This window comes from Euprymna scolopes, chromosome 27, assembly GCF_053919585.1.
Source record: "Euprymna scolopes isolate OS-2025 chromosome 27, ASM5391958v1, whole genome shotgun sequence".
NCBI lineage: Eukaryota > Metazoa > Mollusca > Cephalopoda > Sepiida > Sepiolidae > Euprymna > Euprymna scolopes.
The window spans coordinates 108,789,617-108,922,391 of NC_136508.1; the positions used below are offsets into that span (position 1 = coordinate 108,789,617).

Here is a 132,775-nt window from a genome sequence, read left to right on the forward strand (position 1 = left end):
CACACACACACACACACGTTTACGCACAAATATACGAACCTTTATTCATTTCAATTTCCCCAAGCATTATGCACAAAAATAAGTTCTTCCAGCACGGCACAATTTTAAATATGCCCACACACTTTCCTCACAACAAAAGAAAAATAAACATATTTCTGGCAGACGTAGTTGGCGACAGTATCACGTGACATAAACGACCAATGAGAAAATTCAGAAGATTGTCTTTTTAACGCTTTTCCAAAAACCAAAATATCAGCAGTAGCAATCTTGTTTTTGGAGCCGGCCCAAAACATATAAAAACGCATCGTTTTGTTTCATTCTTTTTTATTAGTTTGTTTGGGGCAAAGAGATTCAATTTTACTTAAACCTTTGAACCCCTACAAATTGGACCCTCTTGCACTTTAAGGAAACAGAATTATGAGGAAGAAAATGGGATATAAGTCATATTACACGGGTAGTAAGAATGCCATTTAATTGGATAGCGAAATATTGACGTCATTTTATAAAAAAATGGAATATTGAAATTAACAATATTAAAAAAAAACAATTGTTTTTTAAATAAATGATTTTTATTAAACACAGGAATTTTGTTTTTACGCGTAACTTTATAAAGAAAATGACAAACAAATAAAAATAAATAGAAATAATAAAAAGAAACGATATTGAAGTCGACAATAGTAGAAAACAATTTTTTCGGAACTTCACCGAAAAGCGCATGCGCAAAATGGTTTCATTATTTTATTTAATCACGAAAACTTTTTGAGGGTACTATTCGAGGCAAAAAAGGGCCAAAATCATCATTTGAATATATATATATATATATATATATATATATATATGAAAAGATAAATGTAACAAAATAAAAACATTTAGTGAGGAAAATATAAGCACGAAATAAAAGTGTGAATCAAATTTAATGAAATTAATAAAAAATAACTAAAAAATAAAATAAATGCACGCATGATTAAAAATGATCTAACTTTTTTCAACAAAAATAAAATAGTTCACTATAAACAGGAGATCGAATTGCGTTACTTACATATGACTAACTTTAAAAAATTCTTTTGCAATATTATTTTTATACTAACAATGATTAAATACTTAGTAATTAAATTCTTTTACAATAATTTAAATTGTTAAATGCTATCCACGTTTTATCGTAATAACTGAAGATTTAATTAACTTTATAAATTTAAAATAAGGTAAAATAATTCACTATAAACAGGCGATCGAATTGTGTTACTTAATATGACTTTAACTCTTTAAAAATTCTTCCACATTAATTATTTTTATACTATGATTAAATACTTATTAAATTATTTTACAATAATTTCAATTTTTAATTTCTATCAATATTTTATAGTAATGATGTGATATTTCGATATCCAATCAAATGGCATTCTTACTACCGGTGTAATACGACTTTTTTCCCTCTATTTCTGGTTCCTTAAAGTGCAAAAGGGCCAACAATTCCGCATACTTAAATAATGAACGGACATTTTTACACAAGGAACAAAATAATGATTTCACCGTGTTATTACGATGACCTTAAGTGCTTTGTTCGTGAGCAGTTGATTTTCCATTTAAATAATTTCACGTTTAAATCGTGTTTTTCAACTTTTAATTTTGATTCTTTTATATTTTCATATATTTTATTTCTTAATGAATTGGACACACATGACAAAAGTTGTATCAATTCACTAAAAAAATTATAACAAACAAAACAAACTTTTCTGCTTTGAACACAAAAGAAAAACATTTTTCTCGTATGTAATTCTCTGAATGAAAGGTAAGTTTCTTTTTTAAAACACTTTTTAAATATCATTCAACAACTTAAAAATAATCGTAAATATTCAAATAAGTTTATTTTTATTACAATCCAATATGAAAGGTATTTTTTTATACGCTTATAAAAAATTCCGTTTGAACAACTTTAAAAATAATCTGGGTCAAGGTCAAGTTTCTTTCCAACTCACCAAAAAAATTTAAAATGACGACTTTGAAGGTTTTCAGTGGTGCTGAAAACGAATATCACATTTGAATTTGGGTCAGATAAGTAGTTTTCATAATATGAAAAAAATATTGTTTCCAAAAGTGGGGGATCACTTTCCTATATAAATTTAACGTAAAATGAGCACCCACTTTCCGGTCATCTAGTAATTTCTTCATATAAAACAAATTTAACTGTGATATTCATTTTCAGCCCCCCCCCCCCTCGAAAACTGGCGCTGTTTTTTACTAAGAAATTCGTTCATCTTTTTGTCTCATAAGTTTGGAAGCCTGCCAGGGAGGTTGTGTCAGCTGCGGCTGCCACAACCATCCTTATCTTCAATAAATGTTTATTTAAGTAACACTTACATGATTTCTAAGAAAATAATGATGTTTACTATGAACAAAATAATATAATTTGAAGTAGAGTGAATTGTTAGACAGCTTAGCATAGCACACACACACACACACACAACACTTTTTCGGTATTTAATTTTTATTTTAAAATATATTTTTAAAAACAGTTTTCAGTCTACCGTTTTCCATGTTATTTGTGATCTTTTGGGTAACACTTTCTTTAATAAAGTTTAAATAAAAACGAGCACCCATTTATTAGCCATCACCAATTAACAGAAACTTCATGTTGAAAAGAATAGGTAAATATGTAGTTTAGTGGCTTAAGTTATTTGGCAGAAAAAATATAAAACTATTTATGTTTATATAAAAAATTATTAGGCCCAAAGGCTAAAATAAAAACAGAAAAAATGCATTTTTATGTTTTTTTTTATAAATTTTTATTACACTGTACGACATTCGAGGCCGCCATATTACTTTTAAAATTTGTCCTTTCTGAGGTTTAATATGTGCCTTTTTAAGGTCCAATTTTGCCTTTCTTTTATTGAACTGTGTTTCGTCGACAATTTTCTTATGCTCTTTATTGAACTGTGTTTCGTCGACAATTTTCTTATGCTCTTTATTGAACTGTGTTTCGTCGACAATTTTCTTATGCTCTTTATTGAACTGTGTTTCGTCGACAATTTTCTTATGCTCTTTATTGAACTGTGTTTCGTCGACAATTTTCTTATGCTCTTTATTGAACTGTGTTTCGTCGACAATTTTCTTATGCTCTTTATTGAACTGTGTTTCGTCGACAATTTTCTTATGCTCTTTATTGAACTGTGTTTCGTCGACAATTTTCTTATGCTCTTTATTGAACTGTGTTTCGTCGACAATTTTCTTATGCTCTTTATTGAACTGTGTTTCGTCGACAATTTTCTTATGCTCTTTATTGAACTGTGTTTCGTCGACAATTTTCTTATGCTCTTTATTGAACTGTGTTTCGTCGACAATTTTCTTATGCTCTTTATTGAACTGTGTTTCGTCGACAATTTTCTTATGCTCTTTATTGAACTGTGTTTCGTCGACAATTTTCTTATGCTCTTTATTGAACTGTGTTTCGTCGACAATTTTCTTATGCTCTTTATTGAACTGTGTTTCGTCGACAATTTTCTTATGCTCTTTATTGAACTGTGTTTCGTCGACAATTTTCTTATGCTCTTTATTGAACTGTGTTTCGTCGACAATTTTCTTATGCTCTTTATTGAACCGTGTTTCGTCGACAATTTTCTTATGCTCTTTATTGAACCGTGTTTCGTCGACAATTTTCTTATGCTCTTTATTGAACCGTGTTTCGTCGACAATTTTCTTATGCTCTTTATTGAACTGTGTTTCGTCGACAATTTTCTTATGCTCTTTATTGAACTGTGTTTCGTCGACAATTTTCTTATGCTCTTTATTGAACTGTGTTTCGTCGACAATTTTCTTATGCTCTTTATTGAACCGTGTTTCGTCGACAATTTTCTTATGCTCTTTATTGAACTGTGTTTCGTCGACAATTTTCTTATGCTCTTTATTGAACCGTGTTTCGTCGACAATTTTCTTATGCTCTTTATTGAACTGTGTTTCGTCGACAATTTTCTTATGCTCTTTATTGAACTGTGTTTCGTCGACAATTTTCTTATGCTCTTTATTGAACTGTGTTTCGTCGACAATTTTCTTATGCTCTTTATTGAACCGTGTTTCGTCGACAATTTTCTTATGCTCTTTATTGAACTGTGTTTCGTCGACAATTTTCTTATGCTCTTTATTGAACTGTGTTTCGTCGACAATTTTCTTATGCTCTTTATTGAACTGTGTTTCGTCGACAATTTTCTTATGCTCTTTATTGAACCGTGTTTCGTCGACAATTTTCTTATGCTCTTTATTGAACTGTGTTTCGTCGACAATTTTCTTATGCTCTTTATTGAACCGTGTTTCGTCGACAATTTTCTTATGCTCTTTATTGAACTGTGTTTCGTCGACAATTTTCTTATGCTCTTTATTGAACTGTGTTTCGTCGACAATTTTCTTATGCTCTTTATTGAACTGTGTTTCGTCGACAATTTTCTTATGCTCTTTATTGAACTGTGTTTCGTCGACAGTTTTTCATAATGAAAGAGCGTAAAAAGGCCAAATCTGTCACACCTTAGGAAAGCAAAAATTTAAAAGCAATACGATGGCCTCGAAAAAATTATAAACTATTTATTTTATATAAAACGCACTATTAGACCCCAAGGCTGAAAAAAAAAACAGAAAAAAATTCATTTTTAATGTTTTTCATAATTTTTTATTAGACTGACTGTATGACATTCGAGGCCGCCATATTGCTTGTAAAATTTGGCCTTTCTGAGGTTATTAAATTCGTTTACAATAATTTCAACTGTTAAATTCTATCCATATTTGACATTTGCCTTTTTTACGCTCTTTAATGAACCGTTTTTGGTCGAGAATTTTTCGTAATGAAAGAACGTAAAAAAGGCCAACTTTGGCCTTAAAAAAGCCAAATCTGTCAAACTTGAGAAAAGCCAAAATTTAAAAGCAATACGACGGCTTCAAATGTACATTTAGTCTAATAAGAAATGATGAAAAAAATAAGAATGGTTTTTGTTTCTGGTTTTATTTTAGTTTTTGGGTCTAATAATGTGTTTTATATAAAATAAATAGTTTTTATAATTTTTTGTCTTTCAAATAATTTACGCTGCTAAACTACATATTTACCAAAATGAACATTTTTTCTGGCTTTATTTAAGCTATAGGATCTAATAATGTGTTCTATATAAAAATAAGTAGTTTTTATAATTTTTTTTCTCAGAAATAATTTACGCCGCTAAACTACACATTTACCAAAAAAACATTGGTAAATATTTACACTCGAAACCAACCAAATAACATTCTACTTTTTGTTTGCCATTACATCTGAAAAGCCATTAAAATATCCCGAAAAATGAAATAATAAACACCAAATATTAAATATTTAAAGTTTGTTTTATAAATTTAACAAATTGAAAAGCCGTTAAAAGTATCCAAAAACAAATAGAATAAAAACAAAAATATAAATATTTAATATAATTTAATTTAACAAATTGAAAATCCATAAAAATATTTTGAAAAATAGAATAAAACCCTATAAATATTTAAGACCTTTCTTATATACATTTAACATAAATCGAGCACCTATTTCCTGCCCAATTTGCAGTAAATGAGATATGTAATCGTTCACAGTTTCTAATTTTTTTGGCGGGGAAAGAGGAGAGCGAAAACCTCGGATCGATTTTTGTTTTTATTTTAGGAGGGTAAAATTAGAACCCATATGTTGTTACCTATTCTATACTTTCACCTAACAATTTTCTAAAAAAAAAGATACCATTAAAATATACAAATAAGTCATTACTAAAGTTTACCAAAGAATTATAGACAAACAGTAAAATTTCCTTGATGTTTTAATATATTCTAACAACCAAAGCCACCTATAAAAATAGATAAATAAACATACATATACCCTCAAATATCTTAGCGGATGTCTCGTTAGAAACCAGCTATATGTAACAAATTATGAAATCCTATTTAATTCAATACAACAACCTCAATAATAATTACATCATTTTTAATGCAATAAAAACTCAATAATGATGATAATCATATGAAATAATATTTAATTCAATAAAAACTCATTAATAATGATAATCATGTGAAATAATACTCAATTCAATAAAAACTCATTAATAATGATAATCATGAAATAATACTCAATTCAATAAAAACTCATTAATAATGATGATCATATGAAATGATATTTAATTCAATAAAAACTCATAATTAATGATAATCATATGAAATAATATTTAATTCAATAAAAAACTCAATAATAATGATAATCATATGAAATAATATTTAATTCAATAAAAAACTCAATAATAATGATAATTATATGTAATAATATTTAATTCAATAAAAACTCAATAATAATGATAATCATATGAAATAATATTTAATTCAATAAAAAACTCAATAATAATGATAAGCATATGAAATAATATTTAATTTAATATAAAAACTCAATAATAATGATAATCATATGAAATAATATATAATTAAAAACACTCAATAATAATATTTAATTCAATACAAACTCATTAATAATGATAATCATATGAAATTATATTGGATTCAATAATAAACTGAATAATACTGATAAGCATATGAAATAATATTTAATTCAATAAAAAAACTCAATAATAATGCTAATCATATGAAATAATATTTAATTCAATAAAAAACTCAATAATGATAATCATATGAAATAATATTTAATTAAATAAAAAACTCAATAATAATGATAATCATATGAAATAATATTTAATTAAAAACACTCAATAATAATGATAATCATATGAAATAATATTTAATTCAATAAAAACTAAATAATAATGATAATCATATGAAATCCTATTTAATTAAAAAAAATCAATAATATTGATAATCATATGAAATAATATTTAATTAAAAACACTCAATAATAATGATAATCATATGAAATAATATTTAATTCAATAAAAACTAAATAATAATGATAATCATATGAAATCCTATTTAATTTAAAAAAATCTATAATATAGATAATCATATGAAATAATATTTAATTAAAAAACTCAATAATGATGATAATCGTATGAAATCATATACAATTCAATAAAAAACTAAATAATATTGATAATCATATTAAATAATATTTAATTCAATAAAAAACTCAATAATAATTATAATCATATGAAATAATATTTAATTAAAAACACTCAATAATAATGATAATCATATGAAATCATATTTAATTCAATAAAAACTCAATAATAATGATAATCATATGAAATAATATTTAATTCAATAAAAAACTCAATGATAATCATATGAAATAATATTTAATTCTATAAAAAACTGAATAATAATGATAATCATATGAAATAATATTTAATTCAATAAAAAACTTAATAATAATGATAATCATATGAAATAATATGTAATGCAATAAAAACTCAATAATAATGATAAGCATATGAAATAATATTTAATTAAATAAATTCAATAGTAATGATAATCATATGAAATAATATGTAATGCAATAAAAACTCAATAATAATGATAAGCATATGAAATAATATTTAATTAAATAAATTCAATAGTAATGATAATCATATGAAATAATATTTAATTAAAAAAATTCAGTAATAATGATAATCATATAAAATCATATTTAATTCAATAAAAAACTCAATAATAATGATAATCATGTGAAATAATATTTAATTCTATAAAAAACTTAATAATAATGTTAATCATGTGAAATAATATTTAATTAAAAAACACAATAATAATGATAATCATATGAGATATTATTTAATTTAAAAAAAACTCAATAATAATGATAATCATATGAAATAATATTTAATTCAATAAAAAACTCAATAATAATGATAATCATATGAAATAATATTTAATTCAATAAAAAACTCAATAATAATAGTAATCATATGTAATAATATTTAATTCAATAAAAAACTCAATAATAATGATCATCATATGAAATAATATGTAATGCAATAAAAACTCAATAATAATGATAAGCATATGAAATAATATCTAATTAAATAAATTCAATAATAATGATAATCATATGAAATAATATTTGATTAAAAAAATTCAGTAATAATGATAATCATATGAAAGAATATTTAATTCAATAAAAAACTCAATAATAATGATAATCATATGAAATAATATTTAATTCAATAAAAACCCAATAATAATGATAATATGAAATAATATTTAATGCAATAAAAACTCAATAATAATGATAATTATATGAAATATTTTTAAATAAAACCTCAATAATGATGATAATCATATTAAATTCTCTTAATTCAATAAAATCTCAATAATAATGAAAATCATATGAACTCTCATTTAATTCAATAAAAACTCAATAATAATGAAAATCATATGAACTCTCATTTAATTCAATAAAAACTCAATAATAATGAAAATCATATGAACTCTAATTTAATTCAATAATAAGTATAGATTTTCCTCCCACTCATTGATGGAACGCAGTACATAATATCTAAGTTAGGACTGTGTCTATGAGTTGGCATTTAAAATGGATCTATCTTCTAAGAGATAAGTTGTCAATTTTTAGATTTTTATTTATTTTTATTTGATGCAAATGTTAATTTAAATTGTAAATTTTTATTTTTGTGGTTGCGTTTTAAATGTGCATTACTTTTATGGTATGTATCACTGATATGAAGGTGTGTATATATATATATATATATTGTTGTGTGTGTGTATATTATTTGAATACTAAAGTAATATTGTCCATTTTGTTTCATTTAAAATTGGACGCACAGTGAGAGGGAGACTTATGGATATTATAGCCTGTAAAAATGCCTCTATGAACTTAGATTTACAATTTTGTAAGGGGGACTTGCATTTAAAAAGGGTTTTTAATCTCTTCATAATTAACCATGCCTTAATCTGCTGTTAAAAGAGAAATTACTAAAAACATAACTTATTTTATTGTATTATTTTATTTCTTTACTACATTCTGTGCTTTCTACCCGCCTGAAACTCTACTGTCCCAGATTGGTCTTGCATGTCATCTTGTTTGTAATATATTAATGGTTAACATTATATGTATAGACACAATATTAATTATATGTATAGATACAATATTATATGTATAGATACAATATTGATTATACGTATAGATACAGTATTAATTATATGTATAGATACAGTATTAATTATATGTATAGATACAGTATTAAGTATATGTTTAGATAGAATATTAATTATATGTTTAGATACAATATTAATTATATGTATAGATACAATATTAATTATATGTATACATACAATATTAATTATATGTATAGATGCAATATTAATTATATGTATAGATACAATATTAATTATATGTATGGATACAATATTAATTATATGTATAGATACAATATTAATTATATGTATGGATACAATATTAATTATATGTATAGATACAATATAAATTATATGTTTAGATACAATATTAATTATATGTATAGAGACAATATTATATGTATAGATACAAGATTAATTATATGTATAGATACAATATTAATTATATGTATGGATACAATATTAATTATATGTATGGATACAATATTAATTGTATGCATAGAGACAATATTAATTATATGTATAGACAATATTAATTATATGTATAGATACAATATTAATTATATGTATAGAGACAATAGAAAATTGGAAATATGCATCTCTTTCTAGCCCTCATCACCTTTAGAAAGGGAGTTTGTATGTTTTAAATTATTAATACGGAAATCGAAAATTATACCATTTCAATTAATAAAAGAAGGAAGTAATAAAACCGAAGCTCACATATTGCTATTAAGGCAGATCATCCCCCTCTTACTGCTCTCAAATAAACACTTATCTTTGTATCCCAATGCATTCCACGTTGTAATACTGATCTTTTAGCTGATCAACATGGGTCACCTGAAGAACACCAAGTAAAGTGCATGTATCTATCCGTGTTGTACGTGGGCTTTCTATGAAGAACTAGTCCCACCATTTCTTTTGTTTCTTTGCTTTATATTCTCTTACATATTCAAGTAATTAATATCCTATTCATTCATTTTAATATAAATTAGTTGCTACAGCAGATAGGTTTTGAAAGAGACAATTCTTGTAAATGTTAGAGCGGAATCTATCACCAATTCTCTGCTTATTTAGGTAGAATATAGAAAAAACCTTAAGTAAGATACTCAATATCTTCATCCATGCGGGGGTGCAGAAATACCTGGTGTAAAAACCAGTCACATAGTTATCCCTCTCAGTGTGATGGATCTGTAGATCTTGTCAGATCATCCATCTAAGAGAAAGAAAACTCTGATAAAAAAACTGGGGAAGGGAGGCCTCCTCAATCATGGACGATGACCTTCCTAAAGCTGGTGACGCAAACAAATTCCTGGTTTGCAAACCTAACTTGCTTGAAGAGTAGATAAGCTCTGCCTATCGCTGGCTTTCACACTCCTTCTTTGTCTATTACCCAGGGGCAGAGGTACAATAACAGGGACTCACCTGAGCCACCCTGTGATGAGCCTTGTTTCTGGACATTGAACGCCATTTCCCTATTCCTATTTTAGATTTCTCTCTTTCTCTCAGAAACTGAGCAAATTGCGTTTGCTTGCATGACACTTGTGCTCATTCGACTTGTTTGTGCCGTTCTTGTTTGAGAGGTTGAGGGTACCCGATTGACAGTTTGCCTGGCTGCTGTTTCCAACTAATAGTACAGGAGCCCTAACTCTAGAAGTGTAAGCCATTTTGAATTTCAGATGGTTCGCTGTTACACACAAGTCTTGGTAGATGACTTGTTTGTAGTAGACAGTTCCACAGAACAAAATATTCTTACTGTGTCGAAACTCGGGAAAGAATATGTGAAATTGCTCCAGAAAAGGTTTAATATTTATGAAGCAATTCTGGTTTCTGATTGTTTGGTAGCAGAACGTGAATTAATTTGATTCGTCAGTTCTTAGCAGCATCGTTTATAAGTAGAATCGTCCGACTGTGTGGGATCATACCCCATTAACAGGGCAAAAATATTGCAACATCCTCCCTATTTTTATGATGGGGAAGTCCCTTGTGTTTGTTCTGCTCAAAAATAAATATATATTTTTATATCTACTTAGATATATCAAAAATTAGAAATCATTTGGATCTTAGAATTTTAGCATTTAAAAAGACGCCATTTTTAATTGTGTTCAAACGTCAAAAAGGAAAATTACAAAGATTTTTTTTTTTCTAAGCAAGAGTATTAGTAGGTTAAAGTGTTAATACAAAATAAAATGGATACAGTTTAACGTCTTGTCCAGGACTTTTTTTTTTTTTTTTGATATATAGAAATCTATATACTCTGAGCATTACCCCTAGGGGTATCCACTGATGCAAAAAAGTAAGAGCCTTCTCATAACTGGAACTTCGCTGGTCTGTATTTTTAATATATAGAAATCTATATACATACAGGGCAGTGAAAGGAGAAAAAAAAATTATTCAGTCGAATTCACCAACAAGTTTTGAGAGAAAACGTTGTAGCTTTATCCTTGTCGCCGGTTTCGTAAATACATCAGCGATATTTTGTTCTGATGATATGTAATTCAAAATAATGGATTCCTTTTTTATCTCGTTTTTTATGAAATGGTATTTTATATCTATATGCTTAGATCTTTGGTTGATTATCGTGTTCTGTGCTAAGACTATACTGGCTTGATTATCACAATTAATTACTACGGGGCTTGTAATTAATTCTGGCTTAAAATAGTCTTCAGGATATTTTTAAGGTAGAGTCTTCCTGGGTCGTGTGTGTGAGCGCGATAAATTCTGCTTCACACGTAGAGAGAGATACAATCTGTTGCTTTTTAGATTTCCATGAAATGATAGGCCCATTTTCTGAGAGTCTGAAACAATATCCAGATACACTCTTGCGATCCTCGTCGTTTGCCCAGTCTGAATCCGAAAAACCTTCTAATTTTAGGGGATTTCTTGATTTTCTAAATACTAACTTCTGTTCTTTGGTTCCTTTTAAATAACGTAGGACTTGTTTAGCTCTGTTTAAATCTTTCATTGTCGGTCGTGATAATTTTTGTGACAGTTTTGTTACTGTATAGCATATGTCGGGCCTGGTTGCAGTCATTAAATATATAAGACTACCTATAATCTCGCGATATTGTGTGTCATCTATTATTTCAGATTCTGTGTGTATATTTTTATTAATATCATTTTCGACCGGTGTAGAGCGTTTCTTGCACTCTCCCATTCCAAATTTTAATAGTATTTTGTCGATGTATCTCGATTGAGTCATCGTAACAAGTCCTTTGCTTTGAGTAAATTCTATCCCCAGAAACCAGGATATTTTGCCTAGATCGGTCATTTTGAATCTTTTACTTAATTTGTTCTTAACATCAGTTAACATTATGTCACAATTTGATGCGATTAAAATATCATCGACCCATAAAACCAAAGTCAGTAGTTTATCGCCTTTGTGTTGGGTATATAAACAGAGGTCTACAGCGCATTGTCCAAATTGTTGTTTAATAATATAATCATGGAATACTATGTCCCAACACTGAGCACTCTGCTTTAGACCATATAATGACTTGTTAAGTCGCCACACGCTATTTTTATTTTTCATTATAAATCCCTCTGGAGGGGTAATATAAATTTCACAGTTTATTGGGGCATTCAAATAAGCATTTTTTACGTCCATTTGATGGATGTTTAGGTCATATTGTGATGCAACTTGCATTAAAATTCTGATTGTCGTTAGGTTTGTGGTCGGCGAAAACGTAGAAAAGTATTGTTTACCGTAAATCTGAGAGCACCCCTTAGCAACAAATCTTGCTTTGTACTGCTCCATGCCTGACGCTGTACTCTTTTTTTGTAAAGACCCATCTAGTAGAAATAACATGTGTGTCTCTTGGGAGAGGCACTACCGTATAGGTGTCATTTTTGGTTAAGGCATCTATTTCTTTTTTCATGGCAATTTTCCATTCTTCACAATGTTCTGAATTAATTGCTTCGTTGAAGCTTTTTGGCGCATTTTCGATTGAATAGCAATAGTCGATTTGATAATCTTTTATATTGTCGACCACAAAAAAATCGGGTCGTCTTCTATTTCTTTTGGGATATCTCTCGACTTTATCATCATCATCATCATCATGGACACTCTCGTCTCCGTCATTTTTATTGTTTTCGTTTGTTCTAATTATTTGAGGTAATATAATTTCATCCTCTTCATATGATGGGTTTTCGTCTGTAAAATTAAACGTGTCCGTGAATTTTACACACCGGATTCTATTTATTTTATTTTTTTCGGGAAAAAATATTAAATTGGCTGGACTGTTTTTATCGTATCCAAGAAATATACCTCTGTCGGCTTTAATATTCAATTTACTCTTTTTCTCTATATATGCGAAGCAAGTTGAACCAAATATATGCATTCTGCTTAAATTTGGTTTTTTACCACAGAAAGATTCATATGGAGTCTTAGATAGTGTTTTGTTAAAGCACCTGTTGCGTATATAGGCTGCCGCCATAAGTGCATATGCCTAGAGGGTTTTAGGGAGTTTTGATTCAATGAGTAGGCATCTTGCCATTTCAAAAAGTGTCCGCCACGCACGTTCAGCAGTCCCGTTTTGGTGTGGCGATCTAGGAGCTGATGTCTCATGCCTGATATGATGGTTAATTAGTATAAGTTCAAAGTCTTTATTGGTGAATTCCGTACCGTTGTCAGAGCGAATACACTTGATTTCACCGTAGGGGGGCATGTCGGCTAGATATTTCTTAGTTGCTAGCAGGGTATCAGATTTGTTCTTTAAAAAGTAAACCATTATTAAACCTGAATGGTCATCTACAAAATTCAACACATATCTATAATGTTCTCTGGCCATCGGTTCTACAGGACCGTTCAAGTCACAATGTACCATTGATAGGATTTTTTTGGCCTTTTTGTCTGGTATCTTGTTTTGATAGTTTGTCATTTTCCCTTGCGTACAGACGTCGCAGTTGAATGTTTTTGATGTTTGTATTCGCATTCCATCAACTACAGTTGGCAACTTTTTGATATCCGGAATATTTCAGTGTCCAAGAATTTTATGCCATGTCTGTAGATCATGGCAGGCGGTTTTTGATGGGACTACGCTATTTAAATAATATAGTCTTCCATTTTCTTTAATCTCGAATACAGTTCCATTCGGGTATACCAGTTTTGATTTATTGGGGCTAAAGTTTATATTTGCACCTTGTTTTGTGGTAGCTTGTACAGAAAATATATTTTGCTTAAATTTGGGGATTAGAAGAGCGTTTTCTAGAATACAGAAACACTGTTCACCTTTATTGTTCTTTAGCGAGATTTTCGCATTGCCTCTTTTCAAAACGATATCATTGACTCGACTCCCGTCAGCTAGTTCTACAAAATGATTTTGTGGCTTAAAGTTGGGGTCAAAATTGATAAAATCAGATTCCTTTGTAATCACATGTGCCGTGGCCCCACAATCGACAAGAAAATTATCATTGTTTGTTGAAGCATCAAATGTACACGAAAATAAAAATGTATGTTCGCTAACAGAGCTCTCTATATTTTTAATGTAGTCGCCATTTTGAGTCCTGTATCTACATTGGAAACTCTTGTGATTAGGCTGTCCACAATTATAACAAATAACTTTTGTACTTTTCTTAGGAAAAACCCTGCTTCTGGCAAAGTTGCGTTTTTAATTCCTGGCATGGGTATAATTCGATTTTGGTGTTTTTATGTGTGTATTTTTAAATTTCATGATATTTGTGGATTCGTTTTTTTCTGTGATCATTTTTTCAGTTTCTTCGTAACTTCTGAGTGCCACCTTGAATTGGCTAAAAGTCATAGGTTTTTCTTTCTGGGTTATCACGGTGGTAAATGGCTTGAAATCACTCGGTAATCCCTTAAGGACCATGGAAATTAACAGACTGTCACTTATAACTTCACCAGACATTTTTAAAGAATTTGCAGTTGTCTCGGCTCTTATAATATAATCAGTAATAGTTTCGGCTTCCATTCGTTTTAGAGAGGTCAGTTCAGTGTATAAAGATATAATTTTGGGTTTTCTTTTCGATAAATAATGCTATCTCAATATGTTTAATGCTTTGCAGCCGTCGTCCAGGGCTTCTCTCATTACCAGTGATAGACTTCGGTCATCTAAACACTGTATTAATTCCGCAAAGACAGTTGTGTTCTTTTCAATGAAGTCGGGGTCGTTTCTGTTTTTAGGTTGTGTTTCTAGTACTTTGTGTAGCTTTTGGATTCGTAGATATCCCAGAAATTTAACTTGCCACAATTCGAATTTTGATTCAGATCCATCGAAATAAAGACGCACGCTGGGTGCATAACCTCTAGAAGTGTAAGCCATTTTGAATTTCAGATGGTTGGCTGTTACACACAAATCCTGGTAGATGACTTGTTTGTAGTAGACAGTTCCACAGAACAAAATATTCTTACCGTGCCGAAACCCGGGAAAGAATATGTGAAATTGCTCCAGAAAAGGTTTAATATTTATGAAGCAATTCTGGTTTCTGATTGGTTGGTAGCAGAACGTGAATTAATTTGATTCGTCAGTTCTTAGCAGCATCGTTTATAAATAGAATCGTCCGACTGTGTGGGATCATACCCCATTAACAGGGCAAAAATATTGCAACACTAACTCTTTAGTAGCGCTTAGAGCACTCTATCATCAGTTATATTATATCAGATTAATTGTAGTGCCATATCGCGCATGGAAAGGGGCCTTGCTGCTATCTCTGGTGGACTTTCATGAGACCACAACTTTCTAGACAGGACTCGGCTAATGGACCACTGTGTGTGTCTACTTGGCATCAAAATGGCCTACTTTACTCACTGCTCTTCCCCTAACCTGGCATTAAACAAAAACGTAATGAAATGATGTAGAGTCTTACCTTTTAGTAAACTCCCTGGATATCTTAGCATTAACTGAAACAAACTTACACTCTTCAATCCTCTCTAACTACTTACCCATGACAGGATATCTCACACTTTGCCATAAGGTTCTGTCTCAACTCTCAACAACTTCAGCTTCAACTCCAGCTTCAACTGCTGGGTTCGACTCTGTGTACTGTTCATATACTTAGGGGAGGGGTGAAACCGGGGTTGTTCCCTAGACTAATCAGATGCAATAGCTACACCCCAGGGGAGATTCTCCCCTCCACGAGTTCACCTGTGGATTTGCAGGTGCTTTTCTCATGACTTCTGGGATCATGCCCATAACCTCGATTGGGCTAATTGTACTCAGAGGCTAAACATCTCTCCTTGAGTCATCATTCATTTGCATCGAAATTGAAATTATGTTTTCGTTACATGTTTTCTTAAAGTGACATTGGGTTGTCGCTTTTCATAAAACAATGAAATTTACAAATCCAATCTTTCTGTCAGCAGGGTCTTTTGCCATTACCCGGGCACAGCAATGATAATTAAAGAATAAAAATCATATCTACCCAGCATTTTTCAGTGCTTTCGGAGTCTCAGCCTTCATCCCCCCTTCCTTCCCCCCGTAGTGAGCTTAACTATTCCCTGGAACATCATGTCACACTCTGCTTAGATAGTAACGCTCAAATACATGTGTTTGGTGACTTTAATGTCCACCATAAAAAATTTGCTTGGTTTCTCAGATTTCACAGATGCAGCTGTGGATGCTCTACTTATAGCTTCTCTATAGCTCATTCCTTCACACAGCCAGTAATGTTCCCAACCCGTCTACTAGATCTCACTTCTAGGCCTATTGTTCACCACAATACCTGATTATTGTGTGAGTAATTCCCACAGTCCACTTGGAAATGCAGACCACCTAGTGGTATCAGTTGACATCACATCTAAATCCCAACCTCAAGGTGAGGAACCATTGCTCAAAACAACAAGGTACTACAACAGCACTGACTGGGAAGCCATTAGAGAACACATCCAAGATACCCATGGACCAATATCTTCTCTCTTCCTGCTGAAAAGTGTGCTAATGAGACAACTGAATTGTGCAAAGTGGGCATTTCGCCAGTTTGTATGGCATAAGTTAAATATAAATAGGCAAACATTTTACATGCTATAAATCATTGTAAAAGTGAAATAGCAACAATCAAAAGAATTGCTTGCCCAGCGATCTGCCTCCAACTCCACCTTAGAGCCAACAAACGACTCCCTCCCAACAGCCAAAAGAAAGCATGCTGAAATAATCAGCAACAACCAGAAGGTTGCATGCACGGCAATGGAGAAGGCAGAATTGCTTGCTCGTCACTTGCCTCCAACTCCACCTTAGAGCCAACAAACAACTCCCTCCCAAATTTCCCAATGCAGAGTAAAGCCACATAAGGTGATGTAAAAATCGCCCCTTTTCATGTCCGCAATATCATAACAAACTTAAAGGCATGTGGGTCTGATCTCATCCCTGCATTACTAATTAAGAAATGTTCAGCCGAGCTGGCATCCATACTTTCCAAGCTCTACAATAAATGCCTTGCTGAATCTTGCTTCCCTAATAGCTGGAAGATAGCCTCTGTGGTACCAGTGTACAAGAGTTCTGGTGAAAGAACAGGCCCTCTCAATTATTGCCGCATTAGTCTCCTCCTACTCTTCGCTAAAATCAAACACTATTTCACCACCTTGCAAAAGCAAATCTTTTCTCTGACAAACAGTATGGATTCAGACAATGTCGTTCTACTGCAGATATTCTAACAGTCATCTCTGAACGCATTTACCATGTTATGGATAAGGCGGACGAAGCCAGGGCTGTAGCCCTTGATATATCCCAATTTTAAACATATAAATACCAAGTCTGGCATAAAGTGGTGCTAATGAAAATTGAATCATACATTATAACTTGATTTAGATCCTTCTTAGAAAATAGAAGCATACAGGTTGACATTGAAGGACATACACCCAAACAGCATAACATTAATGTGAGATTTCCTCGCGGGTCGATCCTTGGACCATTATTATTCCTGATATTTATAAACAACCTTTCTGATAATATTGTGTCTGAGATGGGTATATTTGATGATGATACAACACTCTATAATATGCATGAGGGAAGAACAGATGTACATAAATCTCAGACAATGGCAGAATTGTTAGAAAATGACCTCCAGACTATAGTGGAATGGGGCCGCAAATAGATGGTAACATTTAATGAAAGTTAAACTAAGCTGCTCTCCTTTAACAATTACAAGACTCCTCTCCAACCCCATATATCCATGACAAACAGCACCCTACCTGAGAATTCTACCTTCAAACTCCACGGCATTACATTTGCAACATGAACTGGAACAAATACATAGAGGACATTGCAAAGGCTGCTGCAAAGAAAGTGGGTTTCCTCTATCGAACTAGAAGACAACATACGCCTGAGAGTATGCTGTATCTTTACAAGGCCATCATGCACCCATACATGAAGTATTGTTGTCACATCTTTTCTGATGAACTCATTTGACTTGTAACTCCTCGACGTATATATCCCCAATACAACCGCTTTGCAATAAGATCTCACCCCTTCACTATTGATGTCCCTAAATGCCAGAAAGTTTTCTATTCTAATAGTGTCTTCCATCGAACAGCTAGACTTTGGAATTCCCTTCCTGCTGCCTGCTTCCCTGGCTGTACTGTTATGCAGAATTTTAAATGAAACATAAATATCCAGTTCATCTTTCCTAGACATGGCTCCAAATAGTAGCCGACGTAGCAATATGCTTTGTAATGGGTAAACCTGAGTAAAAAAAAATGATAATCATATGAAATCCTATCAATTCAATTCAATTCAATTCAATAAGACAAGCACAATAAAAAATGTGAATTCCATCCAATAAGATAAACAAATTGCATTCTAATATGTGAATGACGATTAGAAAAATATTGACTTTCCTGTCTTTTATTTACAGATGTTCCTGCTTGCACAACTTTAGTGGATTTGAAGGCATGAAACCAAATAAAATAGTATGTCTTTGAAAAGATATTCTATTTAGTACAGGAAAGGATAGCATCAAGCAATATATCCATACAAACGTAATATTCTCAAATTTGATTCAACATCTGTGAATTTAGACAAGCACGTAAGGACAAAATATCATATGACTCAAACTCCGCATATAATCTTGTTCTAACATATTTCAGTGAAACATGCAGGTCGTCAATGATAAAAAGCCACATTTTTGTGAAGTTTGTGGATATTCTTGTACTTATAAATCAACATTAGTGACACATATAAGAACTCACACTGGAGAAATGCCACATTCTTGCGATGTGTGTGGATATTCTTGTTCTTCAAAATCAAACCTAGTATTACATATGAGAACTCACACTGGGGAAAAGCCATATTCTTGTGACGTGTGTGGATATTCTTTTTCTCAAAACTCACATTTAGTGAGACATATGAGAATACACACTGGGGAAAAACCATATTCTTGTCAAGTTTGTGGATATTCTTGTTCTGATAAAACAAGTCTAATGACACATATAAGAAATCACACAGGGGAAATGCCACATTCTTGTATAGTGTGTGGATATGCATGTTCTATAAAATCACAACTAGTTATGCATATGAGAACCCACACTGGGGAAAAGCCACATTGTTGTGACGTTTGTGGATATTCTTTTTCTCAAAAGTCCCATTTATTGATGCATATTAGAATACACACTGGAGTAAAGCCACATTCATGTGAAGTGTGTGGCTATGCTTGTTCACAAAAATCACAGCTAGTTCTACATATGAGAACACACACTGGGGAAAAGCCATATTCTTGTGACGTGTGTGGCTATTCATGTTCTGCAAAATCAAACTTAGTGAGACATATGAGACTACACAATACCATCAAACGGAAAAGACATACAGCGGGCAAATACATAAAAGACAAGGCAGATACATAAAAGAGAAGGCTATCAAACCAGATATTGTAATATGACACAAGCCCAAAAAAACTACACTCATTATTGACGTCACAGTTCCAAATGATTTTGGCCTTAATAGAGCTGAACGTGAAAAGATAACAAAATATTAGGACCTAAAAAAATTATCTAAAAACAACATAGTCTCTGAAAGATATAAACATTATACCAGTTTTGACGGGAGCAACTGCCCTAATAACAAGAACCTTCAGAAATACTTAGTAGCAATCCCTGAAAGACCAAGCTGTAAGGAAACACAGATAGAAGCCATAAAGAGAAAAGCATGTATTCTTTAAAGAGCCCTCGGATATAAATTAAAATTGTAACGGAAAGGAGCCCCTTGATCTCTTCAAACTAACAAAAGTAACATTCAAAAAATTGGAAAAGCCACATTCCCGTGAAGTTGTGAATATGCTTGTTCTGCAAAATAAAAACTAGTTATACATATGAGAAATCACAACCGGTAAAAGCTGTATCCTTGTGAAGTGTGTGGATGTTCTTTTTCCTGAAAAATCAACATTAGTGAAACAGGAGAATTAACTGGGAAAAAATCATATTTTTATGAAGTTTGTTGATATTCTTATGCTCATAAAAAAAGTTTAATGAAACATGATAATTCACACTGTGGCAAAAAGAATCTTCATAAATACTTAGAAGCAATCCCTGGAAGACCAAGCTGTAACGAAATACAGATAGCAGCCATAAAGGGAACAGTGTCTATTCTTAAAAGAGCCCTCGGATATAAATTTAAATCATAACAGAATCAAGTGTTAGCTCCGGGAGGGAGCCCCTTGATATCTTGAAACTTACAATAACCTTTATGTAAAAACTCGAAAGATACTGGCCCTTCATAAAGTCATATACAAACATCAGTGCATGGACCAGCTGTTCTTACCATGGAGAGAAGGTAGTTTAGGCCTCACTGAAATTAAACACGCAGACCAAGTTTCAATTGTAAGCATAGGTCAATATATCAAATATTTTTCTGACCCCAAAATAAAAATGGTGATTGAACATCACACCAAATGTCTGCCTCAGCAGACGTCAACTACAAAGCTTGGTGAAAATTTCAGTGGTAACACACTGGATAACACAATAGGAGAATATGACAACCCAGCAACCCTAATCGCCCGAAAGAAAAGAGAGGGGAGTATACAAAATGGGAACTGAAGACAAGACTAGAAGCATGGCAACAACATAAGAGAGCAGGCAGGTTCATGGAAGAACTGAACCAGAGCTACATTGACAAGGAGGCCTCACTACAATGGCTTAAAAGTGACAAATTTCCATTTGATGAATAATGATTAATTATAGTTTCACAAGACCAAGGCTTACAAATGGATTTAAGAAAATGGCTGGTCTAGAAAAACCGACAAATGCAGATTCTGTCACTCGGCTGTTGAAAACCCAAGCCACCTAATGTCTGGATGCAAGATCCTTCTAGCCGATGGTCATTACACTGCCTGCCAAACAAAGTATGTAGATATACTGGAAGATCTGTGGAGAGATGCAACTAGATGGGCGCGTCAAATATCTGGGAACATGAACCACCACCGATAGCATCAAACGGAAAAGTGACAATGTTCTACAACAAAGACATACAGGCAGGCAGATACATAAAAGACGAGGCCATCAAGATATAGTAATATGGAACAAGCCCGAAAGAACTGCACTCATTATCGATGTCACAGTTCCAAATGATATGACCTTAATAGAGCAGAACGGGAAAAGATAACAAAATATCTGGACCTAAAAAATGATCTAAAAATGACATGGTCTCTCAAAGAAATAAACATTATACCGGTTGTGAGGGGAGCGACTGGCCTAATAAAAAAGAATCTTCCTAAATACTTAGAAGCAATCCCTGGAAAATCAAGCTATAAGGAAATACAGATAGCAGCCATAAAAGGAACAGTGTCTATTCTTAAAAGAGCTCTCGGATATAAATTTAAACTATAATTGAATCAAGTGTTAGCCCCAGGAAAAAGCCCCCTGATCTCTCCAAACTAAGAAAAGTAAAATAAAAAAAAGACAAAATCTCCGTATTTGTCAAGTATGTGAATATTCTAGATCTAAAAAATCAACATTAGTGAGGCATATGAGAACTAACACTTGGGAAAAGAAAGAGAACTTGAATGCCTACTAGATCCCAACCTATACAGGGGTTTGTCAGCACATGTGATATGAAGATATGTGGGAGTTGAAATTCCTAGGCCAACTCGATTGTCACTTGCTGTTTTTTATATTTCACCCTCTTTTCATTACATAAACAATTATCCAGCTAGGTAGAAACATAACTTACCTTACCTTTGCTTTCATGTATTTGTTTTTGGACAACTTTTTCGAATCTGTGTTTAGTAACCCCCCTAATCACTCAAATATCAATTACTAACTCACATTTTTGTATACAGAAAAAAAAAAACATTTAGCGTTTCAACATTTTTGCTACGTTCAGCTTTATCCACTGACAGAAACCGCTCTGGTGGCATCGGCCACCACAGTGCTCCTGACTAACCCGTCAGCCTATTATCAATCGCAGGTAACGAACTCTAATTTCAACAAAGTCTTTTTTTTTACACAGTGATCACCACTTATCAAGGCCCGGAAGCCACTCAGCGATAAGGGTTATTGCAAGTACATTACGTTAGTGTGGAGATTTGATGAAATGTTTACTTAAGGGGGCGGTTCATTAGGAATTTGTTAATGTTGGACTTGAACACATCCAAGTTGTAGTTCAGTGGGAAGCAGGCAGACGGAACAGAGTTCCACAGGCGTGGAGCTCCAAGAAAGAAGCTCCGTTCATGGAATCCGCGTTTTGATTTAGGCACAGATATAGAGTGGGGGAAATTTTTCACAGTGGATTCAGCTAGACGGGTGTTTTTCGTGAAAGATTGGCAAGAGGGGACCAGAGATTGGAGTTCAGACGAGCACCTGCCATGGAAATAACGATAAAACAAGGATAGGCTCGCAACGTCTCTTCTGTGGGAGAGAGATTGCAGGGTAGAGAAAAGGGCATCCCCCACTAAGCCACGAAGTCTATTTTGCACTCTGTCAAGGCAGGATAGGCTGTTTTTAGCAGCTCCTGCCCAGATATGGCAACAGTATTCCATCCTTGGACGTACTTGGCTTTTATATAGATAGACTCTTATTCTTTCTATCTTATTATTAATATTTCTCATGTATATTTATGTAAATAATTTGCATTCCCTCGCTGATATATACCAGTATGTTTTCGTCATCATTATGTGACATTTTGCTTTTTCAATCCCTCTACTATTTAATACATACACCATTAAAGCTGGCAAAAAACTGTCTCACCGGATAGAAATGGCACGATGTGTTACATGAAAGGGCTGTCCCTTATCATGTAAGTAAGAAGATATACTGGATAAGTGAAAATTATATTAGTATAAGGCTAGTATTGAACCCTGTAGGCAAGTGTTAAAGATAATGGAAAATGGAATGTAAGAAATTCCATTGTTAATTCTATTAGAAATAGTTAAACATTGTTTATGTCGGAAAAAGAGTCGATTGTCCATGTTATGTAATGGATGGCTGGAACCATCCGATACATAACTGAAAAGAAAAAAACTTCTTTAATAAAAGATTTAAAAGGTGGGCATCGAATAATCAATTGTTCACCAGTCGAAACGAAAAAGTGGTTACGTCGTAAACAGAGAAATCGGACAACGATTTTTTTGTTTACAAAACAAGGAAACGTGACATCCTTGCAACTTGGCATATATACAAAGTAAGCATGTGATAAAGTCAATTGATGAAGAGGTGGCAAAAAGTTGTCAAAACGTGACCAGCAGACATGCGCATCAGTATCGAGCAGAATGATTGACAGATCGCGTGGATTGGAAAAAACCAAGCGAAAGATATGCCAATATAAGAGGTGAATTTTGGAGTTTAACGAGAAGAAGAAGAGAAGGAGAAGAACAAGAAGAAGGAGGAGAGAAGAAGAAGAAGAGCGAGACTCCGATAGAAAACATGCGATTATCGGGAGCATAACGTCTCCACACACCCCTCTCCATCACTGAAATGAACAGTAAGCCACACTGTTAAATTTTGAACTATTGAAAATCTCTGTGTAAAACGAAAATAATTTCAAAACAAAATATATTTTTATATAAAAAGCCGGTGTGTCTTACGTCTTGATTTGTTATTCTGAGTTACGTCTGACCTTTGTGTGCATATCAAATTCTGGTTAGCCGGAATCATTATTTTGACAGGTATGACAGCTACAGAAGCCGAGAAATGAAAAATGCACAGTCAAGGGGGAAATAACACTGTCGTCTTAGCCGTTACCATAACAACCAGAAAATTAAATAACTAGACGATCAATAAGAGACGGCTACTGGGTTTTTGTTGCAGCGGGGAACTTACTAATTACAACCGTTCCCAACTTAGGGGTCCTGGCGCTATATAACATCCATTGTGTTAGAAATCTGGATATTAAATATGTCAGTTAAATGAATGCACAATGCGAGTTAAAATATATTGTTTAAAAATAGGTAAGAATTAGAATTGAGGATTCTTTTATTTGCCAAAAGTGTTTGGACAAACATATGTAAAGCCACATGAAAATTAGTCACGTTTGAAAACCACACTTCTGACGTCATAAACAAAGGAGATTTCTCAATATAGGAATCTAAAGGTTTGAAGTTAGAAGTCAATAGTTGTCAGTCAGTTGAAAGACAGACTTGATGAGAGAGAGTCAGTTGGAGAGGAGAGCACCTTAGAAGCGAAGGTTAGAAGATTAGACCCAGTAGATCAAAGTTTGAATTCCTGACGTCAATAATCGGCGGTTGAAGAATAAAGAAATTAACTATGTTTGTAACTGTTGTCTTGTGTCCTCATTCCTTACAACGGAAAAGGTGCGTATCCTCATCTTATAACGAACAATCTAACCCCTTGCAATCATGTGTCCTCCCCATCATCTACAGACAGTAATGTGTCCCCTCTGTGTTAAGAACTTGCATCATATATCCCAGTCTGTATTTATAATATGAAGTTCCAATCTGATGTAAGTGTCTACCTCATCATTATCATCGTCATTCATGTCTTATATGTACCTCATTATACATGCTCCCGACACGCTGCATAATAGATGTCTGGCAGTTGAAGATCCCAGACTGATGAAAATGAATTGTAACAAAGCCTTCAAGACTCTCGCAACAAAAGATAATGATGTCCCAACTACATCGCCATTGAATGAAAAAAAAACATGCAACTGATGGGATAGCATGCTTCATGCAGAGAAAACTTTACTTCAAAAAGAGGATAGAAAAGATGGAAAATTTTAGATCAAAACAAATGAATCAGTCAGAAAATATCGAATCGCCAAAAAGAAATAATGATCTAACGATAGCAAAACGCTATGTATAGTAAAAAGAAATAATGATCTAACGATAGCAAAACGCTACGTATAGTAAAAAGAAATAATGATCTAACGATAGCAAAACGCTATGTATAGTAAAAAGAAATAATGATCTAACGATAGCAAAACGCTACGTATAGTAAAAAGAAATAATGATCTAACGATAGCAAAACGCTATGTATAGTAAAAAGAAATAATGATCTAACGATAGCAAAACGCTACGTATAGTAAAAAGAAATAACGATCTAACGATAGCAAAACGCTACGTATAGTAAAAAGAAATAATGATCTAACGATAGCAAAACGCTATGTATAGTAAAAAGAAATAATGATCTAACTATAGCAAAACGCTACGTATAGTAAAAAGAAATAATGATCTAACTATAGCAAAAGGCTACGTATAGTAAAAAGAAATAATGATCTAACTATAGCAAAACGCTACGTATAGTAAAAAGAAATAATGATCTAACTATAGCAAAACGCTACGTATAGTAAAGACAGGGGATGCGACTTGTAAGTTGGAGCTATACGCATCCTAGATGAAGAAAGCAGTAGCATGCAGTTCAGGCTAAGTACAAGAAAAGCCAATAAAATTATGGATATTGAGGTAAAACAAATCATCGAACAGAGTTCCAACCCAGAAGAAAAACCATGAATGATATATAACCAAACAATCCAAGACGGGAAATAAAACGCAAGCAAGTAGAATAATGAAACCGTCACAATGAGACATAAAGATGAGGACTTACCTAGCAACAAATATGAAAGTAATGCAAGGAAGATATATATATATATATATCCACACCATTTAGCAGGTACCATCAATCTCTATAGAAGCATATGGCACGTAAAAAAAATGACGATATACTACTGAAGTAAAACGTCATTGCAAAGATCGACATCAGTGCTAAGAGAAATCTTTCCCCAAAGGAGTATTCAAAGAACTGCATGGAGTTACTGCCTAGCTAATTAGCGATAGATGGTTCACAACCGTTGACATAAAATATGGATGCTGACACCTAAGCTGGAATGAGAATTTAAAACATTTATAAAACCATTTAGTAGATATTTATTCAAGTGTTTTTTACATGGGAATAAAATTATTTTCATATATGATGACATATTCGTATATCGATTCTAATAAAGTGCTTGTTATCTTCACATTTGCCGACATTCAAGGTGAGTTTTTTTTTTCAAATTCGTTGAAATATTACATGACGGTTTTGGTGGTGGTTCTTATGGTTTAATCCAAAACAAAAGATGTCTTGATTTTTTTATATTTCGAAATAATTCTTCATAATTAGTGTATTCATTTTTTGCAGACTTTTGTCCGACAATGGATGACCAGAGAAGATTGATGCAGTTACAAAACTTGCATTCATATCCCATCGCATTTAATCACCTGAAAAAGGCCAGAGGAACAACACCTATGCACATGATAACAAAAGTCCGAAAAAAATGAATAAACAAATTATGACACTTCATCTGAAAAGATTAAAAAATCTAATTTATTTTCTTCGTTCAAATTTTTATTTGACTGACTTCGCCATTTGTACGATTCCTTCCTTTTATTTGAGTTCAGATTTTCAATCTTTTATATGAAAATTATTTGAATTATTTTGTTATTTGAACTATTATCAATGCCCCATCTTGCAGGTGTGAGGGGATGCGAAAAATAGAACATAACACTGTTATATTATTTACATGTGCGGATGACTGGTGATTAACTAGAACGCTGAGAGACTGGAATGAAACGCATTTTATTTTCTAGTCTTACAAACCGGAACTGCTTGGCGGTGAGCCTGAAACTGGAAGTAGGGTTATGGGAGAGGAGTGGGAGGAAGACTGGATGGGGGTATCACTATTGATACTACAACATCTCCCTTTCTATTGAAGGAGAAATATATTGGGTTGTGATGGGCTGGGGACGGTTTGTGGGGAGGGGGGTAATAGTTTGTTATGTGTCATAGATCGAGTCTGTATAGGTTTGCTCGGCCTGCTTGATCTGCGTGGTTTGGCAGGCGTTGATGGAGCTGATGGATGTGTCCTTGGGATGGTTGATAGGTGACCATCGGTTTGCCTTGGGTTTTGTGCTGGAATAGCGTTGTGAAGATAAGGAATTCTGTGTGTTCCGCAACAAGTTTTCAGTTGGTGCTGACACTTCATATTGGCTGCCTTGCCCTTTGTTGGCCTTAATGACTGTCTGTTTCTACGATGTATTACACCACTTGCAAGTTTCACCAGGTGTGACCTTGGCTCATCAGCAATCTGTACAATCTTTCCGGGTTCCCAGAGTCTGGTTCTTTTGTCTTGAACATAAACCTGTTGAATGGTCTGTAACTCTGTGTGTTGGTGGCTATTCTTTCGGTCGTACCATTTTTTTGTTTCTTCTTTGTTTTTCTCAAGCTCTACCTTTGTTTGTTCATCTCCTAGTTGTTGTTTCGATATCAGTGGGGTCCTCATGGGTCTCCCATTCAGTAACTCTGCTGGGAATTTGATTTGAGCTGATAGCGGTGTGGCCCTGTAAGCCATCATTGCTAAGTGGCTGTGTGTGTTTGTCTCTCGAGCTTTCAACAATAGCTTTTTACAGATACCCATCATCCTCTCTGTGAATCCATTTGACTGGGGTGGTGTGGTGACGAGGTAGTGTGCTTGAAGTTGTAGGATTTGGCAAAATCTGCAAACTCTGTACTGGAATACTGTGGCCCATTGTCACTGTATACCACCTCTGGAACACCACGTTCTTCAAACAGGAGTTTCATTTGTCAAATTATTGCGGCTGATGTGGTGGAGTGGAGACGCCGTATAAATGGGCTGCGGCTGTAATGGTCTCCCACTAGTAAGAATTCTTATCTTCCATAGCAAAGATGTCTGTGCTGATATATTACCATGGGTAAGAAGGGGTCTCATGCTGGTGTAGTGTTTCTGATGGGATACTGGGTTGGTACTTCTGACATGTGGAACAGTCTTTAATTAGTTCTTCTATGTCCTTGTTGATACCGACCCAGAAAACTGCTGTTCGGGCCAGTAAACGTGTTTTCTCTATCCCTTGGTGGACGAATGTAGTTGTTGTAGGATGTCTGATTGAAGTGAGAGAGGTATAATTATTTTATTGCCTTTAAGGAGTATCCCATCCTGAAGTCCAATTTCGTCCATCTAGTTACAGAAAGCTTGTATATGAGAGTGGAAGTTGGATCTATTTGTGGGCCATCCCGACATAACGGTGTTGGTGAGCTCTTGTAGTACTGGGTCCTTGAATGTTTTTGCCTTGATATTTTGCAGGCTAGTTGAAGATGCATTGAGGTGTGCGTTAAGTTGATGTATGTTGATATCTACATCTCTGATTGGTTCCCCTGGTCTTGGTGATACCCTGGACATGCAGTCGGCTATTGAGATAGACTTTCCTGGATTGTATTTAACTGTGAAGTCATAGCCCTGGATTTTGAGTAACATTCTTGCTAGCCTTGGTGGTGCATTAGCCAGATTCTTTAAGGCTATTGATTCTAGTGGTTTGTGGTCTGTTTGTATTGTCACTGCTTGGCTCCATACATAGTGATGAAATTTCTCCAATCCAAAGACCACTGCTAGCATTTCACGTTCTATGTTGGAGTATCTTGTCTCCGGCTCTGACAGGGTTTTGCTTGCTAGAGCGACTGGCATTACATTTTGAATGAGGGCTGCGCCTAGTCCAGCTCATGATGCGTCTGCATGTATACTGATTGGCGCTTTTGGGTCAAAATATTTGAGCACAATTGCTGTTCCTATTTCCTCTTTTATGCTGTTGAATGCCATCTGTTCCTGTTCTGTCCAGATGAACTGCATTTTTGTCGACAGAATGGCTCGGAGCGGCTTGGTCAGCATTGCCAGATGTGGTGAAAATTTGTTCAAGTAATTTGCTAGCCCAAGAAACTTGTTAGTTGTTTTTCATCTTTTGGTGGTTTCATCTGAACGATCGCTTCTATCTTCTTTGGGTCTGGTTTCACTCCATCCCTTGATATGACATGTCCAATAAAGAAATTTCTTGTGCGCGGACCACTAATTTGTCTGGGTTGAACTTGCAGTTCATAGACCGAGCTCTTTCTAGTAGTTCCTTGAGCGCTTTGTCATGATCACTGCCATCCTCCTCAAATCCGACAATAACAGTGTCATCTGATATTGAGAAAACATTCTTGATGTCTCCTTCTGGTTTTGCGTGCGTTGCTGCGGTTGAATCGGTGTGGTCATGCTCCACTGTATTGGTTCCTATTGTAAAATTAAGGGTAACTAGTCCCAGTTTTCTAGAAGTCTAGAGGCCAAGTGGTGCGGGTCCACTGCTTTTTACCACATGGAAGTTGGCACTCGTAAATTTGTCGCCATATCTGACTCCTAGGTGAGATATACCCACTTGGTCGATTGTGACACCTCCGAAGGCAAATAGTTTGATTGGAGTGTTTAGAAGTTGCACATGTTTGAGTTGTTTTTAACACTCCCATGGGATAAGGTTGCTCATGGCTCCTCTGTCCACCTTCGCATTTATTTTTATTTGTGATTTTTTGTTCCCTATTCTCAAGTCTGCATATGCCTCTCTAGCATCTGCTGGGACATGGGATTTTGTTATTTTTGGCCCTGATATGGTATGGGAATATACCTCTGTTGGTGAGTGGTCCTCTTCCTCATCGCTCTGCATTGTAATATTATGGGCGTTTCTGTTTCTTGGGGTTCTGGTTGCTCTTGAAGGCCTGTCTTGTTTCCGAGTTGAATCTTTTGTGTCTCTGGTGCGGCAAGCGACTGCAAAATGTCCCGTCTTCCTGCACTTCCTACAGGTTTTCCCTTTTGTTGGGCATTCGCCTCTGTAATGGCTTTTCCCATAAAAATAGCATTTGTTATAATATTCTTTCCCAGCTTTTATTGCATGGGCATCTTGTGGTTTTTCCTCGGAAAACTGTGGGACACTATGCGTGTTTTGTATTGCCTCCACCTGTTTCGATGTTGCTTCTTCTGTCTCTGCAACATGTAGTGCTTCTGCGATGTTGAGATTATATCCTTCCTTAAGTAAGGATTTTTGTGTGGACTTATTTTTCAGTCCAAAAATGAAAATGTCTACCAGAAGAGTTTTCTCAACGGGGGACTCGTACTCGCATTGTTTCAATATCTGCCTTAATTGTTTAAGAAATGCGTGGGCTGGTTCATCAGGTTGTTGTCGACTCTGTAGAAGCTGATACCTCGAGACGCGGAAGTTTGATCTTGGCTCTACATATGCACGAAATTTCTTAATATAGTTTTCTACATTACGTGCTTCACTTTCCTCAAACTCAAATGTGTCACTCAGATCCTGTCCTTCAATCCCTGACCAAAATAACAGATAATTAACTTTTATGTCCTCACTTACATCCTTGAAATAAGAATTTTTTTTTTTATTTATAAAAGTGTCTGATTGGCGTACGGTATTTGTTTGCTTTTGTAAAAAAAATAATAACAATAACGAATCGCCGACCTTGTGTCGTCTCTTGTCTTCACTTTTTCTTTTTTTTTACTTTTATTCCTCAGTCTGTGACTTCGTTTATTTCCTTGTTGTTGAGTTATTCAGTTGACGCATGTATTTCGTTAGTTCACTTTACACCGTGATGATACAACGTTTTTGAGTTCCTGTGTCGCGTTCCCACGTGGACTAATGGATCGATTGGTTTTCGTTTTTTTACTTCTCTTTTTTTTGTTAATTTTTTTTTAACCGTAGATATCTAGTTACATTTAACCACTTCTAACACCATGTTATATTATTTACATGTGCGGATGGTTGGTGATTAACTAAAACGCTGAAAGACTGGAATGAAACGCATTTTATTTTCTAGTCTTACAAACCGGATGCTGGAATAAAATAAACATGTCGTTTATTTTCTGTTGAGAAATGATGGTCTTCGTGTACACATGTTCATTCAGCCGTTGACGACTACGCGCGTGGAAGGAATAGAGAAATGCGAAGTGGCAAGCCGGCTGTAGAAAGAAAGGGTTAAACTCAGTAGAAAGTCGCGCACATGTCTGTGTCGATAGGCCAAAGCGAAAGGGAGATAGAGAGAGTAAGTCAATCCAGTTCATGGAGAGGGAAAGCGTATTAAATGTGCTTGCGCTTGCCCCACATTACAGTAGCAGGGAAAGTGACGTTAGAACATGCGGTCAGTTCGTCGACTAAGCAGGTCGAACGCTGGCCCAGATGCAAAAAGAGGAAGTTGACAGGTTTTGTTGACTTTTATACTGGGGTCAGTGTTCTGGCTGCGCATGTCTGGCTTTCACTTTAAAGGAAGTGACGTTTCACATGTGTGTGTACTTGTGCGCGTATGTGTGCGTATATGTGTGTACGTTAGCGTGTGTATGTGTGTGCGCGTGAATGTGAGTGTATATGAGGCTGTGTATATGCGTGTGTGTGTGTGCGTATGTGCGGGTGTGTATATGCGTGGGAAAACATGTTCGAACAACGTTAAAATAGCCACGTGTAGACCGTTCATTTAGTTCGTAGTCACCTTCATTCAGAATCACAGCTTTGCCCTCAGAAACAGCCACCCCCTTTTCGAACAGGAGTTATATCAAGTCTGTTTAGCTCCTTGTCGATAAAGGCTAAACATGTTATGTCCATTTTTGTCTTTTCTTTGATTACACTGGGTAACAAAAAATATGTTTTGAAAATCGTCCTGGGTTTTCCAGCTGAATTAGACAGATTTTGATGCTCTGAGTCCGAAAATGACCTTGGTTTTGCTCAATCAGGTCAGTTTTTTTTTCGCTACAGAATTAAAAAAAAAATCGATTTTTCGTAAAAAAAAACAATTTCTGCGGATCATCAGCTGAGAAACCCCTGACGATTTTTGTCCGTTTTCCTCAAGAAATAAAAGTCAACGTATCCAAATTCATTCAGTTTTTATTTAGTCCATCAAATTTGATAAGCATAATTATCATAATATTAGTATAAGTATGAGCGTTACATGACACAAAAGTTCAAAATTCACGGCATAAATCGGCGTTTTTTCGATTCCCGTGTGTGAACAGCTGCTTGGTTGTCTCATTTCAGCGACCAGCAGTAGTCCGCCATCATGACTGCCTCCCACCTCCCCTGGCACCTCTCCTCCATTTGGCGCATGTCATGATGGAAACTTTCTCCCCTGCTCGTTGCTCATCGCCCCAAGGTTTTCAGGAAACTTCTACATGTGTGAGAACAGGAAGTGCATCTTTATACTCATCAAACACCCGAGTTTTTGGAAGGCCTCTATCATGCTGCTGATGAGACTGGCGTGGTTTGTTGCCTTCGTGTTCTCCAGGAAGTTGTTCACCACCTGCATAAACGATTTCTACGCGGCGCACTCTAGGGTGTTCATCGAGTTTTGGAACTTTCTGTCCTTTATGAGCTGCCGTATCTGTGGACCATCGAAAATGCCGGCCTTCAGCTTCTCAATGATCAGTCGAGGAAAGGCTTTGCACAGGTAGTTGAAGCACCTCCATCCTTGTCCAGAGCGAGTGTGACGTGTTTCATTAACCCAAGCTTCATGTGTAGCGGTGGGATCAATATCTTCTCCCGGTCAACAAGAGGTTCGTTTATGATGTTTCTCGCCCCAGGTACTAACTGCTCTCGCGCTAGCCACTCTTTCTTTACATAGTGCTGGGCTTTGTCTCGACTGTCCCACATACATATAAAGGATGGGTACTTCGTGAACCAGAGTGCTCACCAAGTAGAAAGTTCACCATCTTTAATTCAATGCAGATGATCCATTTGTGCTGCTCATATTGGATTTTGTCGAGCACGTACTTCACTGCTTCATATTTCTCTTTGAGAGTTGTGGAGTGCGCAAGATGGATTGAGGCGAACTGGTTCCCGTTGTGGAGGGAGCACACACTTCAAAGAGCGCTTGCAGCTGTCAATGAAGAGTCGCCAATCTCTCGGATCGTATTGAGGAGCGCCGAGTTTAACAAGAAGACCGGCGATATCTCGGCAGTACACGAGATCTTCCTCCTGGCAGAAGTAGCCCATGTAGTCCTCATGCCTTCTACGAAAGAAAGTTATACGTGCGTCCTTGCCAAGTAGAGTTTGGAGGCTGGAGGCCAACAGCTCGGAGGAAGTCTTCGACAAGCTGAGATCCCGAACCAGATCATTAATCTCACATTGTTAAAAGAGCTGCGGTAGGTGTATCAGAAGTTTTGTAGGAATTTTTGACACCCCTAACACGAAACTGCGAATAAAATATAAAAATCTCGTAATTTCTCTGTTAAAAGTGGGTGATTTATTTTCTTTATGGATTATACTTCCAAAATAAACTATTAAAGTTGTTTTAAAAGTAATAGAAATATATTTTTTTTAAACAGTAATGGATTTTCCGAACTCAATATTTTTCAATTTTTAAACTTTAAAAATCTATCAATTTTTCTATTGATTCTATTTTTACGATATTTTCAGGGTCAATGTGAAATGTTATGTTCTTTCCAATAAACCGAATATAATATTTTAGACAAACGTTTTTTTTAATTCACGCCCCCCCATTTTCAAGTTTCTATTAAAAAGTAAATAATTAATTTACTCACCGAAAAGTAAATAATTAATTTACTCACAAATTGAAGAGAAAAGGTCAATAAATAATATATTCAAATTTAAAACAAAAAAACAAGTAGTGTTTTTTTAGAATTTTACCTGTAAAGTTTGAAGTTTAAAACCTTTCTTTAGACAATGTTATTTGTTTTTTTCTTTTTTAATGGAACCCTGTGATTTGTTCCTTTAATAGAAAAAAATTGGGCTTGAATTACATTTTTCGAGGAGTTATAAGCTTGGAAAGACAGGGGGTCGAATAATTCACGCCTCCCATTTTGAAATGTCTATTAAAAAGTAAATAATTAATTTATGTACCAGAGTCTTATATATCACAAATTGAAGAGAAAAGGTCAATAAATAATATATTCAAATTTAAAACAAAAAAAAAAGAACTGTTTTTTAGAAATTTACCTGTAAAGTCCGAAGTTTAAAACCTTAAAAAAAAACACGTTGTTTTTTTTTATTTCATTAAAACAAAACAAAAAAAAAAACACGTTTTTGTTTTGTTTTGTTTTAATGAAACCTTGGTCCTTGGTCCTTGCTCCTTTAATTGAAAAAAAAATTAGGGCTTGCATTACATTTTTCGAGGAATTATAAGCTTGGAAAGATGGGGTGGAATTATTCACTATTTTCACGAAATTTCTGACACACCTAGAGCTGCGGACCATCGAACTCTTCTGTATATCCTTTCTCGTCTGTAGTGGTGGACTGGTGGCCTCGTCGTCGCTGTCGGGAAGCTGTGTGAACGCTGGCACAGGAATTTCTTCGCAGAAAGATGCAGCTGAGTGTCAGACAATGAAATTTAGAATCAATTTGATTGGCTAAGGGTTAATTAAGTAAATTTGGAATTATATTTTATTTATATATTCCTATGGAGTTATGGCGAGACAGGTATTGGTTTGATTGGCTAATTGTGGAATTCCCTTTATTGTTCTAAAAACCCGATGAATTCGAAAAAGGAAAATAAACAAATATAAGCTGAATCCCCCGTTTACTGCTCTTTAATACGCTAATACAGAAACAGACAGTTAATAAATTAGTACTAGGATTTATAGCCACTGAATATTCCATAATTGTACTATTTTTCAGAGACACGAACCCGCATAACAAAACTTGCGTGCACCAACTTTCACGTCTAAACACACAATGAGTTAATTTAAGGCAAAGGCAATGAATGTTAAGGTAATGAGAATATGAGAGAGAATCTGAGGTAATATTGTCACTACGGAGTCTTTGGGAAGAATGACCCAAATTTGCTCAAGTATAACCCTCAGCCTAAATTCACACAAAAATATAATAAATTCTAGACATATTTATACACATAAAATTATGATAAACACAAATATATTAATTATTTATAATATTATTCGTGTCTGTGCATTGTAATTTGATAAATTCGTTAAGAAAAATATGATTGAACTCAAAACCCCTGATATTAGCATATGTATAGCTCGTCAGGTAGGGCTATTGCTGTATCTCAAAAAGTTGACACGATAGAGCAAAATCAATGTGATATTCGGACTCAGAACACCAAAATTAGTCTAAATCAGCTGAGAAACCACTGACGTTTTTTTTTCTTTTGGTTGTTACCCAATGTTATACCTGTAGAAGCAGCAGCCGAAGATTCTCTTCTTGTGGATGAAAAGCAATGACATGCAGATGATGATGATGATGATGATCAATGCGGCTTGTTTTCTGCCATAATTGAAGGATAAAATTGTATGACTGGTTGTAAGGATGAGGTTGAAACAATATCTTTGTAATAAAACGAAATTTATCGTCACTTTTATTGTTAAAGGTATGTTAGTAATTCAACTAGATTTATTTTGTATCTCAGTATGGAACAACCATCAATCCGTAAGAAACTATATTTACATTGCCAAAAATTGTACGGTTCGTAGTTCTGGTGGTTTGTGTAGTTACGTCTTCTGATAGCATTGGGATGTCGACATTTTACTGTAATGCATCCGAATTAATATTTCATAAAACGTGTACAAATCATGACAGATAAACAATTTTCAGAACAAAACATTAAATCATATTTTTGCACACATGTTTATTGATTGTATAAATGTAAAAGTAAAAAATAAAAAGAATTTGTCGTTTTTATTAATTAAAATTTTACAAAACTGAATCACAAAACAATTTAACGTGAAAAAGCCAATTTAACTGATGGGACATTCTGGCATTAAAAAAATATATTACAAACAACAATGGTCGTTTGGTATTTTGAAGTAGCAGTTATTCATCTCCATGTGAAAGGAGGAAATAATGCCTAGGATGATGCAACTCATGAGACTCAGAAAAATTACACCTCATTTCAACAAGCCAAGCCTTAATTTGCCATAATAATGCTAATGTCGAACATGGATGTTATAAGTATATGGTGAGCTACGATGTTCACTCTTTCGCTGCCGGAAATTCAAGTGCCCCGAGACGTTTTCTGCGCAGGCGGCTAGAGGCGCCCTTTTTCTTTTTACTGAATTGCTCTGGAGGTTCAATGTTTTGATTTTTTTGACCAATCAGAGAGTTTTCCGGGCTGTCGGAAATTATGTGTCTGGGAGCCGGTGAAAATCTTTAAAAACCTCTGTATTTTCCAAAAAAAGCGCAGTTAACAAAATTCAGAGATAGTGTTGAAAGATATATATATCACTACTGTCTGCAGCTCAAAAACTAACGCGACAACACTGTGAACGTAGCAGGCGAGTCGGCTGATAAAACAATGTGGGCGAACACACAGACACAGTAACTAACTTTTGTATTCCCCCTTTTATTATCGCATGCTCATTTTTAATTAATTTTATGTAAATAATTATCAACTCAAACTTCCTTAATCTCAACTAATTTCCCCCTTTTGTTCACTCATAAATGAACTATTATTTTCATTGAAATATTTCCTAAGAAGTAATAAATCTTTTTTTATAAATTGAGAGTTAACTGTATTTGTTTTGATATATTTTCTACAAAAGAACATCGTAAATTCGACTCTCTGTCTTGCTCTCTTTACTTCTTTTCCCCACAATAATAGTAAAATTAATTAATAAATAATAAACAAATGTAAGAAACATTGGAAAAGGCCAAAACTGGCGACCCACCGACGTGATTATTTTGAACACGCAAACATTTCTATATAAAAAAAAAGGGCTATCTTCTGATGCTTCAAGTAACACATCTTTTGATGTGAATTTCAATGAAACTAAACAAAATGAAAACCCAAGAAATAATTTCACTAGAAATTCACCATGGACCAACAAACAAACAAAAAAACTGCCTTCTAATACTTCAAATAACCAACTTTTGATGTGAATTTCAACAAAAGTAAATAAAAAACTCAAGAAACAATTTCACCAAGGTCGCGAAAAACTATGGAAATTCAACAAAAATAAAAAAATTTTTGTATGAAAACGATAAAACAAATCCTTCTGAATAAAAAAAAAAAAAAAAAAAATTTTAACATAAAAACCTATCTTCATAACAAAATTATAAAAGACAACATACAGCAAAAGTGTGAATAACAAAAGGGAAAACTAAAATGGCAGAAAACGAAGTCGACATGGCAGCAGAACAAGATAAACCAGTGCAGTCAATAGCGATTAAAACTCCGGCATTTATTGATTCAAATGTACTAGCTTGGTTTTCAATAATGGAAGCCCAGTTCAGTATTATGAACATTAAGCAACCAAGACAAAAATTTTATCATATTCTCGCGTCACTACCAACGGATATAGTTGGAAAATTACAAAACAGCATACTGGAATCAAAAGACTTTGATAAGTTAAAAGATGCTGTGATTAATCAGTATGAAAAATCAAAGCCTGAAATGCTGGACAAACTAATGTCATCTTCAATCATGACAGGACGTCCTTCGATTTATTTGAACGAACTCATGTCGTTAGCAGGTAGAATTGGTGTTGGAGAAGACATTGTCCGACATAAGTTCATCCAAGCCCTACCTCATTCGATCAAACCCGTGGTAGCAGCACAAATTGATCTCGATCTGGAAAGACTTGGTAAAATGTCCGATGACCTGCTGTTATATTTTAATAGACAGGAAGCCACGCATATACAACAGATATCATGGAACCAAAACCATCGTAACCAGAGTGATGACGGATCTCAAAGAAAAAGTAATCCGTCACAAAAATCATATAATTGTCCAAATGGAGTTCGTCCTTTTAACAAGGATCAGAGACCCAAAATCTGCCGTTCACATCTATATTTTGCCGAACGTGCAAAATATTGCAAACCATGGTGTAAATGGCCAGACAAACGGAATGTGCAAATGCAACCCAGTTCTCGTCCTGCCTCCCCTGCTTTTAGTAAAACATCGGAAAACTAACCCGGCGAAGCGTGATAGCTTCCACATCTTCGCCGCTTCTTGAAGTAGCCGCACGGTTAGGAGCTATAAAATTGAATTTTGTTGTGGATACGGGAGCTGCAATATCTGTAATCCCAAGAAAATATATAAGCGGTATAGTTATATACCCAACAAACATCTCAATTGTGTCAGCTAACGGTCAGAACATTGAATGTTCCGGTCAAGCAGTATTAAACCTGGCACTTCATAACTTGAGGCGTGATTTCACTTGGACCTTTCTCATTGCAGAAACTACCAGACCTCTCCTAGGTTATGATTTTCTGAATCATTTTGGATTAATAGTTGATTGCACAAATAACAAATTGATTGATCAAACAACCAAAAGATATTCAAACGCACAGCCATCACCAATACTTATGAACATTGCGTTATGCTCGGATAACGTTGCCGACACAACAGTTCACACAATTTCGCAAAAATATCCCAACTTAATTTCTCCACATCGCGATTCCAATGCAACAAAACCTAAAGTGTTTCATAGAATTGAAACTGGCAGTAACCCTCCATCTTTCTCTAAAACGAGGCAGTTATCAGCCCAGAAATACAACATAGCAAAAGAGGAATTCAGGAAACTCCAGAATGCCGGAATTATATCCCCCTCTAAATCAGAGTGGAGTTCGGCCTTGCACATGGTGAATAAATCTGATGGGACTTATAGACCTGTAGGTGACTACAGGTTACTAAACACTATAATAAAACCCGATCGATACCAAGTGCCAAACATAAATTCCTTGTCATCAAAACTGCACGGTAAGAAAGTTTTTTCAAAAATTGATTTATCTTCTGCTTATCACCAAGTACCAGTCCATACGGATGATGTATGCAAAACAGCCATCACAACACCCTTCGGTTTATATGAGTACAATTACATGCCTTTCGGTTTGCGGAACGCATCTAGTACTTTCCAAAGGATGATGGACAATATTTTCCGCGACATTGATTGTATTTTTATATACATCGATGATATTCTTATTTTCTCAAATAGTGAAGAAGAGCATTCCAAACACCTCGACACTGTTTCACAGAAACTCAGTGAGTACGACCTTAAAATTTCCCTTTCTAAATGTATTTTCAATGTTTTTCAACTTGAATTTTTGGGATTTCACATATCTGTTGATGGTCTTAAGCCAAGTGACTAGAAAATCCGCGAATTAAATGAATTTCCTCAACCAAACGATTCAAAATCACTGCGTCGATTCCTTGGCATGGCAAATTTTTACAGAAAATTAGTTCCAAATTTCAGTGAAATCAGTTTACCACTCACCGAGTGTATTCGGTTGAATCAAAAATCTAAGAAAATAGATTTTACAAAGGAGGAAGTTGAATCCTTTGAAAGGATAAAAACAAGTTTATCAGGTGTAACCGCTCTACCTTATCCCGATTCAAAAGCTACTAATTATCAGCTTGTTACGGACAGTTCCAGTTACGCTGTTGGAGCAGCACTTCATCAAATGATTGACAATCAACCAATTCCTATTGGATTCTTTTCAAAAAAGTTATCACAAACTCAACAAAAATATTCTACCTTTGACAGAGAATTGCTAGCTGCTTATTTAGCAGTCTTGTATTTTAAACATCAGGTGGAAGGCAGAAACTTGTTGTTATTAACAGATCATAAACCGCTCTGCAGCGCCTTTAAAAGCCAAACACCTTTAAAATCCGATAGACAACAGCGTCACCTTTGTTTCTTGAGTGAATATGTGACTGATATTTCACACATAAAAGGTTCACAGAACATTGTAGCTGATTGCTTATCGCGACCAGCGTATGCAATCACAATTGATATTTGTGACTTACAGGAGATGGCCAATCACCAAACCACTGATGAAGAAACAAAAACTCTATGTGATCAACTAAAGCCGTATCAGATTAATGAACATAATACAATCCTATGTGACGTGTCTTTACCTTTTCCACGACCTTTTGTCACACAAAAGCTCCGGAAATCTGTTTTTGACAGTTTACACAACTTGTCACACCCTGGAATTGCTGCTTCAACTAAAATGATAACTTCCAGATATTTTTGGCCCAAAATGGCCAAGTCAATAAAGGAATGGTGCAAGGAATGTCAGCATTGCCAACAAGCAAAGATAAACAAACACACAAAAAGTGACGTGCATCCATTTGAATTGCCATCCAGCAGATTTCAAACTGTACACATTGACATTGTTGGCCCTCTACCACCAGTCAAGAGCAAAACAAACCCGTATTTCTCTCCCTATCGTTATTTATTAACATGCATCGATAGAAATACGAGATGGGTAGAGGCTTGCCCATTGACCGAAATAACTGCAGCGTCAGTATCAACTGCTTTTGTTGATCTGTGGATATCGCGATTTGGTGTGCCCCTCAATGTCGTTACAGACAGAGGTAGCCAATTCGAGTCTGAGCTGTTCTCAGAACTGTCAAAAATTATAGGGTTTCACAGGCTGAGAACGACTTCGTACCATCCCCAAGCAAACGGAATGATCGAGCGAGCACACAGAACATTAAAGACAGCAATTATTGCCAGAAGAGAATCTTGGTTGTCTGCTCTTCCTATAGTTCTTCTAGGTATCAGGATTACACCCAACGATTCCAATTATTCACCATTTACTGCAGTTACGGATGCTAATGCACAGATACCTAGATTGTTAATCGATGCGTACGAGGATGCAAACATTGATATAACAGATGCTCACATAAAAGCTCTAGCTGAGGAGATGCGGAAATTTGACACAGACGGATTATCCAGTGGACACCTCCATTCTTTACCTACTGTGTACATTCCTAAGGATCTTCAAATTTGTGACAGCGTCTGGTTGAGAACAGACAGAATTCGAAAATCTATGGAAGCTCCATATACAGGTCCATTCCAAGTAGTACATCGTCATGGCAAATATTTTACTATTAAAATGTCTGATGATGTACACAGTAACGTTTCCATAGATAGATTGAAGCCTGCATATTCTTCAACAACGTCAAAAGATTTTGTTCCACCCCTTCCAGTATCTGACACTTTTGTATCTTCCTCTGATACAGAGGTTGAAAAGAAACAAACTAAATCAAAGTCCGGGAGAACCATCAGGTGGAAAAAGGACAACACATATTTTTATTATTAAAAATAAAAATGATGTAAAAATTTTCTAAACAAAAAAAAAAAATTTTTTTTTCCAACCTACATTTACATGTAAATATACTACCAAACTTTCCTTCACAAAAAAAAAAAAAACCAAAGCTATTTATCATGAACGATGAACCTTTAAACTCCGTTTACTGGGCGGAAAGTTATATGGTGAGCTACGATGTTCACTCTTTCGCTGCCGGAAATTCAAGTGCCCCGAGACGTTTTCTGCGCAAGCGGCTAGAGGCGCCCTTTTTCTTTTTACTGAATTGCTCTGGAGGTTCAATGTTTTGATTTTTTTTGACCAATCAGAGAGTTTTCCGGGCTGTCGGAAATTATGTGTCTGGGAGCCGGTGAAAATCTTTAAAAACCTCTGTATTTTCCAAAAAAAAGTGCAGTTAACAAAATTTAGAGATAGTGTTGGAAGATATATATATCACTACTGTCTGCAGCTCAAAACTAACGCGACAACACTGTGAACATAGCAGGCGAGTCGGCTGATAAAACAATGTGGGCGAACACACAGACACAGTAACTAACTTTTGTATTCCCCCTTCTACTATCGCATGCTCATTTTTAACTAATTTTATGTAAACAATTATTTTAAAACTTCCTTAATCTCAACTAATTTCCCCCTTTTGTTCACTCATAAATGAACTATTATTTTCATTGAAATATTTCCTAAAAAGTAATAAATCTTTTTTTATAAATTGAGAGTTAACTGTATTTGTTTTGTTGATATATTTTCTACGAAAGAACATCGTAAATTCGACTCTCTGTCTTGCTCTCTTTACTTCTTTTCCCCACAATAATAGTAAAATTAATTAATAAATAATAAACAAATGTAAGAAACATTGGAAAAGGCCAAAAGTACGCAGACGATGAACAGTTACTACACTTTCATTTTACTGTTCTGTCTCTGAATACATATGCATTTCATGAAAACGTATGCAAACATCGACAGTCAAACTAATTTCTAAACAATTTCAAACAATCAAAACAAAAAAAACATAATTTATTTTAAACACAAAATTTATTAACTGTGAAAAAAGGTTAAAATCAATAACGTGTTTTTGTATGACTGGTTGTAAGGATGAGGTTGAAACAATATCTTTGTAATAAAACGAAATTTATCGTCACTTTTATTGTTAAAGGTATGTTTGTAATTCAACTAGATTTCTTTTGTATCTCAGTATGGAACAACCATCAATCCGCAAGAAACTATATTTACATTGCCAAAAATTGTACGGTTCGTAGTTCTGGTGGTTTGTGTAGTTACGTCTTCTGATAGCATTGGGATGTCGACATTTTACTGTAATGCATCCGAATTAATATTTCATAAAACGTGTACAAATCATGACAGATAAACAATTTTCAGAACAAAACATTAAATCATATTTTTGCACACATGTTTATTGATTGTATAAATGTAAAAGTAAAAAATAAAAAGAATTTGTTTTTATTAATTAAAATTTTACAAAACTGAACCACAAAACAATTTAACGTGAAAAAGCCAATTTAACTGATGGGACATTCTGGCATTAAAAAAATATATTACAAACAACAATGGTCGTTTGGTATTTTGAAGTAGCAGTTATTCATCTCCATGTGAAAGGAGGAAATAATGCCTAGGATGATGCAACTCATGAGACTCAGAAAAATTACACCTCATTTCAACAAGCCAAGCCTTAATTTGCCATAATAATGCTAATGCCGAACATGGATGTTATAAGTACGCAGACGATGAACAGTTACTACACTTTCATTTTACTGTTCTGTCTCCGAATACATATGCATTTCATGAAAACGTATGCAAACATCGACAGTCAAACTAATTTCTAAACAATTTCAAACAATCAAAACAAAAAAACATAATTTATTTTAAGCACAAAATTTATTAACTGTGAAAAAAGGTTAAAATCAATAACGTGTTTTTTTATGAATGTACGATTCTGCGAAGATTTAACATATTTAACCATTTAATGTTTTATATCGAATCAGCCACTCTCACCTGGAACAAATATCACGAGAAGCGGCGTTAACAGTACTAATTGATGGTGTCTCAGCTATTGAAAGTCAACTGCTTTCTTTTCAACGGAGGAGGTAATGTCTGGGAATGTGTGCTTCATGACAAGTAAAGCCTTTTGCATCTCCGCCAGATTGGTGATAATGCGAAACCTGCATGCCATGAACATAAGAACCAAAAAAACAGGAAATTTATAATTAAATTTGAAAGTTTCATAATGTAATGATATGATTATAGTTTGATTTCTTGGTTTAAATCTAATTTTATCATTTGACTGAATTCACCGTTTGTGCAATGCTTTTCTTTTACTGAAGTTGTTTATGTCAAGTATTCAGTTTTGTAAATCGTTATATGCGGATTATTCGGACGGACCACTGTTCTTAGGTTGTTCGACTAATCCCAATAATATTGAGATGTTCAGCCTGGGTTTATATATATATATATATATATATATATACTCGTTTTTTTTATTCAAAAGTAATGGACTAAGTAATTTAGTTTAGATATACAATTTAAATAAATTTAAAATTGTCACGGATTTCTATAATTTATTAAAATACTATTAATATACTTTCTCCTCGCCTGATTTCATTCATAACTTCCCCTATCTTATATACCTGTGTGTCTATGTGGATATGTAAGTGTCTATGTGTTTATTTTATGACCGTGTGTACTTATATATATATATATATATATATATATATATATATATATATATATATATATATATATATATACATACATATGTTATTTTGTACACCCTCCTTTGTTATGTACTCCCCTAATAATGTTTATTCAATCCATTTGTATGCTTTTATGTGTGTATGCATCTATCTGTACTCTTGTCAAATAATTTTTATTCGTATGTATTTTTATATATATGGTTTATGTGAATTATACATATTTATGTGTGCGTATATATATGTGTGTGTGTGTGTGCGTTGTTGTATATTAGTATATGACTGTGTGCATATATTTGTGTATTTTTATGTATGTATGTGCATACATAAAAGTATATATATATATGTATATATGTATGTCTGTTGGTTCTTTGTGGGTATATACATATGTATTTTATTATTTTTTTATTTTGTTACTATCTACCTGTTTGTTGTTACTTTTGAGTATTTTGTTGATTTAATTACTTCTTTTGCCTGAATATATTTACATATTTATATGTAAGTGTACTTTTATCTATGTTTTTAGTAATACTGTCTTGAATGTGTTAATTTGTGATTTAATATGACTTTATATTTATACTTAACTAGCTTAAACTTTCAACTTAATAGTATAGAGTTACACCTTTATATATATGTATTGTATTTTTTTATATACATAAAAATTAGTAGATTATTCTTTATAATTATTAGTCCTATTTACTTTCTTCGATCCCCTCTTATGGATAAATATGTTATATAAAAAAGATAATAAATAATTTTATTCTGTTTTATTATTATTATTAATATTACTATTATTTTTATTATTACTATTATTATTAATAATAATTTTAATATTGTTTTATCATTATTTTTATATATTTATTTAATAAAAACGCGAAAACTTTAAACTTATATCATTTAGTATAAAGGGCTTAATTAATTGAGGACGTATGTTTAAACTGCGTTGATATTACTCGTGGACGTATGTGAGATGATAAATATGTTGGTTACTTACATTCGCCGTCACTTTTGACATGTACACTTTTAACGCTAAGATTGTATTTTCTGTTTGTGTTGTAATAACGTGTCTCGTTACTGAAATGTATAATTGTTCATAAATTGGTTGACACGCAGATCTTTTTCTTTTTCTATATCCTCTCAACATTTTAAGCTTCCCTTCCTATTAATTCTTACTTTCTCTCTTTAACTATATTTCGTCATTCTTTCTTTTCTCTTCTAGCCCTTGTTTTCTTTATAATAACCCTTTATATCTTTTTTTCTTTTTCTTCTCCATATTATATTTTTTTTCTCTATTTTCTTTCTCTATTTATTTTCTCTCTCTATTTCTTTTTTCTCCTCCTAATCATTCTCTCTCCATTATATTTTTTTTAGTTTTCTTTAAATTGCCCCCCTCTTTACATCTCATAATTAAAGTTCTGTGTTCTAAGGTTTTTTAACTCCAACCTTTAAAGAGTTCCTACCTAAAATAAAAATCCATTATTCATTGAACATTTGAATAGTCAAGTCGCTGCCTGATGATATCTGTTGTTTGATTGAAACAAGTGGCTGTTTGTAGTAGCGGGATGTAAACATGTTTATATAACAATAAACAAGTATATATATATTATATATTTGGTCAATATCAAGTTTCTTTTCAACTCCTCCCAAAACTTTGAAATGACGGCTTTTAAAGTTTTCGGTGGTGCTTAAAATGAATATCACATTTAAATTTGGGGAAGATAAGTAGCTTTAATGATATGAAGAAATTACTTTTTCAAAAAGTGGGAATCACTTTCCTAAGTAAATTTTACGTAAAATGAGCATCGACTTTCTGACCAGTAATTTCCTGATATTATAAAACAAATTTAACTGATATTCGTTTTCACACTCCGAAAACTGGCGCTGTGTTGTTGTTTTTTTACTAAGAAATTCGTTCATTTTTTATCTCATATGTTAGGACGATTATTATGCTGTAAGTTTAAAAAAACATACTTTTGCTTTTTATTTCTTTTTTCATTATAGAACTTGTATAGTTGAAACAGGTGCTTCTGCAGTTTAATATTTCACTACAATTCTATTGACTCTATTCTATATACTTACAGAAAACAGGTTAATTAAACTACAGAAACACCTGTTAAAAACTATACAAGTTGTTTAATTGAATACCAACCTTAAAAAGAAAAAAACACTAAAAACATTTTCAAAGGTAGGGAGGCTTACATCATTATTTACCTGGTGTACAAACATGTTGACGGATCCTTTTTATTACCAGCATTTGTTTGTATTGCTTTTGTCTTAATATTTTTATATATCATTGAGTATTAATGTCTTTAACATAGGAGACGTGCTAGATGGTTGGAGTTTTTGATTTAATATTTGGTCAAGGTTTTCTTATGAGAAATATCCTCGAATCAATATAAAGAAAGTATGACAAAAATCGTTTTTTATTATCTCCAATATGCAGGTTTTATAGTAAATTCACATGTCACTATGTCAATACGATATAGTCAAACAATAATAATAGTTCATTTCTTTCCTATTAAATTCACATGTCACAATATGATGTATGCGAACAATAATAATAATTTTTTTCATATTAAATTTCATTTCAAAATCGTATTTTAATTATCTACAGTAAGACGTTATGTATTTATAGGAAATTCACATGTCACAATCAATATGATGCATGCGAACAATAATAATAATAATTCCTTTCTTCCATATTAAATTCACATGTTACAATCAATATGATGTATGTGAAAAATAATAATAATAATTCATATTTTCATATTAAATTCACATGTCACAATCAATATGATGTATGCACACAGTAATAATAATAATTCATTTCTTTAATATAAAATTCACATATCACAATCAATATAATGTATACTAATAATAATAATATATTAATTTCCTTCATATTAAATTCACATATCACAATCAATATGAAGCATACGAAAAATAATTCATTTCTTTCATATAAAATTAATATGTCACATTAATATGATGCATACGAAAAAATTAATATTTCATTTCTATCATATTAAATTCACATGTCACAAAAAATATGATATATGCACACAATAATAATAATAATAATTAATAATAATAATTAATTTTCTTTCATATTAAATGCACATGTAAAAATCAATATGATGTATACGAACACGAATAATAATTCATTTTTTTCATATTAAATTCACATGCCACAATCCATATGATGTATGCGAACAATAATAATAATTCATTTCTTTCATTTTAAATTCATATGTCACAATCAATATGATGTATGCGAACAATAATAATAATAATAATTCCTTTCTTTCATATTAAATTCATATGTCACAATTAATATGATGTATGCGAACTATAATAATAATAATTCATTTCTTTCATATAAAATTCACATATCAAAATCGATATGATGCATGCGAACAATAATAATAATTGATTTCTTTCATATTAAATTCACATGTCACAATCAATATGATGTATGTGAACAATAAAAACAATTAATTTTTATATTACATTAACATGTCACAATCAATATGATGTATGCGAACAATAATAATTCATTTCTTTCATATAAAATTCACATGTCACAATCAATATAATGCATATGAACTATAATAACAATAATTCAGTTCTTTCATATTAAATTCACATGTCACAATCAATATGATGTATTCGAGCAATAATAATAATTCATTTCTTTCATATTAAATTAACATGTAACAATCAATATGATGTATGCGAACAATCATTAATTTTCTTTCATATTAAATTCACATGTCACAATCAATGTAATGTATGTGAAAAATAATAATAATTTATTTTTTTCATATACAATTCACATGTAACAATTAATATGATGTATACGAACCATAATAATAATAATTCCTTTTTTTCATATTAAATTCACATATCACAATCAATATGATGTATACGGATAATAATAATAATAAAACTTCATTTTTTCATATAAAATTCACATGTCAGAATCAATATGATGTATACGAACAATAATAATAATAATAATAATAATAATAATAATTCATTCCTTTCATATAAAATTCACATGTGACCATCAATATGATGTATGCGAACAATAATAATAATAATGCATTTTTTTCATATAAAATTCACATGTCACAATCAATATAATGCATACGACCAATAATTATAATAATTAATTTCTTTCATATTAAATTAACCTGTCACACTGAATATTATGTATGCGAGCAATAATAATAATTCATTTTTTTCCTATAAAAATCACATGTCAAACCAATATGATGTACGCGAACAATAATAATAATAATTCATTTTTTTCAAATTGAATTCACATGTCACAATCAATAAAATGTATGCGAACAATAATATAATTAATAATTCATTTCTTTCATATTAAATTCACATGTCACAATCAATATGATGTATGCGAACAACATTAATAATTAATTTTTTTCATATTAAATTGACATGTCAAAATCAATATTATGTATGCAAACAATAATAATAATAATTCATTTCTTTTATATCAAATTCACATGTCACAATCAATATGATGTATGCAGACAACCTTAATAATTGTTCATTTCTTTCATATTAAATTCACATGCAAAATCAATATGATGTACGCGAACAATAATAATAATAAATTTTTTTCATATTAAATTCACATGTAAAAATCAATATAACGTATTCGTTTTCGATAATAATTAATTTCCTTCATATTAAATTCATATGTCACCATCAATATAATATATGCGAACAATAATAATAATAATAATTCATTTCTTTCATATTGCATTCACATGTCACAGTCAATAGGATGTATGCGAACAATAATAATAATAATTCAGCTCTTTCATATTAAATTCACATGCCACAATCAATATGATGTATGCGAACAATAATAATAATTCATTTCTTTAATATTAAATTCACATGTAACAATCAATATGATGTATATGAACAATAATAATTATTTGTTTCTTTCATATCAAATTCACATGTTACAACCAATATGGTGTATGCAAACAATAATTAATTTTCTTTCATATTAAATTAACATGTCATAATCAATTTGATGTATCCGAACAATAATAATAATAATTCATTTTTTTCATATAAATTTCACATGTCACAATAATTACGATGTATTCGAACCACAACAATAATAATAATAATTCATTTTTTTCATATTAAATTCAAATATCCCAATAAATATGATGTATGCGAACAATAATAATAATTAATTTTCTTTTATATTAAATTCACATGTGACTATTAATATGATGTATGGGAACAATAATATTAATAATTCATTTCTTTCATATTAAATTACCATATTAAATTAACAATCAATCAATATAATGCATACGAACAATAATAATAATTCAGTTCTTTCATATAAATTCACATGTCATAATCACTATGATGTATGCGAACAATAATAAAAATAATTCATTTGTTTCATATTAAATTCACATTTAACAATCAATATGATGTATCCGAACAAAAATAATAATTCATTTCTTTCATATTAAATTCACATGTCACAATCAATATGATGCATGCGAACAATAATAATAATAATTCAGTTCTTTCATATTAAATTCACATGTCACAATCAATGTGATGTATAAGAACAATAATAATAATTAATTTCTTTAATATTAAATTTACATGTAACAATCAATATGATGTATATGAACAATAATAATTATTCGTTTCTTTTATAACAAATTCACATGTTACAATCAATATGGTGTATGCGAACAATAATTCATTTCTTTCATATTAAATTAACATGTCACAATCAATATGATGTATGCGAACAATAATATAATTCATTTTTTTCTGTTAAATTCACGTGTCACAATCAATATGATGTATGTGAACAATAATAATATTGAGTCAGTTTTTTCATACTTAATTCACATATCACAATCAATATGAGGTATACGAAGAACAATAATAACAAATTCATTTTTTTCATATGATATTCACATGTCACAATCAATATGAGGTATTTGAACAACAATAATGATAATTCATTTCTTTCATATTAAAGTCACATGTAACCATCAATATAATGCATACGAACTATAATAAAAATAATTAAATTCTTTCATATTAAATTCACATGTCACAATCAATTTTATGTATGTGAACAATAATAATAATAATAATAATAATAATAATAATAATAATAATAATAATTTATTTTTTCTTATTAAATTCACATGTAAGAATCAATTTGACGTATGCAAACAATAATAATAATTCATTGTTTTCATATACAACTCACATTTCACAATCAATATGATGTATACGGACAATTATAATTAATTTCTTTCATATTAAATGCACATGTCACAATCAATATTATGTATGTGGACAATAATAATAATTCATGTTTTTGATATATAATCCACATGTCACAAACAGTACAATGCATACGACCAATAATAACATTAATTCAGTTCTTTCATATAAAATTCACACGTCACCATCAATACGATGTATACGAACAATAATAATAATTCCTTTTTTCGTATTAAATTCACATATCATAATAAAAATGATGTATGTGAACAATATTAATAATAATGCATTTTTTTCATATTAAATTAACATGTCACAATTAATATGATGTATACGAATAATAATAATATCTTTCATATTAAAATCACATGTCACAATCAATATGATGTATGCGAACAATAAAAATAATTAAGTTCTTTCATATTAAATTCACGTGTCACATTCAATATGATGTATGCGAACAATAATTAGAAGTCATTCGTTCATATTAAATTCACATGTCACAATGAATATAATTCATACGAACTATAATTATAATAATTCATTTCTTTCATATTAAATTCACATGTCACAATCAATATGAAGCATGCGAGTTATAATAATAATTTATTTTTTTCATGTTAAATTCACATATCACAATAAATATTATGTATGCGAACAATAATAATAATTCATTTCTTTCATATAATATTCACATGTCACTATCAATATGATGTATGCGAACAATAATAATAACTATTCATTTCTTTCATATTAAATTAACGTGTCACAATCAATAGGATGTATGCGAATAATAATAATAATAATAATAATAATAATAATACTACTACTAATAATAATTCATTTCTGTCATAAAATTCACACGTCACAATCAATATGATGTATACGAACAACAATAATAATTATAATTTCTTTCATATTAAATTCACATATCACAATCAATATTATGTATGTTAACAATAATAATAATTCTTTTTTTATATTAAATGCACGTGTCGCAATAAATATGATGTATGAGAACAATAATAATAATAATTCATTGGTTTCATATTAAATTCACATGTGACAGTCAATATGATGTATATGAATAATAATAATAATTCATTTCTTTCATATTAAATTCACATGTCACAATCAATATAGTGTATACGAACAATAATAATAATTCATTTCTTTCATATTAAATTACCATGTGAAAATCAATATGATGTATGCGAAAAATAATAATTTATCAATAAAATGTATGCGAACAATAATAAAAATTCATTTCATTCATATTAAATTCACATGTCACAATCAATATGATGTATGCGAAAAAAAATAACAATTTATTTTCATATTAAACTCACATGTCACAATCAATATGATGTATACGAACAATAATAATAATAATTCAGTTCTTTCATATAAAATTCACATGTCACAATCAATATGATGCATACGAACAATAATACTGATCATTCATTTCTTTCATATTTAATTCACATGTCAAAATCAATATGATGTATACGAACAATAATAATAATAATAATAATAATAATAATAATTCATTTCTTTTATATTAAGTTTACATGTCACAATCAATATGATGTATGCGAACAATAATAATAATTCATTTTTCATATTAAATTCACATGTGACAGACAATATGATGTATACGAATAATAATAATAATAATAACTAATTTCTTCAATATTAAATTCATATGTAAAATTAATTTCTTCCATATTAAATTCACATGTAAAATTTTAATTTTACATGTCACAATCAATATGATGTATGCCAACAACAGTAATAATAATTCATTTTGCTTCATATTAAATTAACATGTGACAGACAATATGATGTATGCGAACAATAATAATTCATTTCTTTCATATTAAATTCACATGTGACAGCCAATATGACGTATGCGAACAATAATAATAATTCATGTCTGTCATATAAAATGCACAGGTCACCATAAATATGATGTATGCGAACAATAATAATAATTCATTTTTTTCATATTAAATTCAACTGTCACAATACATATGATGTATGCGAACAATAATAATAATAATAATAATAATAATAATAATAATAATAATAATAATAATAATTCATTGGTTTCATATTAAATTCACATGTAACAGTCAATATGATGTATGCCACCAATAATAATAATAATAATAATAATAATAATAATAATAATAATAATAATTCATTACTTTCATATTAAATTCACATGTGAGAGTAAATATAATGTATGCCAATAATAATAATAATAATAATAATAATAATAATAATAATTCATTTCTTTCATATTTAATTCACATGTCACAGTCAATATTATGTATGCGAAAAATAATAATAATTCATTTCGTGCATGTAAAATTCACATGTCACAATCAATATGATGTACCTATTTACTATGCTTCCCTACGGGACAGAGCTAGACACCAGGGTCGTTTTTTAACGTGGAGAAAAGGTACAAAAATAAAAATTGTCTCAGTCGTTAAGGATTTCTCCTCCACCGAAAGAGAACAAGAAATAGAAGTGCAGCATCTGAAGAACAAATACTACACTTTGATCTTGACCAAAAGGCAGCTGCGAACAATAATAATAATTCATTTCTTTTATATCAAATTCACATGTTACAATCAATAAGATGTATGCGAACAATAATAATAATTCATTTCTTTCATATTAAATTCACATGTCACAATCAATATGATGTATGCGAACAATTATAATAATGATTCATTCTTTTGATATTAATTCACGTCACAATCAATATGTATACGAACAATAATAATTTATTTTTTTCATATTAAATTCACATGTCACAATCAATATGATGTATAATAACAACAATAATAATAATAATAATAATAATAATAATAATAATTCATTTCTGTCATCAAATTCACATGTCACAATCAATGATGTATGCGAACAATTATAATAATTCATTTCTTTCATATCAAAATCACATGTCACAATCAATATGATGTGTGCGAACAACAACAACAACAACAATAATAATAATAATTATAATTTATTTCTTTCATATTAAATTCACACGTCACAATCAATATGATGTATGCGAACAATAATAATAATAATAATAATAATTCATTTCTTTCATATTAAATTCACACGTCACAATCAAAATGATGCATGCGAACAATAATAACAATAATAATAATAATTATAATAATTCATTTTGTTTCATATTAAATTCACATGTCACAATCAATATGATGTATATTAGCAATTATAATAATTCATTGGTTTCATATTAAATTCATATGTCACAATCAATATGATGTATATTAACAATAATAATAATTAGAATTCATTGGTTTCATATTGAATTCACATATCACAATCAATATGATGTCTACAAACAGTAGTAATAAATCATTTTTTATATTAAATTTACATGTCACACTCAATATGATGTTTACGAACAATAATATACAAATTATTTACAAGAATACATGTATTCTAAACTGTTCTGCAATATATTGGGCATTAGAATATACGTCGCATGAATATAGCTTTTACACAGTATGTTTTTGCATATGTCTAGTAGGTATTCAAGTTCTCTCCAGTAAGCCTGTGTGAAATAGAGTATGTAGCACTAAATAAAATTTTCGAAAACAAGAAATGTACATTGTTCACAAGAATAGGGCTTTTCGCTAGTGTGATGTTTGAGAAAACGAATATCCACATTGTTCATAAGAATATGGGTTTTCTTTCATTTTAATTTTCCTCCTTTGAAAATTGTAACGCTGGGCATGGAGCAACCAAACCAGCTGGAAATATTGCTCTGTCTTTTATTGAAACCAACCGAGAGCTCTTTTTAGTATCCTCGTTGTTCTCTTAAGTGCAATTGTCTGGATCTCTTTTGCACTAAGTTCACCAGAAATATTAGTTAGGTAGGACTTCAGGTTTTTCTTCGTAAGCCTTGTGACACCTATAATGACTTATATGATTGATATCTGCCTAAGCTTCTTGTTTCTTTTCATATCATACATGAGCCCTTGGTATTTGGTCTGTTTCTCTCTTTCAGCTCTGTTCAGACCTCCATCATTAAGAACATTCACTTCAACCAAGGTTGCAACTTTCTCTGACTTATTCCATATAACTATGTCAGGTTTCACAGCAACATTTTCCAGATAGGTGGCTGTAGGGATTACATGGTCGTAATTTATGGTATATACGTCATTTTCAATTGTTGTTTCAAGTTGATGTTCCCAGGATTTGCTGCTACATTGGATGTTTAATTTTTTTACAGATGGTACAATGGTGGTACTTACATACCCCCTCATGTCTCGCTGTGCAGTAGTTATTCCTAAAAGAACCTTGCACCTTGATACCAGATAACGCATACTTTCCAATTCTGTCTGGCAGAATCTGCATTGGTTTTCATTAGTGAGACCTGCCATCTTCTTGAATGCATTGGTCTTCAATTCCTAGTCTTGAGCAGTCATTATGACCCTTTCCTGAGTGTGGTGGAGGGATCCCCTCTTGAGTCAGTCCAAGGAACCTTATTTGTCTGTGGATTCCTGGGAGAGTTTCACTAGAAAATACCATGCACGTTGATGTTGGTCTCATTCTTTAAGTTTCCTCTTTTGGAGGGTGGCGGTATATTTCTGGCGACTATCTTCCTATTTCTGTGTCAGGCTTGTTAAATACTTCAGTCTCATCTGTTAGACAACCGTGACCGGAATGCTTGGATAGCTTGATGAGTGATGTTGTTCTGCCGTCTCATGATGTTCATATACCATTGAGTGGGTGTGGTTCTGAGAGCTTCTCAGATACTGGCATGTGATCAGTATTGTTGCTGTATGTTGATGGTTGATCTCTGAGGGCCCTTGTCCTCCTTCTTCCCTGGGTAAATACAGTCTTGGTAGACACTGATTTCTATCATTTTATGAAGCGTTAGTAGCTTCTGTGTCTTTATATCTAGCCGGTTGATGTATTTTGGAGCCAGTCAATGATACCAAAACTCCATGTTATTACTGGCATGGCAAGCTGATTGACGGCAGATCTTCACATAGCGTATATATTCTTTGCCTATCTTCTCCCTCATCTTGGCATGGTGTATATTGTCATTTTCTTCAATGTTAAAGTACCTATAAGGCTTGTACTCTTCTAGATCCTTGATGTCAATATCTTCATTAAGCTACATAATTTATGTGTGGGTTTCTTCCCAGCTATGAGTGTACACTTTTATCCAGGACAAACTTCATTCCGATATTATTGGAGAAGGTGTGTGCTACCTTCAGAAGCTGGTGCAGATCCGTGTCAGAGCTGGTATAAAGGTTTAGATAATCCATGAAGAGCAGATGGTTTACTCTTTTGCTTGGATCTCGATGGCGTCCTTGAGTCAAATTGTAGGCATTCGGATGGGAATCCAGGAGCTTGGTGAGTGGGTCTATTGTCATACAGAAGAGTAAGGGAGATAAGCTGTTACCTTGGAATATTCCCCTCTCGATTTGTACTTCAGTAATGGTGGTCGTTCCTCCCTTCTGACTAAAGGATATTGTGTTTTTTCATCTGAAGGTGAGCCGCCAGTGTTTGTCTAATAATCGGGTGGATCTTGTATAACTCAAGGCACCGAACAAACCATGAGTGTGTCACGCTGTCAAATGCCTTCTAATAATCGATCCATGCCATTCTATGGTTTCTTTTACAGTCTTTTAAGATGATCAATAGCTGGTCTTTGGTACCGTGGCATTTTCTTGCCTGAGTTCTCATATGTTTCACTAAATTTGATTTTTCAGTAAAGGAATATCCACACACTTTACAAGAATGTGGCTTTTCCGCAGTGTCATTCTTTATAGGTTTCACTAAATTTGATTTAAGAAAAAGAATATCCGCACACTTTACAAAATTGTGGTATTTACCCATTGTGGGTTCTCATATGTATTACTAATTTTGATTTTCGAGAAAAAGAATATCCGCACACTTCACAATAATGTGGCTTTTCACCATTGTGAGTTTTCATATGTCTCACTAACGTTGATTTTTCAGTGAAAGAATCTCCGCACACTTCACAAGCATGTGGCTTTTCCCCAGTGTGAGTTCTCATATGTGTCATTAATGTTGATTTTCGAGAACAAGAATACCCACACACTTCACAAGCATGTGGCTTTTCCCCAGTATGAGTTCTCATATGATACAGCAAATCCGATTTTTGAGAAAAAGAATTTCCACACACTTCACAAGAATATGGTTTTTCCCCAGTGTGAGTTCTCATATGACTCACTAACTTTGATTTTTCAGTAAAAGAATATCCGCACACTTCACAAGAATGTGGCTTTCCCCCAGTGTGAGTTTTCATATGGTTCACTAATGTTGATTTCCGAGAACAAGAATATCCACACTCTTCACAAGAATATGGCTTTTCCCCAGTGTGAGTGCTCATATGGTTCACTAATGTTGATTTTTGAGAACAAGAATATCCACACACTTTACAAGAATGTGGTTTTTCCCCAGTGTGAGTTCTCATATGAATAAGTAAATCCGATTTTTGAGAACAAGAATATCCACACACTTTACATCTATATGGCTTTTCCCCAGTGTGAGTTTTCATATGCGTCACTAATGTTGATTTTTGAGAACAGGAATATCCACACACTTTACAATTATGTGGCTTTTTTCCAGTGTGATTTGTTATATGTCTTACTAATGCTGATTTTTGATAACAAGAATATCCACATACTTCACACGAATGTGGCTTTTCACCAGTGTGAGTTTTCCTATGTCTCACTAACGTTGATTTTTCAGTAAAAGAATATCCGCACACTTCACAAGAATGTGGCTTTTCCCCAGTGTGAGTTTTCATATGTCTTACTAACGTTGATTTTTCAGGAAAAGAATATCCGCACACTTCACAAGAATGGGGCTTTTCCCCAGTGTGAGTTTTCATATGTCTCACTAACGATGATTTTTTAGTAAAAGAATGTCCACACACTTTACAAGAATATGTCTTTTCCCCAGTATGAGTTCTCATATTTGTCACTAATGTTGATTTTCGAGAATAAGAATATCCACGCACTGCACAAAAATGTGGCTTTTCCCTAGTGTATATTCTTATTTGTCGCACTAACTTTGACTTTCAGTAAGAGAATATCCACTCACTTCACAAAAATGTTGCCGCTCTCCAGTGTGAGATTTCATATATCTTACTTTGATTTTTGTAGAAAAATATATCCGCACACATCACTAGAATGTGGCTTTTTCCAGTGTGAGTTATCAACTAATGTTGATTTTAAAGAACAGTTTGTATTCGTATATGTTTCACTAACTGATTTCACAAGTGTGTTTCTTTTCACCAGCGTGAGTTCTCATATACTGCATTAAATATAATCTTTTTGAACAAGAATATCACCACGGTTCATAATAATGTTGCTTCTCCATACTGTGGACATACATATTTAAATAAAATTGCTTCTGGAGAAAGATTATTGCCAACAAATTATAAACAGCATGGTATTCATCCCTGACTTTCCAGTCTTAATCTGACTTGTTGATGCAGGTTATATTTTTTTGCTAAAGAAAATTCAATTGCGTATCATTTTTCATTTATTTAATAAAAGACATTTCGTCGTGTAAAGTATTCCCCTGTTAATTAGCAGACATTTCTGAAATGTTAATAACAACATTAACCAGAAATTTCACAAATTTTCATATGTGTGATATCCTTATCACTATTTGCTAAACAATCCAGATAAAATAACTCTTCACACATATACGTCTAATAAAGTTGTGTGCAGCCGTTTTTGTTGTCTGCCACGTAAGGAAATAATTGTGTATAGAATTATGTTTAAGGTGAAGGATGGTCCCTTAATATTCATTAAAAACATCCAAGCATAAACATCTGCAAATAAAAATAAATGAAATTTAATATTTTAATATAATTGTTTATTTTAATCATGCCAACAAAATAAGAAACATAGCTTTATAAAACATTTAAAAACCACAGAAATAAACACTTAATTCACATACATATTGTTTGCATCTAAAATACTATTCATAGTGTTTTGTAATAGATAAACGAATTATTCAATTAATAAAGTAAAATACACACTAATATAGTAAGAATAATAAGAATATTCTACCATATAATATATTTCTACCCACAGAAATAAAATACTTTTATGATAAAGAAAAAGTGCATGGTTATACTAAATTAAATTTAATTAAAGTTAATAATCCAAATCAATAAATAATCTAGTTACTTGGCAATGGTTGTCATTCAAAGAAGATTTTATTTCAAGTCGCATGCATGGCAATATATTATATCGTTTATTAATAATAAGTTATTATTAAAATAAGTTATTATTAAAATAAGTTATTATTAATAATAAGTTATTATTAATAATAAGTTATTATTAATAATAAGTTATTATTAATAATAAGTTATTATTAATAATAAGTTATTATTAAAATAAGTTATTATTAATAATAAGTTATTATTAATAATAAGTTATTATTAATAATAAGTTATTAATAACTAGCCTGGATGTCCGGCGTTGCTCAGGTGTGTTAGGGACGTGTGTGTTGAGCCAAAAAATCGGTAGTAGGCAGGCAAGCTCGAACCCGTACAGAGAAACAGGAAAAGAACGCGCAAAAAAACGTGACGTCTTTTCTGTTTCATCCATCGCCTGAAGTGGCAAAGGTTTAAATAAAGGCTAATAAATCGAAAAATGAACAGGGGCGATTTTTGAAAATATCGATAGAAAAGGCGATATTTCCTGTAGAAAAATGCCAATTTAAGGGTGAAGAATTATATGTTTTTAGCAAATTTTTCGATATTCGTCGTCCAAAGGGACGAAATTCAAAAGAACACTCGTAAAAATCCCTCGCCTTTGCTGAAATACAGCCAGGCATACATACTTAAATACATTTAAACAGAGAGATGAGAGATATATTATAGATATTCTCAATATTTATTCTAAACTCTGTATTCTCTTAACATTGCATTTTTGATATACCGCATTCACATTTGACATTTCAACAGTTTTTTTAATTCAACGAATTATTTCATCCAACAATTTTGAATGCATTTGTATATTTCCCATATTTTATTATCAAAATTATTTCGTCCAACATTATTAAATACATTTTTATATTTCACATACATTAACCTAAGAATTTAATCCACCGTTTTTAAATGCATTTTATATTACCCATATATTATTATCAAAATTATTTTATCCAACATTTTTAAATGCATTTTTATATTTCCAATATTTTATTATCAAAATTATTTTATACAACATTATTAAATGCATTTTTATATTTCCAATATTTTATTATCAAAATTATTTTATTCAACATTATTAAATGCATGTTTATATTTCCAATATTTTATTATCAAAATTATTTTATTCAACATTTTGAAATGCATTTTTATATTTCCAATATTTTATTATCAAAATTATTTTATACAACATTTTTAAATGCATGTTTATATTTCCAATATTTTATTATCTAAATTATTTTATCCAAAATTTTTAAATGCATTTTCATATTTCCAATATTTTATTATAATAATTATTTTATCCAACATTATTAAATGCATTTTTATATTTCCCATATTTTATTATAAAAATTATTTTATCCAACATTTTTAAATGCATTTTTATATTTCCAATATTTTATTATCAAAATTATTTTATTCAACATTTTTAAAAGCATGTTTATATTTCCAAAATTTTATTATCAAAATTATTTTATCCAACATTTTAAAATGTATTTTTATATTTCCCATATTTAATTTTCAAAATGATTTTATCCAACATTTTTAAATACATTTTTATATTTCCCATATTTTATTATCAAAATTATTTTATTCAACACTATTAAATGCATTTTTATATTTCCCATATTTTATTATCAAAATTATTTTATCCACATTATTAAATGCATTTTTATATTTCCAATATTTTATTATAAAAATTATTTTATTCAACATTTTTAAATGCATTTTTATATTTCCAATATTTTATTATCAAAATTATTTCATTCAACATTTGGAAATGCATTTTTATATTTCCAATATTTTATTATCAAAATTATTTTATCCAACATTTTTAAATGAATTTTCATATTTCCCATATTCTATTATCAAAATTATTTTATCCAACATTATTAAAAGCATTTTTATATTTCCCATATTTTATTATCAAAATTATTTTATCCAACATTTTTAAATGCATTTTTATATTTTCCATATTTTATTATCAAAATTATTTCATTCAACATTTGGAAATGCATTTTTATATTTCCAATATTTTATTATCAAAATTATTTTATCCAACATTTTTAAATGAATTTTCATATTTCCCATATTCTATTATCAAAATTATTTTATCCAACATTATTAAAAGCATTTTTATATTTCCCATATTTTATTATCAAAATTATTTTATCCAACATTTTTAAATGCATTTTTATATTTTCCATATTTTATTATCAAAATTATTTCATCCAACATCTTTAAATGCATTTTTATATTTCCCATATTTTATTATCTTAATTATTTCATCCAACATTATTAAATGCATTTTTATATTTCCCATATTTTATTATCAAAATTATTTTATCCAACATTATTAAATGCATTTTTATATTTCCAATATTTCATTATCAAAATTATTTTATCCAACATGATTAAATGTATTTTTATATTTCCAATATTTTATTATCAAAATTATTTCATTCAACATTTGGAAATGCATTTTTATATTTCCAATATTTTATTATCAAAATTATTTTATCCAACATTTTTAAATGAATTTTAACATTTCCCATATTCTATTATCAAAATTATTTTATCCAACATTATTAAAAGCATTTATATATTTCCCATATTTTATTATCAAAATTATTTCATCCAACATCTTTAAATGCATTTTTATATTTCCCATATTTAATTTTCAAAATGATTTTATCCAACATTTTTAAATACATTTTTATATTTCCCATATTTTATTATCAAAATTATTTTATTCAACACTATTAAATGCATTTTTATATTTCCCATATTTTATTATCAAAATTATTTTATCCACATTATTAAATGCATTTTTATATTTCCAATATTTTATTATAAAAATTATTTTATTCAACATTTTTATATGCATTTTTATATTTCCAATATTTTATTATCAAAATTATTTCATTCAACATTTGGAAATGCATTTTTATATTTCCAATATTTTATTATCAAAATTATTTTATCCAACATTTTTAAATGAATTTTCATATTTCCCATATTCTATTATCAAAATTATTTTATCCAACATTATTAAAAGCATTTTTATATTTCCCATATTTTATTATCAAAATTATTTTATCCAACATTTTTAAATGCATTTTTATATTTTCCATATTTTATTATCAAAATTATTTCATCCAACATCTTTAAATGCATTTTTATATTTCCCATATTTTATTATCTTAATTATTTCATCCAACATTATTAAATGAATTTTTATATTTCCCATATTTTATTATCAAAATTATTTTATCCAACATTATTAAATGTATTTTTATATTTCCAATATTTTATTATCAAAATTATTTCATTCAACATTTGGAAATGCATTTTTATATTTCCAATATTTTATTATCAAAATTATTTTATCCAACATTTTTAAATGAATTTTAACATTTCCCATATTCTATTATCAAAATTATTTTATCCAACATTATTAAAAGCATTTATATATTTCCCATATTTAATTATCAAAATTATTTTATCCAACATTTTTAAATGCATTTTTATATTTTCCATATTTTATTATCAAAATTATTTCATCCAACATCTTTAAATGCATTTTTATATTTCCCATATTTTATTATCTTAATTATTTAATCCAACATTATTAAATGCATTTTTATATTTCCCATATTTTATTATCAAAATTATTTTATCCAACATTATTAAATGCATTTTTATATTTCCCATATTTCATTATCAAAATTATTTTATCCAACATTATTAAATGTATTTTTATATTTCCAATATTTTATTAACAAAATTATTTTATCCAACATTATTAAATGCATTTTTATATTTCCCATATTTTATTATCTAAATTATTTCATCCAACATTATTAAATGCATGTTTATATTTCCAATATTTTATTATCAAAATTATTTCATCCAACATCTTTAAAAGCATTTTTATATTTCCCATATTTTATTATCCAAATTATTTTATTCAACATTTTTAAATGCATGTTTATATTTCCCATATTTTATTATCAAAATTATTTCATCCAACATTATTAAATGCATTTTTATATTTCAAATATTTTATTATCAAAATTATTTTATCCAACATTTTTAAATGAATTTTAACATTTCCCATATTCTATTATCAAAATTATTTTATCCAACATTATTAAAAGCATTTATATATTTCCCATATTTTATTATCAAAATTATTTTATCCAACATTTTTAAATGCATTTTTATATTTTCCATATTTTATTATCAAAATTATTTCATCCAACATCTTTAAATGCATTTTTATATTTCCCATATTTTATTATCTTAATTATTTAATCCAACATTATTAAATGCATTTTTATATTTCCCATATTTTATTATCAAAATTATTTTATCCAACATTATTAAATGCATTTTTATATTTCCCATATTTCATTATCAAAATTATTTTATCCAACATTATTAAATGTATTTTTATATTTCCAATATTTTATTAACAAAATTATTTTATCCAACATTATTAAATGCATTTTTATATTTCCCATATTTTATTATCTAAATTATTTCATCCAACATTATTAAATGCATTTTTATATTTCCAATATTTTATAATCAAAATTATATTATCCAACATTATTAAATGCAGTTTAATTTTTCAAATATTTTATTATCAAAATTATTTTATCCAACATTATTTAATGCATTTTTATATTTCTCATATTTTATTATCAAAATTATTTTATCCTACATTTTTAAATGCATTTTTATATTTCTCATATTTTATTATCAAAATTATTTTATCCAATATTTTTAAATGCATTTTTATATTTCCCATATTTTATTATCAAAATTATTTTATCCAACATTATTGAATGCATTTTTATATTTCCAATATTTGATTATCAAAATTATTTTATCCAACATTATTAAATGCATTTTTATATTTTCCATATTTTATTATAAAAATTATTTTATCTCACATCATTAAATGCATTTTTATATTTCCAATATTTTATTATCAAAATTATTTTATCCAACATTATTAAATGCATTTTTATATTTCCAATATTTTATTATCAAAATTATTTTATCCAACATTATTAAATGCATTTTTATATTTCCCATATTTTATTATCAAAATTATTTCATCCAACATTATTAAATGCATTTTTATATTTCCAATATTTTATTATCAAAATTATTTTATCCAACATTATTAAATGCATTTTTATATTTCCCATATTTTATTATCAAAATTATTTTATCCAACATTTTTAAATGCATTTCTATATTTCCAATATTTTATTATCAAAATTATTTTATCCAACATTATTAAATGTATTTTTATATTTCCCATATTTTGTTATCAAAATTATTTTATCTGACATCGTTAAATGCATTTTTATATTTCCAATATTTTATTATCAAAATTATTTTATCCAACATTATTAAATGCATTTTTATATTTCCAATATTTTATTATCAAAATTATTTTATCCAACATTATTAAATTCATTTTTATATTTCCCATATTTTATTATCAAAATTATTTTATCTCACATCATTAAATGCATTTTTATATTTCCAATATTTTATTATCAAAATTATTTTATCCAACATTATTAAATGCATTTTTATATTTCCAATATTTTATTATCAAAATTATTTTATCCAACATTATTAAATGCATTTTTATTTTCCATGTTTTATTATCAAAATTATTTTATCCAACATTTTTAAATGCATTTTTATATTTCCCATATTTTATTATCAAAATTATTTCATCCAACATTATTAAATGCATTTTTATATTTCCAATATTTTATTATCAAAATTATTTTATCCAACATTATTAAATGCATTTTTATATTTCCAATATTTTATTATCAAAATTATTTCATCCAACATTATTAAATGCATTTTTATTTTCCATGTTTTATTATCAAAATTATTTCATCCAACATTATTAAATGCATTTTAATTTTCCATGTTTTATTATCAAAATTATTTTATCCAACATTTTTAAATGCATTTTTATATTTCACATATTTTATTATCAAAATTATTTTATCCAACATTTTTAAATGCATTTTTATATTTCCAATATTTTATTATCAAAATTATTTCATCCAACATTATAAAATGCATTTTTATATTTCCAATATTTTATTATCAAAATTATTTCATCCAACATTATTAAATGCATTTTTATATTTCTCATATTTTATTATCAAAATTATTTCATCCAACATTATTAAATGCATTTTTATATTTCCAATATTTTATTATCAAAATTATTTCATCCAACATTATTAAATGCATTTTTATATTTCCCATATTTTATTATAATAATTATTTTATCCAACATTATTAAATGCATTTTTATATTTCCAATATTTTATTATCAAAATTATTTTATCCAACATTAAATGCATTTTTATATTTCCCATATTTTATTATCAAAATTATTTTATCCAACATTAAATGCATTTTTATATTTCCCATATTTTATTATCAACATTATTTTATCCAACATTTTTAAATGCATGTTAATATTTCCAATATTTTATTATCAAAATTATTTCATCCAACATTTTTAAATGCATTTTTATATTTCCCATATTTTATTATCAAAATTATTTTATCCAACATTTTTAAATGCATTTTTATATTTCCCATATTTTATTATCAAAATTATTTTATCCAACATTTTTAAATGCATTTTTATATTTCCAATATTTTATTATCAAAATTATTTCATCCAACATTATTAAATGCATTTTTATATTTCCAATATTTTATTATAATAATTATTTTATCCAACATTATTTAATGCATTTTTATAGTTCCCATATTTTTTTATCAAAATTATTTCATCCAACATTTTTAAATGCATTTTTATATTTCCCATATTTTATTATGAAAATTATTTCATTCAAAATTATTAAATGCATTTTTATATTTCCAACATTTTGTTATCAAAATTATTTTATCCAACATTTTTAAATGCATTTTTATATTTTCAATATTTTATTATCAAAATTATTTTATCCAAAATTTTTAAAAGCGTTTTTATATTTCCCATATTTTATTATCAAAATTATTTCATACAACATTTTTAAATGCATTTTCGTATTTCCAATATCTTATCCAAATTTTTTTTCCAACATTATTAAATGCATTTTTATATTTCCAATATTTTATTATCAAAATTATTTCATCCAACATTTTTTAATGCATTTTTATATTCTCAATGTTTTATTATCAAAATTATTTTATCAAACATTATTAAAAGCATTTTTATATTTCTCATATTTTATTAAAATTATTTTATCCAAAATGTTTAATGCATTTTTATATTTTCCATATTTTATTATCAAAATTATTTTATCCAACATTTTTAAATGCATTTTTATATTTCTCATATTGTATTATCAAAATTATTTCATTCAACATTATTAAATGCATTTTTATATTCTCATATTGTATTATCAAAATTATTTTATCCAACATTTTTAAATGCATTTTTTATTTTCCATATTTTATTATCAAAATTATTTCATCCAACATTATTAAATGCATTTTTATATTTCTCATATTTTATTATCAAAATTATTTCATCCAACTTTGTTTAATTAATGTTGATATTTTAGTATCAAAATTATTTTTTTCCAACATTTATAATGCATTTTTATAATTATCATTTTGTATTATCAAAATAATTTTGTTCAACATATTTATAGCAGCTGAATGTTTCCCATATTGTATTATCAAAATTATTTCATCCAACAATTTTTAAAGCATTTTTATATTTCCCATATTAAATTATCAAAATTATTTCATCCAACATTTTAAATACATGTTTATGTTTCACATATTTTATAATCAAAATAATTACATCCAACATTTTTAATCCATTTTTATATTTACCATATTTTATTATTAAATTATTTAATCCAACATTATTAAATGCATTTTTATATTTACCATATTTTATTATCAAAATTATTTTATCCAACATCATTAAATGCATTTTTATATTTACCATATTTTATTATCCGAATTATTTAATCCAACATTTTTAATGCATTTTTAGTTTTCTCATATTTTATTATTCAAATTTGTTCATCTTACATTTTTAAACGCATTTTTATGCCTCATATTTCATTATTCAAATTATTTCATCCAACATTATTAAATGCATTTTTATATTTCCCATATTTTATTATAAAAATTATTTCAACCATTTTTTATCATTGTTATATTTCGTATAGATTTAAATCGAAATTATTTTATCAAACATGTTTTAATGCATGTTTATATTTCTCATCTGTGAATATCAAATTATGTAATCCAATGTTTTTTTATACATTTTTATACTTCTCATATGTTATTATCCAAATTATTTCAACCAACATTTTTGAATGCATTTTTATATTTCCCATATTTTATTATCAAATTTATTTAATCCGATATTTTTAATGCATTTTTATATTTCACATATTTTTTTATCAAAATTATTTTATCCAACATTATTAAATGCATTTTTATATTTCCAATATTTTATTATCAAAATTATTTTATCCAAAATTATTAAATGCATTTTTATATTTCCAATATTTTATTATCAAAATTATTTTATCCAACATTATTAAATGCATTTTTATATTTCCAATATTTTATTATCAAAATTATTTCATCCAACATTATTTAATGCATTTTTATATTTCCAATATTTTATTATCAAAATTATTTTATCCAACATTATTAAATGCATTTTTATATTTCCCATATTTTATTATCAAAATTATTTTATCCAACATTATTAAATGCATTTTTATATTTCCCATATTTTATTATCAAAATTATTTTATCCAACATTTTTAAATGCATTTTTATATTTCCCATATTTTATTATCAAAATTATTTTATCCAACATTTTTAAATGCATTTTTATATTTCTCATATTTTATTATCAAAATTATTTTATCCAACATTATTAAATGCATTTTTATATTTCCCATATTTTATTATCAAAATTATTTTATCCAACATTTTTAAATGCATTTTTATATTTCCCATATTTTATTATCAAAATTATTTTATCCAACATTTTTAAATGCATTTTTATATTTCCCATATTTTATTATCAAAATTATTTTATCCAACATTTTTAAATGCATTTTTATATTTCCCATATTTTTTTATCAAAATTAATTTATCCAACATTTTTAAATGCATTTTTATATTTCCCATATTTTATTATCAAAATTATTTTATCCAACATTTTTAAATGCATTTTTATATTTCCCATATTTTATTATCAAAATTATTTTATCCAACATTTTTAAATGCATTTTTATATTTTGCATATTTTATTATCAAAATTATTTCATCCAACATTTTTAAATGCATTTTTATATTTCCAATATTTTATTATCAAAATTATTTTATCCAACATTTTTAAATGCATTTTTATATTTCCCTTATTTTATTATCAAAATTATTTTATCCAACATTTTTAAATGCATTTTTTATTTTCCATATTTTATTATCAAAATTATTTCATCCAACATTATTAAATGCATTTTTATATTTTCAATATTTTATTATCAAAATTATTTCATCCAACTTTGTTTAATGAATGTTGATATTTTAGCATCAAAATTATTTTATCCAACATTTATAATGCATTTTTATAATTATCATTTTGTATTATCAAAATTATTTTGTTCAACATATTTATAGCAGCTGAATGTTTCCCATATTGTATTTAAATTATTTCATCCAACAATTTTTGTAGCATTTTTATATTTCCCATATTAAATTATCAAAATTATTTTATCCAACATTTTAAATACATGTTTATATTTCACATATTTTATAATCAAAATAATTACATCCAACATTTTTAATCCATTTTTATATTTACCATATTTTATTATTAAATTATTTAATCCAACATTATTAAATGCATTTTTATATTTCCCATATTTTATTATCAAAATTATTTCAAACATTTTTTATCATTGTTATATTTCCTATATATTTAAATCGAAATTATTTAATCCAACATTTTTAATGCATGTTTATATTTCTCATCTGTGAATATCAAATTATGTAATCCAATGTTTTTTTATACATTTTCATATTTCACATATTTTATTATCAAAATTATTTTATCCAACATTATTAAATGCATTTTTATATTTCCAATATTTTATTATTAAAATCATTTCATCCAACATTATTAAATGCATTTTTATATTTCCCATATTTTATTTTCAAAATTATTTTATCCAACATTATTAAATGCATTTTTATATTTCCAATATTTTATTATCAAAATTATTTCATCCAACATTATTTAATGCATTTTTATATTTCCAATATTTTATTATCAAAATTATTTTATCCAACATTATTAAATGCATTTTTATATTTCCCATATTTTATTATCAAAATTATTTTATCCAACATTATTAAATGCATTTTTATATTTCCCATATTTTATTTTCAAAATTATTTTATCCAACATTATTAAATGCATTTTTATATTTCCAATATTTTATTATCAAAATTATTTCATCCAACATTATTTAATGCATTTTTATATTTCCAATATTTTATTATCAAAATTATTTTATCCAACATTATTAAATGCATTTTTATATTTCCCATATTTTATTATCAAAATTATTTTATCCAACATTATTAAATGCATTTTTATATTTCCAATATTTTATTATCAAAATTATTTTATCCAACATTATTAAATGCATTTTTATATTTCCATTATTTTATTATCAAATTTATTTTATCCAACATTATTAAATGCATTTTTATATTTCCCATATTTTATTATCAAAATTATTTTATCCAACATTTGTAAATGCATTTTTATATGTCCCATATGTTATTATCAAAATTATTTTATCCAACATTTTTAAATGCATTTTTATATTTCCCATATTTTATTATCAAAATTATTTTATCCAACATTTTTAAATGCATTTTTATATTTCACATATTTTATTATCTAAATTATTTTATCCAACATTATTAAATGCATTTTTATATTTCCCATATTTTATTATCAAAATTATTTTATCCAACATTTTTAAATGCATTTTTATATTTCCCATATTTTATTATCAAAATTATTTTATCCAACATTTTTAAATGCATTTTTATATTTCCCATATTTTATTATCAAAATTATTTTATCCAACATTTTAAAATGCATTTTTATATTTCCCATATGTTATCAAAATTATTTCATACAACATTTTTAAATGCATTTTCGTATTTCCAATATCTTATCAAAATTTTTTTTCCAACATTATTAAATGCATTTTTATATTTCCAATATTTTATTATCAAAATTATTTCATCCAACATTTTTTAATGCATTTTTATATTCTCAATGTTTTATTATCAAAATTATTTTATCAAACATTATTAAAAGCATTTTTATATTTCTCATATTTTATTAAAATTATTTTATCCAAAATGTTTAATGCATTTTTATATTTTCCATATTTTATTATCAAAATTATTTTATCCAACATTTTTAAATGCATTTTTATATTTCTCATATTGTATTATCAAAATTATTTCATTCAACATTATTAAATGCATTTTTATATTCTCATATTGTATTATCAAAATTATTTTATCCAACATTTTTAAATGCATTTTGTTATTTTCCATATTTTATTATCAAAATTATTTCATCCAACATTATTAAATGCATTTTTATATTTCTCATATTTTATTATCAAAATTATTTCATCCAACTTTGTTTAATTAATGTTGATATTTTAGTATCAAAATTATTTTTTTCCAACATTTATAATGCATTTTTATAATTATCATTTTGTATTATCAAAATAATTTTGTTCAACATATTTATAGCAGCTGAATGTTTCCCATATTGTATTATCAAAATTATTTCATCCAACAATTTTTAAAGCATTTTTATATTTCCCATATTAAATTATCAAAATTATTTCATCCAACATTTTAAATACATGTTTATGTTTCACATATTTTATAATCAAAATAATTACATCCAACATTTTTAATCCATTTTTATATTTACCATATTTTATTATTAAATTATTTAATCCAACATTATTAAATGCATTTTTATATTTACCATATTTTATTATCAAAATTATTTTATCCAACATCATTAAATGCATTTTTATATTTACCATATTTTATTATCCGAATTATTTAATCCAACATTTTTAATGCATTTTTAGTTTTCTCATATTTTATTATTCAAATTTGTTCATCTTACATTTTTAAACGCATTTTTATGCCTCATATTTCATTATTCAAATTATTTCATCCAACATTATTAAATGCATTTTTATATTTCCCATATTTTATTATAAAAATTATTTCAACCATTTTTTATCATTGTTATATTTCGTATAGATTTAAATCGAAATTATTTTATCAAACATGTTTTAATGCATGTTTATATTTCTCATCTGTGAATATCAAATTATGTAATCCAATGTTTTTTTATACATTTTTATACTTCTCATATGTTATTATCCAAATTATTTCAACCAACATTTTTGAATGCATTTTTATATTTCCCATATTTTATTATCAAATTTATTTAATCCGATATTTTTAATGCATTTTTATATTTCACATATTTTTTTATCAAAATTATTTTATCCAACATTATTAAATGCATTTTTATATTTCCAATATTTTATTATCTAAATTATTTTATCCAACATTATTAAATGCATTTTTATATTTCCAATATTTTATTATCAAAATTATTTTATCCAACATTATTAAATGCATTTTTATATTTCCAATATTTTATTATCAAAATTATTTCATCCAACATTATTTAATGCATTTTTATATTTCCAATATTTTATTATCAAAATTATTTTATCCAACATTATTAAATGCATTTTTATATTTCCCATATTTTATTATCAAAATTATTTTATCCAACATTATTAAATGCATTTTTATATTTCCCATATTTTATTATCAAAATTATTTTATCCAACATTTTTAAATGCATTTTTATATTTCCCATATTTTATTATCAAAATTATTTTATCCAACATTTTTAAATGCATTTTTATATTTCTCATATTTTATTATCAAAATTATTTTATCCAACATTATTAAATGCATTTTTATATTTCCCATATTTTATTATCAAAATTATTTTATCCAACATTTTTAAATGCATTTTTATATATCCCATATTTTATTATCAAAATTATTTTATCCAACATTTTTAAATGCATTTTTATATTTCCCATATTTTATTATCAAAATTATTTTATCCAACATTTTTAAATGCATTTTTATATTTCCCATATTTTTTTATCAAAATTAATTTATCCAACATTTTTAAATGCATTTTTATATTTCCCATATTTTATTATCAAAATTATTTTATCCAACATTTTTAAATGCATTTTTATATTTCCCATATTTTATTATCAAAATTATTTTATCCAACATTTTTAAATGCATTTTTATATTTTGCATATTTTATTATCAAAATTATTTCATCCAACATTTTTAAATGCATTTTTATATTTCCAATATTTTATTATCAAAATTATTTTATCCAACATTTTTAAATGCATTTTTATATTTCCCTTATTTTATTATCAAAATTATTTTATCCAACATTTTTAAATGCATTTTTTATTTTCCATATTTTATTATCAAAATTATTTCATCCAACATTATTAAATGCATTTTTATATTTTCAATATTTTATTATCAAAATTATTTCATCCAACTTTGTTTAATGAATGTTGATATTTTAGCATCAAAATTATTTTATCCAACATTTATAATGCATTTTTATAATTATCATTTTGTATTATCAAAATTATTTTGTTCAACATATTTATAGCAGCTGAATGTTTCCCATATTGTATTAAAATTATTTCATCCAACAATTTTTGTAGCATTTTTATATTTCCCATATTAAATTATCAAAATTATTTTATCCAACATTTTAAATACATGTTTATATTTCACATATTTTATAATCAAAATAATTACATCCAACATTTTTAATCCATTTTTATATTTACCATATTTTATTATTAAATTATTTAATCCAACATTATTAAATGCATTTTTATATTTCCCATATTTTATTATCAAAATTATTTCAACCATTTTTTATCATTGTTATATTTCCTATATATTTAAATCGAAATTATTTTATCAAACATGTTTTAATGCATGTTTATATTTCTCATCTGTGAATATCAAATTATGTAATCCAATGTTTTTTTATACATTTTCATATTTCACATATTTTATTATCAAAATTATTTTATCCAACATTATTAAATGCATTTTTATATTTCCAATATTTTATTATTAAAATCATTTCATCCAACATTATTAAATGCATTTTTATATTTCCCATATTTTATTTTCAAAATTATTTTATCCAACATTATTAAATGCATTTTTATATTTCCAATATTTTATTATCAAAATTATTTTATCCAACATTATTTAATGCATTTTTATATTTCCAATATTTTATTATCAAAATTATTTTATCCAACATTATTAAATGCATTTTTATATTTCCAATATTTTATTATCTAAATTATTTTATCCAACATTATTAAATGCATTTTTATATTTCCCATATTTTATTTTCAAAATTATTTTATCCAACATTATTAAATGCATTTTTATATTTCCAATATTTTATTATCAAAATTATTTCATCCAACATTATTTAATGCATTTTTATATTTCCAATATTTTATTATCAAAATTATTTTATCCAACATTATTAAATGCATTTTTATATTTCCCATATTTTATTATCAAAATTATTTTATCCAACATTATTAAATGCATTTTTATATTTCCAATATTTTATTATCAAAATTATTTTATCCAACATTATTAAATGCATTTTTATATTTCCATTATTTTATTATCAAATTTATTTTATCCAATATTATTAAATGCATTTTTATATTTCCCATATTTTATTATCAAAATTATTTTATCCAACATTTGTAAATGCATTTTTATATGTCCCATATTTTATTATCAAAATTATTTTATCCAACATTTTTAAATGCATTTTTATATTTCCCATATTTTATTATCAAAATTATTTTATCCAACATTTTTAAATGCATTTTTATATTTCTCATATTTTATTATCTAAATTATTTTATCCAACATTATTAAATGCATTTTTATATTTCCCATATTTTATTATCAAAATTATTTTATCCAACATTTTTAAATGCATTTTTATATTTCCCATATTTTATTATCAAAATTATTTTATCCAACATTTTTAAATGCATTTTTATATTTCCCATATTTTATTATCAAAATTATTTTATCCAACATTTTAAAATGCATTTTTATACTTCCCATATTTTTTTATCAAAATTAATTTATCCAACATTTTTAAATGCATTTTTATATTTCCCATATTTTATTATCAAAATTATTTTATCCAACATTTTTAAATGCATTTTTATATTTCCCATATTTTATTATCAAAATTATTTTATCCAACATTTTTAAATGCATTTTTATATTTTGCATATTTTATTATCAAAATTATTTCATCCAACATTTTTAAATGCATTTTTATATTTCCAATATTTTATTATCAAAATTATTTTATCCAACATTTTTAAATGCATTTTTATATTTCCAATATTTTATTATCAAAATTATTTCATCCAACATTATTAAATGCATTTTTATATTTCCAATATTTTATTATCAAAATTATTTCATCCAACATTATTAAATGCATTTTTATATTTCCAATATTTTATTATCAAAATTATTTTATCCAACATTATTAAATGCATTTTTATATTTCCAATATTTTATTATCAAAATTATTTTATCCAACATTATTAAATGCATTTTTATATTTCCAATATTTTATTATCAAAATTATTTCATCCAACATTATTAAATGCATTTTTATATTTCAAATATTTTATTATCAAAATTATTTTATCCAACATTTTTAAATGCATTTTTATATTTCCCATATTTTATTATCAAAATTATTTTATCGAAAATTTTTAAATGCATTTTTATATTTCCAATATTTTATTATCAAAATTATTTCATCCAACATTGTTAAATGCATTTTTATATTTCCCATATTTTATTAACAAAATTATTTTATCCAACATTATTAAATGCATTTTTATATTTCCCATATTTTATTATAATAATTATTTTATCCAACATTATTAAATGCATTTTTATATTTCTAATATTTTATTATCAAAATTATTTTATCCAACATTAAATGCATTTTTATATTTCCCATATTTTATTATCAAAATTATTTTATCCAACATTAAATGCATTTTTATATTTCCCATATTTTATTATCAACATTATTTTATCCAACATTTTTAAATGCATGTTAATATTTCCAATATTTTATTATCAAAATTATTTTATCCAACATTTTTAAATGCATTTTTATATTTCCCATATTTTATTATCAAAATTATTTTATCCAACATTTTTAAATGCATTTTTATATTTCCAATATTTTATTATCAAAATTATTTCATCCAACATTATTAAATGCATTTTTATATTTCCAATATTTTATTATAATAATTATTTTATCCAACATTATTTAATGCATTTTTATAGTTCCCATATTTTTTTATCAAAATTAATTTATCCAACATTTTTAAATGCATTTTTATATTTCCCATATTTTATTATCAAAATTATTTCATTCAAAATTATTAAATGCATTTTTATATTTCCAACATTTTGTTATCAAAATTATTTTATCCAACATGTTTAAATGCATTTTTATATTTTCAATATTTTATTATCAAAATTATTTTATCCAAAATTTTTAAAAGCGTTTTTATATTTCCCATATTTTATTATCAAAATTATTTTATCCAAAATTTTTAAAAGCATTTTTATATTTCCCATATGTTATCAAAATTATTTCATACAACATTTTTAAATGCATTTTCGTATTTCCAATATCTTATCCAAATTTTTTTTCCAACATTATTAAATGCATTTTTATATTTCCAATATTTTATTATCAAAATTATTTCATCCAACATTTTTTAATGCATTTTTATATTCTCAATGTTTTATTATCAAAATTATTTTATCAAACATTATTAAAAGCATTTTTATATTTCTCATATTTTATTAAAATTATTTTATCCAAAATGTTTAATGCATTTTTATATTTTCCATATTTTTTTATCAAAATTATTTTATCCAACAATTTTAAATGCATTTTTATATTTCTCATATTGTATTATCAAAATTATTTCATTCAACATTATTAAATGCATTTTTATATTCTCATATTGTATTATCAAAATTATTTTATCCAACATTTTTAAATGCATTTTTTATTTTACATATTTTATTATCAAAATTATTTCATCCAACATTATTAAATGCATTTTTATATTTCCCATATTTTATTATCAAAATTATTTCATCCAACTTTGTTTAATTAATGTTGATATTTTAGTATCAAAATTATTTTTTTCCAACATTTATAATGCATTTTTATAATTATCATTTTGTATTATCAAAATAATTTTGTTCAACATATTTATAGCAGCTGAATGTTTCCCATATTGTATTATCAAAATTATTTCATCCAACAATTTTTAAAGCATTTTTATATTTCCCATATTAAATTATCAAAATTATTTCATCCAACATTTTAAATACATGTTTATGTTTCACATATTTCATAATCAAAATAATTACATCCAACATTTTTAATCCATTTTTATATTTACCATATTTTATTATTAAATTATTTAATCCAACATTATTAAATGCATTTTTATATTTACCATATTTTATTATAAAAATTATTTTATCCAACATTATTAAATGCATTTTTATATTTACCATATTTTATTATCCGAATTATTTAATCCAACATTTTTAATGCATTTTTAGTTTTCTCATATTTTATTATTCAAATTTGTTCATCTTACATTTTTAAACGCATTTTTATGCCTCATATTTCATTATTCAAATTATTTCATCCAACATTATTAAATGCATTTTTATATTTCCGATATTTTATTATAAAAATTATTTCAACCATTTTTTATCATTGTTATATTTCGTATAGATTTAAATCGCAATTATTTTATCAAACATGTTTTAATGCATGTTTATATTTCTCATCTGTGAATATCAAATTATGTAATCCAATGTTTTTTTATACATTTTTATACTTCTCATATGTTATTATCCAAATTATTTCAACCAACATTTTTGAATGCATTTTTATATTTCCCATATTTTATTATCAAATTTATTTAATCCGATATTTTTAATGCATTTTTATATTTCATATATTCTTTTATCAAAATTATTTTATCCAACATTATTAAATGCATTTTTATATTTCCAATATTTTATTATCAAAATTATTTTATCCAACATTATTAAATGCATTTTTATATTTCCAATATTTTATTATCAAAATTATTTTATCCAACATTATTAAATGCATTTTTATATTTCCAATATTTTATGTTCAAAATTATTTTATCCAACATTATTAAATGCATTTTTATATTTCCCATATTTTATTATCGAAATTATTTCATCCAACATTATTTAATGCATTTTTATATTTCCAATATTTTTTTATCAAAATTATTTTATCCAACATTATTAAATGCATTTTTATATTTCCCATATTTTATTATCCAAATTATTTTATCCAACATTATTAAATGCATTTTTATATTTCCAATATTTTATTATCAAAATTATTTTATCCAACATTATTAAATGCATTTTTATATTTCCCATATTTTATTATCAAAATTATTTTATCCAACATTTTTAAATGCATTTTTATATGTCCCATATTTTATTATCAAAATTATTTTATCCAACATTTTTAAATGCATTTTTATATTTCCCATATTTTATTATCAAAATTATTTTATCCAACATTTTTAAATGCATTTTTATATTTCCCATATTTTATTATCAAAATTATTTTATCCAACATTTTTAAATGCATTTTTATATTTCCCATATTTTTTTATCAAAATTAATTTATCCAACATTTTTAAATGCATTTTTATATTTCCCATATTTTATTATCAAAATTATTTTATCCAACATTTTTAAATGCATTTTTATATTTCCCATATTTTATTATCAAAATTATTTTATCCAACATTTTTAAATGCATTTTTATATTTTGCATATTTTATTATCAAAATTATTTCATCCAACATTTTTAAATGCATTTTTATATTTCCAATATTTTATTATCAAAATTATTTTATCCAACATTTTTAAATGCATTTTTATATTTCCAATATTTTATTATCAAAATTATTTCATCCAACATTATTAAATGCATTTTTATATTTCCAATATTTTATTATCAAAATTATTTCATCCAACATTATTAAATGCATTTTTATATTTCTCATATTTTATTATCAAAATTATTTCATCCAACATTATTAAATGCATTTTTATATTTCCAATATTTTATTATCAAAATTATTTCATCCAACATTATTAAATGCATTTTTATATTTCAAATATTTTATTATCAAAATTATTTTATCCAACATTTTTAAATGCATTTTTATATTTCCCATATTTTATTATCAAAATTATTTTATCGAACATTTTTAAATGCATTTTTATATTTCCAATATTTTATTATCAAAATTATTTCATCCAACATTATTAAATGCATTTTTATATTTCCCATATTTTATTAACAAAATTATTTTATATAACATTATTAAATGCATTTTTATATTTCCCATATTTTATTATAATAATTATTTTATCCAACATTATTAAATGCATTTTTATATTTCCAACATTTTATTATCAAAATTATTTTATCCAACATTAAATGCATTTTTATATTTCCCATATTTTATTATCAAAATTATTTTATCCAACATTAAATGCATTTTTATATTTCCCATATTTTATTACCAACATTATTTTATCCAACATTTTTAAATGCATGTTAATATTTCCAATATTTTATTATCAAAATTATTTCATCCAACATTATTAAATGCATTTTTATATTTCCAATATTTTATTATAATTATTATTTTATCCAACATTATTTAATGCATTTTTATAGTTCCCATATTTTTTTATCAAAATTAATTTATCCAACATTTTTAAATGCATTTTTATATTTCCCATATTTTATTATGAAAATTATTTCATTCAAAATTATTAAATGCATTTTTATATTTCCAACATTTTGTTATCAAAATTATTTTATCCAACATTTTTAAATGCATTTTTATATTTTCAATATTTTATTATCAAAATTATTTTATCCAAAATTTTTAAAAGCGTTTTTATATTTCCCATATTTTATTATCAAAATTATTTTATCCAAAATTTTTAAAAGCATTTTTATATTTCCCATATGTTATCAAAATTATTTCATACAACATTTTTAAATGCATTTTCGTATTTCCAATATCTTATCCAAATTTTTTTTCCAACATTATTAAATGCATTTTTATATTTCCAATATTTTATTATCAAAATTATTTCATCCAACATTTTTTAATGCATTTTTATATTCTCAATGTTTTATTATCAAAATTATTTTATCAAACATTATTAAAAGCATTTTTATATTTCTCATATTTTATTAAAATTTTTTTATCCAAAATGTTTAATGCATTTTTATATTTTCCATATTTTATTATCAAAATTATTTTATCCAACATTTTTAAATGCATTTTTATATTTCTCATATTGTATTATCAAAATTATTTCATTCAACATTATTAAATGCATTTTTATATTCTCATATTGTATTATCAAAATTATTTTATCCAACATTTTTAAATGTATTTTTTATTTTCCATATTTTATTATCAAAATTATTTCATCCAACATTATTAAATGCATTTTTATATTTCCCATATTTTATTATCAAAATTATTTCATCCAACTTTGTTTAATTAATGTTGATATTTTAGTATCAAAATTATTTTTTTCCAACATTTATAATGCATTTTTATAATTATCATTTTGTATTATCAAAATAATTTTGTTCAACATATTTATAGCAGCTGAATGTTTCCCATATTGTATTATCAAAATTATTTCATCCAACAATTTTTAAAGCATTTTTATATTTCCCATATTAAATTATCAAAATTATTTCATCCAACATTTTAAATACATGTTTATGTTTCACATATTTTATAATCAAAATAATTACATCCAACATTTTTAATCCATTTTTATATTTACAATATTTTATTATTAAATTATTTAATCCAACATTATTAAATGCATTTTTATATTTACCATATTTTATTATCAAAATTATTTTATCCAACATCATTAAATGCATTTTTATATTTACCATATTTTATTATCCGAATTATTTAATCCAACATTTTTAATGCATTTTTAGTTTTCTCATATTTTATTATTCAAATTTGTTCATCTTACATTTTTAAACGCATTTTTATGCCTCATATTTCATTATTCAAATTATTTCATCCAACATTATTAAATGCATTTTTATATTTCCCATATTTTATTATCAAAATTATTTCAACAATTTTTTATCATTGTTATATTTCGTATAGATTTAAATCGAAATTATTTTATCAAACATGTTTTAATGCATGTTTATATTTCTCATCTGTGAATATCAAATTATGTAATCCAATGTTTTTTATACATTTTTATACTTCTCATATGTTATTATCCAAATTATTTCAACCAACATTTTTGAATGCATTTTTATATTTCCCATATTTTATTATCAAATTTATTTAATCCGATATTTTTAATGCATTTTTATATTTCACATATTTTTTTATCAAAATTATTTTATCCAACATTATTAAATGCATTTTTATATTTCCAATATTTTATTATCAAAATTATTTTATCCAACATTATTAAATGCATTTTTATATTTCCAATATTTTATTATGAAAATTATTTTATCCAACATTATTAAATGCATTTTTATATTTCCAATATTTTATTATCAAAATTATTTCATCCAACATTATTTAATGCATTTTTATATTTCCCATATTTTATTATCAAAATTATTTTATCCAACATTTTTAAATGCATTTTTATATTTCCCATATTTTATTATCAAAATTATTTTATCCAACATTTTTAAATGCATTTTTATATTTCCCATATTGTTTTATCAAAATTAATTTATCCAACATTTTTAAATGCATTTTTATATTTCCCATATTTTATTATCAAAATTATTTTATCCAACATTTTTAAATGCATTTTTATATTTCCCATATTTTATTATCAAAATTATTTTATCCAACATTTTTAAATGCATTTTTATATTTTGCATATTTTATTATCAAAATTATTTCATCCAACATTTTTAAATGCATTTTTATATTTCCAATATTTTATTATCAAAATTATTTTATCCAACATTTTTAAATGCATTTTTATATTTCCAATATTTTATTATCAAAATTATTTCATCCAACATTATTAAATGCATTTTTATATTTCCAATATTTTATTATCAAAATTATTTTATCCAACATTTTTAAATGCATTTTTATATTTCCCATATTTTATTATCAAAATTATTTTATCGAACATTTTTAAATGCATTTTTATATTTGCAATATTTTATTATCAAAATTATTTCATCCAACATTATTAAATGCATTTTTATATTTCCCATATTTTATTAACAAAATTATTTTATATAACATTATTAAATGCCTTTTTATATTTCCCATATTTTATTATAATAATTATTTTATCCAACATTATTAAATGCATTTTTATATTTCCAATATTTTATTATCAAAATTATTTTATCCAACATTAAATGCATTTTTATATTTCCCATATTTTATTATCAAAATTATTTTATCCAACATTAAATGCATTTTTATATTTCCCATATTTTATTATCAACATTCTTTTATCCAACATTTTTAAATGCATGTTAATATTTCCAATATTTTATTATCAAAATTATTTCATCCAACATTATTAAATGCATTTTTATATTTCCAATATTTTATTATAATAATTATTTTATCCAACATTATTTAATGCATTTTTATAGTTCCCATATTTTTTTATCAAAATTAATTTATCCAACATTTTTAAATGCATTTTTATATTTCCCATATTTTATTATGAAAATTATTTCATTCAAAATTATTAAATGCATTTTTATATTTCCAACATTTTGTTATCAAAATTATTTTATCCAACATTTTAAAATGCATTTTTATATTTTCAATATTTTATTATCAAAATTATTTTATCCAAAATTTTTAAAAGCGTTTTTATATTTCCCATATTTTATTATCAAAATTATTTTATCCAAAATTTTTAAAAGCATTTTTATATTTCCCATATGTTATCAAAATTATTTCATACAACATTTTTAAATGCATTTTCGTATTTCCAATATCTTATCCAAATTTTTTTTCCAACATTATTAAATGCATTTTTATATTTCCAATATTTTATTATCAAAATTATTTCATCCAACATTTTTTAATGCATTTTTATATTCTCAATGTTTTATTATCAAAATTATTTTATCAAACATTATTAAAAGCATTTTTATATTTCTCATATTTTATTAAAATTATTTTATCCAAAATCTTTAATGCATTTTTATATTTTCCATATTTTATTATCAAAATTATTTTATCCAACATTTTTAAATGCATTTTTATATTTCTCATATTGTATTATCAAAATTATTTCATTCAACATTATTAAATGCATTTTTATATTCTCATATTGTATTATCAAAATTATTTTATCCAACATTTTTAAATGCATTTTTTATTTTCCATATTTTATTATCAAAATTATTTCATCCAACATTATTAAATGCATTTTTATATTTCCCATATTTTATTATCAAAATTATTTCATCCAACTTTGTTTAATTAATGTTGATATTTTAGTATCAAAATTATTTTTTTCCAACATTTATAATGCATTTTTATAATTATCATTTTGTATTATCAAAATAATTTTGTTCAACATATTTATAGCAGCTGAATGTTTCCCATATTGTATTATCAAAATTATTTCATCCAACAATTTTTAAAGCATTTTTATATTTCCCATATTGAATTATCAAAATTATTTCATCCAACATTTTAAATACATGTTTATGTTTCACATATTTTATAATCAAAATAATTACATCCAACATTTTTAATCCATTTTTATATTTACAATATTTTATTATTAAATTATTTAATCCAACATTATTAAATGCATTTTTATATTTACCATATTTTATTATCCGAATTATTTAATCCAACATTTTTAATGCATTTTTAGTTTTCTCATATTTTATTATTCAAATTTGTTCATCTTACATTTTTAAACGCATTTTTATGCCTCATATTTCATTATTCAAATTATTTCATCCAACATTATTAAATGCATTTTTATATTTCCCATATTTTATTATAAAAATTATTTCAACCATTTTTTATCATTGTTATATTTCGTATAGATTTAAATCGAAATTATTTTATCAAACATGTTTTAATGCATGTTTATATTTCTCATCTGTGAATATCAAATTATGTAATCCAATGTTTTTTTATACATTTTTATACTTCTCATATGTTATTATCAAAATTATTTCAACCAACATTTTTGAATGCATTTTTATATTTCCCATATTTTATTATCAAATTTATTTAATCCGATATTTTTAATGCATTTTTATATTTCACATATTTTTTTATCAAAATTATTTTATCCAACATTATTAAATGCATTTTTATATTTCCAATATTTTATTATCAAAATTATTTTATCCAACATTATTAAATGCATTTTTATATTTCCAATATTTTATTATCAAAATTATTTTATCCAACATTATTAAATGCATTTTTATATTTCCAATATTTTATTATCAAAATTATTTCATCCAACATTATTTAATGCATTTTTATATTTCCCATATTTTATTATCAAAATTATTTTATCCAACATTTTTAAATGCATTTTTATATTTCCCATATTTTATTATCAAAATTATTTTATCCAACATTTTTAAATGCATTTTTATATTTCCAATATTTTATTATCAAAATTATTTTATCCAACATTATTAAATGCATTTTTATATTTCCCATATTTTATTATCAAAATTATTTTATCCAACATTATTAAATGCATTTTTATATTTCCCATATTTTATTATCAAAATTATTTTATCCAACATTTTTAAATGCATTTTTATATTTCTCATATTTTATTATCAAAATTATTTTATCCAACATTATTAAATGCATTTTTATATTTCCCATATTTTATTATCAAAATTATTTTATCCAACATTTTTAAATGCATTTTTATATTTCCCATATTTTATTATCAAAATTATTTTATCCAACATTTTTAAATGCATTTTTATATTTCCCATATTTTATTATCAAAATTATTTTATCCAACATTTTTAAATGCATTTTTATATTTCCCATATTTTTTTATCAAAATTAATTTATCCAACATTTTTAAATGCATTTTTATATTTCCCATATTTTATTATCAAAATTATTTTATCCAACATTTTTAAATGCATTTTTATATTTCCCATATTTTATTATCAAAATTATTTTATCCAACATTTTTAAATGCATTTTTATATTTTGCATATTTTATTATCAAAATTATTTCATCCAACATTTTTAAATGCATTTTTATATTTCCAATATTTTATTATCAAAATTATTTTATCCAACATTTTTAAATGCATTTTTATATTTCCCTTATTTTATTATCAAAATTATTTTATCCAACATTTTTAAATGCATTTTTTATTTTCCATATTTTATTATCAAAATTATTTCATCCAACATTATTAAATGCATTTTTATATTTTCAATATTTTATTATCAAAATTATTTCATCCAACTTTGTTTAATGAATGTTGATATTTTAGCATTAAAATTATTTTATCCAACATTTATAATGCATTTTTATAATTATCATTTTGTATTATCAAAATTATTTTGTTCAACATATTTATAGCAGCTGAATGTTTCCCATATTGTATTAAAATTATTTCATCCAACAATTTTTGTAGCATTTTTATATTTCCCATATTAAATTATAAAAATTATTTTATCCAACATTTTAAATACATGTTTATATTTCACATATTTTATAATTAAAATAATTACATCCAACATTTTTAATCCATTTTTATATTTACCATATTTTATTATTAAATTATTTAATCCAACATTATTAAATGCATTTTTATATTTCCTATATTTTATTATCAAAATTATTTCAACCATTTTTTATCATTGTTATATTTCCTATATATTTAAATCGAAATAATTTTATCAAACATGTTTTAATGCATGTTTATATTTCTCATCTGTGAATATCAAATTATGTAATCCAATGTTTTTTTATACATTTTCATATTTCACATATTTTATTATCAAAATTATTTTATCCAACATTATTAAATGCATTTTTATATTTCCAATATTTTATTATTAAAATCATTTCATCCAACATTATTAAATGCATTTTTATATTTCCCATATTTTATTTTCAAAATTATTTTATCCAACATTATTAAATGCATTTTTATATTTCCAATATTTTATTATCAAAATTATTTCATCCAACATTATTTAATGCATTTTTATATTTCCAATATTTTATTATCAAAATTATTTTATCCAACATTATTAAATGCATTTTTATATTTCCCATATTTTATTATCAAAATTATTTTATCCAACATTATTAAATGCATTTTTATATTTCCAATATTTTATTATCAAAATTATTTTATCCAACATTATTAAATGCATTTTTATATTTCCCATATTTTATTATCAAAATTATTTTATCCAACATTATTAAATGCATTTTTATATTTCCCATATGTTATTATCAAAATTATTTTATCCAACATTTTTAAATGCATTTTTATATTTCCCATATTTTATTATCAAAATTATTTTATCCAACATTTTTAAATGCATTTTTATATTTCCCATATTTTATTATCAAAATTATTTTATCCAACATTTTTAAATGCATTTTTATATTTCCCATATTTTATTATCAAAATTATTTCATCCAACATTATTAAATGCATTTTTATATTTCCCATATTTTATTATCAAAATTATTTTATCCAACATTTTTAAATGCATTTTTATATTTCCCATATTTTATTATCAAAATTATTTTATCCAACATTTTTAAATGCATTTTTATATTTCCCATATTTTATTATCAAAATTATTTCATCCAACATTATTAAATGCATTTTTATATTTCCCATATTTTATTATCAAAATTATTTTATCCAACATTTTTAAATGCATTTTTATATTTCCCATATTTTATTATCAAAATTATTTTATCCAACATTTTTAAATGCATTTTTATATTTCCCATATTTTATTATCAAAATTATTTTATCCAACATTTTTAAATGCATTTTTATATTTCCCATATTTTATTATCAAAATTATTTTATCCAACATTATTAAATGCATTTTTATATTTCCCATATTTTATTATCGAAATTATTTCATCCAACATTATTTAATGCATTTTTATATTTCCAATATTTTATTATCAAAATTATTTTATCCAACATTATTAAATGCATTTTTATATTTCCCATATTTTATTATCAAAATTATTTTATCCAACATTATAAAATGCATTTTTATATTTCCAATATTTTATTATCAAAATTATTTTATCCAACATTATTAAATGCATTTTTATATTTCCCATATTTTATTATCAAAATTATTTTATCCAACATTATTAAATGCATTTTTATATTTCCCATATTTTATTATCAAAATTATTTTATCCAACATTTTTAAATGCATTTTTATATGTCCCATATTTTATTATCAAAATTATTTTTTCCAACATTTTTAAATGCATTTTTATATTTCCCATATTTTATTATCAAAATTATTTTATTCAACATTTTTAAATGCATTTTTTTATTTCCCATATTTTATTATCAAAATTATTTTATCCAACATTTTTAAATGCATTTTTATATTTCCCATATTTTATTATCAAAATTATTTTATCCAACATTTTTAAATGCATTTTTATATTTCCCATATTTTATTATCAAAATTATTTTATCCAACATTTTTAAATGCATTTTTATATTTCTCATATTTTATTATCTAAATTATTTTATCCAACATTATTAAATGCATTTTTATATTTCCCATATTTTATTATCAAAATTATTTTATCCAACATTTTTAAATGCATTTTTATATTTCCCATATTTTATTATCAAAATTATTTTATCCAACATTTTTAAATGCATTTTTATATTTCCCATATTTTATTATCAAAATTATTTTATCCAACATTTTTAAATGCATTTTTATATTTCCCATATTTTTTTATCAAAATTAATTTATCCAACATTTTTAAATGCATTTTTATATTTCCCATATTTTATTATCAAAATTATTTTATCCAACATTTTTAAATGCATTTTTATATTTTGCATATTTTATTATCAAAATTATTTCATCCAACATTATTAAATGCATTTTTATATTTTCAATATTTTATTATCAAAATTATTTCATCCAACTTTGTTTAATGAATGTTGATATTTTACCATCAAAATTATTTTATCCAACATTTATAATGCATTTTTATAATTATCATTTTGTATTATCAAAATTATTTTGTTCAACATATTTATAGCAGCTGAATGTTTCCCATATTGTATTAAAATTATTTCATCCAACAATTTTTGTAGCATTTTTATATTTCCCATATTAAATTATCAAAATTATTTTATCCAACATTTTAAATACATGTTTATATTTCACATATTTTATAATCAAAATAATTACATCCAACATTTTTAATCCATTTTTATATTTACCATATTTTATTATTAAATTATTTAATCCAACATTATTAAATGCATTTTTATATTTACCATATTTTATTATCAAAATTATTTTATCCAACATCATTAAATGCATTTTTATATTTACCATATTTTATTATCAAAATTATTTTATCCAACATCATTAAATGCATTTTTATATTTCCCATATTTTATTATCCGAATTATTTAATCCAACATTTTTAATGCATTTTTAGTTTTCTCATATTTTATTATTCAAATGTGTTCATCTTACATTTTTAAACGCATTTTTATGCCTCATATTTCATTATTCAAATTATTTCATCCAACATTATTAAATGCATTTTTATATTTCCCATATTTTATTATCAAAATTATTTCAACCATTTTTTATCATTGTTATATTTCCTATATATTTAAATCGAAATTATTTTATCAAACATGTTTTAATGCATGTTTATATTTCTCATCTGTGAATATCAAATTATGTAATCAAATGTTTTTTTATACATTTTCATATTTCACATATTTTATTATCAAAATTATTTTATCCAACATTATTAAATGCATTTTTATATTTCCAATATTTTATTATTAAAATCATTTCATCCAACATTATTAAATGCATTTTTATATTTCCCATATTTTATTTTCAAAATTATTTTATCCAACATTATTAAATGCATTTTTATATTTCCCATATTTTATTATCAAAATTATTTCATTCAACATTATTAAATGCATTTTTATATTTCCCATATGTTATTTTCAAAATTATTTCATTCAACATTATTAAATGCATTTTTATATTTCCCATATTTTATTATCAAAATTATTTCATCCAACATTATTAAATGCATTTTTATATTTCCAATATTTTATTATCAAAATTATTTTATCCAACATTATTAAATGCATTTTTATATTTCCCATATTTTATTATCAAAATTATTTCATCCAACATTATTAAATGCATTTTTATATTTCCAATATTTTATTATCAAAATTATTTTATCCAACATTATTAAATGCATTTTTATATTTCACATATTTTATTATCAAAATTATTTCATCCAACATTTTATAATTCATTTTTTATATTTACCATATTTTATTATATAAAGAACATGAGCAGTTTTCTTCAAAACCTATAACGGTCTTTGGTATGTCAAGATTAATTGCTATGGAAAGGAAGCCTCTTGAGAGATTCACTCATCCCATGATAACCGTTAGCAAATCTGATGTAGAGCTAGCATAATTGAAACCATATTGCAAGTCAATAAGAAAGTTATTAGTGCTGAGGTGTTTGATTACTTCTCTATTTAACACATATTCAAGCAACTTACTTATGACACACAGGAGACTTATTGGTCTCTACTGATTGGGAGATGGCCACTCACCTGAATTATTACATGCAGGGTATACTGATGAGGTTTTCCATGGTGTTGGAAGAAATTATCTTTTAGACAACGATTAAACAGTTTTGTAAGTATGGAATATAGATCTGGTTGAAGCTTTTTCAACACTATAATTGGAATGCCGTCAGGACAGTTGCTTTTTATTTAGCTTGGCACAGATATTTTTATGTAACATAGCGTGTTTTCTGATACAAGAGGAAATACGCGAGTGTTGACGGCTTAAGGCGCATAGGGTAGAATTACCTGCAAAGTTCTTGGCAAAGAGTTTGACTTTGTCTGATGCTGACGAGATTACCTCATAATCGTTGGGATAGAACACCCGTTTCTGTTCAGGACTGTTTGCTATTTTTCCGCTGGAAAATGGTGGGACCTTTCTATCGATCCGGTAGATATCTCACTGCTGATGCTATTCTCTATCTATATGAGAGCCAGGTACGTCCAAGGATGGAATACTGTTGCCACATCTTGGCAGGAGCTGCTAGAAAGGACTTGTCCTGCCTTGATAGAGTTCAAAATAGACTTCGTAGCCTCGTAGGAGATGTCCTTTTCTCTTCCTTGCAACCTCTATCTCACAGAAGAGATGTTGCGAGTTTGTCTCTGATGTATCGTTATTTTCATGGAAAGTGTTCGACTGAGCTTCAATCTATGGTCCCCCACGCCAAACTTTCACAAGAAACACTCGTCTAGCTGTAAACACTATCAATAATTCCCCACACTCTTTATCTGTGCCTAAACCTAAACGTAGATTCCATGAACAAAGCTTCTTTCTTAGAACTGCTCGCCTGTGGAATTGTCTTCCGTTTTCCTGCTTTCCGCCTACTACAATATGGTTGTCTTCAAGTCTAACGTAAATAAGTTCTTGATGAGCCGTTACATATAAGTTATCAAATTTTCATTACTAATGATTACTATATTGTCCAATTTCTACTGTACGCTCTTTAACCCTTATCCTTGAGTGGCCTCTTGGCCTTGATAATGTGGTGATGCCTATGTAAAAAAACCAAACTCTGGCTCAGTTACTTTCGACTTAACGGACTAAGCATACAACGCTTGCATTCTTTTTTAGTCTTTTACAGTGGATGCTGGCAATTCTGAAAGAGGTTCGAGTCTCAGTACATCTATTTCGTTATAAGCAACGGAAAAAGTTATTTCTGTGCGCAATAGATACAACACCTTCTGGGTAGAACCACGACTGGCTGTTAGGTTTGCTGTAGTTCTTTTAGGGTATGACGTAGTCTATACCTACAAGGATGATACTATAGAGGACACATACTTTTTAAACATGGAATGCAGAGGTAGATTATATATAAATGTAAGGAGGCTATCTCAGTCATCCATATAGTATCAATATACTGTACGATGGAGAGGCATGTCTGAGGACATTATATTTCGTTTTTATCAAGTGGTCGGAAGATTCCAGTGGTGACAGAACTAATGATGGACATAGCTCAGTACAAGTGTTGCAATATTTTGTAGCTATAATGAGGGTGTGGTCCCTGGCAGTCAGGAGATTCTATTTATAAACTATGCTGCTAGGAACTGACGAATCAAATTAATCCACGTTCTGCTACCAACCAATCAGAAACCAGAATTGCTCCATAAAAATTACACCTCTTCTGTAGCAACTTCGCATATCTTTTTCTTCATGTCAACACGGGAGGAATCTTTTGCTCGGTTGCTTCCAACTCAAGAACTGTCTACTGAGAACCAGTCACCTCAAGGACTTGTGTAGCACAACTAACCACCGGATACTGTTCTGAAACTAAACATGGCTTACAATTCAAGAGAAAGTTCTGGGGAAAAAGGTCTAGAAGACTTGCATACTGACCGTCAGTGTTGGGCACACGGGTGGGTTCGTAACAATCTGAGTGAGGTCATAAGCAATGGGGAAATCGTGACAAAATCTCCCTTCACCATCTGTCTTATTTAAGTGGGTTAACCATTTCACATTGTTAACATTGAAGTCTCCACAGATAGCCGAAGAATGAGCAGACATGATTTTCTCAGATATGCTCTGGATAGATAGTAACTCCAATGTTGTGGGATGGATAGATAGGAAATATAAACGCAGTGGTGTGAGCAAGTGAGCACACATAGGGTAGATCTGGGACTTTTCTAACCCTGTCCCAACCACATAGAAAGCCATGTTTAATATAGGCACATCTTCCATGCTCATGTCGATCTTGGAGTCAGATTTAAATGTTAATGTCTTTTAATTACGAACTCATCTAGAGAAAAAGTAGGTATGATGCCAGTTTCGCTTAGGAATAATAGGCCTGGTTTACTCTGTAATTGGTTGCAGCCTCTGGAAGGTTGAAACGCAGAGGCCTGATGTTTGAGAAGGAGACATAGTAGTTGGGGTCTACGTTGGAAGTTGAAAGTCTGGGGTTATTCGTGTATGTTTTTAGGCTTTTCATGATGGAGTTTTGGGATTTATGGAACAGCTCGACAGACTTGGTTAGAATAGTACAGAGAGGGAAAGTAAGAGGGGAAAAATACCGAAGAAATTTCTTATTTATTTTTACTTTTTTGTAGCGCATGATAAGGTAAAGCTGTAAAAAGTACACACTAGTATGGCATCGATATGTCCTACCAGAGGCTACTGCATGGTCCAGAATCTATTCACCAAATAGCAATACCACAGCTGATAATTATAAGTGTAAAGAAGAAAAAAAACTAACTTCCCAGGAGTTCAATATGAAAAAAAAAAAAAAAAAAAAAAAAAAAATCAATAAAAGAATAAAAAAAAAAACAAAAAAAAAAAAACGGGATGATTTTGCTTTTTCTTGAGTACAAAACAGAAAATTTTGTTTGTTAGGATTTCTTTAGTAATTTGTTTTGTATGGTGTGTTTTAATTCATTAGGAAATAAAATATGAAAATGTAAAATAATCAAAATTACAAGATTAAAAGCACGACTTAAACGTGAAATTTTTTCAAGAGAAAATTAACTGCGAAAGGATAATGAATACAGATCATCGTAACACGGTGTCATTTTGTTTCTCATGTAAAAAATGTTTGTATATGTTAAATGTGTCGCATTGTTTTCTTATCATGTAAAAAATGTTTGCATATATGTTAAATGTGTGCCAGTTGACACGGTTAAGATTCGGATTAAAAATTGTTATAAAAATAAATACAATTTGGCCGCACAGTATGATTATGATTATGTTGGCGCGTAAAAAAATAAATAACTCCCACGCAAATTCAGGCGTGGCCTTATATATTAAATCGACTCAAAACGGACGGACGTAGTACAGAGCACCCCACGTGATGTTTCCGTCCAATGGAATTGCTCCAAGGACATTTTTCTGCTTAATCTCGCTGGAGCCGGTCCAAATAGTATTTAAGCACACACAAACATCAAATCTCTCTCAACTGCATTCTCATTCAGACGTTCCACGCGTGTTACTATCACTCTTCCATTTTTACTGCTCCGCGCGCTTCATACAATTTCACAGGCGAACATTACCTATTGCCTCTCTTACCATGTTTTAACATATGAACAGTTCATCAAGAAAAGACATTTTCCTTTTTTTATATACGAACACTTAAAAAGGACTTCTGAACTCATTATAAAGAGAATTATATTTTATTTGTTAATGGTTGGTTTCTGTGAATAAACCTCCGTTTGTTTTGCATGTAAGTCTTCTTTTTATTTTTATTTATTTGTGGAGGAAGTTAGTTCCTAAAAAGGCCTGACGACCGCCACAAGTACTAGGCTTACTTTTCGATGTTATTCTTTTTTCATGTGTAGTTACATTTTGTCTTTTTTTTTTGTCATTTTATTTTTTTCGTTTTATGTCGTTTTTATTGTAACCTTTTTCATTTAATATAATTTTTCCCCCATTTTATCTTTTGTATATGCTTTTTTTTTTTAAACTTCATTTTATGTTTTGGTAAATTTTCAAATTAGGTCCATCTCCAGTTTTCTTTTAAATGACGACTGTTATAGTTTTCGACTATGCTGAATACGAAAATCGCATTGAAATTTTGCAGACATAAGTAGGTATCAAGATATAAAAAGTTGTGTTATGCATTGTAATCTTTGGCGGCCATATTTTTACGCGCGTGCGTCATGAACAAATCTACTCGTCTATGATTAACACTGCACGTGCATAAAAAAGATGGCCGCCAAAGAATACAATGCATAATGACGACCCCCACAAATGTGTCGCATTGTTTTCTTATCAGGTTTTTATTATTTTTTGCCTATTACACACAAAAAATCATTATAGAAAAGGGTCAATGTCACGTTTCCTTCCAAATCCCTCCAAAATTTTAAATGACGACTTTAAATGTTTTCGCTGGTGCTGAAAACGAATATCACATTTAAATTTGGGGCAGATAAGTAGTTTTCATGATATGAAGAAATTACTTTTTCTAAAATTGGGGGATCACTTTCCTATATAAATTTAACGCAAAATGACTACCCACTATCGGGTCACCTAGTAATTTCTTCATATCATAAAGCAAATTTAATTTTGATATTCGTTTTCAACATCCCCGAAAACCGGCGCTGTTTTTTTTAACTTAGAGATTCATTCATTTTTTTCATCTCATAATTTAGGGCGCTAATAATTCTGTAAGTAAGCTTACACGAGCGGTTTAGAAAAAAAAAACTTTTTTTTCTTTCTTTTTTTTTCATTATAAAACTTGTATAGTTTTTAACAGGTGCTTCTGCAGTTTAATATTTCACAAAAATGTTTTTATATTAGGGGGCGGTGGAGGATCCGGGGGTGTTGCCTTGGATGATGGACGTAAAGCATTGAATATATTAATAGAACATTAGGAGAACCTGAGGCAAGACGAGGTAAATTTTTAGATTAGGTCCACCTCCATAGACAACTTATATAGGTTTCCGACTATGCTGAATACGGAAATCACATTGAAATTTTGCAGAAATAAGTAGATATTGAGATCTAAAAGGTTGTATTATGCATTGTATTCTTTGGCGGCCATCTTTGTTACGCGCGCCATAAACAAATCTACAAAAGATGGCCGCCAAAGAATACAATGCATAATACAACCTTTTAGATCACGATAACTACTTATTTCTGCAAAATTTCAATGTGATTTCCGTATTTAGCATAGTCGAAAACCTATTTAAGTCGTCGTTTAAAAGAAAATTGTGGAAGTGAACCTAAACTAAAAAAATACCCAAAATGAGATAGCGGGGTAAAACGAGACACCATATATAACAGAGAGAGAGAGAGAGAGAGAGAGAGAGAGAGAGAGAGAGAGAGAGAGAGAGAGAGAGAGAGAGAGAGAGAGAGATTCTTTCGCAAGAAGTCTGATCAAAAGATCACGTGGTAACGCCTTGCACCAACGTCTACCATTGTTTTATTCAGCCCCGTACATCGAAAGAGGTAAGTATTCAAAATGTATCTATTTTGATCTATTTTTATGGTTCTGCTGAAATCGTGTTCTTTCCGAAAAAGATATAGATTTGCCAGACAAGAAATAACGTTCTGACAGATATTTCTATGGACTATGGTAATAGATTAATCAGTTTGACCTACTATAGCCTGGCATGTGTAGTTTGTAAACAAGATCGTATGGGGTGAAACAAGACAAAGCAAAATGGGTCATTAAGGTTAGGTGCTGTGTTTTATCTTTTTTAATCGAAACTTTCAACTCATAGTAAAAAAAACATTTGTTTTTATTTATTTTCATTGTAGTAGTCGTAGTCGTAGTAGTAGTAGTAGTAGTAAAAAATATTACTTCTGCTACTAGTACAGGAACTACTACTACCACCACCACTATTATAACTTTTTAACGGTTTTTGTAATGAAGGCCTAATTCATAGCACTTTGTTTTCACAGGTTGGTGAGAAATTACGTCAGTCATGGGATGAGAACAATATGAAGCAAGCTGTGTGGTCAGTCCTCAATGGGGACCATGGGTACAGAAAAGCTTCCGAAATGTACGGTGTACCTAAAGGCGCCATAGAACGGGGAGTGGCGAAGCTTAGGAAGAATCCTGGTGCTGTCGAGGAAGTATGCAAAAAATGTGAAGGTTTTCTTTCCTAAAAAAAGAATCTCAATCTCAATCTCTCTCTCTATATATATATATATATACTAGCTTTACCCTGCCACGCGTTGCTGTGGCTCAATTTGGTGTAATGGAAAATTCTAATAAAAAGAGAAAATGCATGTTTCTTATATTCTTAGTACAGCAATCCACTCTAAAAAAAAAAAAAAAAAAAAAAATGGTACTCTTGCAGAATTGGATCCTGATCCTCAGGATTACCGTCAATCATGGCTTGGGCTCGACCAACAATCAGTGGATAAAGCTAACGTTGAAACGCTAAATTTTTTTTTTCTGTATACAAAAATGTGAGTTAGTAATTAATATTTGAGTGATGGGGGGGTTACTATACACAGATTCGAAAAAGTTGTCCAAAAACAAATGAAAGCAAAGGTAAGGTAAGTTACATTTCTACCTAACTGGATAATTGTTTAGTGTTTTTATGTAAGGTAAAATGTTTAATCGGCTGGAAAAACAGAAATGGTTGCAAACTGTTGAATACGTTAAGTTTGGGAAATTAAGTTGAAAACTAAAAACTATACAATACAGTGTCAAAAACCCACCGAATATGCCACCATGACATAGGCTGACATAGTCGGTGGGTTTGTGACAGTATTTTGTATAGTTTTTTAGTTTTAACTCACTTTCTCAAACTTAACATAATCAACAGTGTCCGCCACCATTTGTATCTTTCAAATACACCGATAAACACTGTTTTTCGAGCTGACTAAACGTTACATTAAATGAAAAGGGTTTGTATTAACAGATACAAAGAAGTTGTCAAAAAATGAATATATAACAAATGAATGTTATCAAAGGCAAGAAAAGTAAATGTTCTACCTAACTGGATAAGATTGTAGTGTTTTTATGTAATGTATAATGTTTAATCAGTTCAAAAACATGCAGTGTTTATCGGTATATTTGAAAAATACAAATGGCGGCAGACTGTATCGAACACGTTAAGTTTGGGGAAATTTTGGGAAAATGAGTTTAAACTAAAAAACTATACAAAATACTGTTAGGAACTCACTCAATATATGTTACTGTGATGTAGGCTGACATATAATCAGTGGTTTTAAATTTTGATCGATACAGGTAACGACTTTTAAGAGTCCCTTTTAGTGATTACCTGGTTTGAGGATATTATACAACTAAATGGCAAATCTGCCCCAAAAATCCGGTATTATTTTACTTTAAGGCCCGTCTCATGTTCGTATATAACGAAATATTTTATTGTAGATTTCAGTGTACTAAAAACGAATCTGCAAACCGTTTCCGTCGCAAAAAGAAAGTTTTCATGATATGAAGAAATTACTTTTTCGAAAAGTGGGTGATCACTTTTCAATTTAAATTTAACTTAAAATGAGCACCCACTTTCTGGCCACCTGTGTGTGTCTGCTTAAATTGGTTGGAGGGGGGTTGGTGGCCGACCCCCCCCCTCCAACCAATTTAAGCAGGTAATTTTAAAGGATTTTCCAAGGGTAGAAAGCCCCCACCCCAAAAATCGTGGCCACAAAGTGGGTGATCATTTTACGTTAAATTATTATGGAAAAGTGATCCTTCACTTTTTTAAACTAACATTTCTTCATATCTTGGAAACTACTCGTTTGCCTTAATTATAAAGGTTATGTTCGTTTTCAGCGACCCCGAAAACCTATAGGAGTGGTAATTTTAAAGGAATTTTCGAGGGTGGAGTAATTCCTCATATTTACCTTTTTTTTTTCCAATAACATAAGAAATTAAGAATTAGACAAATTTATGGTGCTAATGAACTTACCGATCCGTACTATTTTTTAAATCGTATTTCCAAGTTTAATTAAAGTTTTTTTTTTATTCAATTGTATTCTAAATAATATTAATGCTTCTGTACTGTTCCTTGTCTGCTTAAGTTTAATTTTTGTTTATTAAATTGTTAGGTGAAAGTCCAGAATAGTTACAAAACACCCTCTTCTCCCCATGTTAAGAATGGCTTTTTAAATAATAACGTTATTATTTCAGCACGGATCAATAAGTGTACGAGTACCCAATTTCTTTAATAAAGAAAAAGCATTCATATTTTAGAATAGATGCAAAACTCCCTCTCCATGTTAAGAATAGCTTTCTAAATAACGGTATTATTTCAGCACGGTACCTTCTCTGCATAAGTACTATCTTTTGTTTATTAAATTGTTAGTTGAAAATATAAAATAGTTACAGAACACTCTCCCCTTCCCATGTTAAGAATGGCTTTCTTAATAGCGTTATTTCAGCATGGTACCTTCTCTGCATAAGTACCACCTTTTGTTTATTAAATTGTAAGGTGAAAGTATAGAATAGTAACAAAACGTCCTCCCCATGTTAAGAATGGCTTTCTCTGCATAAGTACCATGTTTTGTTTATTAAATTGTTAGGTGAAAGTACAGTACTCATGCAGAGAGTGATCCGTGTTGAAATAATAACGTTATTATTTAAAAAGCCATTCTTAACATGGGGACGAGAGGGTGTTTTGTACCTAATCTGTATTTTAACCTTACAATTGAATAAAAAAAACAAAACTTTAATTAAACCTGGAAATACGATTTAAAAAATAGCGCGGACCACTCTTTGCATTAGCACCAAATATTATTTAAACTGTACATTTACCAACCAATCTTATATCGAAAAATAAAAAAAAAACTCCAAAAGCAAGCGACAATGTTTAAATTAAAAAATTTGGAAGATAAATAAATGAATTATGTTTTTTTGTTTTTTTTACTTATCGAGTAAACAGAAAATGAAATCTTTCGTCAATTCGTGGCTGTGAAATGAATCGAATCGGAAGTTCAGTTTTATCAACAGAACAGGTTCGCACTAACGGTTACGAAAATATATTTATTTTATTTAATATTTTAATAATTCGCGAGGTAAATTTATTTTAATAAGATAAAAACATCCCTCAACTCTAAAGATGGGTTGTCTGAAAATTTCAAATAAATTGGTAACGTAGAAATATGGTTTTATTCACTTTTAACGAACCAAATTTACATTTTTATATATATAGATTTGCGTATGAAAAAGATGAAACAAAGTGTGTATGTATGAGCATGGGTGGTATGTAGTGGATGCATGTGTATGGGTGTGTATTTGTTAAAGAGAGAGAGGGGGAGGGAAGAGAGGTGAACATACAAATGTGTGTTCCATATGTATGCGTGTGTTAGAGAGAGAGAGAGAGAGAGAGAGAGAGAGAAGAGCAAAAAATGATGTAGGCCTATGCATGTGAGCATGCTTGCACCCATACATGTTTGTGTAGGCGACATGAGTGTATATGTTTATTTATAAAAAAAAGAACTATTTTTAATAATTATTCCTTACAACAATACTCTTCTTTTCTTTTGGATCAATTGCAACGGTCTTCACAGAAGAGGAAGAAGAGGAGCTTGTCAACTACGCCTAGCAGATGGAAAAAATGCTGTTTAGTTTCTCTTCATATGAACTTCGAAAACTGGCCTATGAACTTGCCGAAAGGAACAGTAAGTCCAGCAAATTCAACCAGGAAGAGAGAGTTGCTGGCTACGATTGGTACAGAGGGTTTATGGCCCGGAATTCAGACAAGCTGTCACTTAGAAAACCTGGGCTTCAATCGGGTTGCAGTCTCATCTTTCTTTGGCATACTTGAGGATGTAGTGGAGAAACACCTGAATGCAGACAGGATCTGGAATTGTGATGAAACAGGTGTTTCCACAGTTCCGCTGTCTCTCTCCAAAGTTGTGGCAACCAAAGGGAAGAGGCGGATAGGTTCAGTTACTTCAGCAGAAAGGAGGCGGCTTGTAACTGCTGCTGGGATTTACATGCCACCGATGTTGATATTTCCTCGGCAACGCCTGAAACTTGAGCTGATGGGTGGTGCCCCAGCTGGAGCATGGGCTGTGTGCCAGCCAAGTGGATGGATTAAAACAGAACTCTTCATCAAATGGATGAGACAGTTCAGTTTTCCAGAGCAATAAGGAGAAACCTGTGTTATTGATTGTCGATGGTCATGCAACACACACCAAAAGCCTGGAGCTGATTGACATTGCAAGAGAACATGACGTCATTCTTTTATGCCTTCCACCAAACTGCACGCATCGATTGCAGCAGCCATTGGGTGTAACTTTCATGAATCCGCTCAGCACAACAGGTTCGGATTTGGTTGTGCGCACTCCCAGGGTGTGTGGTGACCCAATTCCAAATCACAACCCTTTTTGGTCGAGCATACCTCCAGGCAGCAAAAATGTTAAATGCAATCAACGGCTTCAAGGTTTCAGGAATATGGCCCTTGGACAGAAGCGCCTTTACCGATGCTGACTATTGCATTTGAAGCAACAGATATCCCTGCTGTTGCTGATGATCTCAGCCGCCTCACCCTCCAGCCATCCCTGTCTCAAACGCCAGCCATCCCTCTGCCTCAACCTCCAGCCGTCTTACCACCTCAACCTCCAGAAATGCCACCATTTCAGCATCCAACCTTCCCACTACCTCAGCCTGCGGCTCTACCACTACACCACAAAAACACAAGGAATCAGCATTTGGCATTTCCTCACAAGCCCTCATACCCTTCACCAAAGCAAACATTACTAAACTAGTGTCGTGGCAAAGAAGGAAGACTGCAATTCGCACGTCTTCTCCCTATAAAAAGTCTCTGATTGAGAAAAAGGAAAAGGTGCTGGCAAAGACTCAAGCCAAGGGTAAAGGCAAAGGTGTCAGCTCAGCCAGAAAACATCTGCCAGGAAGAAGATAGACAGTGCTTTTACTATGACGAACTGTACTGTGAGAGTGCAGAAAGCTGGGTAGCCTGTCAATGGGACTGTAGGAAATTGGCACACTACGGCTGTGCAGGTCTAGACGAATGCAACAAGACCCCAATCTTCATTTGTGATCTCTGTGAAGACTGACTTATTCAGACCAAGATCCGTCTCGTTTTGCCCCATGCTTGGAGCAAAACGGGACAATACTGTTTGCTGAATAAATCATCTGTATTTCTTTTGAAAATAATTTCTCATCTTTTTTTTTGTTGTGGCATTGTTTTCGAATACTTTGAATGTTCAGTACACAGAATATGGTTTATATGTCAATGCTATCTTTGACTCGACAGTCTTTTTTTTCCTTTAAGTATCTCGTTTTGTCCCAGGTTTCCCTATTTATCAAAAGGGAAACCAAAAATTATGTCTATATACAAAACCAACGTCTCTAATACGTAAAGAAGATAAAACTACTACTGACTGTTATAAGGGCAGAAACCACATAACTCTCGAGTGAAATAATAAGCGATAGTCTGTTTATATCAATGACACTCAAGGGACTTCCAGCTAGCGATATCATGAAGATCAAAAATTGAAATCAACGCATTTCAAAAGAAAACATTACATACTGTTGTACCATTTTTTTTGTAATAATATTAGTATGGATGTGTAATATTAAGGAGGCGAAACGAGGCGTGTTAGCTTACGGAAGACATCTTTATTTTCTAAGGGAAGTAACTCGTACAGCACGAATTATAAACAAGAAGGAAAGATAATCCATATGTTGACAGATACCTACGAACAATGTCGAAATTTGAATAAATTCCAAAATCTATGAAAAATGAATCCATAGAAAATAATTAAAAGAAAATTTTGTGTTTGTGTAAATTAGTGATCGTTTAAAACCAACACATTTTAGGTGAAAACATTATGTACTTACGCGTCATATCGAAATTATCATACGTTCTAAAATTTACGAAAGGCAAAACAGTAGATAAGCTAGATGCATTTTCAACAAAAGCCTACAATTACGTTCTGTATCAAATATTACTCAATGTAAGGCAAATGATATAAGACAGTTTTTCATACTTAAGTGGTCCCATAATTCTTCCACGTTAAAACTTGTCGAATGTAATTTTTGAGGTTGTTTTATAACATGGGATGGAAGTTTTTATTTCCTTCCGTTTTAATTTTTTTTAATCGAAAATAATCGATAAAGTAATTTGAAATATAGATTTAAAATAATTGATAAAATAATTTTAAATATGGATTAAAAAAATGGAGAGCACGACCATCGTTATATGTACAATTTGCAAATATAAGAATTTTTTATACAATGGTAAAATTTTGGGAGCATGAAGATTTACGTAAGAGGTTTAATAGAACATGGTGTATTGCACAAAACGGTCAAATGTCCGAAGTGTCAAACAATGTGTTCCTTTACGGAGAAATGTCGGCGCTTATACACTATTGGGACGAGATTTTGTAGTCAATGAATGGAGTTTTCAGATTAAAAAAAAAATAGGTTTCAACTGATGTTTTTTTTTTTGTCAATTCTAATCAATTACAATGGTAACTTCAAAATTATGCAGTCGGAATTACCTGAATATTACTGAATTATTTAAAAAAAAACACTAATCGTGTTAGCAAGTGAAAAATTGCCGCCATCTTTAAATTAAAACGGAAAATTACCTCCGTTTTGAACTCTCGTGTTTTATGATCGTTTTCAAATTCTATTTTTATTTTCTTTAATAAAAAATGTTTTACTTCATCAATTATTGACATTTTTTTTATATAATCAGCTTAAACGTACGAGGAATACGTATGTACCACTGGTTTCATGTGAAATTCAGTATTACGATTTCCGAAATTTCGTCCCAATAGTGTAAAAGCGCGGAAAAATCGAATGCGGCGCTATGCAACCTATGTGTTAATGCCCAACGAAAAAACTAGGAAAAGATGCCGTTTCAGTATGAGCGAGAAGAGGTAATTTTTTGCGAAATCTAAATTTCTTTACTGGAAATATTTTGTTTGTCAATCATTTCTTATATCAAATATGGGACCAGAGCAATTTGAAATACATAAAAAAGTAAAACGAAATTTTAATTTCTATTCCATTTTTAAAAAAAACCCAAAACAGATTGCTTTCGACAAATTTTAACGTCTATTCTACTTGAAAATATTTTTTCCTGGATCATGGCTGATTTTTTCGTAATTTTGGAAATATATTCTTATTTTGACATGACAAGTAAGTACGTAAATCTGTTTTAATCTGAACTGCGTTAGTTTAAAATCACTAATTTACACCCAGACCGAGATATAAACGGTAAATTGTAAATGTTCATTCACAATGGCTGGCAAATGGAAAACAATTTATTATTAAAGAAACTTTTATTTTTTTAAATTTTATTTCCCAATAAAATAAATCATTTTTTAATTGGACTCAATACACAAAAAAAACATTAAATTTAATATCAATTCTTTTTTTTGCAAATTGTTAAATTGTACATGTGAACAGTATTTGAGAATATTAAACTATAAAGGTGCTTTTTTCTCATTGTCATGTCACAGTAATGAATACATCCAAAAATGGCGAAAAACGATGAGGTAAAAATTAAATATTAATGAAACTGTTTCGATCACAATTGCCGAAAATTGAGATTTGGTAAATAAAAGAAACCGAAGAGTTCGAATCCTAACAAGGGAAGTTTTTTTTATTTTTTAGTTTTTTTTTTTAGTTTTTTTTTTTTAGTTTTTTTTTTTTAGTTTTTTTTTTTTAGTTTTTTTTTTTAGTTTTTTTTTATTTAGTTTTTTTTTGTTTTAGTTTTTTTTTGTTTTAGTTTTTTTTTAGTTTTTTTTTTTAATACTATTCCATTTTAGCAGAACTTTATCCACTTCGAAATTTTTTTTTTTGTTCATTAATTTTCTACATCATAGTTTTTTTTCGTAATTTTTGGACATTACTGCGACAAGATGATAAAGTAGATACCATTGGTTTACGTATAATTCAATATTGCGATTTCCAAATATATATATATATATATATATAATTAAATGAAAAAGACATTAAAAATATCCTTTGAAACTCGTGCAGTTTACGAACCGTGTTATATACATATATATATATATATATATATTATATATATATATATATATATGTATATAAAGTCGGGAAAACTCTAGGGGCCCCTTTCATCACAATGGTTATCCGGAGAAATTGGTTGATAATATTATTTATAATAAAGTTAAAGCTCACAATTCTCCTACAGTTTTTAGTCCCTCCAAGTGTCCTGTTTATTTGAAAATCCCTTGGATTGGTGACCCTGGTCAATGTCTGGGTAGACTTGTTATCAAGTCTGTATTAAATTGTTTCCCATCTGTTGCTCTTCGCTTGGTTTATCGTGTAAAGTCTGAATTTCCCTCAGTTGTCAAGGATGGTTTGCCCTACATCACAAATAGTAATGTGATTTATCAATTCAACTGTCAGTGTGCTGCTGTCTATGTAGGTTGAACCCGTTTAAATTTGCAGACAAGAATAAACTAACATGTTCCAGCAAGCATCAGACTAGGTAAGCCTCGTCACCCGTCGTTCACCTTGGAATCTGCTATTGGTCAGCACCTCGCTGAAAATCCAGCGCGTGCCAATGCATATAAAATGGACTGGTTTAGGATTTTACACCGACCCGGCTCTTCGAATCACCTGAGGATGTTGGAGTCAGTCTCTATCCTCTCACGCATGCCCTCTCTCTGTCGACAGAAGGATTTCGTGAAATCTTTGGACTAATTTGGGGATATATTTTAAATTTTAACTTCCCCACATATCCCATTTTGTACATATATTTTATACAATTGTATATATTCTACAACGTATAATTCACTTGTAATATTTTTTTACTCGTAATCCCATTCGCCATTCATTTAATTTATATATATATATATATATATATATAATTTTTTTCTCATCCATTCGTTATAATTTTATAAGTAATCCCCACTTAAGTCTTCGGTCTTGCGTGACATTTGTTCTCTTTATAGAAATTCAACGATTGACTCCTGATGAGTTTGCTGATGGGAGGGGCCCCTAGAATCTTCCCAACCTTATTTAAAGGTCTTTATAAGTTTTGTACCGTAACACACACACATATATATATATATATATATATATATATATATATATATATATATATATATATATATATATATACATACCTTTGTAGAAAGAAGTTCCAAGTTAAATTCAAATTTATATTATTTAGGTTCATTGAATTGTTCGGTGAAAGTATAACAATAGTTAAACGAAAACCTGTCCTTGTTGGGCTATTTAATAATAACGCCATTATTTCAATTTACAATTTACCAAATTCTTTCGTAGTGCTTTTCTTAATTTATATGACCGTAAATATAATATTGAATCTATTTCTTATAAATAGTATTTTTCCGAAATAAAAAAAATAATTTTTTTCACCTCATAGTTTTGCCGTATTCCATATAATATATTCATGAATAATTTGTTTTCCATACGATGCCGCCATTAATTTCTGAAAAAAAAATCCGTTTCTCTTGAGTATTTGCATGATACTATTTTTTGTTGTGAATTTCAAGTTAAGTCCAATTTTTCCCGAATATTTTATTTATTGTTAAATAACAGTAAAAAGATGTCATGTTAAAGTTTCTGTTGCTTTTATTTGAAGTTGCTGTACTTTTTATGTGAGGATTTTTTGGATTATCTCTATATAAATAAAATTAACTCATTTTTCCCCCGTCTGATTTTGACCTTAATAGGATTAAAAATCAAGATATTTCATGCAAATATATGCACAAACGGCAGAATAATATCTGAGGTGTGTTATAGGCTTATTATTTCTCAAATTCCTCGATAATCTTAGATTTATATACTTTTTCTGCTGAGAAGTCACGGCCAAAATCGGTTAAGATCAATGGAAGTGGTAAAATATTTTCTCTCTAATAAATTCCTCCTCCCCCTGCCACCACTTAACACCGTTTGGGGATAGTTCACAAGGAACAGTTGAGAAGAGAACACCGGTTTGGCTTCGTAGTTCTTTCATTTCAAGTTATTTAAAAATCACTAAACTAAGCTGCAGTGCTCTGTGGCGTAGTGGTTAGCGTGCTGGACAATTCACATTATATTTTCACGTTCGCGCCGACCTACCGTAGTCGTTTTTTTTTTTTTTTTTTCCTAAACAACTGGAATGGACTTTTCTTGGTGTCTGAACTGTTAACGTTGCAGATGTTTTTTTGTTTTTTGTTTTTTTTCACACTTTATTTTCCTACTTTTACTCATGACTCCGGGTTTGATCCTTCCTACTTACCTACCATAACATTTTTAACCCCCACCCGTCCCGGAAACAAACACTCGGGTAACGCCGGGTACCCCCGCTAGTCTTCAATATTGTTCTCATTACGTACGCGCTATAATGGCGGAATAAAGATAAAGGGGCATACGTTTTGAAAGTTGGTTTATTTATATTTTGAAAAAACAGTTTATTATAATTTATCACATTCTTTTATTGTATTTGAAAGATTAAATACAAGAATTAAAAAAATATTTGTACACGTGAAAAAAAATGTTATGACAAATGCGTTCGCGGCGACATTCGCAAATAGAGGTGAATTTTGAAGTTAAATAAATTCATTGTAAACGTCCTTTGAAAGATAAATATTAGTTTTTGGGTTTATTTCAAAAAGAATTCCCAAGGAAATTTCCCATAAAATTGAATGAAATAAAGAAAAACACTTTGCTTGTACAAAAAGGCTTAATTAAGCCCCCAAAAGCGAGAGATTCTAGCATGGCTTAAACGAATTCGTCTCGGCGATGATTCTACTGAAGCCGAAAATGAGAGGAAGCTAAGAATATGTCTAAAAATTATGTCAGGTAGTTGGAGGAAAGTAGGGAGTGCTAGTTTTCTTTTTTCCCCCTGACTCGTGGCTCCGAAAAATTCTATTGGGAACATTTGTATTATTTTGACAATTTTTTTAATTTAATACTTTTTCTTTAGTCCCTTTTTTACATACAAAAATTACGCGAAACATAATCTAAAAAAAATGTAAATATTGTTTTTTTACATTATATATTTTGTGTAGAAATATTAGATAAACCGGGTTTGTATTACTGTACACATAGATTCGAAAAAGTTGTCAAAAAACAAATATATAACAAATAAATGTTATCAAAGGCAAGATAAGTTACTTTTCTACCAAACTGGATATATTTTTCGTGTTTTTATTCAATGTAACATGCTTATTCAACTCGAAAAGCATACAATGTTTACCGATGTATTGGAAAATTCAAAATGGCGCCCGACACTCTCTTAAACACGGTAAGTTCAGGAAAAGATGTTATAAATAATTAACTAGACTAAATACTGTTAGAAATTCGCTCATTATATGTTACCGTGACATAATTTCGGTGTTTTTTTAATAGTATTTTGTCTAGTTTATTATTTATAACGCCTTTTCCCAAACTTACCGTGTTAAAAAGAGTGTCGGGCGCCATTTTAAATTTTCCAATACATCGGTAAACACTGCATGTTTTTCGAGCTGAATAAACATGTTATACTGAATAAAAACAAAAAAAATGTATCCAGTTAAGTAGAAAAGTAACTTATCTTGCCTTTGATAATATTTATTTGTTATATATTTGTTTTTTGACAACTTTTTCGAATCTATGTGTACAGTAATACAAACCCGATAAACCATACTTAATTCAATGATACGGACTTTAGGGGCTTTATTTATCACTTATCATATGCCCCATATAACAGTTCTTAATGTTTTAATATAAATAAAAGAACCTGTGCTTCACATAGAATATTAATTAATGTTTTAATTCAAATAAAATAACGTACACCGTATAGAATATTCCTGAATGTTTTAATATGAATATGAATAAAAGAACCCGTACTCCATAAAGAACATTCCTTTATGTTTTAATATAAATAAAAGAACCTGTGCCCAATATAACATATTCCACAATGTTTTAATATAAATAAAAGAACCTGTGCCCAATATAACATATTCCACAATGTTTTAATATAAATAAAAGAACCTGTGCCCAATATAACATATTCCACAATGTTTTAATATAAATGAAAGAACCTGTGCCCAATATAACATATTCCACAATGTTTTAATATAAATAAAAGAACCTGTGCCCAATATAACATATTCCACAATGTTTTAATATAAATAAAAGAACCTGTGCCCAATATAACATATTCCACAATGTTTTAATATAAATGAAAGAACCTGTGCCCAATATAACATATTCCACAATGTTTTAATATAAATAAAAGAACCTGTGCCCAATATAACATATTCCACAATGTTTTAATATAAATAAAAGAACCTGTGCCCAATATAACATATTCCACAATGTTTTAATATAAATAAAAGAACACGTACCCAATATAACATATTCCACAATGTTTTAATATAAATAAAAGAACCTGTGCCCAATATAACATATTCCACAATGTTTTAATATAAATAAAAGAACCTGTGCCCAATATAACATATTCCACAATGTTTTAATATAAATAAAAGAACACGTACCCAATATAACATATTCCACAATGTTTTAATATAAATAAAAGAACCTGTGCCCAATATAACATATTCCACAATGTTTTAATATAAATAAAAGAACCTGTGCCCAATATAACATATTCCACAATGTTTTAATATAAATAAAAGAACCTGTGCCCAATATAACATATTCCACAATGTTTTAATATAAATAAAAGAACCTGTGCCCAATATAACATATTCCACAATGTTTTAATATAAATAAAAGAACACGTACCCAATATAACATATTCCACAATGTTTTAATATAAATAAAAGAACCTGTGCCCAATATAACATATTCCACAATGTTTTAATATAAATAAAAGAACCTGTGCCCAATATAACATATTCCACAATGTTTTAATATAAATAAAAGAACACGTACCCAATATAACATATTCCACAATGTTTTAATATAAATGAAAGAACCTGTGCCCAATATAACATATTCCACAATGTTTTAATATAAATGAAAGAACCTGTGCCCAATATAACATATTCCACAATGTTTTAATATAAATAAAAGAACCTGTGCCCAATATAACATATTCCACAATGTTTTAATATAAATAAAAGAACCTGTGCCCAATATAACATATTCCACAATGTTTTAATATAAATGAAAGAACCTGTGCCCAATATAACATATTCCACAATGTTTTAATATAAATAAAAGAACCTGTGCCCAATATAACATATTCCACAATGTTTTAATATAAATAAAAGAACCTGTGCCCAATATAACATATTCCACAATGTTTTAATATAAATAAAAGAACACGTACCCAATATAACATATTCCACAATGTTTTAATATAAATAAAAGAACCTGTGCCCAATATAACATATTCCACAATGTTTTAATATAAATAAAAGAACCTGTGCCCAATATAACATATTCCACAATGTTTTAATATAAATAAAAGAACACGTACCCAATATAACATATTCCACAATGTTTTAATATAAATAAAAGAACCTGTGCCCAATATAACATATTCCACAATGTTTTAATATAAATAAAAGAACCTGTGCCCAATATAACATATTCCACAATGTTTTAATATAAATAAAAGAACCTGTGCCCAATATAACATATTCCACAATGTTTTAATATAAATAAAAGAACCTGTGCCCAATATAACATATTCCACAATGTTTTAATATAAATAAAAGAACCTGTGCCCAATATAACATATTCCACAATGTTTTAATATAAATAAAAGAACCTGTGCCCAATATAACATATTCCACAATGTTTTAATATAAATAAAAGAACCTGTGCCCAATATAACATATTCCACAATGTTTTAATATAAATAAAAGAACACGTACCCAATATAACATATTCCACAATGTTTTAATATAAATAAAAGAACCTGTGCCCAATATAACATATTCCACAATGTTTTAATATAAATAAAAGAACCTGTGCCCAATATAACATATTCCACAATGTTTTAATATAAATAAAAGAACACGTACCCAATATAACATATTCCACAATGTTTTAATATAAATAAAAGAACCTGTGCCCAATATAACATATTCCACAATGTTTTAATATAAATAAAAGAACCTGTGCCCAATATAACATATTCCACAATGTTTTAATATAAATAAAAGAACCTGTGCCCAATATAACATATTCCACAATGTTTTAATATAAATAAAAGAACCTGTGCCCAATATAACATATTCCACAATGTTTTAATATAAATAAAAGAACACGTACCCAATATAACATATTCCACAATGTTTTAATATAAATAAAAGAACCTGTGCCCAATATAACATATTCCACAATGTTTTAATATAAATAAAAGAACCTGTGCCCAATATAACATATTCCACAATGTTTTAATATAAATAAAAGAACACGTACCCAATATAACATATTCCACAATGTTTTAATATAAATGAAAGAACCTGTGCCCAATATAACATATTCCACAATGTTTTAATATAAATGAAAGAACCTGTGCCCAATATAACATATTCCACAATGTTTTAATATAAATAAAAGAACCTGTGCCCAATATAACATATTCCACAATGTTTTAATATAAATAAAAGAACCTGTGCCCAATATAACATATTCCACAATGTTTTAATATAAATGAAAGAACCTGTGCCCAATATAACATATTCCACAATGTTTTAATATAAATAAAAGAACCTGTGCCCAATATAACATATTCCACAATGTTTTAATATAAATAAAAGAACCTGTGCCCAATATAACATATTCCACAATGTTTTAATATAAATAAAAGAACACGTACCCAATATAACATATTCCACAATGTTTTAATATAAATAAAAGAACCTGTGCCCAATATAACATATTCCACAATGTTTTAATATAAATAAAAGAACCTGTGCCCAATATAACATATTCCACAATGTTTTAATATAAATAAAAGAACACGTACCCAATATAACATATTCCACAATGTTTTAATATAAATAAAAGAACCTGTGCCCAATATAACATATTCCACAATGTTTTAATATAAATAAAAGAACCTGTGCCCAATATAACATATTCCACAATGTTTTAATATAAATAAAAGAACCTGTGCCCAATATAACATATTCCACAATGTTTTAATATAAATAAAAGAACCTGTGCCCAATATAACATATTCCACAATGTTTTAATATAAATAAAAGAACACGTACCCAATATAACATATTCCACAATGTTTTAATATAAATAAAAGAACCTGTGCCCAATATAACATATTCCACAATGTTTTAATATAAATAAAAGAACCTGTGCCCAATATAACATATTCCACAATGTTTTAATATAAATGAAAGAACCTGTGCCCAATATAACATATTCCACAATGTTTTAATATAAATAAAAGAACCTGTGCCCAATATAACATATTCCACAATGTTTTAATATAAATAAAAGAACCTGTGCCCAATATAACATATTCCACAATGTTTTAATATAAATAAAAGAACACGTACCCAATATAACATATTCCACAATGTTTTAATATAAATAAAAGAACCTGTGCCCAATATAACATATTCCACAATGTTTTAATATAAATAAAAGAACCTGTGCCCAATATAACATATTCCACAATGTTTTAATATAAATAAAAGAACACGTACCCAATATAACATATTCCACAATGTTTTAATATAAATAAAAGAACCTGTGCCCAATATAACATATTCCACAATGTTTTAATATAAATAAAAGAACCTGTGCCCAATATAACATATTCCACAATGTTTTAATATAAATAAAAGAACCTGTGCCCAATATAACATATTCCACAATGTTTTAATATAAATAAAAGAACCTGTGCCCAATATAACATATTCCACAATGTTTTAATATAAATAAAAGAACCTGTGCCCAATATAACATATTCCACAATGTTTTAATATAAATAAAAGAACCTGTGCCCAATATAACATATTCCACAATGTTTTAATATAAATAAAAGAACCTGTGCCCAATATAACATATTCCACAATGTTTTAATATAAATAAAAGAACACGTACCCAATATAACATATTCCACAATGTTTTAATATAAATAAAAGAACCTGTGCCCAATATAACATATTCCACAATGTTTTAATATAAATAAAAGAACCTGTGCCCAATATAACATATTCCACAATGTTTTAATATAAATAAAAGAACACGTACCCAATATAACATATTCCACAATGTTTTAATATAAATAAAAGAACCTGTGCCCAATATAACATATTCCACAATGTTTTAATATAAATAAAAGAACCTGTGCCCAATATAACATATTCCACAATGTTTTAATATAAATAAAAGAACCTGTGCCCAATATAACATATTCCACAATGTTTTAATATAAATAAAAGAACCTGTGCCCAATATAACATATTCCACAATGTTTTAATATAAATAAAAGAACACGTACCCAATATAACATATTCCACAATGTTTTAATATAAATAAAAGAACCTGTGCCCAATATAACATATTCCACAATGTTTTAATATAAATAAAAGAACCTGTGCCCAATATAACATATTCCACAATGTTTTAATATAAATAAAAGAACACGTACCCAATATAACATATTCCACAATGTTTTAATATAAATGAAAGAACCTGTGCCCAATATAACATATTCCACAATGTTTTAATATAAATGAAAGAACCTGTGCCCAATATAACATATTCCACAATGTTTTAATATAAATAAAAGAACCTGTGCCCAATATAACATATTCCACAATGTTTTAATATAAATAAAAGAACCTGTGCCCAATATAACATATTCCACAATGTTTTAATATAAATGAAAGAACCTGTGCCCAATATAACATATTCCACAATGTTTTAATATAAATAAAAGAACCTGTGCCCAATATAACATATTCCACAATGTTTTAATATAAATAAAAGAACCTGTGCCCAATATAACATATTCCACAATGTTTTAATATAAATAAAAGAACACGTACCCAATATAACATATTCCACAATGTTTTAATATAAATAAAAGAACCTGTGCCCAATATAACATATTCCACAATGTTTTAATATAAATAAAAGAACCTGTGCCCAATATAACATATTCCACAATGTTTTAATATAAATAAAAGAACACGTACCCAATATAACATATTCCACAATGTTTTAATATAAATAAAAGAACCTGTGCCCAATATAACATATTCCACAATGTTTTAATATAAATAAAAGAACCTGTGCCCAATATAACATATTCCACAATGTTTTAATATAAATAAAAGAACCTGTGCCCAATATAACATATTCCACAATGTTTTAATATAAATAAAAGAACCTGTGCCCAATATAACATATTCCACAATGTTTTAATATAAATAAAAGAACACGTACCCAATATAACATATTCCACAATGTTTTAATATAAATAAAAGAACCTGTGCCCAATATAACATATTCCACAATGTTTTAATATAAATAAAAGAACCTGTGCCCAATATAACATATTCCACAATGTTTTAATATAAATAAAAGAACCTGTGCCCAATATAACATATTCCACAATGTTTTAATATAAATAAAAGAACCTGTGCCCAATATAACATATTCCACAATGTTTTAATATAAATAAAAGAACACGTACCCAATATAACATATTCCACAATGTTTTAATATAAATAAAAGAACCTGTGCCCAATATAACATATTCCACAATGTTTTAATATAAATAAAAGAACCTGTGCCCAATATAACATATTCCACAATGTTTTAATATAAATAAAAGAACACGTACCCAATATAACATATTCCACAATGTTTTAATATAAATAAAAGAACCTGTGCCCAATATAACATATTCCACAATGTTTTAATATAAATAAAAGAACCTGTGCCCAATATAACATATTCCACAATGTTTTAATATAAATAAAAGAACCTGTGCCCAATATAACATATTCCACAATGTTTTAATATAAATAAAAGAACCTGTGCCCAATATAACATATTCCACAATGTTTTAATATAAATAAAAGAACCTGTGCCCAATATAACATATTCCACAATGTTTTAATATAAATAAAAGAACCTGTGCCCAATATAACATATTCCACAATGTTTTAATATAAATAAAAGAACCTGTGCCCAATATAACATATTCCACAATGTTTTAATATAAATAAAAGAACACGTACCCAATATAACATATTCCACAATGTTTTAATATAAATAAAAGAACCTGTGCCCAATATAACATATTCCACAATGTTTTAATATAAATAAAAGAACCTGTGCCCAATATAACATATTCCACAATGTTTTAATATAAATAAAAGAACACGTACCCAATATAACATATTCCACAATGTTTTAATATAAATAAAAGAACCTGTGCCCAATATAACATATTCCACAATGTTTTAATATAAATAAAAGAACCTGTGCCCAATATAACATATTCCACAATGTTTTAATATAAATAAAAGAACCTGTGCCCAATATAACATATTCCACAATGTTTTAATATAAATAAAAGAACCTGTGCCCAATATAACATATTCCACAATGTTTTAATATAAATAAAAGAACCTGTGCCCAATATAACATATTCCACAATGTTTTAATATAAATAAAAGAACACGTACCCAATATAACATATTCCACAATGTTTTAATATAAATAAAAGAACCTGTGCCCAATATAACATATTCCACAATGTTTTAATATAAATAAAAGAACCTGTGCCCAATATAACATATTCCACAATGTTTTAATATAAATAAAAGAACCTGTGCCCAATATAACATATTCCACAATGTTTTAATATAAATAAAAGAACCTGTGCCCAATATAACATATTCCACAATGTTTTAATATAAATAAAAGAACACGTACCCAATATAACATATTCCACAATGTTTTAATATAAATAAAAGAACCTGTGCCCAATATAACATATTCCACAATGTTTTAATATAAATAAAAGAACCTGTGCCCAATATAACATATTCCACAATGTTTTAATATAAATAAAAGAACACGTACCCAATATAACATATTCCACAATGTTTTAATATAAATAAAAGAACCTGTGCCCAATATAACATATTCCACAATGTTTTAATATAAATAAAAGAACCTGTGCCCAATATAACATATTCCACAATGTTTTAATATAAATAAAAGAACCTGTGCCCAATATAACATATTCCACAATGTTTTAATATAAATAAAAGAACACGTACCCAATATAACATATTCCACAATGTTTTAATATAAATAAAAGAACACGTACCCAATATAACATATTCCACAATGTTTTAATATAAATAAAAGAACACGTACCCAATATAACATATTCCACAATGTTTTAATATAAATAAAAGAACCTGTGCCCAATATAACATATTCCACAATGTTTTAATATAAATAAAAGAACCTGTGCCCAATATAACATATTCCACAATGTTTTAATATAAATAAAAGAACCTGTGCCCAATATAACATATTCCACAATGTTTTAATATAAATAAAAGAACACGTACCCAATATAACATATTCCACAATGTTTTAATATAAATAAAAGAACCTGTGCCCAATATAACATATTCCACAATGTTTTAATATAAATAAAAGAACACGTACCCAATATAACATATTCCACAATGTTTTAATATAAATAAAAGAACCTGTGCCCAATATAACATATTCCACAATGTTTTAATATAAATAAAAGAACCTGTGCCCAATATAACATATTCCACAATGTTTTAATATAAATAAAAGAACACGTACCCAATATAACATATTCCACAATGTTTTAATATAAATAAAAGAACACGTACCCAATATAACATATTCCACAATGTTTTAATATAAATAAAAGAACACGTACCCAATATAACATATTCCACAATGTTTTAATATAAATAAAAGAACCTGTGCCCAATATAACATATTCCACAATGTTTTAATATAAATAAAAGAACACGTACCCAATATAACATATTCCACAATGTTTTAATATAAATAAAAGAACCTGTGCCCAATATAACATATTCCACAATGTTTTAATATAAATAAAAGAACACGTACCCAATATAACATATTCCACAATGTTTTAATATAAATAAAAGAACACGTACCCAATATAACATATTCCACAATGTTTTAATATAAATAAAAGAACACGTACCCAATATAACATATTCCACAATGTTTTAATATAAATAAAAGAACACGTACCCAATATAACATATTCCACAATGTTTTAATATAAATAAAAGAACACGTACCCAATATAACATATTCCACAATGTTTTAATATGAATAAAAGAACACGTACCCAATATAACATATTCCACAATGTTTTAATATAAATAAAAGAACCTGTGCCCAATATAACATATTCCACAATGTTTTAATATAAATAAAAGAACACGTACCCAATATAACATATTCCACAATGTTTTAATATAAATAAAAGAACCTGTGCCCAATATAACATATTCCACAATGTTTTAATATAAATAAAAGAACACGTACCCAATATAACATATTCCACAATGTTTTAATATAAATAAAAGAACCTGTGCCCAATATAACATATTCCACAATGTTTTAATATAAATAAAAGAACACGTACCCAATATAACATATTCCACAATGTTTTAATATAAATAAAAGAATGTACCCCATATCATATATTCGTTATGTTTTAATATAAATAAAAGAATGTACCCCATATCATATATTCGTTATGTTTTAATATAAATAAAAGAATGTACCCCATATCATATATTCGTTATGTTTTAATATAAATAAAAAAATGTACCCCATATCATATATTCGTTATGTTTTAATATAAATAAAAAAATGTACCCCATATCATATATTCGTTATGTTTTAATATAAATAAAAGAATGTACCCCATATCATATATTCGTTATGTTTTAATATAAATAAAAGAATGTACCCCATATCATATATTCGTTATGTTTTAATATAAATAAAAAAATGTACCCCATATCATATATTCGTTATGTTTTAATATAAATAAAAGAATGTACCCCATATCATATATTCGTTATGTTTTAATATAAATAAAAGAATGTACCCCATATCATATATTCGTTATGTTTTAATATAAATAAAAGAATGTACCCCATATCATATATTCGTTATGTTTTAATATAAATAAAAGAATGTACCCCATATCATATATTCGTTATGTTTTAATATAAATAAAAAAATGTACCCCATATCATATATTCGTTATGTTTTAATATAAATAAAAAAATGTACCCCATATCATATATTCGTTATGTTTTAATATAAATAAAAGAATGTACCCCATATCATATATTCGTTATGTTTTAATATAAATAAAAAAATGTACCCCATATCATATATTCGTTATGTTTTAATATAAATAAAAAAATGTACCCCATATCATATATTCGTTATGTTTAAATATAAATAAAAAAATGTACCCCATATCATATATTCGTTATGTTTTAATATAAATAAAAAAATGTACCCCATATCATATATTCGTTATGTTTTAATATAAATAAAAGAATGTACCCCATATCATATATTCGTTATGTTTTAATATAAATAAAAAAATGTACCCCATATCATATATTCGTTATGTTTTAATATAAATAAAAGAATGTACCCCATATCATATATTCGTTATGTTTTAATATAAATAAAAGAATGTACCCCATATCATATATTCGTTATGTTTTAATATAAATAAAAGAATGTACCCCATATCATATATTCGTTATGTTTTAATATAAATAAAAGAATGTACCCCATATCATATATTCGTTATGTTTTAATATAAATAAAAGAATGTACCCCATATCATATATTCGTTATGTTTTAATATAAATAAAAAAATGTACCCCATATCATATATTCGTTATGTTTTAATATAAATAAAAAAATGTACCCCATATCATATATTCGTTATGTTTTAATATAAATAAAAAAATGTACCCCATATCATATATTCGTTATGTTTTAATATAAATAAAAAAATGTACCCCATATCATATATTCGTTATGTTTTAATATAAATAAAAGAATGTACCCCATATCATATATTCGTTATGTTTTAATATAAATAAAAGAATGTACCCCATATCATATATTCGTTATGTTTTAATATAAATAAAAAAATGTACCCCATATCATATATTCGTTATGTTTTAATATAAATAAAAAAATGTACCCCATATCATATATTCGTTATGTTTTAATATAAATAAAAAAATGTACCCCATATCATATATTCGTTATGTTTTAATATAAATAAAAAAATGTACCCCATATCATATATTCGTTATGTTTTAATATAAATAAAAGAATGTACCCCATATCATATATTCGTTATGTTTTAATATAAATAAAAAAATGTACCCCATATCATATATTCGTTATGTTTTAATATAAATAAAAGAATGTACCCCATATCATATATTCGTTATGTTTTAATATAAATAAAAAAAATGTACCCCATATCATATATTCGTTATGTTTTAATATAAATAAAAAAATGTACCCCATATCATATATTCGTTATGTTTTAATATAAATAAAAGAATGTACCCCATATCATATATTCGTTATGTTTTAATATAAATAAAAAAAATGTACCCCATATCATATATTCGTTATGTTTTAATATAAATAAAAAAATGTACCCCATATCATATATTCGTTATGTTTTAATATAAATAAAAAAAATGTACCCCATATCATATATTCGTTATGTTTTAATATAAATAAAAAAAATGTACCCCATATCATATATTCGTTATGTTTTAATATAAATAAAAGAATGTACCCCATATCATATATTCGTTATGTTTTAATATAAATAAAAGAATGTACCCCATATCATATATTCGTTATGTTTTAATATAAATAAAAGAATGTACCCCATATCATATATTCGTTATGTTTTAATATAAATAAAAGAATGTACCCCATATCATATATTCGTTATGTTTTAATATAAATAAAAAAAATGTACCCCATATCATATATTCGTTATGTTTTAATATAAATAAAAAAAATGTACCCCATATCATATATTCGTTATGTTTTAATATAAATAAAAAAAATGTACCCCATATCATATATTCGTTATGTTTTAATATAAATAAAAGAATGTACCCCATATCATATATTCGTTATGTTTTAATATAAATAAAAGAATGTACCCCATATCATATATTCGTTATGTTTTAATATAAATAAAAGAATGTACCCCATATCATATATTCGTTATGTTTTAATATAAATAAAAGAATGTACCCCATATCATATATTCGTTATCTCTATATAAATAAAATGAACTCATTTTTTCCCGTCTGATTTTGACATTAATAGGATTAAAAATCAAGATATTTCATACAAATATAATATGCACAAACGGCAGAACAATATCTGAGGTGTGTTATAGGCTTATTATTTCTAAAATTCCTCGATAATCTTAGATTTCTATACTTTTTCTGCTGAGAAGTCACGGCCAAAATCGATTAAGATCAATGGAAGTGGTAAAATATTTTCTCTCTCATAAATTCCTCCTCCCCCTGCCACCACTTAACACCGTTTGGGGATCGTTCACAAGGAACAGTTGAGAAGAGAACACCGGTTTGGCTTCATAGTTCTTTCATGTGAAGTTATTTAAAATCACTAAACTTAGCTGCAGTGCTCTGTGGCGTAGTGGTTAGCGTGCTGGACAATTCACATTATATTTTCACGTTCGCGCCGACCTACCGTAGTCGTTTTTTTTTTTCCTAAACAACTGGAATAGACTTTTCTTGGTGGCCGAACTGTTAACGTTGCAGATGTTTTTTTTTGTTTTTTTTTTCACACTTTATTTTCCTACTTTTACTCATGACTCCGGGTTTGATCCTTTCCTACTTACCTACCATAACATTTTTTAAAACTCCCCTCGTCCCGGAAACAAACACTCGGGCAACGCCGGGTACCCCCGCTAGTGTTTTAATATAAATAAAAGAATGTACCCCATATCATATATTCGTTATGTTTTAATATAAATAAAAGAATGTACCCCATATCATATATTCGTTATGTTTTAATATAAATAAAAAAAAATGTACCCCATATATGTTCGTTATGTTTTAATATAAATAAAAAACCCGTACCTATATACATATTCCTTCATGGTTTAATATAAAAACTGGTATCCAATATAACATTAATGGAAAACAGTTTTTTCTTTAATTTAAATAACACAAAAATGCTTTTTACATAACATGTGTAAAATTATGTTTGGGAATTTTATAGAGAAACCTACAAACGAAAAATGTGTAAAAATTCAAATATATAACAAATAAATATTACCAAAGGCAGGATAAATTGATCTCTTACCTACCTTATTAGGTTTTGTGTGATGGAACATATTTTAAAGCGTCTATTTAATCTGAAACTGAAGTAGTGGCGATTTGGGAAGATAGGACGAGAAAATGGCCGACATGCAATCATTTAACTGGGAAGTCTCGATAATCGCTTAGATCATGAAAACAAAACAATACTGATAAAAAATTATACAATAAACATCACGGGGAGATTGTTGAACATTTCTTTCAGTGTTTAGTTTATTTGTAGAGTTTTAAGCCAGTAATGGCACATCAAAGACGGCATGTTCTGGGTGGTCATGTTTTCCGTGTAACTCTCTAGCTCGAGACTACTTTTTTCGAACGGAAGAAAATTTGAAATTACATCAAAAGTACAAAACTTATCCCGATACACAGAAGAGTCACTTATCTTGCCTTTGGTAATATTTATTTGTATTAAAAATCGTTTGTTGGCTTCTCTGCTAATACCTTTATATGAACATTTTTTTTCAGCTTAAACATTTATAATTATTTTTTAACACTCCATGTGAGGTATATTCGTAAATGAATCGTTTATGGATATATGAAGGCACCATAAAAATTCTGAGTATATTTAGTGGGTGTTTGATTCACGTAGTACGGATTACACGAACTCAAATTTCCTTCGATGCAGTTTGTGTGTAATGTTGAATAGTCGGAATGTACAACATTTGATTTGTGGTTTAAAACGTTGTGTTGTTGCAGTAAAGAGTTAGACGATCGGCATCATTGATTACTATTCGAATTACTGGCAGAAAGCAGTTTTTTTTTACTAAAAAAAAATATATATATATAACACAAGTGTTTAATAATAAGAATAAAAAGAAACACGTAGTCTTTTTTTTTTTTACAGACTTGACGTATTGTTTAGATTTGATAATCAGATAAAATTCAATTTTTATGGTATCTGTTGTTTATTAAATTATAGATGAAACTGCAGAATAATTTTTTTAAGTCGCCGCTCGCCATGTTAAGCATAGGTTTCTAAATAACCCAATTATTTCAGCACAGTCGGTATTCTGTATAAGTTAAGTTGTAATTTAATTCGTAAAAGTTAAGTTGTAATTTAATTCGTACGAAATAAAAGGGTTGTTATTATTTTTCAATTTCTAATCAATTCGTAACACTAACTGATTTTTATTTTCCAATAGAATTGAAAATACAATAGAATATTTTTAATAGTAAATTGCTTTTTATAAGTTCATGAACACATTTTGAGGCACCGGTTTAAAATAGAGAACAAGCAAGTGGACTTCACAGTCGGCAGCCATTTTGAATGAAAAACTACACATTTACCATTTGAATTATTTTAAACAAGACTGTCTTCAGGCAAAGAAGAAACCGAGATTTGTATAGGAATAAAATAATCTTATTTAATTTATTAAAAGTTATGTAATAAAAATACATTGAGTTTAAATACATTAAATTGTTGAAAGTTAGGAAATAAAATAAAAATACAATTGTTGGTACTAGTATTGATCCGTGCTGAAATGATAACGTTATGTAAAAAGCCATTCTTAACATGGGGAGGGTGGTTTGTACATATTCTGTACTTTAACCTTACAATTGAATTAAAAAAACATATCATAAATCTTTAATTAAACTTGGAAATATATAATATAGATGATAAAAATAGCACGGATCAGAAAGTGCACTAGCACCCAATTATTTTATATGTATTAAATTGTTAAAGTTAGGAAATAAAATAAAATATAAATAAAAACTTACCTTTACTTATAAGTGATTCAATACGAAAAAATGCTATGAAAATTCGAGGATTTCTTTTTTGTTTCCGTTCAAAACTGTAAATTTTGTTCGGTTTCTTGGGATTTGTTTAGTAAATTCATACAAGTTCGATTCCGTGTGTCCAAATCATTAAGAAAAAATCTTTTAAAAATGTTTAAATCAAAAACACGATTGAAACGTGGATTAAAAAGACTGAACGAATATTGAAAGATAAAATGAGATAAAAAAAATTTGAAATTAAAAAAGATTAAAGGATAAAATAAATATGAAAGTAAATAAAAAGGATTGAAAAAAGATTTTTAAATTTTGGAAAAAGAAAAAATAAAGAAAAAAGATAAACATTTGCAATGAAACGTTGTAAATTCTTAAAAGTTCGTGTGAATAAACGTTTTCCAATGATGGTGGCAACGTATTGTCCATTCATAAGGCTACAATAATTAAAGGTTAAAAACGAATAAAACTAAGATATTTTTGTTCTGCGTTAGTTATATTATAATGGTCAACAACAACACTGTCATAAAATTTGCATTTGCACTGCAAATCGGAACGACCGAAAGATGAGATAGGTAGGTACGATAGGCAATGTTATATTTATGTAAAAATAACACTTGTAAATATAGTTGCTAGATTTAATAAATGTGTGTTGCTAATTTTTTTCAGGAAAAAAAGTCCAAGTTAAAAACGTTTTAAAAGCAAGGCATAAAAATGTTAAATTGAAAATTGTTTTTTATTAAGCATACTAAATAAGATAAGATAGGCAAGTACGATTGACAATGTTCAATTTATGTAAAAATGGCACCAGTAAATAGGATTGCTGGACTTAATAAATGGTTGTTGCTAAATTTTTCAGGAAAAAAGCCAAGTTAAAAACGTTTAAAAGAAATAAAAACAGAAAATACTTAATTGAAACTTGTTTTTTTCATCATACTAACTTGTCCTGTCGTAAGATACGCTTAAATATATTTTAATTTATGCAAATTTCATATTCATTATTCTAACAGCGCCATTTTTATAGTGATCATTATAGCATACCTAATACAGTACTTATTTCAAAAGATAACAAAAAATGACTTGGGTGCCATCAGCTTGAATAGAAAGCAAAACATTTAACGGTCCAACTCCAGTCGATATCATTCAAACGATCGTCAAATGGATAAGAAATAGTTAAATATGAAACGAATTTAACGTTTAAATGTATATTTACGCAGGCATGAAAAGACAATTGCATTTGATTCATACATTCGAATTGTCAATAATTATTTTCAATTTTAACATTTATACATGCGAATTGTCAATAATTATTTTCAATTTTGACATTTATACATGCGACTTGTCAATAATTATTTTCAATTTTAACATTAATACATGCAAATTGTCAATAATTATTTTCAATTTTAGCATTTATACATGCGAATTGTCAATAATTATTTTCAATTTTAACATTTATACATGCGAATTGTCAATAATTATTTTCAATTTTAACATTTATACATGCGAATTGTCAATAATTATTTTCAATTTTAACATTTATACATGCGAATTGTCAATAATTATTTTCAATTTTAACATTTATACATGCGAATTGTCAATAATTATTTTCAATTTTAACATTTATACATGCGAATTGTCAATAATTATTTTCAATTTTACCACCTTAGCAATTATTTTTACCGACTAAATACCAAATCGAATTTGTTTCCCAGGTTCAAATCCCCTATATAAAATTGTGAAGTCTGTATACCAAACATTGACAGAAGCGTTTTGTAGAGAAATTCCGCACACACTCAGAAGACTGACGGGCTAAGCAGGATTATTATTACAATAATTATTGAATTCAAGAGATGATATCATTGATATTTGTAAAAATAGAAACAGAATCGAATCAAGACAAAAGATATATTTAGGATAAAAATAAGTTGATGTTCTTACAACCAAGATTTTAGGTCGTACGAATCTTTATTTGCAGCTTTTCAAAAGATTCGTCGAATCAGAATCAAACAGATAAGTTCTGTTTTTTTTTTTCATTCATAAATAATTTTAAAACTTCAGAGAATTTTTATTCTTTTTTGTTTTATGTCGTGTTCATACTCTCATCACTAGACCATCAAATATACACACACACACACACACACACACACACACACACACACACATATATATATTTATATATATATATATATATGTATGTATATGTATATGCATATATATATATGTATGTATATATCATATTTTAGTAATTAATATTTAATACACACACACACATATATATATATATACACGTAGTTTTTTGTTGTTGATTTTTTAAAACGATATTGAGGTTAACGTCTTCACCTTGAAGATCGGATGTTTTTTTTAGAAATTGCCCATATATATATATATATATATATATATATATATATATATATATATATCAATAATAATTTAGTAATTAATATTTAATGACGTGAAATGGTTAAATTTCAAATGTATAATTTTTATTATATGCAAGACAAAGAATACATTTCAATAAGTATATCTCCTTTACCTACAAATTTTCGATGTCTACCGATCTCCTCAGAGGAAAAAAATATTAGCAAATATTATAAATGGTTTATACCTAATTTACTAAATGCAAAAAAAAAAACATAGAAAATCATAATAAAAATTTATTAAAGTTTTCAAATCATAGAGTAAAGGAAATTATATATTGGTAGAAAGTGAAATTATATATTGGTAGAAAATGAAATTATATATTGGTAGAAAGTGAAATTATATATTGGTAGAAAATGAAATTATATATTGGTAGAAAGTGAAATTATATATTGGTAGAAAATGAAATTATATATTTGTAGAAAGTGAAATTATATATTGGTAGAAAGTGAAATTATATATTGGTAGAAAGTGAAATTATATATTGGTAGAAAATGAAATTATATATTGGTAAAACTGAAATAATATATTGGTAGAAAGTGAAATTATATATTGGTAGAAAATGAAATTATATATTGGTAGAAAATGAAATTATATATTGGTAGAAAGTGAAAAGGATACCGAATTTCATATCCAAATTGTTTGGACGTGAGAGCTTTTGGTGAAAGGATCCAATGCATATCTTGTTTCTTCCACGGCACAATCCAAAGTAGGCATAATTCATTGGTTTCTCCTTTAGTTAGATTATGAATCCGGTAAATATTTTATCATATAAATTCGGTGAAGATGTTTTTAATAAACACACATATATATATATATATATATATATATATATATATATATATATATATATATATATACATACGTGTCGACATATTTGGTCGTCTAGTGATTAGAGTATAAACATTTTAACATATGAATTTGGAGATGTTTTTTAATAAACATTATATATATATATATATATATATATATATATATATATATATTTATTATTATTTTTTTACTATAATAATTAAATACCTACAGACACTAGTGTTTCATCCTTTCGGGATTCTTCAGTGCAGGGTGTCACAATTACTACCAGTCGAACGATTCGAACCCCGCGACACGAGACATCTCTGGCTCGATTAGCGGAGACCGTATCCATTCGGCTACCATTAATCGTGTGAAATAGCGTTGAATTTTAAACATTTTAATTTAAATGTTCATTACGTCAGACAGACAGTGATCAAGTCGTTATACGACGATCTACGCATAAGAGCTAAATTGACCGACTTTTATTCAACAGAAAGTGCTCAACTATAAGAAACGTATTTCTTAAAGGGGCTGTATATGTGTGTGTGTGTGTGTGTGTGTGTGTGTGTGTGTGTGTGTGTGTCGACATATTTGATCGTCTAGTGATTAGAGTATAAACAAGACATAAAACAAAAAAGGATAAAAATTCTCCGAAGTTTTAATATTATTTAAGTTTTAACATTATTTAATAATGAAAAACAGAACTTATCTCTTTGTTTGATCTTGATTTAACGAATCCTTTGAAAAGCTGATTTTTACTTTTGACATTTTCCGACATTCTTCTATGCTCGCGGCCATTATGGTCAGTGAATCGTCTTTCCTCAATTGACTTAATCCTCTCTTACTACCAATTATTGATTAATTTCTACATTTTTTTACGTGGTGGTCACCACTTATCAAGGCCCGAAAGCCATTCAGGGATAAGGGTTATTGCAAGTACAGTACGTTAGTGTAGAGATTTAATGAAGTGTTTACTTACAGAGATTGAAACCCAATTAGAGGAGACGAGACCGGACATATTTTTTCTAAGCGAAACTGGCATAGGGCCGACCACTTCCCTAGATGAGTTCATAATTAACGGATACTCTTACTTAACATCTAAATCTGACCCTCAAGATCGCCATGGGCATGGAATATGCGCCTACATTAAAGATGGCTTCCCGTGTGGAAGGGATATCTCTAGAGAAGATCCTAATTTATCTTATATGTGCTTCCGGGTTGCACTTGCTTACACCACTGCATTTATATTTGCCCTCTATCGGCCCCATAACAGCGGAGTTACTATCTTTAAGAGTATATCTGAGAAAATAGACCAGATCCTGCCTGCACATCCCTCGGCTAACATCCACATCTGTGGTGACTTCAATGTCCATAACGTGGAATGGTTGGTCCACTTAAATAAGACAGACGATGAGGGGATGTTTTGTCATGATTTTGCCATTGCTTATGACCTCACTCAGATTGTTCGCGAACCCACCCGGGTGCCCAATACTACTGGTCAATATGCAAGCCTTCTATAACTTTTTCTCTCAACTTTCCCTGAGTTATGTTCATGTTCCGTTCATTCTCCTCTAGGATCCTCCGACCACTCCGTCGTATCAGTTAAGATAAAAATGAAGAAATAAGTCCCCAGACGTACCCCTCCACCGTACTGTATACCGATACTCTATGGTTGACTGGGATAACTTCCGTACATTCATATCTGATCTATGTCTACATTCTATGTTTAAAAAGGGTGTGTCCTCTATAGTATCAGATCTGACCGAATGGTTAATTGAAGGCATAGACCAATTCATACCATCTAAAAAATTCCAACAAAAATCTAACAGCCAGCCATGGTTCTCCCCAGAATGTGCTGCTGCTATCGCGGACAGAAATCACTTTTTCCATAGCTAGCAACATAATAGATGCACTGAGACTAAAGCTGCTTTCAGGAACGCCAGCAACCACTGTAAAAGCATAATAAAAAATGCAAGAGAGCTATATGCCCAGTCTGTTAAATCCAAAGTAGCTGACCAGCGGCTTGGTTCCCACCAGTTTTGGCAAATAACAAATAGGATCCTAAACAGAAGTGTGCGTTCTAACCCGACGGTCATCTCGTCAGCATCAGACAAGGCCAAACTATTTTCCAAGAACTTTGCAGTTAATTCTACCCTATGCGACGAAGGCCATCAACTTCCCATATTTCCTCCTATAATACAGAACAAGCTAGGTAACATACAAATATATGTGCATGAGGTCGCCAAGCTAATCAAGAACCTTGATTCCAGTAAAGCGACTGACCCTGACGGCATCCCAATTATAGTGTTAAAAAAGCTTCAACCAGAACTTGCTCCCATACTTACAAAACTGTTCAAGCGTTGCCTTAAGGAGAAGTGCTTTCCGACTCTCTAGAAAACCTCATCAGTATGCCCTGTATTTAAGAATTTAGGTGATAAGTCATCTCCCTCTCAGTACAGACCAATAAGTCTCCTGTGTGTTATGAGTAAGTTGTTGGAATCCATATTAAATAAAGAAATAGTCAACCATCTCAGCAGAAATAACCTTCTTAGTGACACACAATATGGTTTCCGTTCTGCAAGATCTACCGCAGATGTGCTAACGGTTATATCTCATAGGATTAGTGAATCTCTTGACAAAGGCTTCCTTTATAGGGCAATTGCTCTTGACATATCAAAAGCCTTCGACAAGGTATGGCATAAGGGCCTACTTCACAAGATTTCCAGCTACGGTATAACTGGAAATGTTTTCTCAATCATTAAATCATTTCTTTCCGATAGGCGCATAAGAGTAGTGGTCAATGGACAAAAATCAGAGGCCTGCAGTATTAATGCTGGAGTCCCTCAAGGGTGAATCCTGGGCCCAACCCTCTTCCTGATCTACATCAATGATCTCCATAAACACATACTTAAATCAGCCGTTGACATCTATGCTGATGACAAGACCATCTATGGCAACACATTAAAGGCTGTAAATGACAAAGTTCTCTCTGATTCTCTCTCCTCTGATCTCGGGCGCGTGGTTCAGTGGGGGAAGACGTGGCTGGTTACCTTTAATTCATCTAAAACCAAGCTCCTATCTTTACATTATCAACGCTCTGATCCCCATCTGGCATCAATTGAAATGGATGGCTCTTGTCTAGGAGAAGCCCCATGTTTTGACAAGCTTCTGGGTTTGTCCTTTACTCCTGATCTGAAATGGAACACGTACATCAAGTCTGTTGCCAAGGTCGCTGGGAGGATGGTGGGATCCTTCTACCGCTCCAGAAGATATCTCACTACTGATGCAATTGTCTATCTATATAAAAGCCAAGTACGTCCAAGGATGGAATACTGTTGCCATATCTGGGCAGGAGCTGCTAAAAACAGCCTATCCTGCCTTGACAGAGTACAAAATAGACTTCGTTGCTTAGTGGGGGATGCCCTTTTCTCTTCCCTGCAACCTCTCTCCCACAGAAGAGACGTTGCGAGCCTATCTTTGTTTTATAGTTATTTCCATGGCAGTGCTCGTCTGCAATCCAATCTCTGGTCCCCCCTCGCCAATCTTTTACGAAAAACACCCGTGTGGCTGAATCCACTCTAAAAAATTTTCCCCACTCTTTATCTGTTCCTAAATTAAAACGTAGATCCCATGAACAAAGCTTCTTTCTTAGAACCGCACGCCTGTGGAACTCTGTTCCGTCTGCCTGCTTCCCACTTGACTACAACCAGGATGTCTTCAAGTCCAATGTAAACAAATTCCTAATGAACCGCCCCCGTTTGGTACTGTTTCGCTGTATGACAACTCATCTGTTCGGCTAGACGAGCAGGGATTGAAACTTGACCGCCTAGACGACATTCAGCGCTTCGCACAATCATGCAATTCGACGCTTCCAACGGTCACGCTATTCGACTGCTGCTATGACGGCATGTGAATTAACAATGTTTAAACATTGTCCAGACGCCTAAGCTCTATTTATTTACACAAAGAACATCGCTTAATACGTTAGGCAGTTTGTTTTTCACTTCCCAGTATGCTCAACCCAAGATAGGGAACATTATAGTCATCCACATAAAGTATTGTTTCGCTGTATTACAGCTCATCAATGCAGCTAGACAAGCAACTACCTCGGCGCTTCTATAACGGGCATGTGAATTAACAACGTTCAAACTTCTGTCTATATGCGAAAGTTCTTTACAAAACTCTTCTGTTAAAATCATTTCATTTTTTAACTGAATTTTGTTTTTCTTATCTGTAGTTCAAATGGAGCTGGAGCGCTAGATGCTTTGCTTTCTATTCAAGCTGATGGCACCCGAGTCATGTTTTTGTTAACTTTTGTAATCACTGCTATATAATATATTTATCAATAGGGTAATGGCTCTATAATATTAAATATGAAAACTGCGTGAACTAAAATATCATATTTAAGCGTAGTTTACGACCGGAACACGCCGGGTGGCATTACAATGTATTATAATATAAAATAATTAGGTATAAAAATCACTATAGAATTGTTGTTATAAGAATGATGAATACGAAATCTGCATAAATTAAAATATATTTAAACGTATTTTACGACCGGGCAAGTTTGTATGATTAACAAAAACAATTTTTGATTTAGAATTTTTATGACTTTGTTTTTTTAAACGTTTTTAACTTGGCTTTTTTTAAATTCATCTTTTTAGTTTAGCCACAAACTCTGAATTTTTAATGGTAAAGAAATTTTAGTTTGTATTACTATGCACATACATTCAGAAAAGTTGTCAAAAACAAATATATAACAAATGTTATCAAAGGTGTTGCGGACCAGGATATAAAATATCCTAACTCGCTACAAGAAAAAATAATGAAACGAATTGAATGAATAAAACACAGAACTCAAATGCTGGAATAAAATAAACATGTCGTTTATTTTATGTTGACAAATGAAAGTCTTGGGTGTACACGTGTTCATTCAGCCGTTGACGACTACGCGCATGGAAGGAAAAGAGAAATGCGAAGTGGCAAGCCGGCTGTAGAAAGAAAGGGTTAAACTCAATAGAAAGTCGCGCACATGTCTGTGTCGATGGACCAAAGCGAAGAGGAGATAGAGAGAGTAAGTCAATCCAGTTCATGGAGAGGGAAAGCGTATTAAGCGTTCTTGCGCTTGCCCCACATTACAGTAGTAGGGAAAGTGATGTTTGAACATGCGGTCAGTTCGTCGACTAAGCAGGTCGAACGCTGGTCCAGACGCAAAAAGAGGAAGTTGACAGGTTTTGTTGACTTTTATACTGTGGTCAGAGTTCTGACTGCGCAGGTCTGGCTTTCACTCTAAAGGAAGTGACGTTTCGCATGTGTGCGTACTTGTGCGCGTATGCGTGCGTATATGTGTGTACGTTAGCGCGCGCGTGTGTGTGCGTATGAGGCTGTGTATATGCATGCGTGTGTGTGTGCATACGTGTGGGTGTGTATATGTAAGGGAAAACATGTTCGAACAAAATAAATGTTTCAGTTTCAAGCACAATTTCACAGTGATACTTGACATTTTCATTTTAAATTTAAATTCAAGTCATTATCACCGCACAACCAGTAATTCCAGGAATATAAACTAAATAGAAAGTTCTTTGGTATGACTGGGGCGCGTTCGAAAGTAATGTTTCTGTTTAGACAACAACTGAAGCATGATACTTGACTTTCGCATTTTAAACTTAAATGCAAGCCATTATATATGAAACTTATTTGATAAAATCAACAGTAGGTTCTCTACAGTGCAATGTAGATTGCACTTTATTGTGAAATTCACTGCGATGGGCATGTGAAGCTTCCACCTGGTGCATCGCGACAGTTCAGAATTTGAATTTCCTAGATTGACAGGTATTTTTTTTTTCTAGTTATTTCGGTCGTTTTCCGGCGACAACCAATACAAATGCAAATTATGCGACGGAGTCTTTATTGGCTGAAAACATAAAAGTTATGTTTAACACAGATGTGTTTGTTTTATTCGTCTTTTAATGTGGAATTATTTTCGTCTTATGAATTGTCAATACGTCCCAAGTCGCACACATCATCGGAAAACACGTAATTAACGAACATTTAACGTTTCATTCTAACCGTTTATCATATTTTTAAATCTTTTAATTTTTAAATATTTTTCATTCTTTTATATATAAAAAAAATCACGTGTAAATTGTGTGTTTGTATCTTTTAATTACTTTTCAATTTTCAGTTTATTTTTGAAATTAATTGGACATACAAAATCGAAATTTTACAATTTACTAAAGAAATTAGACAAACAAAATTATCGGTTTGGGACAAAATAATTGGAAGCAATTTGTTTCGTATTGGATTTCCTATATTAACAAGTTTGTTTCTTGATATGTTTTTTATTTTATTCCTTAACTTTTTGTAATTTGATGCATTTTAGCAAGTTTAGTTTTTAATGCATTCCTATAAAACGCACACACCACACACACACACACACACACACACACACACACACACACACACACACACACACACACAAAATCCCCATAGATTTCCCCATTGCCAGATGGCGGTTTTTATTTAAGAAATATGAATAGTAAATGTGTAGTTTTGCACTCCAAAATGGCTGCCGACTGTTATGGCATTTAAACATCTGCGATTTTAAACCTGTTCTTTTAAAATTGTGTACGTGAATTTATAGAAGGAACTTGCTATTAGAAGATATTGGCATTTAACAGAATCCAACAAACAAACAAAAAAAAAAAGGGCCATAAATTAAATATACAATAAATAAAAGTTATTGTATACTTCATTTATTTTTGTATTTTAAATTAGTTTTAAATGGTGGCATGTTTGTTTTCCATGAAGAAAACTGTGGGACGCCATCTTGTTTGTAAAAATGTTTGTAAAAAACGAATGCTTGAGATTTGAAAATAAAAGTACTTAATACTAAATTAAATTTTATTGATTATGGTAACATTTATTCATTGATTTTTCCCTTAATTATTTGTTTGTTTCTCTGATTATTTTTCCAATTTATTTGTGAAAATAAAACCGGTATTTTATTAATCGATCTGAACTAGAACAAACATTAAATTAAACAAAACAAGAAAAAAATTATTGTGAAAATAAAACCGGTGCAACTTTAGTTTTTCGTACTCATGCACAATACGGAACGTGTTGAAATAATAAAATTTAGAAACCCATGTTTAACATGTGGAATTATTCTGTACTAATAATAAATAATTGATGAAGTGCAAATTAAATAAATCCTGAACTTCTATCAAAAAAAAAAAATAACTAAGTGTTTTCTTAACAATTTTTTTTGTACAACGTGTTGCTATCAAGTCGAAAAGTGCACGATGTCTTTCATTCGTCTAATGCAGCTGTTCTCAACTTTTTTTTTTTTTTACTCATGGACCACTTTTCCCTTCTTTTTATCTTGATGGACCCCTTCATAACTATTGGTCACAAGACAATCTTCTATTTTTCACTCATATAAATTTTGAGGTTTTAATAATCAAAGAAAATATTATATAATTAAGTTTTATTTTTTTAAATGAAAACTAATTTAATGCAAATAAAGTATTCTACAACAACTATAATAATTATGATAATAATGATATTATGTTTTGTTATGTTTTGCGTGTGCACCCCCGGAAATATTCCATTGACTCCTAGGGTCCATGTGGACCCCGGTTGAGAACCCCTGGTCAATCATTACAACGCCATGTTGTGAAACAAAAAATGCAATTTTGTTTATCATGAACAACACAACATTACACACAGAAGGAAATTGGAATTTGTTTAAATACTAAGTCGGTGCAATGAGGAGCAAATACCTTAAGGGATGCGTGTATTTTTATTATTATTATTATTATTATTATTATTATTATTGTTGTTATTATTATTATTGTTGTTATTATTATTATTGTTGTTATTATTATTATTGTTATTATTGTTATTATTATTATTATTATTGTTATTATTGTTATTATTATTATTGTTTTTATTATTATTATTATTGTTATTGTTATTATTGTTATTATTATTGTTATTATTGTTATTATTATTGTTATTGTTATTATTATTATTGTTATTGTTATTATTATTATTATTATTATTATTATTATTATTATTATTATTATTATTATCTCTTGTAGAAATAATTATTGGTCGAGGACAGGAAAATATCCAAGAATATTTTTTCAGAATTCTCATGACGCTGTTATTTAAAACAAAACAATTAATCTATTATATTTTTACTTGTTTTTTTTTTGGGGGGGGTGCTGTATTCGATACATCATTATCAATTAAAAATTATTTTATTTATATTTACATTAAAAATGAATTTAACATTATGCAATACAGCAATAATATGAAGTGCAAAAAATAACAAATTATAAATGTTTAACATGAAAAAAAATACTGTTTTTTAAAAAAGATTTTATATTTTTACAAATTATCATTTCATTAAATAACACCTTACAAAAACGCCTTCCTTAATCTGAGTGGAACGAGTTTTATTTATTTATTTTGTATTCTACCCTAACAATTTAATAAACAAAAGATAACGATTGAATTTCACTTGAAAATCCTAAAACTAGCATGGTCCGTATTCTGAATAAATACCGAATAATAAAATCAGTA

The 132,775-nt window shown here is 28.2% G+C and overlaps 1 protein-coding gene across 1 annotated transcript; it reads right to left on the bottom strand.

The window, feature by feature from the left end:
• Positions 1-55,812: 55,812 nt before the first annotated feature.
• LOC145249056 (uncharacterized) lies at positions 55,813-121,407 on the bottom strand. Its single transcript, XM_080110905.1, has 2 exons — positions 120,962-121,407; positions 55,813-58,188 (listed from the first exon to the last, which is right to left on the bottom strand). The coding sequence occupies exon 2, from the start codon at positions 57,319-57,321 to the stop codon at positions 56,209-56,211; it is 1,113 nt and encodes a 370-aa protein (XP_079967031.1). The 5' UTR covers positions 57,322-58,188; positions 120,962-121,407; the 3' UTR covers positions 55,813-56,208.
• Positions 121,408-132,775: the final 11,368 nt, after the last annotated feature.

Bases quoted from the DNA above. Each gene is read 5' to 3' on its own strand.
- LOC145249056 (XM_080110905.1), bottom strand. From the start codon at position 57,321: ATGAGAACTCATACTGGGGAAAAGACATATTCTTGTAAAGTGTGTGGA.